The sequence below is a fragment of the Eulemur rufifrons genome, chromosome 19 (genome assembly GCF_041146395.1).
Source record: "Eulemur rufifrons isolate Redbay chromosome 19, OSU_ERuf_1, whole genome shotgun sequence".
Classification (NCBI taxonomy): Eukaryota; Metazoa; Chordata; class Mammalia; order Primates; family Lemuridae; genus Eulemur; species Eulemur rufifrons.
In genome coordinates, this window is record NC_091001.1 from 64,074,350 (window position 1) to 64,218,528 (window position 144,179).

A 144,179-nucleotide genomic window follows, 5' to 3' on the forward strand; every position below is an offset into this window, starting at 1 on the left:
TCTAGCTCCCTTTCCCCCGGTCTCTCAGCAACCTCTCTCCTTCCTCTGCAGACACTTTTCTCAAAGCCTGGCTTTGCCTGCACTTCTCTGGGCTGGGTTCACCATCCAGCCTCCTCCCAGTCAGACCCTCAGGAGATGGGAGCAGTTTGTACATTCAGCATCTCCTAAAACCTCTACCTGTTCTGAGCAATTCCAGCCACAGACAGTCCTGTCCTATAAGAAAAAATTCAGTTGAGACACAAATGTGTCTTTTTATTGCAGGAGAATAAAGACCTGATTCCCCCACCAGTGTTTAAAATCCTCACATTATGTTCTTTCTCCTTCTACCATTTCCACACATCCAGAAGTCAGGAAGACTGTCTTTGATACAAATTCAACCTCTCCAGAGTTCTTTGCCTGTAAAGTTAGGGAATTAGACTAATTGAACTGTAAGGCATCTTCTAGCTTAAAATTAATAGATACATCCTCAACAAAATAAATTCAGACAGTGTCTAATCAATAATAGTACTAATAGTAGGATATCATTTTTGGACTGCCTGATGAGTACCAGACAATACATACACTATGCAATCACAATAACAATTAGCATCTATTGTGCCCTAGCCATGTGCAAAGCACTTTATATACATTATCTCACTTGCCCCTTTGACAACACTATGAGGCATCTACTGTTACCATCCACCATTGTAAATGAGGAAACCAAGGCACAGGGAGATTTAAAAAGTTGTTCAAGATCACACAGCTAGTAGGTAGTAGACATAGAATATGAGTCCAGTCGGTCTGATTCCAGTAGGCTTACTCACCACACTTTACTCAGAACAACTCCGTGAAGGTGGAATTATTATCATGATCTTGTGAGTGAAAAAACATTCACACCCTGAATTACATCCCAGGGAATACCATTAAGCTATTAAATAACAACATGCATAAGTTCTTATTGTGTTTGGTTCTTAAAAACTGAGAGCATCAGGATCATGTGTGAATTTATATCCAAAAAGAAATGTTAGTTAAAAAGAAATGGAATTGCCTTAGGTAAATATTATATCAACAGAATGTTTTATACAGATTAAAACCTAATAACAGAAATGGTATAAAACATGTTAATGTTATAACATAAAATGTAAAAATGGTCATTAGAATATCATTGTATTTTTTACTTCTAGAAGTTCTTTTTACCAATCTGCTTACTCTCTACTAATATTTTGCTCCTATTATAAAATATATTATTCTATATTCTGTGGCCAATCTTTCCAAAATATGACAATTTTTTAAGGTCTTATTTTACTATCTGTTGTTTCTGCTGGCTCTTGCTAATGATGTCTTCTTTCTTTGTATGTTTAGTGATTTTTGACGATAAAGAGCTAATTACTCTCAGAATCTTATCTGTGGAAAATCTTCGAGGCCTAGAATGAAGTTGAATTTTTCAAAAAATCATTTGTGTTTGTTCTGTCAGTGAATGAAAACATTACCAATACTGGAAAATTTTTAAAAACTTTATCATTTTGAGGTTCAGGCCACGGAGGTGGTATCAATTTGATCTGCAAAACTTGATAAAAGATGGCTTACAGTTATCAATTTTCAAGGAAGATTTTTTTTTCCCCCATTAGTTCAGTGCCAAGATTTGAGACAATTTTTTCTGAGGTCCCCTCAGTAGTCAGAAAGAATGTTAGTTTTATTTTTAATGCACCCAAGTACTGAGAGTCTAGCCTCATGGAGCCCCATCTTTATAGAGGGTCTTCGATTAGATTTGCTATTTTGAGTAGTCTGCAAGCTTCGTTTTCCAAACCCTAAGCCCCACAAGGCCTCAAAACATAATGCTCAGTTTTATCTATAAAATGTCCTTATGGCAGTAGCTGGGATCTAGCTACCTCTCTGGGTTCCTACCTTCACTCAGTTCTAGGCCTGAGTATTGTTTACTTTCTTGCAAGTTTATGAATAAATTATAAAAGGATTTCTTAAAATTTTATCCTATATATTTAGTTGTTTTCGGTGGAGGGTCAGTTCAGGTACCTGGACTACCATTTTGCCATCAGGGCAAGTTATTTTATGTCATCAAAACATAATTTTCATATTTACGTATATGTACATATATGTACACATGTATACACACACATGTAAATACACACGTGTATATACATATACATATGTCTGTCTATATATGATGTATATATGCATGACATATATATACACATATATAAGATGTGTATATATGCTCATATATGTAAGATGTGTGTATATATAAAATGTATTAAGTATTAGCAATAATAAATCCATAGCTTGTTATTAAGATTGAATGAAATTAGCTATGGTAAAAGCACTTTGAACATTGGGTGCTTTGTAAGTGTTTATTCTTTCTTTTACTCACAAATGTTTATTAAATGCCTACTGTGTGCCCAGCACCAGCCCAGGCCCAAAGGATGCAGCAGTGATAGAGAAAAGTAGAGAGGAAAAGATATAGCAAAGGAAAAGATAGCTGGAAAGTTGTAGTCTATCTCAGTCTATGGAAGTTTCTGAGGCCCTGCATTCACAGGATAAGCCACAACTACAGATTCTGACTCGACCACATTGGTCTCCCTTGGCCAAATAGGAAAGACTTGGGTAGGCAGCCCCCAAGCATCTTTGAGGTACAGGATGTTTTGTGAATTAGCAAGTACAAATCCAGAGTGAAAGGAACCTCCATCGTATGGCTGGGAGTAAGGTACAGGTTGGGAGATTTTTGCTTTCCATCCTAATTCTGAACTACCTGATTTCTTACCATATGTATATATTGATTTTATGAAAAAGAATAACAAGAAAAAATTCTAGAATCATACCATTGGCTAATAAATTATGATGAGTAATATGCACATATGAAGATAGGCAAGACCTTGGAGCCTGTATTGGTTGATGTCTCCTAGAGGGTCCCTAAAACCAGGTGTAAACCCTGAAGGCCCCCTATAGATATTTGTGAGTGAATGAGTGGGTGAGTGACTAGACGAATGAGTGAAAAGAAGTTATGTTAAGAAAGGCGATCAGGTAGTAGTTAAGACTGGAACACAGGTTGCCTACATAGAATTACAGCAATACCTGTCTCTCTGGGAGCGTGTGCACCTGTGCCAGGGTTAAGGCTTGGTGAACTGAGCATGGGCTGAATTCCAGCTCCCACTGGCCCTCAGAAACCTGCTCAACTGCATGAGGCAGCTCTGAATTGAGTGGAGATTTGGAATCAGAGGCATGAGTTCAAATCCTGTCTCCTCTTCTTACTAACACTATGATGACCTTGGACAAGTGACTTAACTGTAGTGTATGCGTGGATTTTATCTTCCAGTGAACAGAACACTGAATGTAGAGTCTGAAAACCCCTTTGCCAGTGACACTTGTGCCTCATATCAACTCAAAAGCTAAGTGGCTTGGAGCAGCTCACTTTACCTCCTTAAGTATCCAGTTTCTTTGGCTCTTAAACTCCTAGCCTTGCTCTGAAGTTTAGAGGAGATGGTGTATATAATAGTGTTTTCATTGTAAATCACTATACAATCAGAAGGTATTGGAAATAATTGAGCATAAAGCTTAAGTTTATTCCTACTCTTCTCTCGTATCCACAAACATGGGAGGCTTTCAGTACACATGTGCGAAATGGTAAGTAAATAAATTTGTCAGTGAATGAGAGTTTAGCAGTGCTTTTCAAAAGGGCATATGGGTCATCTGCTCCAATATTATCTGGAGAAAGTGTTAAAAAATATCTGTGGGAGTGAGCGAAACCAATGGTTCTCAACCTTCCCTGCACACTGAACTAAGGGGCTTTAAAAAGTGTTGATGTCTGTCCCCATCCCCAGAGACTGGAATGAAATTTTCCTGGAGTGTGGTTCTTGTTTCTGGATTTTTGAAGCTCCCTTGGCTGATTCAAGTGCGCAGCCAAGGTTGAGAATTGCTGCTCTAATTTAACCACCCCGAGTGGAAAGGCAGACGCTAGTATTCGGCAACCCAGAAGTCACTTGCCACCCCTTCTCCCTTGTCACTTCCCTCCGTGAAGGCTGAAGGGAGAAATGACTTGTTTTTTTCAACCTTCATTCAAGTTAGGGGTGACTCTGTGCCCAGGTGTGGACAGAGGGTCAGAACCCTGTTGGGTGGGAGGCGGAGGCTCCTTCACGCTGTTGCTTGTCCAATGCGGGTACTGCCACGCCTGCTCTCCTCTTAACCTCTTTCTGCCCTTAACAACACGGTGTGGCTGGACCTGCCCTGGACCATAAGAGAAAGGCCAACCAAGTGAACCTCAGAGGTGTCATCTTTGACCTTGTAGAGCCTCTGAATCAACTTTGGCAATGGCTCACCTCTGACCTTCTTGTTATGAGAGAAAAACAAACTGCTGATTTGTTTAAGCCACTGAAATCCACCTTTCTGTTACATGCAACTGAACACAATCCAAACTGACAGAAGGAGATCCTGTCTATTTTCTTTTTGCACCACTCTTCAGAAACAACGCCAATATATTAAATACTTTTATGTAAAAGTGGCAACAAGTTTATTTACAGAGTGATGAGCTTGTCTGGGAAGGAATTTGAAGGGTAGCTTACTTGAAGGTGTGGACTCCTGTAATTAAAAACGCTCAGAGATTGTCCTGCCTGTAGAAATACCCATGATGTCAGAGGGAGAAGGGGCTTTCACTGAATGAATTCCTGCAAAGTTTTCTTCCTTAATTGTTCCTTTACAGAATTGCACAACATTTAGATTAAGGACAGGCATTAGAGAAAATGTGCGCACTCCGTTCCCAACCCACTGTCCCCTCCCAACCTTTGGTGACTGCTCAAGAGCAACAAATAGGTTTCCCCCTGGCTGTCTCTGGTGGCCCCTTCTGGATTGCCTGACAAAAAGCTAGCTATTCCAGTGGCTTCCCCTGCCCCCAGGAGTTTCATCTTCCCACTAAGTCTCTAGGTGCTCTAAGCACAGGTGTGTCACTGTGCAGCTGGCATTGGCTGCAAGATGTCTGTGTTGTCTCTCAGGGGACCCTTAAGACTGCAAAACCCCTCACTCTCATACTTTTGGTCAGGGGCTCCCCACTTCCAAAATACCCATAAAAAAGAGACAGAAACAGGACAGCCAACTTCCTGTCCTGGAACATGACCCATAGGGTGGCCGACTATGTTCAGCTCACGGTAGGCCACTCCACAGGATGGCAAATGAAAGCCACTGTGTTTAGCCCACTGTTGATCCTCCGCCTGTGAGTTCCAGCTTACATCTTACATTTGCCATTCTTTCTTGGGCTCTTCACTCCACACTAGAGCGGAAGTTCCCCTGTACTGACTTAAGGTATCCAAGCCTCTTTCTCCGGCTTCCCATTCCTTTGGTTGGGTTCTTCCTCAGCTAGATAGTCACTCACACTCTACTGAAAAATAATATGTTAGCTTGGCCTTCCCCTGCTCAAAAAAATGTAAAGGCACTCTTGCACCACAAAATTCAAAATGCGTGAGTTGGCAAGGAAGGCTCGCCATACCGTCAGCCCCACAACCCTCCCATCATTGTCCCATGACCCCCAAGTGAAGCCTCGGTACCATATTGCTTTACTTCCTGCTTCTCAAACACAGTTTGAAAATCCCAACAAGGTTCCCACAGCCAAGATGAAGGGCAGCATTTGACAAAATTGTTTAACTATTGGGACTACCTGGGCAGTTGCTGAAAGTATAGTTTCCCAGAATCTGCTCCGAGAAAACTTGATCCTTTAGCTCTGGGCTAGGGCTTGGGGATTTGCCTTTTCACAAATATCAAATGTGATTTTTAATGGCTCAACAAATTTAAAAAATAGTAATGAAGAGGAAGAGGAAGAAATGCCTTTCCCCTGGCTTGATTCTGTTCAAAACCTACCTGTCCTTCAAAGCCTAATTCAAGCTCGTCGTCTCCGAGGCCCTCAGACCACTCCAACCCATGCCGCCCTCACCTTGGCTTTCACTCGCCTTCAGTGGCACTGGGCCGTCTGTCCTATGGTCCATGTTGTTATTCAACCTTTCATGTGACTGTGCACCATATTTCATTCACCCATGGGCCTTAAACACAGGTGTGCATCAGAATTACTTGGGGAAGTACTTTCAAAGCAAAGATGTCAGAGTGCCTTTTGCTCCTGTTGACTTTATCCAGGGCAGCAATATTTTGAAAAAGCTCTTCACATGATTCTGGTGAATCCTCACCCCCCTTTTACTCCACTTACACCACACTTCTTTGGGAATTCCTACACTGATCATACTATGAGTTCCTTGAGGACAAGGACAGTGTCCAACACTTGCACATGGCTTATTACATCACCTTGAGTTTGGCGAAATGAGTGTTCAATCAAGATGTGTGGATTGTTTGATTGATCAATTGTGAAGAGTTTTAAAAAATGTCCTCTGCAGTAGCCAATAATTAATTTCCATTCAGCTTCTATTCCTGCTCCATACACTCACACTATGCCCGCTTGCTACAAATTCTGAAATGCCTGAAGAAGCTACTTGTTCCACGTGTGAGCACGTAACCACTGATACTCAAAATCACTAAGAGATGCCATATACGGTAGAATGATGGATGACCTCTCACTTTTATTATTTTTAATTTCAAAATATTGTGGGGCTACAAATGTTTTGGGTTACATGTGTCTATTTTATAATGCTTGAGTCAGGGTCATAAGTGTGCCCATCACCCAGATAGTGTTCATTGTACCTGTTAGGTAGGTTTTCGTCCATCCCCTCCTTCCTCCTCCTCCCCTGCTTGATTTCCACTGGGTTTTACTTCCCTCTGTGCACATGTGTGCTCATGGGTTAGTTCCAGTTTAATTAGCGAATACATGTGGTGTTTGTTTTTCCATTCTTTACATGCTTCACTTAGGATAATGGTCTCCAGTTCCCTCTCATGTTTCTTAGAGCACCAAATCAAGGGTACCCCTACCCATTCCAAATGTCACGTACATTGGAAAATCTGGAGCCATAACCAGAGGCACTGTTGACAGCAACAGCCAACCTTCATGAAGCTACCTCAAAGGCTGCTCTGGTAGTCTTTAAAAATCTTTCTCACAAAACTAAATTGAAATTGCTTTGACTTTTACATTGAAATAGGTGCCATCTAGCAGGTAACAAAACCAGCAAACAATAGCATGTCACTGGAGTCAGTCCTAGCAATCAGGTAGAATCGTATGACAGCCCAGACAGTGTACTCCATAATTCTGAAATTGTATGGAGGTCTTTGCATGCTGAAAAATCTCTTCACTCCTGAATTGTCAAGGAATCTGTTGTAGCAGTACCCTAAAAGGTAGCGCGTTGTTAATAAATGGCAATCGGGCATCATGTTGGTTTTAGTTACCCGTCAGTGCTTTCAGGGGAAGGAATGTTAGACAGATAAGTTTTGATTGACTGGGAGACATTGTAAGCGTAATAGGGCTAATTACAGCGGGCCAGTGAAGGTTCTGGCTGGCGAGGGCACGGAAATGCCGAGAACCAGAAAGGGCTAAGAGGAAGTGATTTAAGAGTTGGAAGGGGCATTACCCTGACTCTGGTGTCATCATTTCAAAAACCATTGGGAACATGGAGGTAACTTGTTTGGGATTATGAAAGTGGTGTTCTAGGAAGTTTTGTAAATCTAATTTCCAGGATCTAAAAGGGACTAGCCAATGTAAAACTTCAGAAAGAAACAAAAGCCTGATTCTTATTCAGAAACTACTGATTTAACTCACATACACAGATTATCTACTACAGATGGAGGTCACCCGGTAGAGACACTTGCTTTATTCAAAACATTGGCAGTCACTCCTCTGGACTACTTGGACACTGTCAGTGTAAATGGACCCTCTCGTACTTAAAATATTCTCCAGTGAACCCAGATCAGCCGTTCAACTTCTCATGGGCTTAACTCATATCCTTGGAGCTGTTTATGCAGAGGACAAACTTTTTTCAGCACTGGCTTTTTAAAAATAAGAAATCTTTGAAATGCCAATGAAATAAAGAAGGAAAAGGAGAAAGAGGGAGAGACCAAGACAAAGAGAGGGAAAAGTAAGGGAAGAAGTGTGGGAAGGGAGGGAGAGAGGGAGAGAGGCAGAAGGGAAAAGAGGAAGGGAGGAGAGAAGGAAGGAAGGAAAGAGGGAGGCAAGGAAGAAAAGAAGAAAGGAGAGAAAAAAGGAAGGAAGAAATGCAATACTTTGGTCATAGCGTTCATATGATCTTGGAAATCTGCATGGGGGAGGTGTGGCCCCAGTTGAGCAGAAATTGATAGAAAGAGCCAAGAGGCAGAAAGACACAGAGGGACACAGTCCTTCTCATGGCCACTCCAGCCCCGAGTGCCTTCCCCAAGCCCAAATAGCGTCTCTGTCAGTGTTTATTAGCTCTGTGAGCTGCTGCCAGGGCGAGCACTGCCTCTGTCAGCAAGGTCTTCAGAGTGGATGTGCTAGGAATCTGCCTGGGGTGCTAGAAATTAACACAATTCCATCAGTGGTCCATGTTTTAACAGGAAGCAGAATTCTCTGTGAATTCCGACTTCCCTGTGACAGCAAGATCCTGTGCAAGCTACTGCATTTATAAGGCTGTATCAGGCCCCTTCCAAAGAGAGCCAGAGTAAGTGAAGAACACTGCAAATGTGGAAACTTGCTGCCCCTAAGGGTCATTTCTAGGGGGGGTAGACATCTCCTGGGGGATGAGAAAGGACTGAGTTTTAAAAATTATCTTTGTGTATGTATATATAATACAAGGAGTTCTAACTGTGCAAATCTCTAAATATGTTAATTTCTACAACTCTTGTCCTTAAAACAGTCCCTTCACATTCTACCACATGATCAAGCACATCTATTCTAAACAATGAGGCCTGGAAATTGGCAATAGAATTGAGAAAGCAAATCGGGGTGCCATGTTCTCCAGCAGCCTTGATGCACACTGACACATGGTGAAGCAGTTCTGTGAACAGGCTTCGGGCTCATGAGATGGGGTCTGAGTCCAGCCTCTGCAGTTCACCAGCTGTGTAACAGAGGGAAAGCTCCATAAGATGGCTGAACCTCAGTTTCTGGTCTGTGCAGTGAGAATACTGGAGAGCTACTTTATTATGGATTTGATAATTTAAGTGATATTTATTATGATTGTGTGATGGTTCATTTTAATGCATCAGCTTGACTGGGCGAAGGGCTGCCTAAAAAGCTGGTGGTAAAACATTATTTCTGGGTGTGTCTGTGAGGGTGTTTCTGGAAGAGATTGGCCTTCGAGAAAGCAGACAGAATCAAGAAGATTGCTCTCACCACTATAGGTGGGCATCATCCAATCCATTAGGACCCAAATAGAACAAAAAGATGGAGGAAGGCGAATTTGCTCTCTGCTTGAGGTGAGACATCCCTCTTCTCCTGCCCTCGAACATTGGCAGTCCTGGTTCTTAGGCTTTTGGACTCAGACTGAGTTAGACCACCAACTTTTCTGGGTCTCCAGCTTGCAGACGACAGATTGTGGGACCCCTCAGCCTCCATAACCGCATGAGCCAATTCTTATAATAAATCTCTGCTAATATGTATCTCTGTGTACCCTGTTGGTTCTATTTCTCTGGACAATCTTGACTAATACAGATTGTGACTACGAGGTCTGGCCAGGTGCCGGAAGCCCTCGTGGTGCACTGGGCCAGCCGTCAGACAGCCTAGTTCCATGCTCAGCTCTCCCATAAATTAGCCACATGGACTTCACTTTGTCCTTTCATTCCCTTAGGTTTGAATTTCCCCATCTGTGAAATGAAAATCTTCAACAAGCTGACGCTGGACTAGCTAGCTAGAAATACACTGATCTTTCTGTGGAATATATATATATTTTAAAAGATTTTGGAGAAAATTGTGACAGCCATAGAGAGGCCATGTGAGCGGGGGTGATGCCTCCTGGAAGCCTCACATGAAGATGATCTCGATGACCTTCCTCAAGGCACAATTAAACATGACTTAGTCACTCCAGGGTGGGGAACCTGCAGCCCTAAGGCCACATGTGGCCTTTTAGGTTCTTAAGTGTGGCCTTTTGTCTGAATCCAAATTTTACAGAACAAATCCTTTTACTAAAAGGGATGCAGCAGAGAAAAATGAAGCTTTTCTTGCCTCCTTTGGCACTTAGAAAAGAACAAGCTTGAATTCAGAGGCCGCAGATTCCCCACCCCTGCCGGGGAGAAGGCTTAACATGGCATTTCCAAAATGTGCCCCCCATGTTCACCTTCTTCTGCTGGTCCCTTGATAGATGTCCTCCCTCTGCATCCCCCAGGTTAGTAGCTGCTAGAAATTTTATACACCTGACCTGACCTCCATTCCCTCATCCCCACCTCCCAACCCCATCCCAGTGAGCAGGAGCTCCTGCAGAACTGGTTTGTGAAGCTGTTGGGTGGGGAGGTTCATTCCATCAATGTTAGATGGTTCTTAGAAACCACTCAGGTCTAGCATTAGGTGGGACACAAAGGTGCATAATAAAGGAATGTGATTTGGACTGAATTTCAAGATAGACACAAACACGATCTTTCTCAATGATGAGAAAGGAATGAAGTCAGAATTTCGCTGGGTGGGGCAGCGTAAGGAGGGAGGAACAGAGCTACTTAGCTCCCAAGCTAAGAGTTCTGCAAAAGCTGATAGAAGGGTGTCCTCCCTGAAAGTGGACTCGTCAAAACTGAAACGTAGATGTTTACCAGGCAGAGTTCAGAGCCTGAAGTCGAGGTCTCTGTACGGAAAATATGCACAGGGGGAAATAAGTCAGAAGTGACAACTTTAAAAGAGTTCAAGAAAACTGTAATGAAGGGGCCTCTTGATACGTATTCTTACTATGTTTTAATCTTCCTGACCATATTAAAAATCACACATCAAGAACTTTTAACTTGTTACAAGTTAATCAGTCCAAAATCCTGCCTCCCTATAGGCCAGGTTTCACCCTCATTTCCCCATGATGAATTAAGACCCTGAAACATTAAGCTAAAGATACATGGTCACACCTAGAGTTAACAATGAACGGCAGAGGGACGCGAAAGGCACTGGGGTTGATGTCTCATGAGGGCAATTAAGTCCTGGAGATGTCTTGGAATCATTTTGGTAATCACCTAGAAAGAATTAGTATCAGTTTAGTTCTCCCAGGGACTAGCCTACGTCGGTGCTTCTCAAACTTGAGCACACATCAGAGTCACCTGAAGAACCTGTGAAAACACAGATGGCCGGGCCCCAACCCCAGGGATTCTGTCTCAGTAGATTTGGAGGAGGGCCTGAGAATGCAATTTCTAGGAAGTTCCCTGGTGGTGATGCTGATGCCGCAGATATGGGATTGGCCTAGATGATTTCTTGGGGGGCTGATTTTTGTGACTGGTAGGTTGCCTCTGTCCAATTTACTCTATCAGACTTCCCACACAGGTGGAGGAAAGTGGTTTCAATCTGTGACCAGCAGAATGATGTCCATAGCCTGATGGCCTGAGCAAGTCAATTCAAACACATGGGCAAAAGCTGGGAGAATGAAGCATGCATGTGTCTGCTTTCAGAACTCCAAAAATCGGCTTTACATCAACCCCGTGTTGAACTCAAGATATGGGGCCTGGCCAAGCGGGGTGGCTCACGCCTGTAATCCTAGCACTCTGGGAGGCTGAGGTGGGAGGGTTGCTTGAGCTCAGGAGTTTGACACCAGCCTGAACAAGAGCGAGACCCCGTCTCTACTAAACATAGAAAAATTAGCCAGGCATGGTGGCACATGCCTGTAGTTTAGCTACTTAGGAGGCTAAAGCAGGACAATCTTCCTTTCTTCCTTCCTTCCTTCCTCCCTTCCTCCCTTCCTTCATTTTTCCTTTCTCCCATCCTTGTTTCCTTTCTTCTTTCCTTCTAGAAACACTGAATCAAAAATTTAAAAAAAATAAACTAAATTAAATTGACAAAGTACAAGTTAGAACTCATCTCAAGGCTATTTATCCTGAAAGCCATCATTATTCTGTGTTTCCTGAGCTTTTTCCTAATGGAAAGGAATGGAGGTCTGTCTTGGAAACTTTCTCAGCATCCTTTACGGTGGGAAAGTCCTGTGACTCAGTCTCCTACTCCACCCTGACGTTAAGGAGGACTTTAGGGTCTGGCCAGCACAGAGACAAGGAAGGCCCGAAAGTCAGGGGAAATCATTCATCTCACTGTCAATGGCATGCATCACTCTGCTGTTTCAAGCCCTATATACACACATTATTTTGTGTGATTTATGGCCCTAATTAGATCCCAGTGGCAGTATTCCATCAGCTAACAATGCATATCCTAATCACCTTTTCTTCCTACAAATGATTTCCTTAACTTTGCATGCATAACTTAACAGCTTTTATTTTAAAAACTCATGTTAACAGCTTTCCTGTGGTAACCAGTAGGGGTGCTATGATAAGAATCTAATTTGCTGTAAAAATGACTCATTTGTCAAATAAGCATTAAAATAATTGTTCCCCTTTTGACTGTTACCCTGCTGTTTCCAGTCATTTTCCAAAACTAAATTATTTACTCATTTGAAAGTTCAGCTGTGCATATTTTAATTGATATTCCCTCATAGGACTCATATTGTTAATGACAATAATTAACCCGAAAAGGCTGCTAAATAATTATGCTGGGAAGATATGAAGTATTTGCACAGAAAGTAAAATCAGCATTTGAAAAACTATCAAAATGTAAAACTTTCATATTTTATGGCAAAGCACGGTAATAGTTCATAATCAAATTAAAGAGAGAAAGGGAAAAATGTAGATTATATTATTTGATGCAGAATACTTTATGTTTTCAATATAGAAAAGTAGTCTAGCTAACAAGATTACTCTGTCATCTCAGTAAGCTCCCAATATTACTATTCTAGCTGGAAATATAAATTGTTCACTGGCATTTAGCATGGCTTAGAACTGGAACAAACTAGCTCTTAATAATAATACCTAACATATATTCATTGCATCTCTGCAAGATAAATCTCCCCTGTGATGAGCTCAACAAGCTCCACACACACCCAACAGAGACACAAACACTAGACAGATCGTACCCCTTCCCCAAGAAATGCAGCTGCCTCTCAATTTGTGAAGAAGTTCTCAACAGAAGTGGCAACTCCTTATTTTCTGGGACCCAGTAAGAGCAGAATTCAGAAGAAAAAGATCTCTTGTCTCTGGAACGTTGTCAAATTAGACAGACAAGGAAGGGACCACAGAGGGTCTTAGATTTATTAATGTGTGGTCTTCCCTGGCCAGTCTACTAGGCCTCTAGTCCCTAGAATCCCGTAAGGCTGACATCCTCATGGCAACAGCTGGAGACCATTTACCCCAGTGGGCAGTTAGGACAGCTGCACTCACAGGGGTCTTGACGTGGGGCTCAGGACATGGTCATGTATCCTCCACAAACGCTTTTGAACTAAAGCAGTAAGCAACTTCCTAAAGCACAAAAGGGCCAGAACTTCAGTTAAGGTCTCCATTCATACATTGGTATATGCCTCCCATGTGGCAAGGACAACAAATGGTACATCAAGAAATGCCTAAAATTATAAAAGAAACTTGGATAGGCAAGTTAAAAGCTCAACTGAACAAGATCAAGGGCAGAATTCTGGAACTAGAAGATATTATCAAGGAATTCTTCCAGAGCAACACACAGAGAAACCAAGGTAACAGCATGAGGGAATAGCTAGGAGATACTGGTTTTAGACTGAGAGGCTCTAACACTGGGATTAGTGAACTCATGGGCCAGATTTAGCCCTCTGCCTGTTTTTGTACAGCCTGTGAACGATGAGTGATTTTTACAGTTTTTAATGGCTGGAAAAAATCAAAAGAAGAATAATATTTTGTGACACATGAAAATTATATGAAAATTCAATTTTCGGTATCACAGAGCTTTGTGAGAGCACAACCACACGGGTCTGTTTGCATGTGTTTATGGCTACTTTCAAACTACAATGGTGGGGTTGAGCAGTCGCAACAAGAACAGCATGGCCTTCCCAGTCTATTTATATTTACTCCTGGTACTTTACAGAAAAGGTTTCAGATCCTGGCCCTAACATCCCAGTTTCAGAAAAAAAGGAGAAAATGACACAGAAGCTATATTTGAGGAGGTGATAACTGAGAATTTTCCAGAATTAAAGAAAGTCTTGGTAGTGAGAGAGATTTAATACTCTGCTTCTTAATGGTTCCTTATTTTAAGAATATTGATGGGGCATTTGTTGGGCCATTATTGAACTTTACAATCTAAGGTTCACAGCCAATTGTACTATTTCACTGAACTGACCAATTAATTGGACAACTCATCAATCCAGTCAACCATCTGTTGTTGGTCCACTGAAATGATTGTTTAATTCTGCTCAACCTCATCCAGAAACTCAAATCTTATAAATCTCAAAAATTATCTAGGCTTATATTCATCCATCCCATTAAATTTCTGCCCTGTCTTGAGACATTTCTCTGTAATTTATCTCGCTCACTCAATCCCTTCTGCCAGGCATGCCCTTTCCATAGTTCTTTAGGTTGCTGTCTTTCAAGTTGCAATCTTTCAAGATGTAGCTAAGACACTGTCTCATTCATTTAGTCTTAATCCTGCAAATATTTATTGAGTGTATGTAGAAGATGCACTCCTAGGTATTAGAGAGAAAAGGTATCAAGTTACAGCCCCTGCCTTCAAGGATCTTACTGTATTTTGCTAAGAAGCAGGCAATTGAAGTACACAATAATGCTAAAATCAGGAGAAGAAGAACAGATGGAGAGCACATAATACTTGGGGGCTTGGTGCAGTCAGGAATGTTTTCTTGAGGAAGGGGGATCTTATGAGATATCGAAGATGAGTTGGAGTTAGCTGGACGAGGATGGTGAGGACAAGCGTGAACTCTAGGCAGAAAGCATGGTATATGAAAAGGCCAGGAGGTCAGAGCATACACACAATTTCAAAAGGTGTGCAGCTGGACAGGAGAATCTGAGGTACATGTAGTGGGTTCGTCATAAATGAAAGTAGAAAGGCAAACAGGAGCTAGATCATTAAGAACCATTTCAGGTCTTACCGAGAAGTCTGGCTATTTTTCACTAGCAGAAGGGGAGGATTTGAATGGTATTACTCAGAAAGCAACATGATCATATCTGAACTTTGGGAAGATAGAAGGATTTCTCCCAGCAGTGAGGAGGATGGCATGGTGGGGGCAAAATCGTCATGGATACAGGCAGGTAAGTCCACTTGGTTGCAGGAAACTGAGGGAATTACTATCTTATACCTTTCGCTGTCTCTGCAAAGCCAGACACAGTGCCATCTACTAAGAGAAATTGAAGATGGTTGGCTAGTGGAGAATCTTTGTCACAGTTGTTGTACAAAACAGGATCAAGAGATAAAGGGCTGATTAGAAGAATAAACAGGACTGCTAAGCACTTGGACATTGGAAACCTGGAATTTTCAGCAACCCTATCTACTTAGTAGCCTGGCGTGGAGAAGACAGACAGTGGGTTAAGAACCCACAATTGGGAGTTTTATTTAGCATATACGGTAAAAGAATAATGAACCCAAGGAGTCGAAGAGGCTTTCAAAAGAATGGTTTAAAATGGACCATAGGACCAGGATGAGTAGGGAAGGAAGTAGAGACAAGCGAAACCAGAGAGCTGGAGGGCCAGAAAGTGCTCAGTGACCTGAATAACAAGGACTTTGAGAGCCCAGGAAGGATAGGAAGACAAGGTTAGATTGCAAAATGGCAGTGGTTCCATCAGCAAAGCAGGAGTGGGGGCATCAAGGTTAGAGAGTAGCCATGGGAATAGATAGATAAAGCCAAGTGGTGGCTAAAATTAGGAGCTGAGGTGATAAAGCAACCGAGTGGCCAGGGTGTTAATGGGTCATCACTGGATGATGTTTTCAGCCTGGAAGATCGAGATCTTGGTTTGGGGAGAGAGAAGAAGACTTAGCCAGAGGCAAATGTCTTCAACGGAAAAGGAGGAATCACTCAGAAGGTGAAAAATCACAAGGAGAGGCAGAGGGCAGTTTGATGGAATGGCACGAGCCTCAGAGGAGGAAAGGCAATTTTATATATAGTAATAATGGCAGGGCATAGTCAAAGTACCGCCCAGACTTTGGAAGGAAACTAGCTGCAGAAAGACATGCACTCAGGGGAAAGCCAGGTTTTTAGCTGGATTAGGATAATTGTTTAATTCTGCTCAATGGTATCCAGAAACTCAAATCTTATAAATCTCAAAAATCCCATGCCAGTTTATGGAACAGATTGAGAATATATAAGAAATAACTTATCCCCAAAGGGGAATGCTAGGAGGCAAAGTGGAAAGGTTTTAAAGGGAGGGAGCTCTGGAAAGAATGGGTCCATTCAGTTTATTTCATTTATTCCTTCAACAGATAGTTACAAGTACCTTGCAAGCCTCTTCAACTCCTTGGCATGCATGCAGTTCGTGCCAAGGATGTATAAAGGGAGAAGACATGAACGCTCTCTCCAGGGTACTCTTCATCCCTTCATCACAAGATCTATTGGGGCTCCTTCTCAGCAATATCCCTGTGACATCATAGAGGAGTCAAAGACTGGTGGGAGATGTCCTAGTGGAGATTGCAATTCACTGTCACTTTCTCATGCAAAGACATGAAATGGTGAAGGCATTGACTTCATGAGTAACCTACAATGGTTTTAATGCAATCCAAGAAATAAAGCAGCACAATCCACTGTCAACTCTGCACAAATGCAAAAGGAGAGGGAAAACCCACACCAAGTGTACCAACTTCTATCTCCCTTTTTTCAAGTGCCAACATGGAACAATGAACAGAGTGAACAAGCATGAACTTCACCATCACAGGGATAATTGTGTCGTTTGACTGTCTCCTCCACCATATTAAAAGCTCCTTGGAAGTAGGTGTCCTGTCTTGTTTTTCTGTACCTAATACTACACTTAGCACAGCATCTGGTACATAGCAGATATTCAATAAACATGTGCTGAGCTGAAATGAACTGAACCAAACAACTGACATTTGTGTGATATTTAACAATTGACCAAGTAGCTTCACGTTAATTATCCCAGTGTCATAAAAACTTTGTAAGATAATTATCTGCATGGCTCTATTTTCTTGAACGCTCCCTACCAGTTAGAATCAGCATAATTATTTCCTTCACTTTACATATGCAAAAAGTGAGGTTCAAAAGTTAAGTGACTTGCCCTGGGTTATACAATTAGCTACCAGTGGAGACAGGACTAGAACCCATCAAATCCGGGACGGTTTCTATCCTAAAATGCTGTAGTGGACAGGAAGTTAATTCCTTGATGGTCAGTGAGTGTGATAAGAAGAAAAGTAATGATAGTATTATAATATTATGTAGTATAATAGTATTGATACTATAGTAATGATAATATACTACTACTAATGATAATCACTTACTGCCCCTTTATCCTGTGCAGGCCTTACCTATACAATTTATAGTACAAAAATCTGTAAGATACCTATTATTCCATTTTATATATGACGAAACTGAGCATCAGAGAAGTTAATTCATTTACTCAAGGTCACAGAGCAAGAAAGAGAGACATTGCAGCTCCAAACCCAAGTCTGAATTCTTTCTCCCATTCTATTCTGCCTCACAAGTCACCTCAAATCAGCCCCTGAATGTTCTCTTAACTAAATCTTCATGAATGTTCTGACATTCATGACCATAAAGAATTTTGGCAGTTTTGTGATTTGAGTGCTGAGAGTCAACCACACTAGTGACCACTATTCACTATCACTTGGAGGATAAACAAGGAGGTGGACAGAAAAGATATTCTCTCTCCTCTCCCTCCCTCCCTCCCTCCCTTCCTTCCTTCCTTTCTTTCATTAAATATTTAGCGAGTGTTCACCACATGCTGGTCACTGCTCTATGCATTCAGGAGGAAGAAGGGAATAAAATAGACACAAGTCCTCACGGAACATCTATTCCAGCTAGTCACTGTCCTCAGTGGTCCCTAATCTTGTTACAGGCACACCCCACCCCCAGTACATAGCTGTTCCCACCTCTACAAATGACACTAATGCTCTCTGGTCCATAGGTCCTGAGAAGAGGCAGGCTGCTTTGTGATCAGAGCATTCACAGTCATGTCCAGGGACTAGATTGTTATAGGGCCACAAAATTATACCCTTACAGCCATTTGAGAGAACTTGAAGCCATCATTTCCATTAGGCAGAGAGATGTGCAGCTAAGGAGAGAAAGCAGGTGACAGGCAAGCTTCAAAACGCCGTGGCTGAGCGCGTGCTCACAGGACGAGCTACTCCCCCAGACCTTAGCCTAACGTCTGCCGAGTGCTGGATCTCAGGGGTCATGTTGAGATGATGCCTTGCAACCTCAGCCGTCAGCAACGGTCGTGTTTCCTTTTAAAAGGCTTTTGCAACGCTGCCTACCCCTCCTCTCACGAGGGCAACGCTCTTCACTGCCAAGCCTATTTTTATGGTCCGTCTCCAAAACAAGTGCAAAATAGTGCTGGCCTCGGAGTCCTCCCTCTCGCTGGCCACTGGAACACCATCTGCAAGCTGAGTGGGAACAGTAAACACTTCAGGTTAAGTAACTCATTACTAATATTTTCCTTGAGCTCTGAAACTTTTTAAACAAACAACAACAACAATTGTATCATAATAACCTTCCAGAGGTTAACAGCCGGCAGGTGGTCCAGCTCAGCTGAAATGCAAACCAGACAGCTGTTTGATTATAAACTGTTGATTCTTATGGCGATCTGGGGAAAACTTCTTGCCGAAAAAGGGTCTTCTCTTAAAAATCTCTAATGAAACAACACATAAATGTCAAAATGACAAAAATAAGGAAGTGTGTCATAGACTAAGCATTTTAATGTCCTTTCTGGCTTCCTCCGGAGTGTATGTACTCTGAACCTAGCCACATTTAATGGCACGGATTCTTAAGGAGGCGGTGCACAGCATGAATTTTTATGACTCAAATAAAACTTGGAGAGAGTCACTTTCCCTGCCGTAGTCAGTGTCCTCAGCAGATGTGTGGGAGGCTCATGTTTCAAACCAGCAGCCGGAGCCAGCATCTTACCTGGACCCAGAGGCTATGCGAAGAGTTCACATGTGAGGATGTGAGGAAACCCTGAGTGGTGTAGCATTATACTGTGTGTCCCCAAGCCATTAAGACATGGTGGAAATTCCCCCTGGGAAGCCTCGGCAAAACTACAGAAAATTTCAAGGGCTGATAAAATGGTTTCGAGAATGGTGGATGAAAAGTTTCTAATCAAAACCGTACATTAACAGCACTTGGCCCCGCAGATTGATGGCTGGGACTGTTTTCTCCCCCTGATGATGAAACGGGACAAAAGAAAATCCCTCCCTAAATCAGTATTTAATTACTGGTCTATTATATTACAATCAGAAACATTTCAGAAAGTTTATAAAAGAAGAAAAGTTGAACCTTTTTATGCTGAAATCTGTGGCAAGTGGTGAAATGCAAAAACCTTATGACTCCAGGGGAAAAAGAAGCTATGCAATGACAATCACCTATTTTTTTCATATAAAAGAAAAATAAAGAACAAAAACATAAAAGAGAGAATTTCACAGCTCTGGTTTAGTTGCCACAAATTAATAGAGAGATGAGATCATAGAGTGTGATAAAAGATATTTTTTGGTTTGACCCATGGAACACGGGGGTTTCTGATCTAAGAGCAAGAGAAAGTGGTGGCAATGAACCAGATCCCCCAGGATGGGATGGGTAGGAACATGTTTAGCAGCTTCTCGATACTTTCTGCTAGTATCAAAGAAAAGCCAGGGCTGGACAGTAAAGTGCTAAAAACAGATTTTATTCAGAAAAAAAACTATTGCAATAGGCTCAATTCCGAATACAATGAGAAAAAGTGGGAATTTGCAGCCAAGGAGTGGGGATAGGGGGGCAATGGATAAAAGAATTACTAAGAGGAAACATCAATGGTAAGGGGGACTGTGGCTAAACAAACCCAACAGGACTCTCGCTGAAGGCAGGCCAGGGCGGTCACACGTCACCTGGGGATGGTGCAGGAGGAGGAACTGATCAGATCTGGAGGGTGATCAGATAACAAGGGTGGGGATTCTGGCTAAATTAACTTAGCAAGCTTCTTGTTAAAATTGGACAATTCAGAGATGAACTCAGAAGCCCAAAAGTCAAGGCCTAGTTGGAGAAAGGAGTCAGAGGAGCCTTACCAAAGTCTGATCAAGGAGAGAATCTTTGTCACTAGTTTATAGAAAGGGATATGAGGGTGGTAGTGATTCATTCTGATCAATAGACTATAAAGCCTCTTGAGGGATTTTTTTTTTTTTTAAAAAAAACCATACCAGAACTAGACTATGGCTGCCCCTTAATTACTGAAGGCTCTGAATTGTTAAAATGTAATTTAACAAATATTTATTGAGGGTCAACATACAATATATACTCTGTTAGGCAGCTACAAAAACCAAGACAGTTTCATACTGTCTTTGCTGCTGCTATACCCCAGGCCTTAGAATAATGGCTAGCACTTAATAGGTGCTCAATAAACATTTTTATGCTCAAAGAAAAATCAAAGAGCTTTCTAATCCCCAAAGAAAGAAAAATACATGAATAACTAACTGGCAGATAAAACATAAAGACGTGAAGAATTTTTGTCTGCACTTTATTGTAATGTTTGTTACATTTGTATTTAATATGTAGCTAGAGAGCTGGCAGGAATGCTATCTGGAGGAGGGAAACTTTGAGCTTGACCTAAACATCTGAGAAGGATTTCAATCATGAAGGTTTATTGCAGAGGTAGAATAAGCCAAGAAGCATAGGATAAGTACAGATAGTGAAAACTGATACTGAATTTACCTAGAAATTACACATTTCTTCATATATTGCTCCTATTGCTTTTAAAACTCTAAATATAAGTAATTAGTACCTGTATATCTATTTTTTTATTTAAAAAAATTTTTTTACTTTAAAAATGTAGTCATGTAGCTTTTCCTCTGAAATACAGTCATCTCCTGGTATCTCCAGGGATCTGTTCCACGACCCCCGTGAATACTAAAATCCACAGGTACTCAAGTTCCTGATATAAAATGATGTAGTATTTGCATATAACTTACACACATCCTCCTGTATACTTTAAATCATCTCTAGATTATTTGCAATACCTAATACAATGTAAATGCTGTGTAAATAGTGTAATACAGTATGCTGTATTGTTTAAGAAATAATGACAAGAAAAAAGTCTATACATGTTCAATACAGACACAGCCATCCTTTTTTTCCCCAATTATTTTTCATTCACAGTTGGTTGAATCCACAGATATGGAACCCAAGTATACAGAGGACCAACTGTAGTTGCTTACCCTAGAAGTAAGCTACTGCAGATGTTTATTAGCTAGCTGGAATTACTGATAATGTAGCCATAATCTCACTCCTAGAGGTTATGCCCAGCAATTCCTATCCTACATGTGCAACATAAATGTACAGTTCAGGCCTGCAAGGTCTGCAAAGGTGATATTTGCATTTTGGCATCACCTCTCAGTGTGAGCCCCAGTGCCCATCCACACTGCTCTGCTCCTTTGGATTTGTTTTGTTTTGTTTTGTTTTTGCCCTTTCTTTCCTACCCTCACTGCCTTCTAGCTCCTCCCACCACGTGGCTTACCTCCCATTCCATCAGAGCCATCTCTTGTTGAGAGCCATAATTCTGGGGACTGGTAAGACTTCAAGGAAAGTCCTAGTGCTGACTCATATAAACTGTATCAACGTGCTGGCGCTGCCATAACAAAGTCCACAGACTAGGTGGCTCCAACAACATAAATTTATTTTGTTACAATTCTAGAGGCTGGAAGCCCAGGATCAAGGTGTCAGTAGGGTTGGTTTTTACTGACACCTCCTTGACTTGTAGGTGGTTGCCTTCTCCCTGTCTGTGTTTTTGTTTGTTGGTTTTGTTTTAAAATATCATTATGAACCCTGGATTTAAACATATCTGATATGTTCAAATCCATTACATTCAATTCTTATTCATGCTCAAAAAGTCCCAGCTTTTCTAAGTGGAAACTTAGTTATCTCCTGAGTCCTTTTGAAATAATTCCCATATGATTGAGAGCTTTATTATAAGATATTCCCAATTCGTCTTATACATTTCTTTCCCCATACATGGAACAACCTATTTCTCCAAAGAGCTGTGGTCCCTTGATGGGAAATGGTATTTAGTGAAAAGAATCCAGAAACCTGGGGTACACGTTAATACTGGTGTGGTCATTATATTTAAGACATTTTTGAGAATAGAACTTTAAAACATATATTTTTTTAAATAAAGAATATTATGAATTCACACTGATTCTTCCAATTCAAATTCATGACTACAGGATTTTTCCTTTATCTCATTGATCTTTCATATTTATTTCCTTAAACCTCTCTGAAAACTTCAGCTCTAAGCAAATGAAAATAAATACTCATTTGAATTAATTTCATACACATACACAACAACTGCAGTATAGAAATAGCAGCCTATCATCAATAATTTGATATTGAAATACTGAATTTGAATACTGAAAATGGTTTGGGGTTTTCTTGGTAGTGTTTTTTGTTTTGTTTTGTTTTGTTTGTTTGTTTGTTTGCTATTAGAGTATATCCCACTGGGGTTATCCAGTCAAATAACTCTGTTATAAAGTTAAGGTAATGTTTTTAAAGAAACAAAACATTTTGACATGACCATTTCAAAACAACTCAAATTGCTGAAGCATTGTTTTTATTACCAAGGAATATTTGCAACAGAAACCACAATCCCCACCCAATCTCAGAACCACACCCTTGATGGGGTGAGGCTTAGAAATGAGGTGTGTCTATTGTATACATTACAAAAAAATGTTTCTTAGGAGGAAATATCATGTTCTTTCATATTATTTTCTTTACAAAGTAAAAATTCCCCTAGGAGGAGTTGTAATCCAAGCTATTGCTAGTAACTTATCCTTTAGTATTAATGGCATCTCATAGGAATAGGGGAAGAGTTTGAAGTTACTAACTAGCCAAGGCAAGGGAAGTCAAAAAAGAATGTGAAAGAAAAAAAGCAGAATATGTATATCCTCAGATTGCAACTCAAAAAGTGTCCTTCATGCTACTCTTCTCAAGAGTCATCTCTTATAAGTTTACCAGATAGAGGAGTGGGAGAAATTTCATGGTAGTCAACATCCTTAAGCCTCCTTTAAATCACCAAATTGCTTTTGAGAGGCATGGCTTCTCTCCTCATAGATATATTTCTGTTTCTTTCTGTTTTTCTCCTCCCTTTTTTGACCTCTCTTCCTCCATACCCTGAGCCAGGGGTTGGCAAACTACAACCAATGGCCAAATCCAATTGTCACCATTTTTTGTAAATAAAGTTTTACTGGAACACAGCCAGGCTCACCCACTAATGTATTATCTATGGGAGCTTTTAGACTCAAATGGTAGAGTTGCATAGTTTAGAAAGAGACTGTATAGACCACAAAGCCTAAAATATTTACTATTGGATTCTTTACAGAAAAAGTTTGCCAACATCTACTCTAAGTTATGGGTTGACCCTAACTTCGAGGTATGGCTTGGCTCTTCTGAGCATGAAAGATAGCTAAACTTTAATTAAACTTACCACTCACACCTAAACAGGGTAGAATATGAGTTCTAGAAATTATGCTAAGCTCAGGTTCAAGAGTTGTGCCTACCTGAGAGTGATCCAGTCATAGATTCCACTTGCAATTTTTTGAGAATTCCAGAATGAACTCAAATTTTTCTCTTAGGCAAAAGACAACCAGAAATATCCAAATATTTCAATCAAGGATAACAACGACTCCTCTCATTGCACACTTTTCATGAGCGAGGTGCCATACTACACACTTTACAAGTTATTATCATCTCCTTTAATTCTTATATCAACCCTAGGAGATGGACATTAGGATTATCCAAATTTTATAGCTGAGAAAACAGACTTAGAAAGAGTAAGAAACATGCCACAGCTCACACCACTGGGAAGCAATGGCGCTAGAACACACACCCAAACAAGACCCATGCTTTAAAACCATTAGCCTATGCCGCTCCTAAGCTGGGACACTAGGGTTTGTCATAGCCCAAGTCTAGAATCGGAAGGGGGCTCCTTAGAAAGGACTGCACCTTCTTATTCGGGGCTCAGGCTTCTAAGAGAGAGGAGAACTTTGGTGAACAACATGAGAAGGAGAAGAATCTATCACCAAAACTATGAGTTATTTCTTTCATTAAGGAGACTTTCAGTTAAATATGGCAGCCCGACCACAGACATTTATCCTTTCTTCTATCTAGGTCCACTAAACTGAGGACAAAGAAATGAAAATGACGTAAGTCTTCAAGAAGTAAAGAGTCAGGAGAGGGGACACTAGCAGATAAAAAATTTAAGACATTTTTAGAAGGAAAAAACATCAAGAAGGACAAGCAGTGACCAAACTACCTGAGAGGGAAAGTTAGAACCAAACGTCCCTGCAGAGGGAGAGACCAACAGAAAGAGAATGAGGATCCCCTACAGAATCCCTAAGAGACTCAGGAACTATAAGCACTGGAAATTGCACAAGACAGGGTCAGGCTCAAGTCTAAGTAGAGATTTGTGGTGGGGGTGGTATGCATATGAAGTGGTTATACCCCTAAATTGCTTCCCTTACACCATGTAGTCCCAAGCAAAAGGCTATAGTTCTTCTAAAGGACTCAAAGCATAGCAAAGAAATTAGGGTAGCATAAAGTGGTAAAAACAGAAGGATTAAGGAAGCTTTATGGGCCTGCCAACTAGCTGACTTTACTTGTCCTGTCCCCAGAACTTCCTACAGTGAAGTGTAGGCCCCAACCCCAGGGCTCCCACGGTCAGATTCTTTGTGGGAGACACTGAACTGCCCCAGACTACCATGTGTGACATGTGGGGCCTGAGCCAATGAAGATGCCACTGTCTGCCCAAGAAGCCCACCAGTCGACAAGCCCACAAAGCTTTAAAAAAACCCATTCTGAAATAGAAACAGATATTCAAAGATTACCAAATTTGAAGAAAGCCTCCAGAAGAAAAGATAAGAATAAACCGACAGACAAAAGGGGACCCAGATGAAATATAGATAGTATAGGAAGAACAACAATAAAAAATGCTTCACAAACTATAGTGAATATTCTCAGGGAGATAAGAGGATATTATGTCCATAAAAAAACAATTCGATAGAGGAGGAACAATCAGAGAAAAAGAAAATGTTCTTAGACACTAAAATTATGATAGATAAACCTTTCATTGAAAAATCAGTAAAAGATTTGGAAACTAAAATCATGCAAACCTTCTAAAAGAAAATAATAGAAGATAGATAAGGGAGAAATGAGAGAGAAACAATCTTGTTATGGCTCTACACCCTTATAACTCCAAGTGAACACAGAATATCCAGGGAAAAAAATCATTTTTAAAAGACAGACCAAGGCACATCATTGTGAAATTTCAGAATAAGAATAAAGCAAAAATTCTAGAAAGATTCCACTGAGAAAATCCAGTTCGTGTGCGAAGATATAATAATCAGAATGACAGAGGACTTCTCAGCAGCAACAAAATGCTGGATGGCAATGAAATAATCCCTTCAAAACTCTTAGTGAGACATGATTTCCAAATTACAATTCTTTCCCAGCCAAACTGAAAATTAGATGGATGTAGGGAGAGAGAAGACTGCTATTAAAAACTCGGATGTAACTTCCCTGCATCTCAAAACACCCTGTACTCTTTCTTTGGAAGCTACTGATATGGTACCCACTGACAAAAAGGAATAAACCAAAAGGGAAAAAGATTTAAGGAGATCTAGGAAGCAGGGGATCCAATACAAAGCAATGACAAAGGGAAGTCAGTATTTTTAGCTCCTGCCTTTCTGACATATGGTAGAATTGCTCTTCAAAGTTACCTTCTGGGTGGTGGAGCCATCTAACTAGTTCTGGTCAACAAACTGTGAGCAAAGGTGATATGCACCACTTTCTGGGCCAGAAGCATTTGAATGCTGGTTTGTTGCCTCCCAGTGCACTTTTTTTCCTGGCATGGAGACTAATTAGATTCAAGATAATGGTCGCTCTAAGAGCCTACATCCCTTAGTAACTACAATCAGCAGAGTTCCTCCCCATCCCTTTTGCAAACCCACAGTGGACACATATCATGAGCAAGACATAAACCTCTGTGTTTTGAGACACTAAGAGCTTGAGGTTGTTTGTTACTCAACAAGACCCAGCCCATCCTGACAAGTGCATAAAAATCCATGTGTAAAAATAGGACAATAGTTAAATCATAGTATACTACTGATTCTATACTGATAACATTTATATCATTGTAATAATGAAAACTCTAACTGCTGATTTAATTAAAATTTTTGATATGACTATATTGAGCGGTTGGAGGGAAAGGAAGGAAGATTGGTAGAGATTTAAGAAAGCTAAGTCACTATTTGTCATAGAAAGGAGCCAACAGATAATGCCTGAAATTGATAAATCAAACAACAGTAGTTAAGGTGCATTATTTTAGCAATATGGAGAAAAACACCAGAAGAAGAAACAGTTTCAGGTATTAAAAGAGATGTTCTCTGGGTAGTGGGACTAGGGAGTGATGACATAAAAGTAAGGAACTACTCTCTTTACATGGTACCCAGTACCATCTGATTTTACCTATGTGCACGTATCACTTAGAGCAAGATGAATCTCAGTAGTGATTCTAAACACTTAGTTTTGATATTTCTATCTTAAAGGAGTTGAGCATTTAGTTGGGTTTTCTCCTCATTTCATTAAATTCATACCGTAGAAGGCAAAGTTGTACACAGTCTTTCCCTGGACGGCCTTGGGATTCTCAAGGCCCAGGGAGCTGTATGTCAGGACTGAGCAGAGGTGTCCAGGCTCCCCTGGGAGCACAACAGTGTCATCAATTCTGACTCATCTGAAAAATAAACCCTTTGCAGAGCCAAGCCTGGAATAGCTGCTGGGGAGAAGCTGGAAGAAGCCACACACTTTTCTGGATGGATTATAATGTCTGGCAACCCAGCAAGCACGGGTGGTTATGAAATTAACTCCTGGTCTGAGAGTTCCATCTTTGTTCATACATTTACTCATAAATAAATAAAGGTCGGTCAAGTCACAGTTTCAAAAAGACATATCCTTTCAGTGTCCTGCTGCTCCAGTGGGGCAAACTCCCAAGATCCAAACAGCTCAACGTAGCTTGTGAGGTTGCAAGACCTTCCAACCCTCCCAAGCTGCACCCTGGGCTGGGCTATGACGCCTGAAGAGAGGAGAAGAGAAGCTTCGGGGGTGCTAATTCAGAAGGCTAGAAATGGCAAGGCTCAACACGCCATCCAAATAAATGTCTGGAAACACTCCAAGAATTATAGATCATGAGGATGGGTGTTGTTATTTCTTTAATAATAATTGAAAAAAGAAATAATAGCCTTGCTATGTGCTAGGAACTGAGTGCTTTATGTGTGACCTCATGTGGTTGGTATTATTATGATCTCCACTTTATAAATAAGAAACTGAGGCACAGAGAAATTAAATATCTTACCCAATGTTGCAAAACTAGCAAGCTGCTGAGGTGCAATTTGAATCCAGCTATCTGGCTGAACCCAGAGTCTACAGTGAGTCGGTGATAATATTTGGTGTCAGGATCATTTTCCCAAATTCCACATCAAAGTTCTGCACCAGATAGAGTGGGGGCTGCTTTTCAGATATGCCTTTGCTACTGGCAATGCACAAAGCATGGATGTATGTGAAACAATCATTCCCTGACTGCATAGGTCTACTATTTATATGAAGCTATTTAACTTAATTACAAATAATTTAGGCTACAGATGGGAGCAAAGCAACATTAAGGATCTTGATTTTGAAACTGTTCTAAAATAGCTTTTAAAATCTAGGAGGCAAATTGTCTTTCCAAATCGAAATGAATGTGTGACGCAGTGAAGTCTTAAAGTTATTAGCGTCTTTTTGCTGAGCCCCATCTATTTCCTTTGTCATTTACACGATGTACAGTCTTTAATTTCAGCTCCGTGATCAAAGAGATGAAACTCGAGAAGCTCACTATTAAAATCAATGGCTGCACTCGACATGAGTAACAGAGGCGACATGATGGCTGTTTCCCACCTACAGCAAAGGGACACCACACTCTCTTAATGGTGTTAGGCAGGGACCCCAGCCCAAGCTCTAAAGGAGGAGTTTGAAGTCACTCACACACACACATACACACAAACACACACACACACACACACACACACACGAACTCAAGAAAGGCCCAGCCTTGCCCATCCCATTCCACCATACCTGCGAGGGCTCCATTGCTGCAGGCAGTGCCAGGAAACATGTTTTTAGGAATTCAGAGTATCGTATTTCATAATTTGATTTAAATCAATTATCCCATCCCTCCCTGGAACAGGCACAAGTTCCAAAAATACAAAATGTAAATGGAACCAGCTGCAGAAAAAGCCTTTTGCCAAGATGGATTTCAGTCAACGTAATCAGCCTTCCTTTCGAAGTACATTATTGTCGAGACCCAGAGATTTTGTGAAACACTTCCAGTGCCCCGGGAGGGACCAGGAAGGTAACCAATTACGGGAGAGAAGAAATAGAAGGAGCTAATCTTCCCTGTCCTGGCTTGCCTTTGCCCCAGACTCTTAAAAGAATTAATCCACTTCTCTGGGGGATACTGGGGAACTGAGGTCGTTATTGGCAGCCTTCAAACACTATCCTTAATTTATGGATATTTACTAAACCACATAATCACCCTGAGTTATCCCATTACAGGGCTCAGCAGAGCTGATGTTTGCATCCCTGGGTGTGAAGATCAATTGTGAGAGGGTTTGAGAGGGTTTGTTAAGGAGGACATGAGTGTGCCCAGCCATCATGCAGATGGTGGGCTCCCAACGCACTACCTGACAAATGGATCCCATGCGTAGGAATTGGCATTCTTCCATTTAAATCCTTCCCTTTAATTGATTTAAAATGATAATTCAATTAAAATAATTATTCTAATCAAACTTCATATCTTTTTGGCAGGTTCTGTGGGGTTTTCTGCCCTCAATGTTATTTTAGTATTTTCTTTATTTGTTTTCTCACCAGGCTGACTTTGGTTCTCTCAATCTTTGGAAAATTTTATGTCATTGGGCAATCACTGCACCCTTCTGGAGCTTTCCACCAGAGACACAGGGAACAAGGGAAACAAAATATCCTGGAGAAATGTTATACTTTGAACTTTGACCAGGAGAGGTCAAGAAATAACTGAGAATGGTATTATATGGACAGAGAATGGAATATTCACCTAAAATGCAGACCTCCCTGTGGCCAGCCAGCCTGTGTTAAAGCTGCAAGGTGAGGATGAATGATAGTCTCACCTGGTTCCTCTTTTTTTGATTTCTTTTTTTTTCTTTCAGTAGCTGTTGCACTCTTGAAATGTATAACAGTTGTATCAAATCCCAGGAATTCTCATATAACTCTTCTAATTTTTGAACTATTGTCTTAACAATTAACTCATTTCTCTGTACAACTATGTTGGAAAGTAAGGCAGATCCTCTCGGGCCCATTTTAAAGAAGAGGACGACGCAACACAGAGAGGGTATCTAGCTGTACCATCACTGCACAGATAATATTGGAAGAGCTGACAGTCTCATTCCATTTGGAGTAGCATACAGCAGTATGAATAAGTGAAAAACAAACTGCTTCTATGTTTTAATTTTTCAGCATTAATAAAATATACAAAGACATTGGGATAGTATGATTTGTATAATGGCCCATCTTTTTCCTTTAAATAATGTTTCTGTCTGTCCTGAAAAGATAGCAAAGGCTCCATGTGCATTTCTGCCTGAGGGATGCCAACCTCTCAATCCAAATCATTGATGCCTGGGAATCCAGATGAGGCCTCTTCCACTGCTCAGCCATGCAAATGAGCATGCTACAGAGATCTGTCATAGAAGAGACGGGCGCCTTTCTGGTGCTACTCTGGAATGAGCACTGGACCAGGAGTCTGAACACTTGATTCACCAGCTCTGCCACTGATTAGCTGTTTGACTTTACAAAATCCTTCTTATCTCTTTGGCCTTTAGTGTGCCTGCTAAACCAGATGATCTATAAAATTATATTCAGATTCTAGCATCTACTTTTAGCCAAAAGAGCCTCAATTTTTGAGATTACAATATTAATCCCATTTGAAAATTCTAAGTGAAAAATTAAGCTTCAATAGGGCAACAGGCCAGGCATGATTAGTATCTTCCTGGCAGAAATTTAAACCTCTTGATCCAAAAGAACTCCTATTTATCAACACATTATAAGTATACTTTAAAAAAAAAAAGTACCCTTGCAGTATTGTTGATGATGCTTTGATAGAGTGTAAATCTAGCTGTTTTACAGATGGCAAAACACAGACCTGGAGAGAGGCGATGAGTAGCTCCTCGTGCACCTGGAGGCGAGGCAGAATTGAAAATGAAGAAGAGGAAGGAGTCATGGCCCAGGGTGCCAGAGCAGAAAAGCCAAGAAGAATCCCGTGCAAGGACTTGGACTCTCTGGGTCCCAGGCCTCTGGCCACTCGGTAGTGATGCCTCTCTGTCAACCCTCCTCTGGGTAGAACCCAGCTCAAGATTTCCACTGACAGCCATATGAGAAAATCCAAGGGAGAAGAAGGAGTTGATGGAAAGAAGGGCATTAAAACATCATTTGAAAGAACAGTAGGTCAGACAGAAAGTTTCTTCCAAGCCTCATTCTTTTCCAAATTACTTCTGTGCAGGATTACCCACTTTAGGGCAGCCAGCTGCCAGAGGGAACCCCTTTGCACACACACACTTTGTCCACTACAATTGTAAGTGGCTAACAAATTGAAAATAATTTATATTTATATGGATATAAAAACAATTTTTATGTATGTGTATATGACTTAAACCAAATTACAAGTTCAAGAAAACCAGTGTTGTAAAAAGTATACTATTCTTTTCTTTTATTCCTTTAAAATGTCATTTTAAATGTTCAGAAAGATGAATAACAAACAAAAAGTCCTTTAAAGAAAGTTACCAAAGGGAATGGAACTAAATCATCTCCTAAGATCTTTTTTAATGCAAAAAGTCAGTTCAATAAACTGTTTCTACTGTAGGAAAACATTTGACCATTAAATTTTGTATCACCTGGGGAATGTGCAGAACATGCAGAGTCCCGGGCTGGCCCACAGGTAGTTGGATTTAGTAGTTCTGAGGAGAAGCCCAGGAATCTGCATTTTAAATAACAGCCAGCTGCTTCCCATGGCATGTGGCCCACAGACCAAATTCTCAGGACCACTACTCTGGACAGTTTTCCCTGAAGACTCTAATTTATTGGTGATCAGTAAACTTATTTGCAACTTCTGTTGCTTAGGAGGATTTCTTACAGTTGTCCCTAATAGAATTACAGAGGAACAAACATTGGGCTAAGGTCTAGAGGCCTGAAGTATACTCTCAGCTCTGTCACTAAAGAGTTGGACAGCCTTGGTCAGGCACGGTGGTTCACCCCTGTAATCCTAGCACTCTGAGAGGCTGAGGCAGGAGGACCGCTTGAGGTGAGGAGTTCTAGACTAGCCTGAACAAAAGTGAGAACGTGTCTCAACTAAAAATAAAAAAATTAGCTGGGTGTGGTGGTGGCTCCTGCAGTCCCAGCTACTCGGGAGGCTGAGGCAGGAGGATCACTTGAGCCCAGGAGTTTGAAGTTGCTTTGAGCTAGGCTGACACCACGGCACTCTAGCCCAGGCAACAGAGCAAGACAAGGAAGGAAGGAAGGGAGGGAGGGGAGAGAGAAGAAAGGACGGCCTCATCTCCCCTGCAGTAAAATGGGTTAATAAATGTAATCATTATTATGTGGGTGATCAACATCATAGCAGCAAAATCCACGGTTCTTCTAAACAAAGAAAATCAGCAGCAGGTATTACAGTAACCCGTTTTAGTCTCCTTTCTGGGCCTGGCATTGGTTCACTTGCTAGATATTAGGAGGAAATATTGAACTCAGTTGAATACAAATGATATTTCTCAAGTACCCATTTGGGGCCACACCAGAACTCTGAGCAAGGAAATAAGACATGCCACCTCTCCTGGAGAGTTCGTGGATAGCCTCATTGAATTTAAACTTTATTAGAATTCATTAGAATTAGACATCATTTCATATCGAAGTTATTTGAAGTGCATTGCAGAAGGGGTGGGAAAAGCAAAGAAAGAAATGCTTAGTATAGAAAAAGTAAGTCTGGAAGATCTTTGTAGAGAAAGTTAAGTGATGGGTAAGGTCTTAGCAAGACTTGAGCTTTGTGTTCTTTGGAAGGAATAAAGTCTTGAATCTTCAGTGTCACTGCACTTAGGCTGGGACCAGGGGACCTAACAATGTGTCCCTCCTTAACTGGAGAGTCTCTTTTCTCCCACATAGTTTATCATCCAAAACTAGAATGATGGTAAGTATAAACATATATACATATGTACAACCACCATTGATCCATTAAGTCTTTCAGTCTTCGAATCAAGGACTGTGCTTTTTACTGGAATACAAATAGGATGCAGCTACTGTGCTGTGCTCAGAGTTCAGAAGGAAGAGAACCACTCGGTCCACCATAGAGAAGCTCTCAGGGGCCACTTGGGCATCCCAGTGAGCTCGGATTAAGTAACCCATGAAGGTTCCCTCTCCTTTATACTTTTCCTTTTTAGGATTAATTCATTCTTCCCAGGGGAATAGTAACTGGAGAAACAGCACAGTGTTACGATTCATACCTGAACCTAGTATGGTGTGAATCTTGGCTCTAAGTAAATCATAAATCTCTGCCAGCCGTATGACCCCAGACAACTTACAGAACTTCTCCAAGCCTCAGTTCCTCTTCAGTAAAATGGGTATAGTAAGTGAATATTTGTAATGCACAGAAAACAGTGCCTACAGGCTCCACCTGGGCTTAAGCTCACTCTTAGGAAAACGTCTCCTCCTACACCAGTTGTCAGCTGCTTGAGAGCAGGAAATTTGTAGGTCCCTGACTCCATCAAAGATGGGCATCCCCCCCACAAGAGCATCTAGTGTGTTCTAAATACTTGGTATGTGTGCGTGGCCTTGCCTGAGAGCTCTTCCTTTAAGCAAACCTGCATGTCCTTCTGGCCTATGGTCCATCATTCTCAGTGAGACAGCAGACAACAGGTAAACATCCTTTCCACAATATGCTCCTAGTGTTTGATGATCACTCTCAAGTGACCCAGCAGGCTCTTCCCTCCCAGGCTAATCTATTCTTCAACATTGCTACAGACAGACACCCTCCAAGCCCTTTAATCATCTCTTGAGCCAGAACCTTTCCCAGTTCTCTATGTCTGTGTTGCCCAGAGGAGCTCCAAATAGGACAAGCCCATGCTGTTCTCCCACAATGCGTTCTCCAGGTGACAGTCCTGACAAGTGCCCTGGTGCATGTAGATTGAGGTACTTCTGAGAATGAGATTCCATATACTTGCTCACTATTTGCTTCACCTTAACCTAATGGATCCAAAGGTTCCAAGCAGAAAGGAGCTGACCATGCTCCAAACTAAGAAAATATATGTGAGCCAGTAAATAACCTTGCCCATTAAAACTTATATTAATATCCGAGCTGGAAAGTATTCATTTCATGTGTAAACACCAATTATTTGGGATGAAGTTTCTGTTAAGGGGGACTCTGAGGCTATGTCTAAGCTCAATAAGAAAATGTGCTGTGGTCAAATGATAGTGTGTGCCATGGGCTGAGGGCTTGGGGACAGTTTTTGGTATTGGCTAGACCTGCCCTAGGTCCTCTCATCAGTCAGTGTACTAACCCGATAAAAAACTCAAGAACATGCTGCTATAAATATATTCTAACTTTAAAAATATGGCTCTTCAGATCAAATATTTTCTTAATTATTTTGATCCCTCACTAATCACTTTTAGGATTAAAGAGCTTCAACAAGGTCCCAGCAAGGGCCTGAGGGAATGGGACGCAGGACAGGTAAGTTTTGATGTGGGGATATAAAAATGAAATAAGCTGGAGAACCTTCTCAGCACACACGCACACACACACACACACACACACACACACTGGGTTCCACAGGACAGCCTGGACAGGCATTATGGGTGCAAGGGTACACAGTATTGGGAAGAATAATAAATGGAGTATCACAAAAATGAGTTAGATTCAGCAAGATGGAGATGTCTGAAAAGCACGCACCATCTTTTTTTCACAATTTTGCTCATCTCTGGGCTTAGGCGACAACTATAACTTTCCAAAGCGCATGGGACACAGAAAGGGTTCAAGCCACTCCTAATCAACAACTGGGTGAGCTATGCACAATTAAGGTCTACTCAGCCTGCTAAAGAGAGTCCCAAGGGAGTGCTGGGCTTGCCACTTAGCGTTTCACTAAAGAGAACTGGATGAAGGGTAGGTTGTCTTTCTTCCCTTCTAGGATTTGCAGATCTTTTATTACTGTGTTTTATCTATTAACATCCCTAAAATCATGATGCATCTTATAATCAATAACATCATAGTTTAATAGGTAACTTTTTTTCTTTCTCAATGAAACGTAAACTAATGGCATCTATTACACTAGATGGAACTTCAGATGCAATGAAGTCTGTTATATGAGGAGAGGGTTGAAATACATGGAACTAAACAGAATCCTTTGCTAGCTCTTCTCTGGGGTTCAGCCCCAGCGGCACAGTCCCCCCAAGCCTCTGTCTTGAAGCTGTCAGGTGTTTGCCGAGTCCCCAGCACTGCCAGACACAGCGATTGTGCTTGTGTGGCTACATGAAAAATCTTGTCAGGAAGGGAAAAGGCAAGGTAGCCCTATTTATTTTAATATGTCTTCAGATATTTTAAAGAGTTTTTTCTTACTTCGATGTTGGAGGTCTTTCTACTAGTTTAGAAGAGTCTCCCCTCCCTCGATTCACCAAATGCACCAGTTAGACTTGAAAGCTTCTGCGTCTTCTCTGTGGCCCTCTGTTTCTAGGAGATCAGGGAGCAGCCGGGAGGAAGAAGGGAATGCTTTCAGAGTGTCACTTACACTCCAGGGGCTCTGTACCACCCACAGTCTTCCCTCCCTGCCTCTCAAATGGATCAGAGCAAAATTAAATATCAAAACTCACCCAGACGCTCCCAGTTTCTCCAGGCCTTCAGCCCAGCCCTTGCCACGTGCTGAAGAGGACGGCTGAGCTGAGCTCTGGGAATATAAGGTAAAGTTGCTGTTGGTGCCGTGTCAATCAGTGCAAAGGCAGGCCGTGCAGCCATGTGCCTGCCATATGTAGAATGCTGCTCAGCCACCTTGGAGAGAGGCAACAACTCCCCCAAGGAAATTCTTACAGCCCAGACATTTGAGTCAGGGATCCAAGAAGTGGGGGCAGAAATCAATCTTGACCATCTAACTATGCTTGGAGAAGTAAAAGAAGGAAAGAAGACAGAAAATAAAAGCATGAAAAGGGGAGAAAAGAGAAAGAATGTTCTCCTCCCATCACATAACAGTGGGGTGAGTGGGGGAGAACATTATCTGAAAGTGGCAATTTTCAAAAAAAATGTTCTTAGGGTAATATGTTGGCATCGCTATTGTTACAAATATATATATGTGTGAAAAGATATCAAAGAAAACTCTGGGGAAGCAAGGAGAAGACAAGAGACACCTATGTAGGAAAACCTGGAAGGAGAGAGTAGACTTTTCCGTTCTCCATAAATGATGCCACATGGCTCTGCTTAGGAGCCAAGAGATGGTGATAAGGAAGACTCTAAACTCATAGTCACCAGGATTTCTAAATCAGCCTCAAGGAATTTACCCTCAGTTAAGGAGAAAAATCTTAACTGCATTCACTGACTAACAAAAAATACATACATAATTATGTGCCTGCCCTCCAGTGAATACAGTGAGTCTCTCCCTCCCTCTCCCTTCCTCCCTCCCTCCCTCTCCCTCTCAATTGATTGGCCTGAATCAATGTCAACTGCGAAAACCTTAAAGGAGGATGACACCTTCCTAAAATCCTACCTTCCAGTGTTATTTCCCTTCAAATTATATTTGTTCATGTCTACAGAGTATTAAGATACTCAATTTATCAAAGGCACTTGCAGGAATGAAACAATCTTCAAACTGAAACTTTTAACACAATTGACAGATCTGGTAGTTCCCTATAGACCTTCTAAGACACACAGAGGAACCTGAATATCATTGTCCTAAATTATCTAGAATAAATTGTCCAATTTCCCCCACTTGTGGCATACGAACACGTCTCTTTCTCTGGGGATTGTGTGAGAAGCAAAACACACCTCTCCTTGTCTAATCTATTCCTTTGGGGTTTTAAGTGGGGAAGAACAAGTAAGGTATCCTGATCAGAAGGAATATTTTTCTTCTCTACCCAAGAAAGCTTAAGTAATAATCATTCCTTTACATGTGTGTAGAATTTTATCCTCTTACAAGTCCTCTCAACTGTTATCACAGTTGATACTCATAGGCATTAAAGCCCATAAATGTGATGTGTATTTACAGGCACCTGAACACTTTCAAGCAAACTGACAATATTTCTGGAAACATTAACACCAGGTGCTCAGAGCGTCAAATGATCTCTCTCTCCCTCCACTGCCCCACTATTTCCTATTCTCTAAAGTTTTTATTTTTGCCACCCCTGGTCGATTCTGCCTTTTTTTGCAAACCTTATTGCTGTTGCTGTCCTTATGCTCTAGGTGTTTGCATTTCTCTTGCCTGTGAGGATCTTTAGTCATGGATGCTAAATGTCAACCCATTTCCTTTCTTCCTGCTCACTCCCTTCTTTGTGCTGCAATAACCCTAATGAAGGGATGCTCACATATTTCACAACAGATTTTGTTCCATGTCCCTTCTCACCCCTTCTCTTGGCCACATCCTTTAGCACTTGCGTTTGCTTTCCTTGTGACTTGTGTACAGAGCATCTCCAAGATGCTTCTTGCCCTTCATTGCCCTGGTTCTGTTTCTGTTGCCGCAAAGATAAGTTGACGTTAACCTCCAGTTTGTCAACTTCAAAATGAAAATGACTGATTTGTACAGAGAATCCTTCCAAATTTTTTCTTCTGACAAGCTCAGCCTTTATTTTTCACCCTTGTCCACAAGATTTCAAAGCTGAAAGAGACCTGTGGATTAGAGACCTAATCCAACTGTCTCATTTAAAGATAAGTAAACAGGGATCCAAACTCTAATCTTATCAGCCTTTTGGTCTTGGGAGCATGTATCTGTCCCAGTCACATGTCCCATCTGGCCTTCATACTCATAAGGTCGTTGAACACTCACCTGGTGGCCCAAATACCCTTTGAACTCACTGAGACTCCTCCTGTCACCTTAAAACCTGCCGCTCCACTTTGGTGAATGGACCACCACCCACCAGATGCCTTCCTTGATTTGATCTTCGTTCCAAGTCTTCTCTCCCCGCTCACCGCATCCCCCGTTCATCTCTTGACCTGCCCGTTCTCTCAAGGTTCACCATCTTAGCCTACTTCGGGTCACCAAGAGCTCTAACTCGAATCACCGCATCAACTTCCTCAGTGGTCTCCCCACCTGCCCTCCAACTGCAACCACATCTCCTTGCCGTAGCCAGAGGGAGTTCCCTAAAATAAAAACTTAATCATTTACTACCCTGCTAAAAGCCATCAATGAGTCCTCACTGCCATTAGGGAAAGGTCCAGGGCCTGAGTGGCCTCCTCATCCCCACGCCCATCTTTGGCCATCCTCACATCACATTTCACACCAGACTCTCTTCGGTCACTTAGATGAGCCATGCTCTTTCCTACCTGTGGGACTTGGCACAAGCTATTTCCCCTGTCTGCAAGATTCTCCCTCTCCTATCTTATCTGTACAAGTGGTAAACTCCTAGTCATCATGCAGGTATCAGTTTTAGAAATCACTGCCCCCCGATCTTGGCACAGCTCGGGCCTCACTTTGCACAGTTCTTTGCTCAGATGTCACCTTTCCAGAGAGGCCCTTCCTGCACCAGCTCAACTCGCTCACCCTCACTCTCACTTCCTGCTCTGATTCATTTTTCTTTGTAGCACATGTCACAACTTCACAGGTTATAAGTCATTTGCTTATCATTGTCTCCCCCCACCCACTACCACATTGAACTTTTAGTGCCATGAGAACAGAGACTTTGCCTGTCTTTGTCGCTGCTGAATCCTTAGTGCCTAGTGAGCACTGTAAACATTTGTCCAGTGAGTGAATATACCCGGTGTTTAGCATAATACTTTGTGCATAGTGGTAGCTTAATAAATATCTGAGCATGAAGGAAGGGAGGAAGAAAGGGAGGGAGAAACAAAAGCTAAAACTTGGGAGTTTATAATGGCTTTCGTCTTTCCTTTCTCTAAAAGTCACTACATCTTCTTTTATTGTGTTTGTTATTTTATCCTCTCTCTCCTATTAGCCATTGAAAATAACTGCCAAGAAATGGATCAGATGATCATCAAACTTAACACAGAATCCAGCAGAGCAGTGGGGCCCTCGACTGTGGGAGTGCTTCCAGATTTCAGCTCATTTCCAAAGCTGAGACGCCTGCGTTGAATCACCAATTTCTGTGTCTTTGATTAAAATGCCAGAATTAGTCCACAGCCTTGCCCCTTTTCCCTGCATTTTTTCCTAAAAACAATTGCATAAAGAACTCTTGTTTCATTCCATTTCTCCTATACACCCTCTCCTAGCACACCCCCAGATGTGTGCAGGTGGCATTCTTATTCTTTCTTAACCTTTTCTCATGTATCATCACCCACACAGTGTCAACACAGAAGTCTCGCATTTGTTCTCTGATTTGTACTATTTTTCCCCCATTTAGTTCACCTTTATTTTATAGAGATGATTTGCTTCCTATTCTTGGTTTCCTTGGAAGCTTCCCTTTAATAATTTTAGTTGAGATTCTTGCTCGCCAGACTGAAGTTCGGGGGCCTCACCTTACTTTCTTTCTTTCTTTCTTGAAACGAGGAACAGCACTGGCCCAGCTCCCGTCTGCTGACCCCTCTCCCAGCCCCTCCACTGTTGGCCCATGAACACTGGCGCTGACTTGCCCTCCACGTGCAAGAACCTGGAAATGCGCTTGCTCCAGCCAGGAAATTAGAATTCATCCAGAGCAGGGAGGTCCCCGGATCTGTTCATTCACGTTGGGCCGCAGTTCCTTCCTACCGATGTTTGTTCTTCCTTTTACAGCCCCAGCCTCATTCCTTTTGGCAGAAAAGATGAATGCAAAATAGGACCGATGGCGTTTGCACTGTGCGATCATTCATCAACAGTACCACAGTGCTGCCAAGCCCTCAGCCAAAAGGGGCTCTTTTCTTCTTATTTCATGCGAAGTTTTAAATCCTTTTCCCTACACTAAGCATTTTTGAAAGCCTTAACTCACTTTGGGCTTTAGTTTTCTGGCTTTTTAAAAATTTGCTTTTTTTCCCCCCCTTTTTCCCTTTCTTTGTTTTTTTATGTTAGTCATTCTTTTTTATTCATCCTGGTTTAGAGTTTATTCTTTTAAATTTTTGTACATCGTTAAAAAATGATGCAAGTTTATGAGAGAGGGACCTGTGGAGCCAACCTCTATAGCTCTATAGTTTCTTTTCTTTTTCTTTCTCAGATCCACCCCCTTTAAAATCATCAGAATAGCATCAGGGTGGATTCAGCACTAACTTAGCATAGAACTTTTTCATTTCCTTTTAGCGTACTCATTGCAACTTGATTCATAGAACATTATAGAAAATGCAAACAATCAAAAAGAAAAAGTTTGAATTCATCTAAAACCTGACCAACTAGGAATAATCATCATTTATATTTTAGAGTGTGTACTTTCAGAGTTTTTTTTTCTCCTATGCATTAGCAAAAAGTGAGATTATACATTTCATTTTACTACTTGCTAAATTCATTTAACATTATACTGTGCACATTTTTATGTGTCACTATTTATTGTTCTACAACATCACTTTTAAAGGCTAATATTTTGTGATATAGATAAGCTATTATTGATTCAACAAATGCGTATTGTAAGACTTAGTTTGTTTCCAATACTTGGTATTATAAACAGTTGTAAAATGAACATCATTATGGGAAAATCTTTGTGCATATCAATTATTGTTTCTTTAGGATTCATTCCTAGAAATGGAACTTCTCGGTCAAAGGATATCAGTGAAGTTTTGGGAAATAGATTGCAAAATCACTTTCCATACAGGCTTTGCATTCTCTGTCAATTTACCATTTTATATTCTCTGAAAATGAGCATGTATGCTTCCCATCTCCAGGACAACAGTAAGTATTGCAATTTTTAAAACACCTCGTCCAGTTTGATAGGAGAAAATGATATTATTTGGTGCTTTCAATTGCATGTACTTAATTATTAGTAGGTAATAATATTTTATGTATATTTATTGAGTTTATTTTTCTGCTTTTGTGAATTATTTGTGCATGTCCTCTATATATTTTCTTATTAGGATGCTTGCCTTTTCTTAAATCGTAGCACTTCTTTATACCTTAAGGATAGTAGTAGATCTATCCTTATAAATATTTTATTCCTAGTTTTTCACTTGCTTTTACATATTTATTATTTTTTATGAAGAAATAGTCCTTATTTAGTAAATTTGATTTATCATTATTTTCTTAGACATGATCTGCCTTTGGTATCATGCCTTAAATGTCTTCTCTATCAAAAGATGATTTTTAAAAAACCTCCTATATGTTCTTCTAGTATTTGTCTCTATTTAAATATTGAATTCATATGGAACATAATTTGGTAAGTGGTATGAAGTAAAAAGTCTAAGTTTTGCTCCAAATGGCCAGCTGTTTGTCTCAAAACTATTTATTAAATAATCCTTCCTTTCCTCGGCGATTTTAAGTACCATACTTACCTTATAAAAAGTTATACATACACTTAGGTCTATTATAGGATACTCTATCCTTATCCTGTTAATTTGAGAAGAATTGTTACTTAAACTATTAAGCCTTCTTATTCAGAAACAAGGTGAGTACTTTCATTTATCAAGATATCAATGTTTCTCAATAAAGGCTTGTTGTTTTTTTAAAGGCAGTCTTTAAGGTTTTCATTAACTTCTATTTATATGAACACATTTTATATTATATTTCCAGTTGTGATTATTAATGGTATTGTCTTTTTCTTCCTATTTTTTATTGGGTTATTGCTGGTACACAGAACACTGTGATGACACTGTGATGTGCTGCTCAGATTTTCCTTCTGGGCTTAGGCAAGCATTTCCCAACTGCTGAGTGTTGATGGGTGACAGATCTAAGTTGAGTTGCTCTCTGAAACTGCCCTGGGCAGGAGAGAGCTGCCATGCCCAAAGGCTCACTTCTTTCCCTGACAGCCCACATCCAGTAACTGGTAGGCTGGGGGTATCCATATCCAAACCCCTTGCTATAAGGCAGGGAAATGCTGAAGAACCATCCCAGTTCCAGGGCTCCCCATGAAAGTGAATGAGAATTTGGGGGTAGCTGCATCACAGTTCAATACTTTCCTTTCTATTCCCCCAAAGGTATTGATCCTGAGAGCACTCATCAATAAACATTCTGCATGGAAGTGTCCATCCCAGAGTCCATTTCCCTAGGAATCAAACCTAATTTGATTGCAATTGTTGCAGGAGTGATCTAAGAAAGAAAACTGAACTAACATGCAATTTTGGAACTGGATCACCTGCTAACCAGCTGGTGATGTGGCCCCCACCCCTCGTGGTAGATGGCTCACTGAAAACTACAGGCATGCTGTGGCCATGCAGTTGTTAAAACTTTTTATCAGTGACAACCTGGGATAGGACAGCCTTAGAAGAAAATGCACTGGCAGTTGTAGTAACTTAAGCTTTTGAGAGGTTTTGAAGAAGTATTAATTATAAGGACAATGGAATCCAATGGCTTGCTGAGTGGCACTGATGGAGTGGAGAAAGACAAGAAAAGGCTAAGGGTAATTAATCACTAATTGAAGGCTAAGGGTGAAAATCAGAGGGCCTCCTTGGCAGCATGTAAAGAGGCTCTGATCTCCTGATCTCCTCGGGGAGGAGGAGGTTAAGGATCAAGCTGAAGACTTAATTATAAGAGTAGCAAAGCTCTAGAGAAAGTTGAATTCTCAGCCCTGCTAAGTTGGCTATGCCAGAGTCAGGGCCTGATTGAGGAGTGGGGCCCTGAGACTTGAGATGGGTCATTTGGGTCAGTGCACTTGAAAACCTTTACACTCCAGATCCCCTTGAACTCGTTGGGCCTGCAGTAGTGGCCCACTGTTCCCTGTTAATCTAGAACACCCCCTTGCTTAAGGTGATGCCAAGGCTTCTGTCTTGCAGGGCAACACATAACCTTCCTCAAGTTCTATCCCCACCCTTACCCCTGCTGGCCAAGAGAACAATACCTAGGATCAAGTCACAAGGCAACCTAGCCAATGACATGCTGGGCTTGCAAAGGGAGGAGAGGAGCTATATTCCCAAGATACTGTGAAGACCCAGCCAACTTATACTGAAAGAAGCTTGAAGAGTGTATGTGGGGCTGGAACAAGAGTGAGGGCAGACATAAAGTTGGGTAAGGAAGAGTTTGTTAATATGAGAATACACTCCTATAATGTAGAGTTAAATATCCTGGTCCAGGAAATGGTGCTAGCATATGGTGCTCTTGGAAGATTAGAGAAAGAAAGAGCCCACACTGAGTTAAGTTGAACTGCCAAAGCTTTCATAACAGATGCTAGGATGAGGAGTTTAAAAGCTCAGGGAAGTTGGCATGCTAGAGTGGATATACCATGTAAAGCAAGAAAGCTGACCTGGTGACAATGTTCTGCAGTAGAGCCCAGAGGACACCTGGTTTACCAAACCAAAAAGGCAATAAGGAATGGACTGGCAGGAGGGGCTGTCCTCTGTAAACTGGGGCAAAGGAAAGGAGAAGCTATTACAAAACTGGGCTCACTGGCAAAAAAACATGATGATCTCTCTGGTGGTGATACTTAATTGTCAGAAGCAAGGAGGGCACTGTCTTAGTTTGTTCAGGCTGTTACAAAAATACCATAGACCGGGCAACTTAAACAACAAACCTTTTTCCCAGTTATAGAGGTGAGGGAGTCCAAGATCAAGGTGCTGACAGATTCCGTGTCTGGTAAGGGCCTGCTTCCTGATTCATAGACAGCTGTCTTCTCTTTGCTTCCTCACATGGTAGAAAAAAGTGAGAAAGTTCTTTGGGTTCTTGTTTATAAGGGAACTAATCCCATTCATGAGGGCTCCATTCTCATCACCTAATCACCTTCCAAAGCCCCACCTCTTAATATCATCACATTAGGGATTAGGATTTCAACATATGACTTCCGAAGGGAAACAAACATTTAGTCCCTTGCAGGCACGATGATAGTAATGAGTTGCAAGGTCCAAGTGGCAGCCAGGAGTACCTGACTCACAAAGAGCTATGTAGATGGGGCCAGGCACAGTGGCTCACGCCTGTAATCCTAACACTCTGGGAGGCCAAGGCAGGAGGATCATTTGAGCTCAGGAGTTCGAGACCAGCCTGAGAAAGAGGAAGACCCCATCTCTACTAAAAATAGAAAGAAATTAGCTGGACAAATAAAAATATGTAGAAAAAATTAGCCAGGCATGGCGGTAGTAGTCCCAGCTACTTAGGAGGCTGAGGCAGTAGGATTGCTTGAGCCCAGGAGTTTGAGGTTGCTGTGAGCTAGGCTGATGCCATGGCACTCTAGCCCGGGTAACAGAGTGAGACTCTGTCTCAAAAAAAAAAAAAAGAGCTATATAGATGGTTAATGAAACAAGACATGATGGGAGCAAAATAGATGGGCAGCCAATAAGGGCATTGCTCAGACTAAACAATCAAAGAAATCATGGATGGATGATCAGGTGGCTGAGGGAAGACTCCCCAATAAAACGGTGTGATCCTTTGTCCAGTTTCTGAGCCTGAGCTAGTTTTTAAACTCAGAACCCATTGACTGAAGGAAAGGCTGGGTGCTCAGAAGAAAGGACCCTACAACACCAAGGCGAGTATGCATAATGAAAATAATTTCACCAATCTTTCTCCAAAGAGACTTATTGACACTTATTCTGATAATAATATACTGGGAAAAGTAGAACAAATCACCTTTTCAAGTATTGTTAAATACAGGGCTGAGCTGATATCTGGGCACAGATATCTGTCCTCGTGGCTATCTGTTAAACTGGGGGGTTACAGGATCCAAGTGATCAATAGTGTCATCTCTAAAGACTTCACTGTGAACTAGATTGCAGGGATGGTGGTCACCATGATATTCCCATTTAATTCACCAGTCTGGTCCCTACAAAACCCAGACAGATCCTGGAGGATTACATCAAATTCAGCTCCAATTACCACTTCTGAGTCAAATGTGGCACCTTTTCTGGAGTAGATCAACATGGCCTCTAGCACATAGTACATGGCCCTTGAGCTGGTGAATGTGGTGTTTTCCATCCTTATCAGGAAGAAGGATCAGAAGCAATGCTCTTTCACTATGGAACAGCCACAGAAGACATTAACATTCTTTCCCTGGAGCTATGTTAACTCTCCTGACCTCTGTCACACTGTAATTTTAAGAGATTGGAATCTACTGGACATTTTGCAGAATGCCCACTATATGATGACACCATGTTTATTGGACAGGAGGAGTAAGAAGTGACAAGTATGTGGGGGCCTTGGTCATATATATCTTCAGAGAGTGGGACATAAGCCCCACAAAGATTCAGGGGCCTGGCTTATCAGTGAAGTTTGTAAAGGTCCAAGGGTACTGGGTCACCTTTTTCAGAGTAAAGAACACATGATTTTGTCACACACCTCAGTCAATCAGAAGGAAGCACAGGCTGGTACTCCAGGTGCTGGGGGCAGCATGTTCCATATTTGCAAATACTGTCCTAACCCTGCTACTGAGTGACATGACATCTACCAGTTATAGGTGCGGCCTAGAGCAGAAAAGGGCTCTGCAAGCAGAACCAAGCCGCGGTGAAAGCAGGCCTGCCACTTGGTGGACGTTACCTGGAAGACCCTATGGTTTAGAGGTACCGATATGAGTAAAGATGCCCCGTGGACGGGAGGAGAATCACAACACAGACCCCAAGGGTTCAGGAGCAAAGTCATGGAGTCATGGAGAAGCGACATCTTCTAAAAAACAGTTCTTGTGTGGCACTAGCTCCTGGTACAGATGCAGTACCTGACCATGGGGTGTCAAATCGTGATGAGACCAAAACCGCTTATCTGAACTAGGCTCTGTCAAACCTGTCAAGTAAGAAGGTCAGGCAAGCCCAGAAGCAATTCGCCAAACGAGCAGAGCCAGTGGCACAAGCAGGTGCCCGGGACGTCCCTTTCGTTCATTGCTGTTACACCCTCAGCGCATACCTGCGGCCCCATGGGGAAGGGATGGTTCTTCTTTATGACTCCCCCATGTGAACAGGTGACAGAAGAGACAAAAAGCTGAGCTTGGCTCACAGATGTGTCTGCTCAGTACGTGGGTGCAGGGTGAAAATGGACAGCTGCTGCACAGAAGCCCCACTCAGAGGTGGCCCAGAAAGGCGATGGCATGGAAAATCCTCCCAGAGGGCAGAGCCGCAGAAGGTACACTTGGCGATGCACTCTGTGTGGGATGAGAAGTGGCCCACGGTAAGAACATATATGGGCTCAAGGCGAATGGTCAGTGGCTTGTCCGGTGTGTCAGAAGCCTGAAGGGGAGAGATTGGAAGATCATGGATGAGGAGAGTTGGAGAGAAAATATGAAGCTGAATCTATAAAAAGTAGCACAAAAGATCTTTATATCCCATACTAACTAACCTGCCAGAGAATGTCTACTGTACAGGAAGCACTGAACAAGCAGGCAGGCAGCAGGCTCACCCAGTGGATGTCAGCCAGCCTCTGCATCAGCCAGCCCCGTGCCAGCACAACGCGTGCAGAAAGAGTCAGGGATGGGTGCCGCATGTGGGCCTAACAGCACGGGCTCCCTGTCACTGGGACCGATCTAGTTTCTGTGGCCACCAAATATCAGGGCTACCAGCCATAAAGAACAATGCTGAGTTTCTGAAATGGCACCGTCCTTCAAGGATACCCGCCAGTGATTACATTGCACCCCTTCCATCCTAGAAGAGGCAGTGATGCATCTTGACGGGAATTGAAACAAACTCTGGGTATCAGTTTGCCTTTCCTGTCTGCAGGCCTCAGCGAGCACCACTCTCTGAGGATAGAATATTTGATCCACTGACCCAGATCCCACAGATGGAACCGTGGACCAAAGTATCCACTTTATAGCAAAGGACGTGCAGCAGTGGGTACGTGGTCATCAGATTCATTAGTCCTGTTACATCCCGCATCACCCAGGAATTGTTGGCCTGACAGAGCAACAGAATGGCCTTTTGAATGTGCAGCTGAGGGCCAGTATGAAGATGATACGCTATGAGAATAGGGCACTCTCTCCATAATGTAATATGCACCCTAAATCGGTGAATATTACATGGTGTTGAATCTCCATAGGTAGAATATATGAGTTTAGGAAAAAAATGGCTGGAAATAGGAGTGGCACCACAGTGACTCACTTATGGAAATTTACTCTCTGTAGGTTTAGAGATGACGAATCCCAGAGGAAGAAAGTCTCCAACAGGTGACACAGCAAGAATCCCATTAAACTATAAGCTATGATTTTAATCTGGTCACTTCAGGATCCTTGTGCCGAGGGAGCAGCAGGCAATGCGTGTAGTCACTAGGATAACTGACCCAAACTTCAGAAGGGAGTAGGACTGCTGCTATATATTGGACCAGGGAAGAATGTTTAGAAACCAGATGACCTACTGGACCATCTTTTGGTACAGCCTTCCTGAATGGACAAGTGCACAGTTGTGATCTGAGCAGGGCATGATGACGGGGTCCCCCAAGCATGTGGGTCTCGGTCACCCCAGAGGTAAGCTACCTGGACCAGAAGAGTTGCTAGACAAGGGGAAAGGGAATCTAGAAGGGATGAGAGAGGAGAAGATGGAGAATATCAGCTGCAGTCTTGATACCAGCTGCAGAAACAAGGGCTGTAATTTATTCCACTTACCTTCCTCTTCTAAGTCTCTTTTTTTTTAAAATTAAAATCTTCTATTTATTGATTTCTCTTTTATGCTTTTTAAGATTATGCTTTGTTTTCATTTCTTGGACTGAATGCTTAGCTTGTTTATTTTAGTCTTTCTTCTGTATTAATCAAAACATTTATGGTTATACATTTTTTTCATTTTTTTATTATAGCTTTAGTCTCATCCCATCAGTTTTTGTGTGTGGTGTTCTCATTTCACGTATGTGTAAATAGTCCAGAGTTTAATTCTGATTTTTTTATTTGAACTAAGATTTATGAGTGATTCATTTCATTTTTAAAAAATTAAAAATTTCTCTTTAACAAGGTTTGGTTTGTTTGTTTGTTTATAGACTCTCTTTCTCAAATGTTTATATAGACTCAGTAACCTGGTATCCTTGCTTTCCATAACCAAAACACTTGACTTGATGATGCATTACTAAGCACAAATGATTTCTGAGGCTCCGTTTTTACTTTTTGGATTATCCTTCTTCCAGGTATGACCCCCTTCTCTACCTCTACTCTAAATTAAAAAAACATATAACCAAAATTTTCTAGCAGGTAGTGGAAGCCATCCTTCAGCTTGCTACAGCCCAACTTCCCCTTCCTATTGCCAAGTTCAAACCTCAAAACAAGCTGCTTTACTGGAACTGTTACCACAAGCAAATCCCTCCTAAACAAAGTCACAGTGTTTTCTATACTTGCCCTTTCATTCATGAATAGAATGCACAGAGCCTCTGACCCGACCCTGACCACGTTCTCCCAGCAGCCCTTCTCTCCTGATAGGACCTCCATGCCAGTTTCAATTCCTCTGTGGCTCTGAAATTCACATTGAACTCCTTGCCTGCAGAAATATGATGTGCTATAAATTAGCATCCTATCACTGAACTCACAATTAGGGTTCCCACACTATATTGTTGTCCTCTGAGTACCCGCTTTTTTGCCTCAAGAGAGAGACTGAAGACTCAGATCCAGTGTGTGCCCCAAAGGTTTGTTCCTACTGCTTCTTCCCTTCCCAGAAGCTGCTCAAGTTCTCTTTTCTTCCCCTGAAAACTCAGAAAAACAAGCAATGCCCCCATGTTGTGTTTTGTTTTGTTTTTCCACTGCACATGCTCTCTATGTTCTTTGCATTTTGTACCATGCTCACAATTTTACTTTTATCTTCAAAGACCCAGGATGGAGGGTCACTAGGACTCCTTTATTGCCACAACAACAGACAGACGATAAAATCTTAGGGATACAGCTAAATTCCTGTAGTTAAGCTTTTTAATTCTCTGATAATGAGAACAGGTTGAGCCCAGCTGAGGCCCCAGCCAGCAGGCAGCTGCTAAGACTTGTACAAGGCAGCCCACCATGGTGAGGCCAGGTCAGATTCCTAAAAGGGGCTGGCAGAGCCCAGCTGAGAGCCACATTCAAATGTCAATGCCAGAACACAGAAGCAGAGCCAATGGCCACACAAACCGGACCAAAATAGAAGCAGTTGGGCAAGACTGGCCAACAATTACATTGGGTATCTCCTGCTTCCCTTTGCTGATTGGTGAGAGTATGGTGTATATGAATGGCAGGTTGACTTAAAAAAATATTGTTGATGCAAATATCTGCATCCTCCTGTTAACAGTCCCATAATTTTTTGTTTGTGCCAGATTCTGCATGCCTTATACCAGCAGTCCCCAACCTTTTTGGCACCAGGGGCTGTTTTCATGGAAGATAATTTTTCCATGGACAATGGGGTGGGGTGGGGCAGGGGGCAGGTGGAGCTCAGGTGGGGATGTGAGCGATGGAGAGTGGCTGTAAAAACAGATGAAGCTTTGCTGATCACCTCCTGCTGTGTGGCCTGATTCCTAAGTTTCATGGAAGATAATTTTTCCATGAATGCAGGGGAGGGGTGGGAAGGTAGGGGGAGAGGCGGAGCTCAGGAGGCCCAGTTCCTAACAGGCCATGGACCGGTATCAGTCCGTGGCCCTGGGATTGAGGACTTCAGCCTGGTACCCACACACTCCTTTCCCCAGCTGCCTCTGTTTCTTGATAGCTTCCATTTTTACCACTGAGGCATCTCATTGTTTTCGACTCCCCTACTTGGAGGTTCTTTTGGCTAGCTTCACCTCAGCATGTGTGGCTCCTTCATAGGCACAGCGCATTTTATCCTTACAAGAATGAGGTGAAACATGTAAAGTAGGTGTTGTGCCCCTCTTACAGGTAAGGAAACAGAGGCATTAAGAGAGTAAGTGACTTGTCCTAAACAGATTAGTAGTAGGGCTAGACTTTGGATCTCCTGACTTCTGCTCTAATTACAATCACCTTAGAATAATGCTGAAGTGTGTAGTGTTGTATTCATCCCCAGTGGACAATTGTAGATGGAAAGTAGATGTCTAGCCTTCAGTGTCTACAGAGCAGATGACACAGGCATAGACTCACCACCCTCTCAAATCAGACATGCCAATTCTGCAGTCACATGTCCTCAAGCCACTAGTGCACTCCCTGATCCCTCTCAGATGACTATCCCTAGTTTTCAATGTTTTAACCTTCAACAAGCAATATAACCCAGTCCTGTAAGCTGGAGCTGTTGCCATTCCTCAGTAGATTTTCTAGTCTAAATATTAAATGTGTAAAGTTCTATAAATCTTAGAAATGGGAGAGAGTTACCTGAGCCCATAGGAACCGTTCTCTCTTTTTCTGTGTTCAACCACATGGGCCCCTAATTCCCTCTGATATTAACTAGGTAAGTGCCATGGTGCTGTGTCATTGGCAGCAGTTCCATTTAGAAAGGAGAGAAATTGTTTGGGAATTCCAAAAAGTCGAAGTTAGGAGGAGAAGGGAAAAAACAAGGCTTTGTGTTGATTTCTCTTGTGTTTCAGCAACATTTTATGACTTCACCTACATTTTATGACTATACCAAACACTTTGGCAGGACTACCCTGTAAATGAAATGTGCTATGCCTTTCTGCATACAGTAAAAATCTGTAAAGTGCACACTTCTTGAGAGGTCAGACTATTTAGATTAATTCCGCTCCTGCACAACTTCTGGCCTGACATGTGCGGATAACTTCTGAATAACACACTCATGATTTTTGTTTACACCTGCCAACAAACACCCAATTTCCATCAGTTCTGTTGGGGGATATGAGCCTCAAGTGGATTCCCAGCTTTGGAAGCTCCTTGGGAACATCCATTCCGGGCCAGTTCACCTAAGTCATTAATCCTACAGTCTCCTGCTAAGGTTCTATGAGAAGGGAATAAGGCAGTAAAGCTCTATTCAAAACTGTTCACAAATAAGGTGCCCACTCTCCAGGAACTTGTCAACAATGCAGCAAAGCAGGCTACAGACATATAAAAATTGTGTGTTACAGGAATAAAGGTGAAGATAATCTTTCTGCTTGTACCCACAAGCACATATGCTCATATTCACATATTCACACAAGGGCTCTAGTCTTTCTCCAACACAACGCATTCTATACACAACTGTTTATCTGCAGTGTTTGTCAATGTCACGTGCTTCACATTCCCCTGCAAACTGGAGAAAATCCTATTGCCTAGGGAGCAGAAGTGGCAAATTCCTGGCAAAAGGGCTGCAATGTTCTCTTCCCATATCCTCCTATTTTACCACTGAACTCTTACCTGCTGACCCCAACCTTAGTCTGACACTCCCAAAACACAGTGCTCTAGACAACCACAACTGTTAGATCCTAGTTGGCAAGGGAGTAGACATGGGCTTGCCATCCCAAGTTGAAACTGAAGGCTCATATTTTGCTTGCATTCAAGGCTTTGTTCTCTACTTTCCACTAATATGTTGACTTGTTCATTCATTAATTCAACATTTGTTGAGCTCCTATTATATACTGAGCACTATGCTTGACACTGAGAATACAGAAGTCAACAGATGTCGCTCTCAACGTGCCTAGTCTATTAATAGCTCCAACAACAGGAACTAGATAAAAACATTTAAGAAGCCTTCCTGGCTTTGCCCACTTTCTCTTGGACAATTACTAGAGTATCACTCATTAGAATTTATCTATTAGATGCTGGCATAGTATTTCTCTTTTTGTGTATCATGCTGTCTCTGTTGCCTATGTTTGTCTTGTTTCTCCAAATACATTGCAAGCAGCAGCCATACCTTGACTTTCTTTGCCTCCTTATTGTCTTGGATATGTACAGAGCAGGAACTTAATGTCTTGATAAAATGACGTATAAATCCATCATCTACCAACAAGATAGAAAATTCCTGACACTTGCAGTCTCAAATCAACAGCTTGTTTATTTAACTATCCTCATCAGCAACTTTAACACTTGAAAATTATGATGTTAAAACAAATAACCAAAGAATCAGATAAAAATGGGCAACCATTATTCATTTCTAAACCAGGTCTCGTAAGCATCAGATTGCTGACTCTTAATGAATCTTATCCAGTTGATGAATTAAGTACATGACAGGAATGTCTGTTATAATGGGATAAAAATTAGAACATTTCTTCATTCATTAGGCTAAAGCTTGCAATTCTCTCAAGGACAATCATGAGTTAGCTTAAGTAAAATTTTTGTCTAAAATAAAATGTCCCTACTGTGCCCCAGACATTATGCTAAATGCCAAGTATACTATAAATTAGAGAGACACAGTAGGTCATAATTTTGTTGGAGAGGGAGAAATGTAAACAAACCTTGCTGTGGAGTACTTAAAATAGAAGTATTATAAGGTACAGTGATGAACAAAAAGAAAGAGAAATCAACTCTAAGAGGATAACTGAACAGGATCTTGAGGACCTAACAGGTCAACAGAGAGAGGAATACTACAGCATGTTTGAAAACTGCAAGCTGTTTTATAGAATTGGAGAGCAGAATGTGAGGGGGTAGTGGCTAGAGATGAAATGAGAAAGGCCAGTTTTTGAATGGTCTTGTGTGGCTAGCTAAAGAGTTGGGCTTTGTCTCCAAGGCTATGAGAGCCAATAAAGGATTTAATGAGGAAGGTGGCACAAATGTTATAAGGGCAGATAGGGCTCAAGTCTGTTGCACTCAGAACTGCTTATTTAGTGCCTTGCACACAGCAGGTACTCAATATCAAAGGTTGAACAAATGAATTAATTTGCTGTGTGTTTGGGGATGATCACTCTAACACCAGGTGAATGGTAGGCATATGGGGAACAAAACTGAAGCCAAGGAGCCCAGGTAGGAGGCCACATCAGGTGAAGGTGAGAAGGGGGAAATGAGTATGGCCTGAGAGTGAATTTATAGGCGGATATTCGTGTTTGGGAGGGAGAAGTTGACGAGTATAGATTTGTGCATTTTTTGTTGAAAATTTTTTATGATAACCAAGCAGATATACCCGTTAGGCATTTGGATAGAAAAGGAGAAAGGTATGAGCTCAATGAATAGAGTTGGGTGTCATCAGAGAACTTGTGTTGGCTGAGAAAGATGCCAAGATCAGGCCTGGCAGCACGCCAGCCCACGAAGGCTGAGGACGGGGTGAGAGGGACACTGAAGAAGGTCAGAGAAGTGAATGAAGAACTGAAAGAGCATAGGGCTAGGGCACCTAAAGGAGCAGAGAGTTCCCTTTTTAGAAGCTGCAAGACACAAAATTTTTATTTCAATTAACAAATTCTCTGGATGACACAATTTAGAAAATCTGTTGTGGGTCCACCTTCAAGGAATAGCAAATTTTACAAGAGACTGTCCTGACCTTCAGGGACCTTATGTCTTGGGGATGTGTGCATGTTAATAGATATGATACGCAGGCATCTTATTTCTCACCAACGGTGAGTAATGACTGTGAGTTGATTACAAACAAATTATTTGAGTTATTGGTAGAAAGGGACAAAACACTGGCCATGAATTTGAAGTAGTATCTTGTCCTTTTAGGCTTTAACTATATGTGCTTCTATTGCCTTAGCAGGATGTGAAGTGAGAGGGGACATTGCCTCCTTGAAAGCAAATACAGAGGTTGAAGTTTCCGGTACGTGGCCAGGACCAAATGGAGCATTTACCAAAGACAGCTGAAAGCAATACAACTGGCAGGACAGTCTGAACTGAAGTCAAAGAAGGGGCAAAAGGGTCAAACTGGAGCAGCAGCACCAGACAATTAAGCCAAAATAATAAGCAAAACCACCAAAAAAGCCCAGTCGTAGGCTTAGAAACCAGGAAAAGGGCAAACAGGTTGGGACATAAAATGCAAAGTGGGCCAGAGCAAGGATCCAGGAAGAAGACAGGAGGATCAGAGACGGGCTGAACGTGGAGGCAGATTCATGGCTTGGGAATATGCATGATGGCCTAAAGGAATCACAGGCTGGGATCAACAGCCTGAAACACACCAGCCTCTGCAGTTCCAGGAATACCAAGTTCTCGATGAAAGGAGACACCTGCATTCGACCGGCAACTGCTTAATAACTCCCCATTCTGAGTGGCAGCATCCCATTTTCCCCCTTTGGAGTCTCATACTGGCCTGTGATTGCTACTGATTATGGCCAGGGGTGGCTTGTTTCTCTTTGTCTCCTAGGCTGTAATCACTGTCAAAGACAGGTATTGATGACGTATTTGTAAATGTCTAATAGAACATTGAGTGATAGGCATTTCTGCATATATTATAATTAGATAAGTATATAAATAAAACCAGCACATGATGGCAGCTGAAAACTGGAAATGTAGCTTATTAAAAGAGAGGCTATGGAAGACTCTCCATGGTTTTTCCCTTCTATTCTTTTCATTTACCTTTAATTCTTTTTTCCTTTCAGGTTAAAGCTGACTCCACATCCTAAGGGACCAACACAAGCCATCAAGTTAAATGATGTCCCTGATAGCTCTGTGGATCAATAGTTATATAGGCCTATTCCTCATCCAAGCTCTGTCAGGGTCCAAATTATACACTGTACATGAAAACCACCTCCTGGATTTACTGCCCTTGCACCCCCAGCCATGGCAGGTGGCTTATCGCCCTGCTTTTATTTCTCTTAAGCTTTAAATAAGCCTTTGCTACTGGTTTTCTTTTTTAACATTTCCAAAGTGGCAGAGCGGCAATTAGCCAAGTTCTCTTCCCTTCCACAAAACAGCAATGATTTTCTTGACTTCCAAAGATACTCTATAATATCCTGTTTTCTCATGCAGATATGAGAAATCTTCTGGTTAAAAGACACACAATTGGCATAGATATAACAATAGCATGAAGAAGCAGAGAAGAACTGGGCCATCTACAGTGTTTTAGATGCCCCTAGGATAACCCACTAGAATCTGGATCATCCACATTTATGGGAAAGTGGCTGGTGAAGTGAAAATTCTAGTTCTATTTCTAACACTCAGGTGCTGGGTAAATCACCTCATCTCTGTGCCTTGGTTCTTCTCTCTCTTAAATGGGAATTTTCCACTTCCATGCATTAGCTAATGGAGAGAATTATTAATCTAAATCACATAGAGTATGCATGAATACATATGATATGCTTGGGAGTGAAGGTGTCCTATAAATTCTAGGTTCTATTATTACTTCATATTTCTATACTTCAGATTGATCTGATCTCGTGAATCACCTTATAACAAAGTGGACGTGAACTATGTTGAACTGCTTTTGAGCTTCCTATCTCCCAAATGTGTCAAAATTATAGCCCTCGGAATGAATGTGTGAAGCATGACTTGAAAGTATGGAGACCAACTCTTGTCTGTGGTTAAGAGACAACATCACATGGGTTTTAATCAGTGTCCAGGGCAAAGAGGTTCAGGGAGGTCAGCTTGGGGGCCAGATGGATGAGTTGCCTTACTTCCGCGAACTATGATCTTCAAATTGGTCTCAGTCTGATCCATCTTCTTTATCTTCTTGGGTATGTTCCTGGGACATTTCTGCCTATTTAATAGCAATAATATCTACTGCTTTAGTCAATTAAAAATAAATAAACAGAAGACTTTGTGTTCTGTTGATCCAAATATGAGAAGGCAGTTTCAGCATACAGTTTCCTCATGCTTCATGCTATTGTAAATATTGTTCTATAGACTGGGGCCCTGCGGGGCCTGGGCACTTAACCAACCCAATTAAAATCTGTTTTATATAGCTTTACCTGTATACTTTAGCAATAAGAAAAAGTGATACATCCCTCAATTTCAAGCATAATTCTCATTAGCTACTGTACTTCTGCATGCAATTATATCAGCCCAATGTTTTCTGCACCATCCTGTTCCAAGTTCCCATAACTTCATCGTGACCTGTCATTTTTAGCCCATCTTAACCAACATTTATTTAGCTAATTGAAAACATTTGAGCACCTTCTGTAAACCTGACTCAGCTATAAAATTGTGCGGTAATGATCAGGGCTGTTTTTGTTTTTCCAGGCCTAGACCACAGTTTTGTGGTCATGTGTACAGGATAATTTCTAAATGTTTGAATTTAGTCAGCATTCAATTTTGCAATCTGTGCAGAAAACAAATTGTAGCATTTCATTGACTCTCCTGCCTGTAGGACAGAGGATTCTTGCCATTGCTACTCACAGACAGATCATTTTCCCAGGACTCCTTGGAATTGCTTGGAGACCTCTAGGTCTGTGTTGGGCCATTTGGCCTCTCTTGTACCACCCAGTGAGAATCAGCACACAGAAATGACCCTCACTTTGTTTCTTGCAGATGTTAAATATATCTCCCTTTTTCTCAACCTCTCTGGAATATTATAAAACTCAATTGAAGGAATAAAATAATAACTAGCATATAGACTTTTCTAGAATTTAAAGCACCTTTGATATGAAAAGCCTTGAAAATTTAAGTCTGCTGTTGATAATGATAATAAATAAATGTTTTACTCAGTTTTTCTTATATTTCTGGGTGGTAAGCTCTTCTGAAACACTGGTGTCCAGCTGTTGATGAGATCCCATATGCCCTCTGAGATCAAAATATTTCAATTTTCTGACTAAGACCCGACCATCAGACTAGAATAATTTTTCATTACTTGGGTATGACTTGCATTTATTGATACTCCACTTCAGCTGTAGGTCATCTCTAAGTTTCTTATTCTGTTTAATTGCTACTGCATCATGCTTTTGAGTTGGGAGAGCTCAAAGTTACCCATGCCTGCCAAGTGGCTTCTGAAATAGTTATATTGGTCCTGATGTCTGATCTTAAACCCAAAGTCAGTGCTATTTAGTTTTCTCCCTTACAGACTTGGTCTACAAGCAGAATTATAATGGGCCAAACAAGTCTCCCTGAAACAGTTACTGCTTTAGGAGACAGCCTTTAATTTGAAGATACTTTTCCCAGCTGAAAGCTGTAATAATGGTTCATTCCATTTGGCAACAAAACAAAGAACTGGAGGATTTATAAACTGACAGATCCTCTAATACATGTGAGTGAGATCACATTTGCATTCTTTTATATGACTGGGTGACATATCTCATCACCTATTCTGACTTTGGTGCCTTGTTAATAGCCAATTTGCACACAAGCAATTGGCATGATGACCCAAATCAATCATAACAATGATGGAAAATTCTGCACAGGAAAATGACAAAATCCGCCAGCACCCAGGTTGTGCAGCTACAGCAAGCTGTGAAGGTAACCTGACCTGGACATGCCACCAGCTCATTTCTGAAGATTCATCCAGCTGGTCTGCCAAACTGGGAATATGTGCCCTTCCTCACTGCTCTACAAACAGCCCTCCCACAATTGCCTGCTCAACAAAAGGAATGGCTCTCCCAAATGGAGAAATCTAGAAGAGCAGGAGACAAAAGCCAGAGGTATTTCTGGGTAGTTTAAAAGTATTCATGGAAAGACCCCAGTGGTAAAGTCAGATCCAATGTGTATTGTGTCCTTTAGATGATGTGTGGTTTGTAGACATGGACTGTCTATGGTCTATAAACATGAACTTCAATCCTGTGTTAACATGTAGAGAGACGGCCACTAGAGTAATAGTCCTGGTCTCATGGGCCACTCCTCACTCACAAACAGTCTGCACTGATGAAAGGTAAAAGCTATTGGTCCACACTTCTAAGTTATGAGAGAACTAATTCTTATGAATCCTAAGACTTTGGTCTCTTTTCCTCTCCTCTTTCTTGCACCAGAGTAATGCCGCACTCCTAGGTGAGTGCATCTGCTTTAAAAATAACAATCTCCAATTTAGAATGAGACTGCCTGAGGTTTACTTTTGAAACTATGGTGTTTTGCCCTCCCTCGTCCCCACTCCACCATGGTACAATGTGCAATCTTGATGAGAATGTACACAGGAACACAAGTGAAAGATAACCTCAACACGTTTTACAGAACTATTAAAAAAAAAATGCCAATCCCAGAGTCAAGACTGGAGAGGAGGGAGCAAGACCATTAGCAAGGCCATTTGGTTGCATATTTAAGGGTCAAAGCTAATCATTTGGTTCCCATCTGACTGGCTCCAGTGATGATCTTTCAACTGGCTCTGAATTCAGGCATGGAAGAGAGGCACAATACTATTACACTTCCTCAAATCCCAACATCTTTATTAGGTAGCCATGTGACTTCAGGTGACCTTAGCTGATATAGCAAACAAACCCCAAAATTTCATTGGCTTAGAATAGTAAATGCATATAATAGTTCAATTTAGCATTCCTGGTTGGGTAGTTATCCTCAAGGGAGTGAATCAAAGGGCCCAGGTTCCTTCCATGGTCAGGTTCTGATATCTTCAACATGTGGCTTTCAAACCACCATGAAAGTCAGTGTTATTCCAGCAAGCCACATAGAGAAGGGAGCTTGGAAGATGCAGGTAGGAGGATTTTATAGGTTGGCCTGAAAATAGTGCATACCACTTCTTCTCACATTTCTCTGATTAGATCACAGTTACATGGCCACAAGGGAAGGCTGGGAAATGTAGTAGACCTGTATACTCAGTAAGATGAGGAAATGGGTTTGGTGAGCATCTAGAAGTCTCTTCTATCATGGTAGTCTAGGAAAAACAAAAGACCAATTGATTAGGTTTCAGATAACTCTCAACACAGTTCCATTAGGATGGAGATACTTCAAGAATGAAGGGTATGAGAATTCTCCAAATAATCTTCTCTATATAGTAAAAACTGTTATTAGGCCATCAAATGTTATAAAGATTTGCTAAAAGCAAACCTTGGGACTTGCATTATCTACCATAATCATGCACTTTGAGCTGGTTAGCTTAACCAGTTGTGTGTCACGCCACCAGCACTGACTATGCACAAGATCCTGGGATCCCTCCCTGCCTTCTTCCTGGACTCTTAAGCTTTTTCCCACCTGACTTCTTACTTTATCTCCTGTCAATGCTATTACCCCTAGGTCTCCCCTGGTCCTGACCTCAATACTGTCTTTCTGTCCATCATCTCACCCTGATGATTGGCACTCACTCCTCAGACTGAGGCTTCTGGTCTCTGGAGCTAACAATTTAGCCAACTTCTTGTCCAGATCACTCTATCCAGCTCAGCACCAGCCCACAAACCTGCAGGGGTTTTCCTACTCTTTACAGAAGGAATTGGACACGTATGTTTTAGCAAAATGTATTGTACAATGACCTACAAATTTCTCCACCCAGCCATGTTTTTAATTTTATCTGCCAAAAAAAGCTTTTGCATATATTATATGATTTTAATCCAATCTAAACCTTATAATAGTCCAGAGAAGTTGGTAGCTTTGTCATTCTCATTTTATTTTTTTTATTTTATTTTATTTTTTTTTGAGACAGAGTCTCACTTTGTTGCCCAGGCTAGAGTGAGTGCCGTGGCGTCAGCCTAGCTCACAGCAACCTCAAACTCCTGAGCTCAAGGGATCCTCCTGTCTCAGCCTCCCGAGTAGTTGGGACTACAGGCATGCACCACCATGCCCGGCTAATTTTTTCTATATATATTTTTAGCTGTCCATATAATTTCTTTCTATTTTTAGTAGAGATGGGGTCTCGCTCTTGCTCAGGCTGTGTCATTCTCATTTTAAAGATGAGGGAAATGAGACTCTGTGAGGCACAGTATCTTAGGACCATCACATTGAACCTAGTTATCCCTCACTCCTAAGTTTAAGCTCTGGAAAAATCACCAGATATAATTAGCAGTGATCAAAGTTTTGAGGAGACAGGAGTACACTGGTTTAACAGCAGGTTTCTGGATGATATCTATAGATGTTGTTCTGGCTCCAGGCTGTACACACTTTTCCCCTAAAGAGACAACCATCGAGAGTAGTTTGATAGGTCAGTCCATCGGCATGAACTCCCAGACCCGTTTACTTTTGAATAACCACAATCACAGTCCCAAATGGTTTTGGTTGGCTTCACTGTCATTGACCCATTCGGGCATCTGCTTGTTACTGCCTTGTCCAAATTACAACATCTTTTTTGTTTATTACTTATGACCTGATTTTTCTGACAATGTGAGGAAATCTCAGCCCCAGGTGTCTGCCAATGATATGCGGATGGCAGGTAAGCATATTAGCAGGTTATATTTAATGCAATTTGAAATTTCATTGTCTTTCAGTAAAAAGCAGCTGTTCCCAGATGTCATGAATCAACCTTTATGTCTGACATGGTGTTTGCAGGAAACATCTTGCAATATTGTCATGTGTTATTGGGAGCTCTTGGACTAGATTATTTGCAAGTCAGAACCTGTGGCTTTCTAGTGAATTGTCATTTAGATTGCTTCAGTAATCTCCTGTTCAGATATGACAATAGGTTGACAATTCTATGGTTCATCTGCTCCATTTGGTTGTCTCACAACCACAAAGCTGTAGCCACTAGGTATTAGGAACTTTGCAAATGTTTGCCAACAATTCAATCACACATCATATTTGAGGAACACTCTCAGAGCTAATTGGTGTTATTGTCAAGCCAAGAACATTTTATTTGGTTTTCCTGGAATTACTTATCTTAATTTTCAAATCCTGAATTTCCTTCTATTTCTGTAATGTTTTGAGTAATGACTTAATTTTTGTGTGCATTTGTCAATTATTCCTATCAACTTATCTTCACTTAAGTCACTCAATGTAAGAGATGAATTAGCTGAGCAATCTTACTGTTTAGTCTGTAAGATCTGTGGTTATTTTTATACACATTAGCTTTCTCAGGCTTTTGCTGGCTTTGCCAAATTTCTGTCTCTTTATTTTACTACATTTCACCCTATTCACCCATTTACTACTATTATATGGATTAATTTAAGTCATTTTTCCTATGCTGTAACAATCCAATAGTAAGTGCCTTATACATATTATTTTAGATCTGCATGTCATTTGGCTATTGAGGTAATATATATTATTGTATTAGTAATAGCCTGATTATTGCAAAGTAGGAAATTTGGGGAGCATGATGCCCTTTATTAGGTCACAGTATGAAAAGAATTCAAGGCCACAATGAGTATAATTCTTGCAAACAATTGTTGGGTGCCATGAAACAATCAGTTCAGTTAGATTTCCTTCCTTTTTTTCAAGCAGTATCACACTCTCTATCCTTCTCCACGTTTCCGTTCATTGCTCCCAGATATGAACTCTCACATCTGATGGTATACCCATTTCTGATTCAATAACTGGGCTTCTCTTTACCATGACCACTTTCAGGTTCACCATATTTTATTCACTTAGCCTGGCTGTCAGTTCAAAATATTTGATAATAAAATGTGGCTACCTTGCAGGTCTGCATATTGTCACCTCAACTCCCAATAGGGAAGTGTCCAAAGAACTGTGCATTTACTGGGACTTCCTTTAATACCCTCTAAGCAATCCAGCCGAGTGGATGACTGATTCTGCCAGCCAGAGCACTTCAGACAGTCACAGTTCGCTGGGCTTGGGTGCTCTTTAAATCTCTGGTTCCAGACCATCGGGCCCAGCCGGCCACTTGCAACTCTCTCCAGCATCCAAGGCCATTTCTGAGTGAAAGTATCATCAGTCTCCCCACGGACTCACCTCTAATTCTCCTTTCCCCTGACAGAGTGACTGCTGGCCCCAGGAGAAGCTCCTAGGACCTTTATGGGGTATCAGAGTCCTATGAAATGACTGTGGCACAGCTTGCCTCTCATGCACAAGGACACTGAGCTGGGTTTTAAGAGGCTTGTAATTAGTATAATTACCTTATTTTGATTGCAGAGGTTAACAACATGGGCAATGCCCCAGTATATTATCATCATCATTTGATGAGTTGGAGTTTTAAAAATCTGATTATATGACATGTGTTCAGCCATATCACCCTCTGTGTTGCTGTTGGGGAATAACTAATGCCTTGTTCCATAAGATGCTTAAATAATGTTGCCCGTGGTGCTCTGCCAGGTGTGAGTCAACCTAAAGCAATGAACTCCCTGTGTAGGTGTGTTTGTGCTGGTGTTTGCATGGGGGCCTATTTTAAAAATGGTATCCAAGAGAGCAGAAAACTCATTCGGTTGATCAGGAGTATGTCAGCAGAGTTCAAGATATCTTTGTGAGAAAGACATTAAAGTTAATTCTTGACTATTTAAAGTGTAATACAGGCTGAGTATCCCTTATCCAAAATGCTTGGAACCAGAAATGTTTTGGATTTCAGACTTTTAGGAATTCTGGAATATTTGCATATACATGATGAGATATCTCAAGAATGGGACCCAGGTCTAAACATGAAATTAATTTATGTTTCACATAAACCTTATGCACATAGCCTGAAGGTAATTTTACATAATATTTTTAATAATTTTGTGCACAAAACAAAGTTTTGACTGCATTTTGACTGTGACCTGTCACCTGAGGTCAAGTGTGGAATTTTCCACTTGTGGCAACGTGTCAGTGCTCAGAATTTTCAGATTTCAGCTTTTTGGATTAGGGATGCTCAACCTGTACTACCTCAGTGAGTGGACTTCCAATTATTCAGCTCTTCACATGAAGTAGTTATGAAAGCTTGCTGGATTTCTTACACCTAGTTCAGATGAGCAGGAAGGTAAAGAGATGGAGCTCCAGATGCACAGGTCCCACAGTCATCTGATCTTCAGAAATTAAGGCATTTGTTCAGGTCCAGGAACCCCCAAGTGCTAGTTTTGGCTAGTCACACCACTCTAGGAGTGGTCCAGAAACATATACACACAGAGGACAATGGTGAGAACATTTGTCCTGTATCAGCAGATAGGATTTTGGCCCCAAACCATAAGGTGAATCTCTAATCCTGGTGAGATCTTCCTCCTGCCAGAACTCCTCTGGGCCAGACCAGGAAGCCCAAAGTGGCTTGCTTTCTTCCCCTGAACATTACTCTAGCTTTCACTTAGCTTTATAAAGGGAGTGGGAAGAGGAAGCCTCTTCCATAATGGAAAAGGGGCACTTCTTACCTCTGGCCTTCCAAAGGGCAGAGCCCTAAGGAAAGAATAGACAACTGGGAGAGAGAGAAACAGACAGACAGACTCCACATGGCCTTTCTCTAAGCACAGACAAGTCTCCACACAGCCCTTGTCTTACCTCTCTAGGCCCTTGGAATGAGCTGTATCCAGAAAGACTAAGAGGGCGGTTGCAACAAAATGGGCTTATTTATCCCATTCTACATAAGGCTCTACCATTTAGAAAATGAGACCCAATGAATGCCCTCAAGCCTGACTAATCCATGCACAGCCAGACTCTTCCTTGCCAGAGGTGGGATCAAATTGCATTTGGGGCACTATGAGTCTCCCTTGGACACAATCAACTGAAGTAGTTGACAGGGGCTTTGATGGAAGTGTGGAGGAATGCGGAGTCAAGTTATTCTGGATTTGGGGGATTTAAAAGCAAATAGGCCAAATGGAGATATAGCATAACCAGGAGGCAACATGAAAGCTCAGGACATGAGAAAACCAGATCAAGGAGTCAGGAAGGAGCACACAAAGTAGCAATGAGAAAGCCAAAGACTTATTTGCACACTCTTGCTTAGCCTAATGTCTGAAGGTCTTTCCATATCAATGGCTCTGGCACCAAGGTAGGATCCCTGTCTCCAGGGATGACTCCTCACCCAGTCAGCTTTCTTACAGAGATGTCTACCCATGCCCAGAGCCTCTAAACCAGTACCAACTGTACAAATTGCTGCTCAAGCCCATTTAAATGACAGCATTGTATATTGGGGCTCCAACCTACACAAGTCAGAGAGTGCTGAGAAGATCTGAGGATAACTCAGCAGACAGCTGCCACTGTGGATACATGATCAAAGGTTCAGGAAGTAAGGCTGGCTGCAACAACAGGTGGGTAGTTCAAGCAGGTTGACAGTTTCTAGAAAAATTCAGAGCCATTATTTGAAATTAACTCTACAATCATGTAGACTCTACTTTAATATGCTGTGCAGGTTAACAGTGGAGAAGGCATTCACACCTGCTTTATAGTTCCCACACTCGCATGCTAGGTTGGGTGGTGTAAGAAGGACCCTGTGTAGCAAGCTAAGCATTCTTATGTACCAAAAATGTATTCGCAGCTACTCTTGTTTAGTCCCAAAGTTGTGAACAAGCCCATTGCTGGACTGCTTTGAGATTCATGAATGCTTTCTGCTAAAGGGGGAAGGGACTATGAAATTGTCCCAGAGCACTTGGCAGGAATGTGAAAATAGAGAGCCTTAGAAAATTCCACTTAGAATACAGACAGCAAACACTACATTCCATTTCTTATTATTGAGGATTTTGCCTCCCACTAGCTTAATTGGACAAACATAGCTTCCTAGTATGTCCTTGGGAAAAGATAGTCATAGAGGGAATGTTAGACAAGATTAAATCAGGAAGTGCAGCATTATTGCATTCAGGCTGAAAATAGTTCATTTAAAATGCTTTAGGTAAAAGAGCTGGATAAAGACAGTAGTTGGGGAAGAAGTTTCCAAAGTAAATTTGCCCTTGGTATGAGGACACAGATGCAAGGCTGGCTGCTCCTCAACAGGGAAGTCACTTCAGCTTTCATCACCATCCTTTGGAATTGCGGCCAGTCCTGGGGATGTGTCCACAGCCCTGCAGCTACGCATTTGTGGCACCAGTGGAGCAGCCTGCTGGCAAGCTGTGAACATAACTGCCCACCCAGCAGAGCTTGTCCCTGGCTGTCAGAACACGCCTTCATCCTTCCCACCCCGCTCCCCTCCACTGTCCTGTCTCACATCATGCCCCTTCCTCTTCCTCTTTTCTCTGCTGTGTGTCCTGGGCCCTTCCCTGTGGGGCTCGCTCCACAACAGCAGCCAAGCTTTGGTTTCCTAATTTGTTTCACTTGGAGGTTTCCATTGTAAAGCTTTCAGGAGTTTCATCTCACATTACAATTCTGATTAAGTGGCTTCTGCTTTGCTCCCTCCTAGGCTTGTTGTAAAGACAGAAGATGATTGGGTTCTTCATATCTATAATATAATGGGCCCAGAATTCCCCAGAGTGAGGTTTTATATTTAAGACAACAAAAATAACTCTCATTGCAATTAATAAAAGAAAAATGAGGCTCCCCATGGAGAATCTAAATAAGCCTCCAGTATACTAAACATCCAGGAAAGGGATCTGCGGAAGACTCATCCTGTTGACCCAGGAGGGCATCATCATTAATGCGGCTGAGAAGCAGGTGACAGCGAGAGGTGTTCAGGGTTGCCAGTTGCCACAGCATCTGGAAACACCTCCAGCAAGCTTTTTCTCGCTCATGTTAAATGACCACATTCTGGAAGCAGAGGCGACTGACAACTGCTCTCTAATGCACAGTCCCTCCCCTCAGTTAGGTGTAAGGTTTGGGGAGGCACTTCTAATATATTCGTTATCTCATTTAACCTTAAGTTTACTCCAATACAGGGTATTTTTCTCCAAACAACAATGTAGTTTTGAAATGTGGTAGACCATGGTTTGAATCCAGCCTCTACCATGTATATTTCTGCGATTCTGGCCATGCTACATAACTTCTTCGGACCTTAGCTTCTACACTTAAAAATTAGTAATGTGTGTCAGCTTTTGCTGCATAATAAATAAACTCAAAACCTCAGTGCCTTAACAAACATTTATTCTGTTGCTCACAGGTCCACTAGGAGTTGTAGTTCCAGTAGGACTGGCTGGGGTCAGTAGAGCCAGGCTCCAGGTTGCGTGCTTCCTTATTTTCCTTGGACCAGCAGCAACCCAGGAATGTTTTTCTCATGACAAGACACAGAAGCACAAAGGGGCAAGCTAAACTGTGCAAACATATCTAAAGGCCTGGGACAGTCATGTCTTCTAAGAGGCCATTGGACAAAGCTGTCACATAACCAAATCTAAAGTCAAGTGGAGGCAGGGAGCTCACTCTACCCCCATGAAGACTTTGAAAAGCCACAGAGAAAGTGAAAAATTGAAATCTAATCTATCACAATCAAAATAACTATCTCATAAGGGTGCTATAAAGATTAAGTGAGACCAAAATATGTAAAGCCCAAGATAGTGTAGGAGTTAAATAAATGATGGCTATTGTTACGGGCTAACGAACAGTTTTTCTGATATCTATGCCTATCTACACAAAAGTTTTAAAATGAGGCAATTAGACATTACTTTATTACCCTAATGAATTGTATTAACTGTAATTATTAAAACATAGCCCCAGGCTTGTGCTCTCTGTCTCTATGCAACTCTGATGATACAAGTAAACCAGGGCAAGCTATCAGGAAGCTTAACACAAGCTCAGAACCCCCGAGCTCCCTGTTCTGAAGCTTCCTCCAATTGTCCTGGCCTTATTTAACCCAGGAAAGAAGGCCGCTAAACACTCAGTCCTCTGTCTCTGCCTTGATTAGAACCCATTAGTATCTCTGGGAAATCGATGATCCCTTCTCTATATCCACAGAGAGCTAATGGGAGAGCAGATATGGTGGTATGGTGGCTAATGTCTAGTTTCTTCTCATACAATTCTCATTTTTCTCCACTTCCTGTAGGGAAGGACCTTTTGGCATGTGGGGATCTGGGGGAAATGTATTTTAATCTCTCCTGATCATTCTGAGGCCCCTTCTCCTGGATCCACAGCCCTCCTCCTGCCCCTTTTCACATACACAGTCCCCTTCCTCCCACCGGTTTTTCATGGGGAACTTAAAACCAAATTACCTGCATTATAGGGAATCATAGACCATTCAAGTTAACAGGGACTTGCAAGGTCTCAGAACATCTCAAACACCCTAGGAGAGCTGAGTCTTTGGACCTGCCTGACATTCCTGGGTTGAAATGTCCACTCCTTTGCTCCTTAGCTGGCCCCCAGGCATGTTAACCTGAACTCTTCAGGGCTCCTTCTTAGCAATTACAAAATGGGATTAAAAACACCTGCCTTAAAATATTGCTGATGGAATCAGATGAGATCATTTACTGCAAAGAAAATATTTATTGAGGGCTTATGTGTGCCAGGCCCTAGGGATGGAAACAGAGACATTTCCCTCCAGAGTTTACAGGGTGGTCCCAGGCACAGAGTGGGAGCTCATCATTATTCTTATCATTTGCATTTATCTGGTGGCGATGTGCACGATATTTAACAAGTGGCATGGTCCAAGCACCCATTCACAGGAACAAACAGCAGTCTTAGAGCTGCAGCAGCACGCTGGAGGCCGCCTACCATGCGAGGATCACTGGGATGTCCTGGGGCCTGCAGGTAATGACCAGGAGGCTGTGGTAGGATGGCCACACAGGAGACTCGAGGCAGCAGCTCTTTACCACCCAGTAGAGAATTTGTTTCAACATTTTAACAATTGGTATGGCATTACCAGGCTATTATTACATTTTAAATGATAAATATGCATTTATTTAAAGTCATATCATACACTGTTATCATTTGGTTATTTCTCTTTTCTACCTAAATGCTGCAATAAAGGATGAATGCTGATTTCCTTTCTTGCAAAATATGTTGCTTTTATTGACCAATGATGCAAGGCAAATTTATCCACAGTGAAGCTGATATTCCAGTTCTGGCTTTGAAACGTGTACTCAATATAGCCAAAGAGAAGCCGTCCCACCACAGGCACCAAAGATCCTTTCCCAACCACCACATATGAGTAGAATCAAATGGCTCCAATGTTAAATTTTAAGGAAGCATCATTATGTCAGGTGTCAGGAATTCCATGCCTGTCAGCTTGGAAGCTCTACCCTCCCAGGGGCCTTCTGGGGTGCCCTCTGTAAGGATTCACTTGCTCAGGGATGTCTGAAGTTTCCCTGAAGATATGAAGTTGATAAATGACGAAGAGGGGGTGAGGGGTACCAGCTTCAGGAGGGAGGAAACAAGCACAAGAGATCTATTAAAGAAGAGAGGAAGAAATCTCCATGACATTCTTTCCAACCACAGGAAAATAATGGTTTGAGACACAGCACCAGCCTTCTGCCGGTATCATGTGATCACGTGGCAGCATTTACCCCTTCCCCAAAACACTGAGGATTGAGGCAAAGGAAGTAACATACTTCAGCAAATGAAAAATATTCCAGTCAATGACAAAATGAAGAATTAGAAAATTCCCATGTATAATGGAGAAGATTCTTGCAAGGATCACAGCAAGTCATGGCACATTCTTGACAAATTCTGGCTTAAGGTCCTGGCAGGTCAGAACTTAAAGAAATCATCTGGTGTATTTAATCTGGAAAACTGAAGGCTAGCCAGGTAAAGTTCCCTGTGCTAGGTAATGACTCCTGACCCTCTACCTAGAGGCAGGTTACATCATGCTCACATTTCTCCCTCCCAACGGTTGAAAACAAGCACATACAGAAAAAAAGGAAGACACTGAGGAATAATCAACACATCATGAGACAGGCATTCCTGGAAAAGATTTGTGATAAAATATTCTCCAAAGAATATACAAACACAGACATTTAAGACTATTATTCTCGTTTCCAAGACAACAGAAGAACAAAATCAGGGAAAGAAATAGCCAAGCAATCTTCCCCAATATTCTACACCCAAAGCACATTGAGACTAAGGGTCAGGCCCCTCTCACCTGGGGAGTGTCTACTCAAGGACGTCATCTGTCACCAAGACATGTGCCTCTGATCACAGAAACCTGGGCTGCCCACAATTATGAAGGGCTACAGACAAAAGTATTCAACAACAGTGTGCTGCAGGTCAGAGTGATCTGAAGACTAATTCCATTCACATGTGCTTAGGAGATTTGTTTAGGGAGAACAATCCAAAGGCCAACTGCAGAGTTCACTTGAATAGCACTGAGGTTTGTGTGCATGTCTAATCACGAGATCAGCAAATTACATGCCTGGTGCATGGACCATATGACCTTTGTGGGATTGTGGAACAATTGAGTGCATTTGGGAGAAACACTAAGCATGGAAAATTCACTGAGCAGAAGGCCAAGTTACAAAGCTCTCGCACAGGGCAGATGAGCAGCAGTGAAGAACAATGTGCTATTGAGCATCTCCTAAGCCTGCGGTGCTGAACTAAGGACGGAGGGGAGGAATTAATTTCCCCCCAAAGTCACCATATATGAAACTGCATTAACTCCTTTAATGAATGGGCAGCCCCCAAAGGTGGCTCTAAATGCTCGTCATCAAAGGCAGGCCAGAGATGGCAGAGGAGAAGCTAGTGAAAGAACCTCCTTTCACCCCTGTCAGTCTGGCTATACCACCTCCAGGCTCGCAGAACCTCATGGAAGAAAAAGACCTGGAGGTCCTTGAACATTCAAAGACCCTAGCAATAGACCAATATCAATTAAACAGGCAAAGCATTAACGGGGTCACTGACAGTGAGTTAAGAAAGGAAGAGCTAAGTTCCATGTTATCCCTACTCTTCTTTTTTGTCCAGCTCTGGTGTCCACACTGCTCCCATTGCACTCATTATCTCCATACATGAACATGTACAAGCACACACACATATACATACATACATACATATGCACACATGCATACACACACATACAAATACAAGCATATGCATCAATATGCATACGCACACAAGAATTACCAATTTATGGTAAGCAAAAGGCTTGGGGAAGGTGAACTCCAAGAACTTTGGTAATAGCTATCTTAAGAGATGTTGGAGATGTCAGGAAATAAGGAAGATTATACTCAGTAAGCCTCTGACCTGTATTATAGAAAAAAGAAATGTTAATAAAATCCTTTCTCCTCTTGGGGAAATTCTCTTGAATTCCCTAGAACTTAAAACCTGCCCCAATATGTGGGAATCTTTCCTTCTGTTATTTAGCATTCCCCAAGGACACAGTCTTTGCTAAGGACTCTTTTCAGAGCATCTATGAAGCCAGGTTTTGTGATCTCACTACTGTCTGTGTTCCTCTAAGTCACAGGCTGCATTTCTGTCATCTTTGTACATCAGCACTCAACACATAATAGGTCTTCCTAGATCCTATTGTCATTGGAAAGCCTACCCAGCCCACATGCCCACCACATAAAGAGGCATTCAGTTCCCCAGTGCACACTTCTGCCTCCTACCCGAGATTGGGTAGAGCTCATTAAACCATCACTATTATCATTTGTATTGATCTGGTGGCAACGAGTGAGATATTTATCAAGTGTCACAGCACCAAGGACCCACTTACAGGAATGAACAGAAGCCACAGAGCAATACTGCTGTAGCAGGGAGCCAGACGCTGCCTACTATATACCAGTACCATCCACCCATCCATTCCACAGATATTTATTGCATACTCATATATGCCAGGCACAGTTATTGGCACTTGGAATACAATCCATTCATGTCTTCCTGGAATGGCCATCCACCAAGTTCAAATTTTGAACTAATCACTAAATAAATATTGATTGAAGAGCACCCAGCATGTGCTAGAATATGTCCTAAGCACTTCTATGGAGATGATGTAATAGGTGCTGACTATGCCCTAAGAACCTAACAGCCTAGAGGAGTAGTTGTGAGTACATACAACAAAGGGAAATTGGGCAGACTTGGCAGAATGAAGAGATACCTAGTAAGAGGAAAAGTTGATAAATGTCCTAGAGTGCAGAGGAGGAAATCTGCTAGTCAGCCTACTGTGGCCTGTTACATCTGAGACTTGGTAAGAGTCGGTTCTCTGAAGACAAAAGAAGCTTACAAGTCGGTAAGATCAGCCCTGATGAGAACTGAAGAAAGAAGGGGAAGAGAAACTAGCATTGATTCAGCACAGTGGTGGTCCTTTACAGCCATTACATCATACATTCTCTCCGCGGCTCTTTTATCATGAACTTCTGTTATTAGGTCATTATGTTAGGCTGCTCAATATCCAAGCCCTCTTCCCTTGCAAAGAAACTCTCTACCATCTTGCCTCAAAGGATGTGCAGCCTCAAGCAGGCTTTGAACGTGGAACCAGTAACACCAAGAGGAATGAACCTGTGAGCCATGCAGTATCCAACAGCTGAGGTGGCAGCCAGTGGAATGTCCAGAGGTGGCAGTGTCCTAACTGCATTCCTTCAGCTCAGTTTTAACTGAGGTTCTGGCTACTCAGCGACCCTTGGTCTCTGCCTGTTTCCCAGGCCTGGTTCCTCAGCTTTCTCTCAATTCTGCAAATTACCTGGTACCCTTCCATTGAACTACTTTTCTGCTTAAGTTAACCGGAGTCATTTTTAGCCACTTACTACCAAGAATGTTGAAGAATACACTGCTATATATACATCATTCACTGTGTTTTACAGAGAAGGAAACTGAGGCACTAGGAAGCTGAATATATATCTGAGTGATGAGGCAGGGTTTAAGTTCAGACCTTATGGCCTCAATCAAACCCAGAGATGTCTCCCCTAAGTGTTGTGTTGGTCAGGGCAACTCTGGTGGCAAATGACAGAAAAAATAACAACTGAAACTGGGGTAAGCTAGGAAAAAACAAACAAGCAATATGTCTTAGTTGAATCACTGAGATGTAGAAAGCACAATTGACTGTATTCCCCAAAGGATGTTGAGTCTATCCATCCACCTATGCCTGGGGTCTGCTCTCACCAATGTGGATTTCATTCCCAGGAATCCCTTCCAGCAGGGTGGCCTTCTCTAAACTTAAATTCTCATAACCACCAACCCAGGATAAAAGGGACAATTATTTTCCCCAAAAGTTTGAATGCAAGTCTTGGGTTTGACTCTCCCTGCACCAACTCAGTGGCCCAGGGACCAGAGATGTATTACTGGCCAAGCCTGAATCACACGTACTCCCCAAAAATCTGTGGTCGAGTTAACATTACTCAAACTTTATAGGCTGAAGTTAGTGGAGCAAAATAGTTCCCAAGAGAAGAATCAGATTACCTTCATCTGAAGAAAAGTGAATGAATATTGGGTGGCAATTGGGTCCACTAGCATCTACTGCTCCTATAGTATGGGTGGCACTCATCTTTCTAGCCCTTTTTGGCATTGCAATAAAACCTTTCTCCAAAATTAAATCCCACCACCCAGCCACCAGCCACAAGTTCTCTCTTATTCCTCCCAATCAAAAGTTTCTTTCAAATTCTTCTATACGTGCTATAAACTTAAGTTCCCCCATCCTTGGGCCTTTGCATTTTAAATCAAAGCAGACAATATTCCTGTGGGTGGGCCATGGGGAAAGCTGTATGTTACAGAAGGAAACTCAGAGATGGGGAGGACTGAATGGCTCATTATGGCTTTTCCCTGGAATCATATCATGAAGGAAGCCAGCCACACTGGGGTCTAAGTTTGTAGGGGCTGTGTGACAGACAAGAGCTTAGTCATAGGATGACAGAGCAGAGGGGAATGTGTCAAAGTCAGCTCCTCCCTAGAGCATGAGCCCTCAGCTGCATGTGCCCAGGACTTGGAATGGGGCCTTCTACCTAGAGAGACTCAACAGATGTTTGTGAATTAAACAAATGAACCCTGCTTTGCCTCGGGAACAGTATGTAGACCTGCCGAACCATGGTACCCTGCTTCCTAAAATGTTATCACAGCCTTTAATTTCTCATTATGACTCTCCGGGCAGTTTAATTAATAATTGCTATGGGAAGAGGAGAGCAAAGTGATAGTTAATAGCCATTGGCCAGAACTATTGCTGAATTAAAAGTCCAATTATGAAACGAACGAAGCACACCCAAAAGGGAGGGTGAATTCCAGGGGTAAGGAAAGGCCATGGGTTCCAGGGATGCGGGGGCTCCTCTAAATCTGCGCTGCTGTTGGCTGAGGTGTGCTCCAAATAGGAAGAAAGGAGAGATGACAAATGTGAGCATTTGTTAGGAAATGAATCCTTCACCATAGTCTGCACTTCCTAGAAGGGCAAACATTGCCACTGGGTTCTTTTTCCTCCCAACCAACACAACCAATACCACAGAGAAAAGAAGGAAAAAAACCAAAAAAAACAAAAAACAGAAGAAAAGGAGCAAAGACTACAGCTGCCTTGTCCAGACAGTTGAATGCCCAGAATTTCCTGCAATAGCCCCAGGGCCTCCCAGGGCTTCTGAGGTCAACAAATCTCCATGATTTGAGCGTTCAAACGGCAGCATAGTCATGTTTTCAGAAAGACGGTGACTACAAGAGTGTTTGTTCATGTAGAACCTCAAAACCCCTGGTGTGTGAATGGCTGGAAACTGACCGTTCCATGCTCCCTGGGGCCACCTGTGTATTTGCCCCATTGTTCCCCTCTTGCACCATCGTGTCCACACAGACTTTCTCTCCAGTGCCAGCTGGTTTCTCTTCACAAACTGTCTCTTCCCCACAATGTGAGTCTTCAATTTTCAGTGTTTGGAAATTCGTTACACCCAAACATTAATATGGTGATGTTTATACTTTCTTTTCTGCAAGAGCCTTCTATGAAATAGGATCCTTAGTATTAGGTACTTAAGAATTTCTAAACTTGAATCATTTAGGCAGTAGGTTAGATGTAATTTAAATACAAAGGTTAAGATCTTCTTAAAGGGAAAATGAGTAATTTATAAAACCTTGTACTAAAGAAATTAAGAAAAGCTGATGCGTAATTTCTTTAAACACTGCAAATAATAGTAATATCAGGGAAAAAATTGGCAGAAGAAGGAATTTTTAAAATGCCAATGATATCTATATCTTGGGAACTACTTTACTCAAGCACCAGCTAGGATAATTCTGTGCTTTTCAAGTAGCTCCTTTAAGAAAACTCCTCTTTTTCTGCCCCCTACAAAATGCTGATATACTGAAAGGTACCTGATATAAAGGCGTGACACCCTGTGTGGCTGAGCCAGGAATTGCAACAATGTCTGAGCCAAGGAATTGCAACAGTTTTGATCCAAATGGTCTGGACTCCCACCTACCCTCCCCATTCAAAGCTTTACAAACTTGTAAACTAGAGGGTCAAGATTAACCTAACAAACAATTTATGAACTTCAACTGGTATTTGAGTGTGAGCCTATCTGCTTTCTTCACAGTTTAAGCTCCCATAATCTACACCAGTCTTTAGTTTCTTCCTCAGCAGAGGTAGTTTATGTAGCAGAAAGAAAGGAAGGATTAGCATCAGAAGATTGAGGTTCAAGTCCCAGCTCTGTTCTCCCTAGCTGTTCTCTTGCCCTCTCTGGGTCTCTCTTTTCTAATTTGTAAATGATGGGCGGTCATGCAGCCATTTCCCACCCATGGAAAGGAGTGGGGGTATGATACACAGTGTAAACGTGTAGAGACAGAATGTTCTCCACTTCTGACTCAAAGACACCTTTGTTCAGGCAGAGAACTCAGCTCATGTGCAGTATCATACCTGCCAGGTAGACTCCAAAGCACCTTCTTCTTGTGTCCTTTCACAGGGCTCTCCAATGCTACTGCTTCTGCTACAGATTTGAGTAACTGGTTATTAAGTATGAAATGTCCGATTTCCTTAAGTTTGACAGTTGATATCTCAGACGTTTCACTTTGACACTTTTTGTTTTATGTTTATTGTGAAGGTACATCCTCATTCTTTCAAATGCATAATTTGGTTTGTGATTATCTTCCAAATTTCTTTTTAGAGCAATTTTTGTGAAACCATGAATAAGTCAAAAATTCATGTTGTCTTCAAATATGAGTTCCGGTATGGAACCAATGCAGTGCAGACAGCTTGAAATATCAACCAAATGTTTAGGAAGAATGTGGCTAATGAACACACAGTACGTCGGTGGTTTGAGAAGTTCTGTTCTGGAGATTTTAATCTTCCAAATGAACCGTGTGAGCGACCTGATACCAAGGTGGATAATGATAAGTTGTAGTGGAAGCGAATCCATCTCAACCTATGCATGAATTAGCAGCAAGGATTGACACTATCATTCCAACAATATTGGACCATTTGAAACAAATCAGCAAGGTAAAGAATCTGGATGGATGAGTACCACATGAATTAAACAAGCATCAGAAGAGAAATTGTCTCAAAGCTTGCCTTTCTTTGCTGTCACGACATAAAGGCATACCATTTCTACACCATATTGTTACATGTGATGAAAAATGGATTCTTTTGCATTTGGCACAATGGTCAGATAAAGATGAAGTGCTGAAACACAGTCCAAAACCTAATATTCATCAAAAAAAGCTAATGATGTCTGTTTGGTGGCCCGGCGCTGGTCTCATCCACTATAGCTTCATGAAACCTGGTCAATCGATTACAGCAGATGTCTACTGCAACCAATTAGATGAATGATGAGGATGCTTGCGATTAAGCGTACAAGATTGGTCAATAGAGACAGGCCAATCCTCTTGAAAGATGATGCTCAACCACATGTGGCACAAATAACGGTGCTCACACTACAGAGGCAGGACTTAGAAACTCTCTGTCATCCACCGTATTCACCAGGCCTTGCACCAACTGACTACCACTCTTTCTGGGCTTTGGACCACTTCTTGTAAGAAAAAATATTCAATCCTCAACAAGCTGTGGAAAATGCCTTTTGCAATATCATCATCACTCACTCTCCAGGCTTCTGTATTGCTGGCATAAACAAGCTACCGTTAAGATGGCAAAACTGTGTTGATAGTTTAGGCACATACTTTGATTAATTGTGCTGCTTCTTGTTTGAGATATAATAAACTATACTTTTGATTTGAAATCGGACATTGCATATTTAATGACCTATAGGTGCATCGTAAAAATACTCTCTTCCTCTGCAGGAAGCACATTACAAATGTCTAGTTCATATTCCCAGGGCATTGGTTTTCAGGGTCAGTGTACAACATCCCCGTGGATGTCATGAAGTGATGCACGGAACTTGAATCCAGATGCCTGAATTTGGGAGACTGATTTTCCCCCAACTTTATATTCCAAGCCATGGGGAAACAACATTCACATTATCTGATCCTTTTCTTTTCAGAGGCCAGGAATGACCAAAGGTCTTACTTAGCTAAGTATTTTCCAGAGTATGGAGGCTTACTTACTTCTCCAACTAGTTTTATTGTGACAGGCAGAAGTTTCATTTTCCAGATGTTCTGTGGGAGCTTATGATTTTTCTTTTGCTCTTCTGAAGCAAAAACCAAAATCACTAATAGATTGAAACTCTAAATAGATTAACTCCCAACACTATCTGGATCAAATTCATCTTTGGATAGCTATCATTGTCCTTTATCCTAGACTAATTTTTTTACTTTTATTGGTTTTCTACCTTCCCATCCATAAGAGAAGGGGAAGAAAAGAGTAAAATAAGTTGAAGACATATCAAAACCTACCAGAACTTTTGGCTTTTTTGTTTCTCTTATCAAAACAAGAGCATAGAGATGAACTTGGGGTAGCAGAGAGAGAGCAATGCCTTGGTTGCTGCCTGCACTAAAATAAAAGTAAACAGAGAATAAGTATTTTTCCAACACTACAGACAGATGACAATCTAAGGCCTGGGGTAGGGAGAGGTGACAGGGAAAATTGCTAAGAATTGCACAGACTCTGTTTTTTATCTGTTTTCATGTATACATAATTTTTGGAGTTATCAGTTGTTTTAGAAATTTTCTCTTTCTTCATCAGACGCCAAAAAAAATTGCATTCGAGGATAGACAAACAGCTGACAACCCAGGTATTCTGATAACACGCTAATAGAAGTAGCCTTATAGTACTGTGCTAGACTGAAAGTTTTCAGAACAGCTTCCCCTAGCACCACTATATATCTTTTCAAGTGAGTAGAGCTGGTATCTGCGTAGAGGAGAATCAGACACAAGTATCCAGTTAGAATCATTTTATAGGAATCTGACATTGGAGAGAAGGCTGGCTGGGGACAGGCCTGCCAGTGCCTGGCTCTGAGGGTGGGCATCCCCATGCCTGCACACACAAGCCCTCCAGACAGGTCGCATCCTTCTCTTCGGGGAAAACCAAAAGCCTAATTTTTACGCACACCCTGCCAGACCTTCCTCACTGTAACAGAGGCATGCCTTAAAAGATCATGCCAAAGTGCTTTGCTGTTTCTGAAAGGCCAGAGGAAACTGCTTGACTTATCACCAGAGTTCAAATGTCTTTGGACAGGTCATTTAGACAGATTGCACAGTTTCTCACAACTTCTGTTGCAACTTCTCAACTCTGCTATTGTAGGGCAAAAGCAGCCATAGATACTATGTAAACAATTGAGAGTGGCTATGTCCCAATAAAACTTTACTTATAAAAACAGCCAGAGTGCTGGACGTGGCCTGTGGGCCATAGTTAGCCAAGCCCTTTATCACTGAACACAAGGCTTCTCTAGAGGAGAATGGGGTTTCTATTGAGGCAGGGATTTCTATGAGTCCACTTATTTGGTGTTCTGCATATTCTCCAGACTTGTCAGTTATAAATGCCTGCAGCTGTAGGTAACCCAACTCAACTGACTTACTCAAATAGCAATTTATTATTGTCATATAACAGGAGTGCAGTTAGGTGGTTGCTGCCACTGTTTCATTTGCCCTCCCCACCATTTTCATGGGCCCTGGCTCTTCCCTTCACCATTCTCAGCCTGTTGGCCGGCCATCTCATATCCACCAGATGGCCAGTGCTCACCAGGCATCACATTTGAGTCTGTGGAGGAAGAATAGGAAAAGGATTTAAGGATGAGTCAACCACAATTTTCCCTTTTTTATCAGAAAAACAAAAGTGTTCCCAGGAGCACCTTTAACCTAGCTGATAAAAGATTTCTACTTATTCCTTATTGGCTAGAAGTATGGCACATGGGTGGACACACCTTGTTTAAAGAAAAGATGGGAATTTAGTATCTACTTTTGTAGCCTCTAGACTAGAGAAGAACAGGGAAAAGGGTATTGGGAATGGAATCAAGACAGCCAAATTATACCCCTCTGTAGCACGTGATAGACAGGACAGTGTGTTGGTGATAAGAAATGCACTCAAGGGCTTGTGTTCAAGCCTGTACCAAGCACAGAGCTATAATAGCAATCCCTGGTGGGAAGGTATTATAAGTTGCCTCTGTTAGGGAAAACCTTGACAACAATTGAATCGGTGCTTCTAATGGGCTTCATTGGTATTGATGTTTTATTCATATCAATTATGACTAGATGTCAACTAATCAATGCTCCTAATGCCAAAATTTGTGACTTTCCTTTTGGCCCAAGGAAAGTACAAGAGAGATTTTGCTGTCTGCGACTGTATATAAAATAGCTAAAATAGGTAGCACTCTCTGCAGTCATGAAAAGCAGCTCCGCATAGCAAGGCAACGGCTAGACATAAAACATTATACCGTATAGCTGACATTCTGGGGAGGGGGATAATTTTGTGACTAGAGTGCAGTTATTACAGCATTGGCTTACTATAAGGGTTAACATGCTGATTACATTTTGACAAGAGGCAGCCCTGTCATTTTAACGGCCACACGTGGTTAGTCCTTTGGTTTTCAACATTGTCTTGAAAATAGTACGATGTCTTAAAACCATGATCTCATAGTTTAACTCATTTTAATTTCCAGGCATTGCTTTTCTTGAACATTCTACTACTTCAAGTTCAGAGGCAACTCTCAAAATACTGGAGTTGTTCTTTTGGCTGGTGGGGTTTGCCCTGTAGGGAAGAAACAGGTACGTTAAATTAAGAGTAAGGTAATTTCTGGAAAAGCAATGGAAGAAGACATGGCCAATCATAAAACTGTGTACAATGCCACCATATCTGAGACTGCATTTTTGTTTTCAAGGCAATGAAAATACACCTGTGCTCATACAGATTTTACAGTTGGACTCTAAAATGTAGATAATCACAATTACCTAAAGCTCATTTTGAATAATGCCTTTTCCTTTCAAATCAAGATCATTACTATCATATTTAACCTGCATAGTAAGCGTGTGGAACAGGTGGACCTGCCTGTTTATATCAAAGGGGAATCCTACTTAGAGAAAGTAAATGATTTGCCTGAGATTTCACAGGCTGATCCTTTGTCCTCAAGTCTACACCTATTATTTTCTTGCAAAATACCAAAAATTGATTCATCTCATCTTCAAGATCATCTTGCATCTTCATGCCGATTTCTCACCACTTTATGTAGCCTTTTAAAATATTTATTAAGTGCCGACCTTGTAATTTGCCACCTAAGCACCTGTTTTCCTTTTCATTCTGTACATAAATGTGAGTCTGAACTGGTTTTACCAGCCCTAAAATACCTCAGCTGGGTCACCATGACAATAATGCGCTGTCATTTATAAAAAGAAACAAGTTGAGTTTTTCACTCTTCAGGTTCCAAACGCCTCAGACTAGGTGAACTGTCTCCTTTTGGGGGCGGGAAGGGGGGAGGGACGAAGTTTCATGTCTCAGTGCCACACCTCAGTGGAGAAATACAAAGGAGAAGGAGAAATTCCAAAATAAGAATAGGCGAGCCAGGTTTCGGGGCCCAAGCCACACCTCAGAGACAAACTGAGCTGAGCCCATCCGTGACTGTGACTCCTTCCTGCAAAACAGGCTAGCGGCTTAGGAGCCGCCCTTCCCCGGGCCACAGCCCTGTTCCCGGGCCTCCTCCTGCCAAGCCTGCCTCCCGAGCTGTGCGCCCTTCCTTTCGTTTTATGTTCGTCCATCCAGCCCAATAGAGCCAGCTTTTTGCATATTAAAACTTAATTTGTTTAAGGACGAACAGTTGGAAGCCCGCTTCTCAGGGGCCTGAGTGACAGATCGCAGGAGGGGCGCATCGGCCTCGGAGGCTGCCGATTTGGCAGGTCCCCATCTCAGAGGAGAGAGGAGCACATGAGCCGCTCACTGTCAGGATTCCAAAAGGCATTACCCTGCACTCCAAGGTGGAGCCGTTTACCAATACCGTGATCTCTCCCCAGATGCCGTTGCTACTGCAGCTAATTAAGAGAACAATTAAGACTAAGGCAATCAGTCAAGTACACAGACCTCAGTCATCTTCCCAGCTCTCCGATGCCGCGCTGCTCCCAGAGGGCTGAACCGTATTCAGTCATTCAGAAAATGACAGGAAGAAGCTATTAAATATCTGAAAACCATAAAAACGCAATCATACTGTTCTTTAGCGGAGCCATCCACCAGAGACCAATGCCCAGCTACTTTAGAAACTTAGCAGGACCCTTGAATTCACACACTCACAAATAAGAAGATTAATCAAAAGCAGCTCAAATCAAAATTTAATTATAAGGTGCGGATGGGAGAGGCTGTGCTGGCCATTCCCTTCTCTTATTTTTTGGTTTATGACTGATCGATACTCCTCGTCTCAGTCAGATGCATGACAAAGTCCATGGGGTGTCTTTAGAAAGGAAGTAACAGATTAAATATTGAGCTAAACAATCTAATCTTCTCCTGGAAGGATTTTCTGATATTCGTAAAGGTAAATCCTATTAGTGGGGAACAGTCTCCATGTGCTGGATTATAGAGCCTCGTTGGGAGAAGTTCATAAACACAGAACCACAAGCCACTAAAACAAAACTTCTCTTAATAGCAGAGCAAATGGAGGCCAGGAAAAAAATGCCCTTAGAAAGAAAATCATATACAGATAGATAGATATGTGTTAATCATTTTACATTTAATTTAGTAAATATATTGCAGAATACGCTAAGATTTCTACTATCGAGTACTGGCTTCACATCTGAGCAGATACTTATTCTCTTTGAACCTTCTCCCAAGAGAACTAGAATTTTCTGGTTTCCTAGAGTTAAGAAGTGAGGCTGAACGTCCTAGAAAAAAGCACCATAAACAATGTTATCAAAACATTTTATTAAACACCTACTGTATGTCTTGTGAGGGATACTGGAGGAATAAGTAGAAAATGTTGAAACATCTGAGCATGGACTTTGGTGTCAGATCTGGGTTCAAATTCTAACTCCCCACAGACTAGCTATATGATTTACTTCAAGCAAGTGATTGAATTGCTGTTTGCATTTTCTCATCTGTTAAACACTCTTGCTATCTCAGGGAGTTGTTCAAGGCTTCAAAGCTCTTAGAACTTAGTACATAGTAAGTATTCAATAAAACCATGATGATGACGACAGTGATTCTAATAGCCACCATTTATAGATGGCATGACCTGTCATGATTTCCACATGTGAGCTTACTGAGTATTCATTGCAATTCTGTACACTAAATATCATTATTAGTATTATTATTATAGTCATTTCACAGGTGAAGAATCAGATGCTATGAGGAAAGACCTCTCATGGCAGTGACTAGAAGTACCAAGTGACCCAGCCTTGAATTTACAAAGGGCCTCAATTTTAGACTTTTGTTTTTATCTCTAATTGGGGTGATCCCATCACAGATAGAAACAAAGACCATTGAAAGTAAAAAATTTAACCTTTTCTCAGGTTAAAGTCTGGGAGGACACATCTTTTCATACACCAAAAATTAACATTTTTTTCTAAAATTTAAAATTATCTTGTGAATAGCAGAATCACAATACATTATATTATATATTTAAAAGCCATATGTTTTCCTTATAAATATTTAAGATATATCATGATTTTTAAACTATTTTTGGCCTTTAATTATTTTTTAAAAAATATATCAAGGCCGGGCGCGGTGGCTCACGCCTGTAATCCTAGCACTCTGGGAGGCCGAGGTGGGTGGATCGTTCAAGGTCAGGAGTTCGAGACCAGCCTGAGCAAGAGTGAGACCCCCGTCTCTACTAAAAATAGAAAGAAATTATATGGACAACTAAAAATCTATATAGAAAAAATTAGCCGGGCATAGTGGCGCATGCCTGTAGTCCCAGCTACTCGGGAGGCTGAGGCAGTAGGATCGCTTAAGCCGAGGAGTCTGAGGTTGCTGTGAGCTAAGCTGACGCCACGGCACTCACTCTAGCCTGGGCAACAAAGTGAGACTCTGTCTCAAAAAAAAAAAAAAAAAAAAAAATATATCAAAAGCCTCAAAAGAAAGAAGTATCCTAAGACTCTGTTTACCAGATTTTAAGTTACCAAATGGATGCCACTAAATGCAGAGTTGAGAAGAGATGCACAATAGACAACATTCAATAGCATTTCCACCATATAGACACAATAATTCCAAGTAACCTCAAGAGCACAGATAATGGTAAAATGTGGTAAATTAATTAGGAATAGATGAGCTTGGCATATTTATTACCTGTTTTTTAATTTAATTTATTTAATTATAAGTTTATATAATTTAATTTTTAATAATGTCTGTGTTTAACAACCAGCTTGAAAATCTAACACTGGGCTCCTGGAAGACAATAGGGGTCAGCTCTAGCACACCATTGACTCCACACTGGATTCTTCATGGAGGCCAACTCAGACCTTTCAGCAGGTGCATTTATATCGATAGAGCAACATTTGTAGTAAGACACTTCTGAATAGTTACATGTGTTCAAAAACATATGTCCAGGTGGATTAAGATATATATATAAAGAGTAGGTGCCTCACACCCAGTCCAGGTGGGTTCTCTATGAACATCACTCTCTCAACTTTCTCAACATGTCGGTCCATGTGCATAAACCCTTATACTGTCTGCTACAGACCTTTGTTGTAAATGGCCAGGAATGAAAAATGCTCACATCCACAGACAGCTGATGAGATAGCTGGGCTTCCCTTTGTGAGCTCTTACCAGACACATCCCAATGTCACAGTAAGCTGGTGACCTCCAGGTGGCCATTTGTGGGCTACTTCCTCCTCATTTGGTATCACAGATCAAGATGCTCCTCTAGCCTTATTTATAAAGCCTATCCATCACTTAGAAATTGAATGACCAACATCTGCTCAGATCTGGGACTTTTTAAAAACATTACTGTGTGCTCACAAGTACATACACACATACATACATTCACTCAAAAGAAAACTAATGTTTTAAGCTAAGTATAGTACTACTCTTCTGAAATGTGTAAAACCTATAGAACGGTATGCCGTAGTAATTTCCTGCTATAGAATCAGAGCCAAAAAATACATTCTTTTGAGAACTAAATTCATGCCTGGCTACATTTCTATTATGACACTTTAGTGCAACTATGTTGCCATTAAAAAATTTTAAACCACCACCTCAACTATTCTTTTAGCCAAACTATTAATACTATTATTGAAAAGAAATTTGTCCAATTATTATTGCTTTTCCCTTCCTTGGAGATGAGAAACCAACTGATCCAAAATCAATTACTCAGATCTCCACTGTGACACAGAAAAGCAAGTTCAAAGCCTTTTCATTAATACTTCAAATCTGAGAAATTTCTAGATTGGACAAAAATTGTAGAGATTCAAAGGAGAAAACAGAAGGCAATAGTTTTCAGGCTCTGCACTCTCCCTGAGTAATTCAAAATGATTTTATAATGAATTTTTCCAGGCCATTAGCCCAAAATATTGTCTGATATCTGTGACTATTTTGAAAAGGAAAAAGAAATTAAGCAGGAAACAGCCACTAAATTTAGAAGGATAGTTATGCCTTTGTTTAGTATCCTTTTTATCTCTGCCCACATTGGGAATAGATTCATTGTTTTTACCAGAAGAACACTGGTTCCTACTTGTAAGGTATAATCTTCCTAGACAAGATTTTCACACACACACACACACAAAATCAATCTCTTGACTCAAGTAGGATCAACTGACCACCAAATTTCTTTGTTAAGAATCTTCTCTACCGATCATTCAAAGAAATGTTGAATAAAAAGGGAGGACACAAGGAACATATTTTACAATGAAGGAAAACAATTCATCATAGGCAACACTGTACCTTCGTCTCCAGGGTGACAAAAATCTGTTCCTTTACATTTTAAAATGGGTTGTTTAGAAACTGAACAGAAATGTCGAGCAAACCTAAAATGGTGAGCCTCCACAAAGATTAAAACATTCCAACAATTCTTGTGTAGCAGAGAGAAGGAAAGAAATCTCCCCACACACTTTCACTTATCCCCTTCCTACCACGGTTACTCACACAGGATCTCTCTGGGAAGCCATGACTCTGAAAAGTGAATTTCTAGTCTTCACACCACGTACAAACCAATTAAGAGATGGACAATGTAAATCCAGACTATATTTAGGCAAACTACTCATTATATCTTTATTAAATAATTACACACTATTTGACTGAGTTTATCCAGTTGTTTTAAAAATATCTAATTATTTAATTGAATGCAATTTTTCATACTTCTTTCCACATTTAGATATCCAAAGAATTTAGAAGAATGATCTGTATAATTTTTGCATAGCAACAATTCACTTTGGAGAATGTTACCTATATATTGTTGGGAAAAAAATTGTTTTGATATGTAGCTTGCTTTAACTGACCTCAAAGATAAATCCAAGAAAGTTTCCAGTAAAAAATAAATTCCTAAGAAGAACACTCTTATTACAAATCTCTGTTTTCAGAGCTTAATGAGATTTGAGCAAAAACTTGTTATCGACATAGCCACTGTGCATTCTCTGCTAGTATTTAGTAGGCTAATCCATTCTGCCTATTTTCTAAAAAAAACAAAATGAAGAGTGATGAAGATTATGTGCAGTCATGGAGCATGCCATTTGAATCTCACTCTATTTTACATCTCAAAACTCCCAGGTTTCAGGCTTCCGTGGTATTCATAAGTGTATTTATGTGGGAAAAATCAAAGAGAAATTGAGAGTTTAGTATCAGCCCAGGGATTCAAGGACAGACCAAGCACCAACCTCTTTTTTGTCTGAGACTCGAATTACGATCATGAGTAGCTACAAAACTATGCCTGTCAAAGTCATTGTCTTTCCCATGAATTGTTTTTCTCTCCTGGCTTTCCTCTTTGGGTTAGTGTAACCATCCCTCTTCCACTTTCACACACTAGAAACCTGGAGTCTTCCCTGAAACTCCACTCTCCTCTTCACTTTTTCCTCTTATCATTACACCATTTCCACGGCCATCTGCTTAGTCACACCTGAGCAACTAAGACAATCTCACACCTGGTTTTCATGCCCCTGGCCTCTACCACACCAATCCAGGGTACACACCATGTTTAAACCAAATCCTAAAACCCTGCTGTCCCGAAGTCTTTCTGTCTGCAGGATCCATAGAGTCCTCTTGGCTAAATCCCCCTCTCATACTTTCATGTTACTCCAGCCTCCCCAGCTGTGGAGACAGGACTAGATGTCCTCCAATATCCACCATTGTCTTCTTCCTTTCATAATAAAACCTCCCATTATAGCTGGACATATCACCACCTGAACAAAGACTAATTTTTCCAGACTCTTTTGTAACAAGGTGTGCCCCTGCAGTTAAATGCCCTCCAAAGGAGGGAGTATGCACTGGCATTCCTTTGTTCTCCTTCACATTGACTGGGATGCGGACGTGATAGCTGGACCATGAGCAGCCACTTTAGACACAGAAATGGAAGCCACACATAGCGGATAGTGCAGACACTACTAGCCCTACTAGCTCTCTGCTTTCAGATAACTGAGTAGGGAGAAATTAATTTGCATTCATTGCTAAGTTGTGCCTTTGTGACAATCATCCAACCCATACCTTAACTAATATGCCACTATGTACTATATACTCAGTTCTTCGAAAAAATTTAAATAAAAATTCCAAATCTATATTTACATATAGAAAACCATAAAAAATGGAAGAATGACCTGGATTTTTTTACTCAAAATCATCTTCACTTTTGGCACACAGTCCAATACACACCAGCAATGTGGCAATAGTCTCATAATTCCAAACCATTTTTTTTAAATCTTTGGTTGAAATGAAAATATTTCTGTACATTGGTTAGAAGTCTTCTGGCAGAGTTATTAGACACACTTAAAAACAGAAAAATTTTAAAAATTTCTATATAATGGGATCCAATTTCCTCAGAAATATCAGAACTTTCACTCTCTCCATTTCTCAAGTTCTTTTCTCTATATTTGTTTCATTCTCCTCTCACATTACAAACCAACTTCCCATGCCTCTCTTCTTGAAGGGGAGATTCAGCTGCCTACCATTCCCAAGCTTTATGTGTTATAATCCAGGCATTCAAAGAGAGAAATCTCACCCTCCCTCCCTCTTTTCCTCCTTCTCTCTCTTTCTTCCCTTCTCTCTTTCATATCTCTATCTCTCTCCCAGAATTTCTGTAAAGCAAAGACTCTTCTTGAGGCATGTGCTTATGCGTGGACCAACCTACTGGGGCCAGGGTAAGAAGAATCTGGGGAAGAAAGAGTGCTTGGCTTGAGGTGTGTCAGATGCACGCTCACTGACTGATCTATTATGTGAAGGGGGCGGGGCCACATAGTCATGATGCACAAAATGTCATAAAAACAATGTGCTCAGCTTTTGTTCCTTTTTGCTCTCCGTCTGTCACACACATTCACATGCAAATATACACACATAAACAAACATACACACACAGAGGCATGTTCCTTACTGAGTTTTATCATGTCTTAACTGATGCATACTCTAGAAGCACAGAGCTACAGAAAGTAAAACTGGCTAACCATTGTTTACAAATTTGCTTTTAAAAAACCTGCCGAACCTCTGGTTACACTCAAAATCACATTCACTTTGGGCACACAACCCAACACACACTAGCAGTATGGTAATATCCTCATTAATTTAAGCCACTTTTTAAAATCTCCGATGAAAAGGAAAATATTTCAAATATATACATTTTTTATTTATTTATTTATTTTTTTTTGCGAGACAGAGTCTCGCTTTGTTGCCCGGGCTAGAGTGAGTGCTGTGGCGTCAGCCTAGCTCACAGCAACCTCAAACTCCTGGACTCAAGTGATCCTTCTGCTCAGCCTCCCAAGTAGCTGGGACTGCAGGCATGCGCCACCATGCCCAGCTAATTTTTTCTATATATATATTTTAGTTGGCCAGATAATTTCTTTCTATTTTTAGTAGAGATGGAGTCTCGCTCTTGCTCAGGCTGGAATATTTCATATATTTTTATTTCAAATATTTCATTATTTTTAAGGAGATCGTAAGAGCAGCTACCTCTGTTTTAGTCAGTGGCTGAGGGTTGGGCAGCTGGCCCCGGTATGCTCAACAGAGAGTTCTACAAGTACAAATTGGTTCCAAAACTAAGTTACCATGAGATTCTTCCCTTTTCCACTGTCCCCAAGAACCATAAACTCAATGCAGAAATCTAAGGATGAAGCAAGCTAGAAGACTTTGAGAAAGTCCAAAAAATATACTTAGTGTCCTAATATTTTATGTGCTTACATATATGTATTTAATAATTACCCAAGCCTCAAGGCACAAGGCATTTCTTTGTCACTGAGCACCACAGAAAAACTAGTGTGGGTTGGAGTAGTCCATTTCATTCAGACTCTAATGTCCCTACTATTGTGTAACAGGTTTTGTGGAAATGGCCAGTTGTAGTAGGTTAATTATTTATAGGCTGGTTTTTTTCAAAATTCAAAACTTCTGGGGAAAACTAGATACAGCTGCAAAGTCTCCTTTATTGCCCCTAATTTTATTCTTTAGGTTTCACCTAATTTCTCTTAAGCCCCAAATCTCTGGGTCCTGATAAGTGTACGTGGATGCTATACACTTTTGTTTTAAACCATGCTAATGGTCCTAAGCTCTGGAGAGGATTGTCCTCAGGACCCCTTACCAAGACAGCTGGCAGCCCCCATTCTGCCGTTACTCCCCACACCCCTGAGCTTCCAGACCTTCTTCTGCGTCCTTCCCTTGTGGCAAGTGCCACACTGAGCAGCAATTACTCATTGTAGGTCTCTCCTCTCAGATGATGGGAACCAATTCTCAGTCCTCTTGATATCCTAAGAAACTGACACAATGTCTGACACATTGTCAGTGCTCTATCACTGCTCGAAGATGTGAATGAATATCACTAAGGATGTCCTCCCACCAAATAGTTGAAGTATTCCAAATTGAGGTTGCTATTCTGGCCTTAAGTCTGTGGAGATCACGGAATGCACCAGTTCACAGGTCCGAGTGGTGGGGAGGAGGAGCGTTTATTCCTTTAGTTCCAGTGTCTTAGCTTTGGTGCCCCAGCTTCATGATCATCTAAGTACAAGATTGTTGGAGTCCTGCTTTTTCATTTAGTAACATGGATGAGGAAGAAGAGCACAAGTGAACAGCTGCCTAGATTGAGAATCTATTCAGATGCTGATATGAAAATAATTGGACAACAAAGCCCTGTGTTAGCACTTTCTCTGCAGTGATACACAGGAGGCATTCGTGGGCCCACAACAATTTCAAAAGCATAGTTCTGGGGAATAGTACTATGTAATCATAAAATTACACTGGAGATAAGATTTAATTACCATTTTCACCTTTCCACACCTTTGGCAAAGTAATGCTTAAAAGCTTTGCGAGGAAGAATATTATCCTTAAAGTAATAACATGCAACAATGAAAGCACAAGAAAGACCAATAAGCAGGCCAGTGGACCAAGCTTTTATGGGAGCTTAGGGGTTCAGGGGCAGTATTCAAAATTATTACAGGTGACTGTCACCTAAGGGAGTTTATAGATTGGCTTCAAAGAAAAAGTCAATAAAGACATTGTTTCTTAAAAGAGATCTTTTCATTTTCTCCTTACAGGGAACGGACGAAAGCTTTCTGGCTGCTATCATAAGTAGGCACTGATCAGAAAAGCCTCAGTATCATTCCATTTTCACCATAAATCACAACACACCCAGCATTAGCACTGATAGAGATGTGCAAGGCAGAGGGAGGAAGATCTGTCCTCAAAGGGTGGGATTCATACAATGACAACGGCTGCTTGAAAATAATTCTTACTTGCCCTGGATGGGTTGTAAGGTTAAACTTGGTGTCTTAATTGCATTCATGAATTCTCAACTAATTTAAAAAGTGATGAGCAAACATCAAGATCATGAAAAATAATAAAAATCTAAGAAACTATCACTGTTTGGAGGAGACTAAGGAGATAGGATAATTGCTTTGGCCTGAATGTTGGTGTTCCCCCAAAACTCATATGTGGGAACCTAATACCCAATGTGATATTATTTTTATTTCAAAATATTAAGGGGGTACAACTGTTTTGTGGAGCAGTTTTGTAATGCTTGAGTTACGGCTATAAGAGGGTCCATCACCCAAATAGTGTTCATTGTACCCATTAGGTAGGTTTTTGCCCTTTGCCTCTACCATCTTCCCCTCTGCTTGATTTCCACTGAGTTTTACTTCCCTCTGTGCATATGTGTGTTTATCAGTTAATGCCAATTTAATAGCGAGTACATGTGGTGTTTGTTTTTCATTCTTTAGACACTTCACTTAGGATAATGGTCTCCAGTTCCATCCAAATTGCTGCAAGAGGCATTAATTCATCCTTTTTATGGCTGAGTAGTACTCCATGGTAGACATTTATCACATTTTCTTAATCCACTCATGAATTTCTGGGCACTTGGGTGGATTCCACACCTTTGCTATTGTGAATTGTGCTGCAATAAACATTCCAGTGCAGGTGTCTTTTTGATAAAATGACTTTTTTTCCTTTGTGTAAATACCCGGTAGTAGGATTGTTGGATTGAATGGTAGGTCTACTTTTAGTTCTTTCAGCAATCTCCATATTGTTTTTCATAGAAGTTATACTAATTTGCAGTCCCACCAATAGTGTATAGTGTTCCTTTCTCTTTGCATCCATGTGAACATCTATTGCTTTTGGACTTTTTCATAAAAGCCATTCTAACTCAGATAAGGTGATATCTCATTGAGATTTTAATTTGCATTTCCCTGATGACTGGTGATGTTGAGCATTTTTCCTTATGTTTATTGGCCATCTGTCTATCTTCTTTTGAAAATCTGTTCATGTCTTTTACCCACTGTATAATGGGGTTGTTTGTTTATTTATTGCTGATTTGCTTGAGTTCTTTATAGATTCTGGTTAATAGCCCTTTCCAATATGATATTATTAAGAGGTGAGGCCTTTGGAAAGTGATTAGTCATGAGGGTTCTACCCTCATTAATGGAATTAGTGCCCTTAAAAAAGAGGCTCTAGGAAGTTCCCTTGCCTCTTCTACTATGTGAGGATGCAGCAAGAAGGCACCATCTTTGAAGCAGAAAGCAAACCCTCACTACACATTGAATCTTTTGGTGCCTTGATATGGAAATTCCCAGCCTCCAGATTGTGAGCAATAAATATCTGTTGTTTATAAATTACCCAGTCTAAGACGTCTTGTTATAGCAGCCCATATGGACTAAGACAATGACTAAATGCAACGTGGTATCCTGGATTGAATCCTGTACCACACAAAGGATATTAATAGGAAAAGTGGTAAAATTCAAATAAAATCTAGACTAATATTAATATGCCAATGTTAATTTCTTAGTTCTGACAAATTGCCATGGTTATGTAAGATGTTAACATTAGAGGAAGCCAGGTGAAGGGTATATAGAAACTTTCTATACTCTTTGTAATGTTTTATAAATCTAAAATTATTCCAAAATAAAAAGGTCACTTGTAAGAAAAGTAATAAGCAACGTCCACTGGCTATTCTTATAGTTGGCAAATTGCCCTTGGGTAATGGCACATTGAATATTTCTTTCTGGTTTTCAACTTTCCAAAGAGAAATATGTGGATCCATCAGACTACATAGAATACGAAACGATTGGAGCAGTCATTAGTTTGTGAAGTGGACCTACAGGTGGAAAGGAAAATCTGCCACTGTTAAATTTTGAGTGATGACTTCAGCTGATAAGGTTCTCAGAGGGATTTACCTAGCCCAGGACTCCTGGTGATTCTACTTTTGCTGACTGGTTCAAACCATAATCATCAGTGCTTCCCTTAGAAATGAGACCAAAATATTTCTTAACTCATTCACATCTGCATATATACACTTTTTTCACTGTAAATAACTGTACTACAAGTTTGTGTGCTCACCTTCCTTTCTTAGAATACTGAAGAACATTGCTAAAAGGTATATCTCCAAGTTTTGACAGAGGAAGGGAAGTGTTCTGCCTTGAGGATTAATGGGGAGATATTGAGATTGAATTACAGAGGTATTTCGTAGGTTTCCTTTTCTTTGGAGTTGAGTCTGTTACTGGAGAATTACTATGTCGCTTTGGATGTGTCATGTTTCCTTGCTTTTCATGTTTCTTGGGATCCTGCATTGATATCTGTGCATCTGGTAGAATAGTTGCTTCTTCCAATTTTATGGAGTAGCTTTTCTAGGGAAAGACTTTTTCCTGTAGATGTGTAGGTGTGACACTCTAGTATCAGTTGGGTAGGGTGCTTTGGTTTGGTTCTGGGTGGGCACAGCAGTGTAGTCTCTGCATGATTTCTTTGGTTGTAATAAACTTCAACAGTGTCTGCAAGTGCCTCAATGCCTAGGCTGTGATTGTTTGTGGGGGCTGTGACTCAGTTTTTCTGGGGACAGGGATACTGAATGGACTGGTATTTGGACCCTGGCAGGGGCGGAGAGGTACATGCAGGCAGCAGCTGCAGAAGAATTTAATAAAGGGATTTATTTAATATGATTGCCAAGATATGGACAAGATTTAGAGAAACCATAAAGGAATAGTACAGCATCCGAGGGCCATCAGTTGTGAAGAGCTGTTACCATGCCTACATTTAAGGGAAAGGGGTCAAGGGGAAGTTATTGAAACTGAAGAGCTGAGTATATCTAGGGGGCCACCCGTAGAATATGCACTGGAAGCAAGCCAGGGCAGGGGAGTGAATACTCTGATCTCACTCTCCTCATGCCCTCCGACTCCCTGCTGGTGCCTTCGATTGGCCAAATCCATCTAAACACAGAGCACACCATTACCCCCACCCAAGGAAGCCTTCTGAAGGCTCAGAACAGGATATACAAAAGGGAGGAGAGTAAAAAAGAAGGGGCAGGGGAATCATTTGCCAAACAGCTCAGTCTAGCAAAGTGCAGAGGCTGCTGTATGCTTTCAACAACAGGTGGACTTCGAAAGGACTATACCTAGATTTCCTAAATGGTCCCACCTGGCTTCAAAGAACAGTCTTCTTCCCTTTTTTAAGTCTGTTCTTTACATTCTATTCATCTGTGAAATCCTTTAAAGGAGTCAGCAGCAAAGACTTCTCCCTAGAGACAAAGAAGAGTAATGGGGCAGAGGAACAATGAAAACACCATTGGAACACAAAAGGAGTAAATGCCAGTAGCTGCAGACTTTGACACTTAAGAGATTCACCAGGGTTTGAATTGCTTGTCTTTTTTTCATCACCTTTGGATTTTTAATTATGTATAACAAAAACTCCAAAGTGAAAAAATATATAAGGCAGTTAGAAGAAAGAGGAATGGTGCCCATGAGCTGAATTTGGCAATGGAGCTAAGGGAAAGATAGCCAAGATAGAAAAAAACAGGTAGGATCAAGAGAGAGAAGATGGAGGTAGAGGTGCAGCCTCACGTTGGATGTGTAGTAATCTCAGTCTCTCCTTCGGGAACAGTGTGGCACGAGATGTGTGCCCTATGAGCTGGCCAAGCGGTAGGGCTGGGGTTCCCAATATATACACAGAAAACCCATGTAACAGGTAAGCCCTGCTTCAGTAAACTTAGACACCAAAAAAGTTACATTTCTCTGATATTCAAGTTGTAATGACTCTGAGGCTCTCCTGCCCAGATTAGCTGTGCTTCTCCTTCTAAGACATGCCCATGAACACACAGGCTGCTTGGTCCATTTGGCATGAGGGTTTTATTTTACAGAATTTGTGTTCATCACTCATTCATTCATCCATTCAGCCAATGGATATTTACTGAGCACCTGCTCTGCGTTAGGTACTGCTGTCAATACTGAGGATACAGCAGAGGAAAGGAAAACAAGGTCCCTTACTGTCATGGTCCTTATGTTCTGGGTGGTGAGGTACAGAAGCAAGCAGAAAACAAACAAGATGAGTTCACAGAGTAACACAGCCTTGAAGAAAATAAAGTAGGATGACCTCTTAAAGAGGGCTTGCTAGTGGGAAGCAGATTAGATTGAGTGGTCTAACAAAGCCTCCCTGAGCAGGTGGTATTTGGGCTAAGAAAAAGGAACTGGCCCAGCAACAATGTGATCTTACAAGGGTGTCAGAGTCAAGAGGGGCTCAAGCTGTGGCCACAGGCTATGTCCAGAGCCAGCCCTTCCCAAGGACCACCTGGCCCCTGGAGTATAATTCCACATCAGGCATTCGGACTCCTGCACATACCTCACACTCTGACGAGTCTCTAGCCTGTTACCATTAGAACACAAATTTTAATTGACTCATGTAGCCTGACAAAGGCTACTTGAGAGGAAAAGATCATAGAATTCTTGAAAAAGAAATGCTCTACCTTTTCCCAGCATGGTGCAGGGGAGAAAGCTTTACTGTGGGGTAAGTAATGTTATTTTGAAGTCTTTTTTACAAAGCAAAGGTAGCTGATCCCAAAGTTCACTGGCATTCTCCATCACTAGAAACTAGATGGTTCACACAACCTCAAATGGCTGTCTTGCCCAAAACAAAAAACTTCAGTTGGGATTTAGCCAAAGCAGATTCCCTACAAGGTATCTGGTGCTGTTCTGCACAGGCAGGGAAAGGAGAAGCATATAAAATTAGTTGCAGCTCCTGGAAAGACGAATCACGTCAGCAGAAGTGATAAGATCTCGCAGTACAGACAAGAAATAAGCATTTCGAAGTAGAACAGGTCACAAACAGCAATGGGGTGACTTTAAAGTATTCCCACAAATTTTTTTATATTCCTAGATTCAAAGAGTGGAGTCTAATACCTCTCCCCTTGAGTGTAAGTTGTATTTAGTGACCTGATGAGTCAGGTCACTAAAGTAGTGTGACCCTCAGGATGAGGACATAAATGATCCTCTTTGCTCTTTCTCGGATCACCCACTCTAGAAAATTCCAGCTGCCATGTCATGAGGATGCTCAAGCAGCCACATGGAAAGGCCCATGTGAGAAGCAACTGAGGCCTCCTGCCAGCAGCCATGTGAGTGAGCCATTTTAGAAGCTGATCCTCTAGCCCCAGTCAAGCTTTCAGATGACTGCGCCCCAATTTACGTCTGGACTGTAATTACATGAGACACTCAGTCAGCCAGCTAAGCCACTCCCAAATTCCTAGCCCACAGAAACTGCATTTTTGAGATAATAAATGTTTGTTGATTTTAGCCACTAAGCTCTTAAGTAATTTGTTATGGAGGAACACAAGCAGTAAAATCTGGAAGCATTTATATGGGACTCTACAGGAAGGCATCAAGGCTTGGAATAAATGCTCTGCTGGTTTTCAGCACCCAGATTTTAATTCCAGGCTAGCCTGGCCCTGGGACACGTCTATTAAGTATGAAAGCAGGGGAAACACATTTGGAGTTATCAAATGTGTCTCAAATAGAGGAAATATCCTTTGTCCTTATGTGGAATTGTTAATAATCATACTTTTCTTGTGTTTGATATTGTGTTTTATATTTTCACACAATATTAAGATAATGACTTAATAGACTTCTGAAAGGCACAACAAAATATTCTGATACCAAGTCTGCTTCAAGACTGGAAGGGGTGAATGTAAGAAATTCAATCCAGAGTAAAAGATGCCAACTCTGTGGCAGAGGATTTCAGTACATTTAACTCAAGCTTGTTAGTCTGGTGGCAAGTAGAACCCTGCCGTCTTGACTCATTTTACTTACTAAGCCCTAGATTAACAATGTCCTCCACGTGCCAGTGTTCCTTGGTAGGTTAAGAAGTTAAGGGGAAGCAAACAATATTATTTTGGAACCAAGAAGTGTTATTCTCAAGCTTAAACTTCTTCACCCTCATCACATCTGTTTCCCAAAATATCAAAAATATTGAAAATCAGGAACTGTCAAAGGCAAATCAACTCAGATGGTGCCTATTTCGAGACTAGCATGTCAATAGTGTTTATATCCCTTCTTACACCACATAGTCTAATTACCTCTGATTATATATTTAAGGAAACTTCCATGCACTGTAAACACTGCAAAAATATATCCCTTCAGATTTATATTTCCTCCATCTGGCAGAGACTGGGAGTCCTCAGTCAGCTAAAGTCCTTGACTAGGACACTTTGCCTATCGTGTAAGGGGTAAGGAATGAATAACAATGACAGTCACTTATGAACAATGCCATGTTTATCCTATATTGCCCATCTCAGCATCCTCTAACAACCTCAAGCCTGAGAGAGGTTGTTCTCATGGCAAATTGAAAACCCAGATGGCATCTGCACTGCCAAGCATGACCTCCCCACAAACTGACTTGGGGACCAACAGTGCCACGATTCTTTGCCATGTTCAGGGACAGCTATTAAAGGTGGAAGACCATAGCCAAGGACATAAATAAGTGATCAGGATGTTGACCCCAGTATGGCCCTTTGTAGAGAATTGTTGGTGGATTCTTTCTTTCACCTTCCTTAGGTAACTTTCCAGTGAGTCCTGGGAAATTCTTGCAATTCAGATCCTCATCTATTTTTCCCTGTGTTCCTGTCACCGTAGTCTTAGAGTCAAGTAGTTTAAATTCCCAATGGCAAACTCAAACCATTTCAGTTTGGGTTTTTATTCTCAGAATAGAGTAGGCTTCAAAATCGCCCAGCAAATAAAGGTAGCGTTCTTAGAGGGCTTCTCCCGTGGGCGAGCTCCTGGTGAAGATCGGGACCATTAGGGAGAGCGGGGGGTCTCAAGAGTGCAAGGAAAAGGCAAAACAGTTTCAAAGCATGCTGTATTTTTATACAGAGACAGACTTACCTCTAAAACAGAAGAGTCAAAGAAAAATGATTGTCATTTTTCTAATATTTAAATGATGCTTATGATAAGCCCCGCAGTGAACTCACACTGTATTTCAAGAGCACAATAAAAAGCAGACAACTGACACTGGTTCCCAAGATATCTTTAACTTCTACTCAGCCAGAATGAATTATCAAATCGTATACCCATGTGTTCAGCCATTTATTCACCTAATAAGCATCTTTTACATACAAGGCACTGTGCTAGGTGTTGAGAGAGCACTGTTGAGCAAAGAAACAAAGAAAAAGACATCATTCCTGAGTTCGCAAAGTTTATAGTCTAGACGGGGAGACAGAAATCAAATGTGTGTGTGTGTGTGTGTGTGTGTGTGGAGAGAGAGAGGGGGGAGGAGAGAGAGAGAGAGAGAATGGATAGAAGTAAAGAACTAATAGATGATAACATTTATAATAAAATGGTACATTTGACCCAGTCATGGAGATTAAGAGAAGCTTCTATGAAGGAAGAGTGATTGAATTGAATTATGAAGAAAGAATGTGTTGTCTGTAGGGAGAACATATATAGAGAGGAGCATGTACAAGGGACATATGGCAGAAAAGGAGGGCAAATTCAAGAAACTGAAAGAAACCGTTACAGATGCATCGCAAAGATCAAGGGCCTAGTGCAAGAGAGGCTATAAACGTGAACATGGGACAGACCACATAGGGCCTTTTAGATCACATATGCAAAAGAGTGGGCTCTTACCCTAATGGCAAGGGGAAGCTATTGGAAGGTTTTAAGCAAAGGAGAGACACAGTTGAGTTTTTGTTTTAAAGAGACACTTCCAGCTATATCGTAGAGAGCAGATGGAAGGAAGGCCAGAAGGGATTTAAGGAGACTTGCTGGAGCTACTACGGTTGTTTATGTGGGAGATGGATGCTCGTGCCAGTGTGGTTCTCCAGACGCCAATATTGACCTGTTGTCTCTCAGCCCCCACTGCCTGCCTTTGTATACTCTGCTCTGTTCTGCCTGGATGGGGGTCTATGAACTACCTTTCCCAGTTTCCTTTGTCTACTAGATTCCTGTTAGGTTCTGCCAATAGGAAGCACTGGCAGGAGGAAAGAGAGTAAAAGAAAGAGAAAATATTCCGGCTTCTGGCTCTGATGGTGGCAATAGCCATTGGTCGCAGGTGGTTGCTGCTGTGGTAGCAGGATGGAAGGGCTCTGAACTGCAGCAGCCAGGGCAGTTGCAGGCCTGGTTCACGCAGCTCCTCCTCTACACACACTGCAGACTGCACTGCAACGTGTCTCCAACAAGCAGTGGGGGATGCAGCTGTATGGGCTTCGCCCCGGGACACTGGCAGCTTCTTGTATCTGAGTATCATATCTTTTTCTTTCTACCTCTCCTAGGCCGTTCCACCTCCCTTGTGCTCTCTAAGTCCTTCCTACAAATTCATAACCAATTCCCTGTGTTTAATTCCTTCTGTTTGAATACCTAGGATGCTTTTCTTCTCTCTGATTAAACTTAGACTAGAACAGCTGAGAAATCAAAATTCACTAAATTCAACTTCTTGTCATTAAATTATCCTTCATAACAAAAGGCTGCCTATTTAACTCTGTTTGGAAAATTTTGATGACAGCGAGTACACTATTTAGTGGGGAAGCCCAGTGTACTGATGGTAACTTTTACTATTAAAGTCTTCCTGAGAATAACCCCAAATCTACCCATCCATTCAGTTTAGGTCAATCACTGGGTACTATTCAGCATGAGTTCTTTGTACACCTGACTTCAACCAACTGAAAATGGGTGTCGTGTCTTCTCATATATCCCTGCATACCACCAGTGCCTCCAAAACTTCCTTATAATTTCTGAATTCCTCACTCCCTTGGCCATGATCCTTTTAATTTTGCCTTAGCCACAAAACTTTATCCACATGAACTTGTAGATAGAAACCCTCTGATATAGTAGAGCTGCTCTTGAGGAGCTGGGGTGGGAATTGGATTCCATCCTCTCCCTGACCAGCCCTTCTCCCTAATATTGTGGAGGCCCTGGAGGCACCACCTCCAAACTTATATTGCTCTAGAATGTTAATTTCCTCATTAAATATATCATCCACCTAGAATTGTGTGCAATGTTATCACAATGTGGTCCCAATGGTGCAGAGCACTGGATCTGAATGCATTCCAAATGCAATGCACCCTAAGATTGCATTAGATTTTGTGGGGTTTTTGTTTGTTTGTTTTGGGAGTTATTTTATTCTTGGCTCATAATAATCAACAAATATATTTTGAATACACACTGTGTACCTAACACACACTGTATAGGTCCCAAGGAGAATTAACGAGTGGGAAGAAAGAGGAGGAGGGTAAGAAGGGAAAAAAAGAATATGGTATGGTACTGCCCCAAAGGATCTTAAGAATTAGTTGGAGAAATTATATACAAGCCTATGGAAAGATGCCAAAGCACCATAATTGGTAAATATTAAGGGCTATGTCAGCAGTATAAACAATGCATTATATGTGCACTCAAGGTAGGAATAATTGCTTAATTTTGGGATAACTAGAGAATGTTTCAACAAGCATGACATTCCTCTTTTAGGATGAATAGAGCTTAAATATGTGGGTAAGTATCTGAAAAGTATGTCTATTTACTAGGAGAATGACCTCCTTCACGTATTCATTGATTTTTATCAAATATTTATCAATTACTTCTTTATCCTAAGCACCTTGTTGAAGCCTGAGGAAATATGGTTGAAAGAACTGTTCAGTGATCTTACAATCTCATAGGCAAATATGTGCAGGAAGGAAAGTGTCATTTTTGTTGTAGACAGAAAAAATAGCTGGTAGCTGGATTTTCAGCAGTGAGTTCATAAAAGATTAGTTGGAGAATAGTTGCAAGAGTAGTGTGGAACCAGAGTGGAAAGAGGCCTTTGATGCCAGATTAATAATCTTGAGCTTTACCTTTTCATTCAAATTACTATCTGACTGTGTTACAAATTACTCCAAAATTTATTACCATAAAACAGCCATTTGTTGTGCTCACGGTTTCTACAGGTAGGAATTCAGACAAAGCACAGCAGGGACAGCTTGTCTCTGCTCCCCATGACTGGGGCTCATCTGGAAGACTCCAATGCTGAGATCTGGAATCAACTGAGGGCCCAATCACGCATATTCTGGAGATTGATGCTCATTGTTGGCTGGAAGGGTCTCAGTTCCTCTCCAAAGGGGCCTCTCCAAGTGGGCTAGCTTGGACTTCCTCACAGCATAGTGGTTGAGCGCCAAGGAAAAGTGTTGAAAGAGATAGGTAGATATATACACACACATATATATATAATATATACATACGTACATAATATATATAACATACATACATATATATCCCTATAAGAGATAGGGGGAGAGAGAGATAGAGCGAGCTGCTATATTCTTTTTTGTGACCTAATATTGGAAGTCACAGTTTTCACTTTCATCACGCTCTTTTGGGTTGGAACAGTTATAAGCCTTTCTTGGTTGGAGGAGTGTCCATCACGTTGTAAGAAGAAGATAGGTAAAAACACAGAGCTTCAAAAAACCCCATCTGCCACGCCTTTAGATAACACAAAGTCATTTGAATAGAAAAGCACTCCAAGAAGCTGTAGTTTAGAAATATTAATCTGATAGCAAACATAGCACGTATATGGAGCATAGAAATGTATAAAACAATTACCCAAGGAGAACTAAAGGAGAATCTGGCATTTGGCTTCTTGTGTATGAGGACCATTGTTCTCAGTTTCATTCCTCTCCTGCCCCCCATCTCCCAACTGGCAATCTTAATGCTCTATGTACCAAAGCATATTCTATGAAATATCAGTGCCATGAGCTGCTCCAACAAAAGGAGATCCTATGTTCAAAAGGATGTAGACTCACCACATACTTTATCCTCCCCTTGGAAATTTTCAATGTTCCTTAGCATATTAAAACCTCTCAGAAAGTCAGCAGTTTAGAAAAAAATCTTTTTAACATTGTCTTATCCAGAGCATCTCCAACCTCTTTGACTACTGAACTCTTTTGGCTGTACACTAATTAACATTCTATGGAACTGGCTTGTGCCTCAGTTGCCTCTGCGCCCAGGGGCACAGAAAAAGGCCAGGCCACTAATCAATCCACAAGTACTCATCAAATGCCTAATTAGAAACAAGACTGAAAACAAATGGAGCACCTATTATACTAATAGTATTCTTCATCCAATAAAGTGAAATTAAAAAATAATAAAAGCAATGCAAACTTTGAGTTGTTCCGAGAGTGTCTAAGAAAGATCCCAATGAAAGACATTCACAAGAATTTAGATTTGTTCAAAGGATGCTTGTTGTTGAACATTTTTATACCTATGAAACTTCAAGCAAGCCTAAATTATTGGAAAACTTTTATTTTTAAATACAAGGTAAAAAAGTGTTTGTCTTCCAAAGGTTGCTTTGTATCAAGATGCGACTCCTGCTCGCCCACCAAGGGAGTTTTAAAAGAAAGTGTGCCACCAGCAAAGAGCCCCATGTGCAGTGGAACATCCTGGCAAAGCAAGCAGGAAACCATCCTATAAATCTCCCTTGGCATCTCCTGATGGGGCTTCAGTTGGTAGAATGGTGACAAGCCTGTGTCACTGTCCTCTTTGTTAGCGTGATTGATCACGGACAGAATCAGAAACTTCCCTTTGTGAAAGCCTGCTTTCTTCTGCCCCATTTCCTTTCACCCTTTTCTTGTTTCTCTCATCTCTCCAAGATCCTTGCTTCTGGCTGTCCTAAAAAATACTTTTGCCTGGACAAGGCAAACTCACTCAAACAGAAACCCCCAATATTCCCTGGCTTGCCAGGTGCCAAGCTGACATCTCAATCTGCTGTCAAGAGTAGGCTCCCAGCTAGAATGTGGGCTGCTGTTGCTGGGATGAAAAATAAATAAAAATTAAAACTCTTTTGAAAATTAATTTTCCAGCTGCTTTTCAATCTCATAAAGGATTCTTGATCTCTCTGTTTTGTCCCAGGCTCTTAGCCTCTTTCCTCTAACAGCTTGAACTCTGTGCTTGATCTGCAAACTATTTACCCACTTACAGTCCCATTTCTTTTGCATCTATCCTTTCTTCCAAATCCATTCTGAAAAACTCCATCCCCAGATAGGGGCAAGCATCCGCCTCCTCTGCTCCCATTTATGGCACAGCCAGGATGATCACAGCTACTATGCACGCTGATCCCAGTTACTCAGGGGCGAAAGCTCCAACCTCCAATTCTTACTCTCATCCTTGGTCAGCTTCCCAACCCATTCACCCCAGTGATTGCATCAAAAGTCCCCCACCATCCTTAGGCACCTACACAATGCCTGCCACACCCTGAGTTCTGCTTGGCATGCTCCTCCCTCTGATTTTCACCTGCTAGCTCCTTCTTGGTACATGAATATTTGCTTAAATGTCTCCTCAGTGAGGTTTTCCCAAAGCAATCTACATAAAGCAGTCAACTCGGCTCTCTGTCAATTCATCCAAAATTCCCTGCATTGCACTTAGAAAGTAGTATCTGATATTTACTTGTGCATCTTCTGTATGCTGCTCTGTCCCCAGGGCCTGTCACCATGCCAGAGAGAAAGTAAATGCCCATCAAATGGATTTTTTTTTTGCATAATACTTATTTTTATTTTTATTTCAGAGTTTTACAGGGGTAACACATTTTGGTTACATAATTTGCTTTTGTACATTTGAGTCAAAGTTATAAGTGTGCCCTTCATCCAGTTAGTGTGCATTGCACCCGTTAGGTGTGAATTTACCCATCGCCTCCTCCCGCATCCCACCTTGTTGATTTCCCTTAAGTTTTACTTCTGTATGTGCAAGTAAGTGTTGATAGATTAGTTCCAATTTAGTATTGAGTGCATGTGGTGTTTGTTTTTCCATTCTTGTGATACTTCACTAAGAAGAATGGTCTCCAGTTCCATCCAGGTTGTTACAGAAGATACTAGATCACCCTTTCTTTTTTATAGCTGAGTAATGCTCCATGGTATACATATACCACATTTTATTAAATGGATCTTGAATGAATTAATGAAATACTCGATTGGAGAGTGTGAGCACGCATATACTACGAGGGGAGTGTGGCAGATTGCAGGGGAGTGTTAAGTACCCATTCAAGATGCGTCCTTGTGAAGCTAAGCCATGGCTGTGTGGTGTTCTCCCGCTTGCTCAGCTCTGGCGCAGGTATCAAGGAGACAGATAGATGATGTTAAGCATGGCTGGGGTTTTGCCAGCTGAGTATTACAGGCTAAGAGAGAGACCAGGAAGGCAAGGTCTTTACAAGGTAGTGCTTTCAATGTTGGATCTGGGAATCCATGCTGGAAAAGGAAGTAGTTAAGACAAGGGAAGGGGGCAGAAAGTAAAAAAGTAGTAGGAACAAATAAATTAGGGTCTAAATGAGGAACAAGAGCCAAAAGGTTAGGAAGTGCTGCTCACAGAATAGCAGGTTTGGAGGACAGCTTTCAGAGGAACTGCAATTATTAATTGGTAGGTAAAGAAAAAGAGAAGGGCCAGACCCTATTCCAGCCTGACAGTGGAACCACAGGCTTGGTCTACAAACTGATCGAGCTCTTCACCTGGCCCCCACTGATCTCGGCACACCTCCTGCGCATTTTTATGCCCAAGGAATCTTTGTCCCTTGTTCTGCCTTGTGTTTCATCACTAAAGGCTCTTTCTGTTTGTCTAACTTTTGACCCAGTCAGGCCCTACCCAGGCAGACAGGAAACAGGGAGGAAAGAAAACCACATCTTACTATATATTCATTAAGATGCAGGTTGTCACCCTCTCAAGGAAGCTTCCCCCACTCACGCACCCCTCTCCACTCCCCTATCGGAATTGGAGAACTTTCCTTACGCATCAGAGAGCTCAGGGCATCTCTCTATCTTTCCCTGCTGTGTTGCTTCAAAACATCTATGCATGAATCTGTTTTCCCCACCAGACTTTGCATCCTGTGAGGGCAGGATGATATTTTGCCCATCTTTGTTCCCAAGCACAAAGTCTAGGGCTCACCATACAGTGGTGATGACTATCATTTGTTGAATAATTGAATGGATAAACAAGGGGATGGAGTAAAGTACAGAACAGCAGACTGGCATGAATGCTATAATGACACATACCAGGTAGACTCCTAGGTCATCAGGTCTCCTGTAGGGACCAGAAGCCACCATGTTGTCTACTCCAACCCTGCCCCACAACACTCACCCTGCACCTCACTCAGAGTGTCAGGCAGAGATGATCTAGGCAAATCCTTCTGATTCAGTTCCCACATCCAAATATGGACACAGAGGCCACCTCGAAAGTGCTTTGAGTCCTTTGGTATAAACCATCTGTAAACACAGGTTTTATTGATGAACTGATATTTGCTCAGTTCTTAAAGGTCCTCGGGGAAAATAAACTCTGGGAAAGTTCAAAGCACAATGGAGCTCCATGGGAGGCAGCCCTATTTGTTTCTCTAGACATAGGTCTCCTACTCCTACTTGGAGTTTGACTTCTAATTGCCAAATCATTACTTCCAGTTATGAGCATTTATTGTTCAAACTAATGAGGTGCCTCCGAAAAAATATTTTCACAACTTGCTTTTGAACATTCTGAGAAGTTCTTTCTTAGGAGCTACAAATGGGGTCTTTGTGAGAGAAGCCGCCTCCCGCCTGGACCAGGTGGGCCGGTCCCGCTCCGTGCTGACAGGAACGCTGGCCACTCTGGCCTGAAACGTGTCCTCACAAGGGCAAAGCCAGCAGGCGAGCCCTTGCTTGGAGAGAGAGAGAGAGACTTGCCTCACGGTTCTCAAGAAATTTGGCCACTGTGATGGGTCCCTGGGATGAAGACGCGTGATTTTGCCACAGAGTCGGGCCGGCCCTCGGACCTTTGTACTCACTCGCAGTGCGTTCCAGGCCTCTCCTCCCCAGGCTTGCCCAGGGGGGTCCACTCCATTGTGAAGGCAGGTCAAAGCCTGGGTCAGAAACTAGAACTGGGTGCGCTAATGTTTCTCAACCCAGAGGTGGAAATACTAGCAAGACCTAGGGAACTTTTTAAAAGTGTATGTGTCCAGACTCCCTAAACATCCCCTCCCAAGGATTCCAACAAACTCTCTTCTCATGCCCGAAACCCTAGATATTCTGTTTCTGTTATATTTGTCCTGCTAATAGGGTAAAATAAGAGTATTTTTAAATTATTTTTAAGTTTATAGTGGACACAGTAAAGGTAGCTGTCACCAGGAAACTGTTCTGATAAGTTAGAGATGACAAAGAAATTATATCCATGAGTTAGCTCTGGCAGTCAGCAGGGACCTCCATGAATTGAGAAGTACTCTGGAGACCACATAGCAAGAGAAAATGCTGGGAGTGATTATTGATGTCTGCCACAGGCCAGGGAATGGACAGTGAGGGTACCTGTGCCACGTATTTGCCTCCACAGCCAAGACCCTCTACAAAACCAGAAAGGCCCCCGTCTCCAGCCTCTTTCACTCAAAGAAAAATCCCTTCTGGGAAGCCAGAAACAAGTTCTGGTTCTGCATTTGCTGAACAATGCTTATTTGAAGATGATTGGAGCTGAGATGAAATTATTAATAAAAGACGAAGTCAAACCGTGTACTACCTGGAAACAGACCCCAATATACAAAGCAAAAAATATCCTTCCAGAGACAAAAAAGGAGGTTTCCTAGTAGAAGCACGGTTAGGATATATGAGAGAGTGTTAGCAAAATGATGTCTGCCAGTTCACAGTATTTTCTTTGCATTGCTCAAGGGTAAAGTGAAAGATAACAACATTGTTTTGAACGTGTTTAGATGTTTTGTTACCAGAGGGAGCTACAGAAAGCCTGAATTCTCTGACTGAAATGGAAAAGAAAGAACAAAAAGGCACGTTGTGCATTTTGCTTACTGTCTGTTACTTCAGAGCATTTCTTAAACACCTGAGGCATGACTTGGTGGGGAGGAGTTGGTGGATATCATTTTAAATGAAGGCAGTTTTAAGATATTTTCTAAATGCTTTCAAACAAAGTTTAGTTGGGACACCCCAAGGTCAAGGTCCGAGGTCTGAGCTCATTCTCTGAGTGGGCTGCACCATAAGGGACAAAGTGCCCAACTGCACTCACCTTTCCCCAAGGTGGGCACCTTTGAAGGCCCCTCCTTCCCAACAGCCACTGGGTGCTTAGCTACTCTGCTGTGTGAATTTACACCTCACCCAACCCCGTGACTCTCATGAAGGCGTTGGGGTGTCTTTACAGGCAAGTTGGGTCTGTGGTGTGGGGTGAGATACTCCATGTGCACCAGGTCTGATTGAAGACCCAGCTCTGCACACACGCCCTGGGCATTTACCTGCCTCCACTTCAGTTCCATCATCTGAAAATGGGAATGTTAATATCTTTTTCACGGGGTCTGTGGGAGGATGACTGCCATGTCAAAGCACTTTGTGTATTAAGAAGCAGATGCAAAGTGTCCTGTACCAGATTTTCCCAGTCTTTTACCAACTGCAATTTCAGCTCAAATGGCATCACCTCCGAGAGGTCTTCCCAACTTCACTATGAAAATCATCATTCCTCTCCCTATCACCTTAACCTGCTTTTCTTTATACCACTTACAACTCTCTGACATTTTATGATAGTTTATACACTTAGTTGGTTATTTCATTGTCTGCCTCCCCCACCAGAAGTGCGTGGGCAAAACCTTCTGTCTGTCTTGTTGCCTACTATAATTCCAGGGTCCAGAACACATCTGATCCATAGCAGGCACTCGATTCACATTTTCTGAATAGATAAATGGATCTTTCCACACCTAGCTGAGAGGACAGGGTAACTCTTCTTGGTGGCCCATCTGTCAGCCAATCAGCAGAAAACAGTAGACACCCTACTCAAAACTAGGAATGATGTTTCCATTTAATTTATCTAAGACATTTTCATGGAACAATGACACATGATCAAAAATTCTACTTAATAATTCCTAAAATACAGTTTATTGTGAGGAATTGATTTTTAGTGCATCAAGAAATTATAAGTTCAACAACTATAAAAGTCAAAGCAATTCTCCCTAGGAGCAAAAGGGGGAAATTCTTTTTTTTTTTAAGTAGAACCCAGCGTTTATAAGTTTGTTGCACAAGGAGAATTCACTAAGAACAAAAGAAGCCTAACACAGATCCAGTGCAATTTGAATAATAGCTGAACTCTTTTTTATAGTGTTTGACTGAAGCTGGCCTTAACCAGTCCCGACAGATGTCAGCCTCATAGAAACAGCCCTCCAGAAACCAGAAAACCTAACACCAAGGAGCTGGCCAATCACTCACTGATGTCAACTCCTTCTCATTCATGCCAGGAAATAACTCCATTCATAGCATCAAGTCCCACAAAAAGTCTTCATCGTGTCACATCAGCTACTTTAAGAGTTCATAATCAAATATCCCCAGCTTGGAGAGCAAATGGATTTTAGTTAGGAGATCTAGAAAGCAAAACAGTACAAATGGTGATGAAGGGCAGCTATCCTCAGAAACCACCATGTCAACAGTTACCTTCTAACTGAGATGCCAGATGTGGAAAGGAGAACGAAGTGTTTAATCTTCTACAGAACTCTACACCCATGTCTTCCACTGAGAAGAGCAAAAGCTATCAATTTGTATTTTTTATTTTAGGTAAAAATAAAGACTCAAAAGAATCTGCTTGAATTTCTCTGAAATATTTACCAAGCTCAATCACAATTCTTAAAGAAGTGTCCATCCTACAGTACTGACTCTGGCAAATGTGAGAACAGAATTGGAGAGGCTGAAAACTAGGGTCATATTTGTCCTGGCTGGAAGGCAGTGAGGAAGTTGGAAGCTCCTCTCGAGATAAGCCTAAACCATTCCAATATGTCCATTACCCTTTAATCAGATCTTAATTCCCCCCAATAGCCCCTCAAAGCTCACCCTTCACAACCCCAGTACCACCATGTGAGATGTCAACATACTGCTGGTTCTGCATGTCCATCTCCAGACCTCCCTTCCAATGCACTCACTTAACAATATATTTTTTCTTGCTATTTATACCAAACTTTCTCCACTCTGGTCACCATTGTCTGCTGACCCCCAGGCCTACTTCAGTGACATCAATTTTTGGCTTTTGGTTTTTCTCACAAAGGAGCACAGGCTTTGAGCTGAGACTTGCGTTCATGGCCTGTCTCCAGTGAGTCTTACCTGGGAGGTCTTGGGCCACCTTGCAAGGCTTCAGCTTCTTCATCCATACAGTTGGTGCAGTGTCACCTACCAATACAAGAATATTGTGGAGATTAAATGCTGAAGCAGATGTGAAAAAAATTGGGCACACTACCTAGCACATAGCAGTCCCTCAATAGTCATTTCTTTCCTTCTTTTTCTCCCCTCTGCCTCTAACTCTGGTGAGTTCAGAATCCACATTGATGATCCTTTCAGCACTGACCCAACACCTCTCAGACTGTGAAACTCCAAAAACCTCTTCACCACTAAACTTTACTATCTTCTCAGTCATACTCTGGGATATCATAACACTGTAAACTACTCCAGCTAAAGAGTCCAAAACCCTGGAATGCCCTTCTCTGAATAGTCCTTGCTTGCCCACATGCTCACTCCTGCTCAACATATTCTGTGCCCTCATCACAACAGCCAACCCTCTACCCTCCTCTTGGCTCTTCATTCCTCCTGGACCAGAGTCTCTCATCTTCTCCAGCTCCATTTGTCCTACTGTCCGGCTGGGTCCCATGCCAGGCATTGCAGCCTCCTCCCTTGCAAGCACCCTAGAGGCCCTCAACTCCTTGACTGCCCACTGAAACTACCTTGCCCCTCTCTAGCCACTGGGAATGAACACTTACCATCTACTTTAATCTAAAGAAAATTTTTAGAAAAAAGTTCTCAGCCCATGCTGATGGAATTCAGCTTCAGTGCTGCTTCTCTTTGCTGGCTCCACACTGCTAATGAATCTCCCCGCTCAGCTCTTCTGAACGTTCACTTACAGCCCCACTTTCATCCTCAACCTGCTAACTCCCCACAGTGGCATTGTAAGCTGCACTGCAGAAACATTCAAGTTAATAATGACAGTAGCTATCACAGCAGCGCTCTAAATGGACCTGCTCACTTAAGTGTCTCTGGTGACTTCTAATAGCCACATCCTCGACCACTTCCCAGCACTTGATCTTATTGTTCACCACTTCCTTTTTGACACTTGCTCTTTCCTTGTCATCCTTTAAACAAGTCTAAATTCTCCTGTCTCTGTCCTCATTGGTTCACCTACGTCCTTCAAACCCTAAAAGTGTAAATTCCTACCATTCTGGATGACACACAGCCTTTGACCCCCTGCCCTCTATACTGTCATTGAAAATCTCTTCTGTCCCCATTACTTTTGCCATCGCCTCCAAAGAGGTTGCTTCCAAATTCCATGCCTCTAATTCTACCAAACGCTCCAGAGGATTCCATCAGGATATTCCATGGGCATCTCAAACTCAATACCTGTAAAGTTTATCTTGTTCCTCTCTCTCATCCTCTTTCTCCTAACTATCCCTATTAAAACACTACAAATCTCCCACTCACTCAACCAGTCTTGACTCTTTCCCTCCTCTCATCCTTGGTGACCCAATCATGCCAAACCACACTTGTTTTAACCCTCAGATCCATCACTGCCCCCTTTTCCCATTTGCATCTCCCTGAGTCAGCCCTTCAGAACTCTCACCTGATTGTTACGAGAGCTTGATATCTGCTCTTCCTCCTTCCTGAGTCCCAGGATCCCCACCACCAAATCAAGTGGCTAACAAATTAAATATAAATGATGAGCTTAGAATTCCAGAACCTCCTTGATCTGGCCACAAACTAGCCTTCCAGCTTCATCATTCTCTACTCTCCTCAGTGAACCTTCAACCAACCTATAACTGACATCCAATGGTTCACTGTTCCCCAAACACATGCCTACACTTCTTGCCTCCACACTTTTGTTCTCATCATTCATCTCATCCCATTTTGCTCTCATCATATCATTTCCCCAAATTTCTGGTTGGAAAAAAATTCTATACACTCTTCTAGGCTCAGCACAAATGTCGTACACACCCTGAAGCCTTCCCTGATCCACCATCAAACATGACTTTGTCTCTTCCCTTGTCATTCAATTGCTTATAGGATGTAAAGCATTCTGTATGACTTCCTAATGTCTCTTGCTTATAGAAGTGTCTCCTTCAGCTAGAGACTCCCCTGCCCTTTCCTGCCAAGCTCCCACACATCTAGGACTGTCTGTCTACACTACTGATGACTTGGACCACATTTCCCTCCTTCCTCTTTTCCCCTTGCTTTACTCCACTATTTCTCTGCAGCCAAAAACTCCAGCCCCAGCACTGTCACCATCTGCCTCCCTTAACCAAAAAGTTAAGTCCCTTCTACCCCATGCAGTCCTGGCACCCCCTCATTCCATCCATACTGACTCTGAAATATGCCTGAAAGTCAAAGGTATGCAAGCAAAACCATAAACTTGCATGGAGGTTCTGTCCTCAGAAAGCTAAAAACAATCTTACAAAATTCCTAACTACGCTTTGTCTTTCATACATAATCTTTAAAAATCTATTTCTATCATATCATGTATCATATCATTTTCTTCTTCTCCTTCACAAGTGAACATGCTTGTTTACCTGATTTCATAGGCTGAAAGAAGCTCAGGTCCTCACTTAACAGTATACCAAAACTATTTAACCCATCTTATTTATATTCTATTGATGAAACTCACACTTTTATTTATTTTGTTTAATTTCAGAATATTATGGGGGTACAAATATTTTGGTTAAGTATATTGCCTTTGCACTGCCCAAGTCAGAGCTACAAGGGTGCCCCCAACCCCAGCCATCGTGCACCATACCTATTAGGTGTGAATTTACCCATCCCCTCCTCAACCCTCCCACCTGCCCAATGCCCTATGAATGTTACTTCCATATGTGCACATAAATGCTGATTAAGTAGTACCAATTTAATGGTGAGTACACGTGGTGCTTGTTTTTCCATTCTTGTGATACTTCACTTAGAAGAATGGGCTCCAGCTCCATCCAGGATAGAACAAGGAAAACCTACACTTTTAGTCATCACTTTGACATTTTCATTCTTCTGATTTTTTACTATTTTTTAATAATCAGGGAAAAAATTAGATAAAATATTTAAATAATTGCATAGATAAGCATATTGTACGAGTACAGTTTAAAACACTGTTAGATCCTGGCAGTCAACATCAAAATTTTGAAATATCTTATTGGCTGTTGGAAGAAAGCTGAAATTTGGCCCACAAAAGATAGTTTAGGGGTATCAAATACAATGTGCAAAAATGAGGTGTTACAAAAGTTAGGATTCATTGACCTCTTCACCCAACATTCAGGATCATGTCCTGATGCCTTGGTAATTCTGCTTCAGACTGAAGTAGGCAAAGGCGAAGCTCAGGATCCCACACATGGTAGCTTTGGGTTTTAACAGAACTGAGAAATAACACTTCAATTGTATTGTTTCAACTGCATGAGGAGTTAAAGAGGCTTTTGTTGTCTTGCCTAGGATTATGATAGTATTTTGTAAACAATAAAGTGTTATATAATTGCAATGTGTTAGAACCTTGTTTATATGGAAAATTCACTCCAAATTCTAAATGACTTCAAAATGCATTTTAAAATGTGTTTCATCGTAAGCTCCTAGAAGGCAGGGTCCATTTCTTATTTATCTTTACATCCTACCTCCCATAATATTTTTAATATAAATGCTCAAAAGCCCTTATTATAAGCATGACAAAATGAATTGATATAAAAGAAGAAAAGCTGGAATTAACCAACAAGAATACTCTAAAAATGTAATCATTTGGCATTGCGTAAACCCCTCTAAGTTACTTCAAATGCGACTGTTTAAATCAGACTCTTTCCAAATAAGAAACAGAAAGCCTACAGATAAGAAAACAATTGTGTACATTTACATCTTCATCAAATTATATTTCCTCTCATGCAAATCAGCAGAATCAACTTGCATGGAATTTGACAGCAAGTCTTTCGGCAAAGGAAAATTATTCAGCCTGCTTGGCTCAAAAGCGAACTTGTGCTGTGGCTAGAACAGAGAGGAAATAAAAGGCCAGAGGAGGCATCCATAGAATGTGGATCCCTTTCATTTGGGGCTTTTATTCACTCCCGCAAGCTGACCAATATCAGAGCAGGAAAATGTTTACCGTATGCCTTAAATGGTGCTGCCTGTGCTTGGTATTCAGGAAGTCACCTAGCTTGAGACCTCTGTGTGCTCACTGAATGGAGGTTATTAACACACACGCACGCGCACATCCCACTTCCCCCCCTCACACACACACACACACACACACACACACACCATTTAAACCACCACTGCCGCCTCTGAATCCAGAGCTGGCTCCTCCACCGAGAATCTCTTGCCTGGGAGAGTCCTCAATGGGGCAAGGAAATTGCCTCCACCTCTGGGCCTGTTTCCAGTACTCCATCCATGCTCTGAGAAACATTTATCTATGCTCCCCGCTTTGTTGCACCACACCAGGAACAAGGAACAGCAAATGAACAGTCATTGTTTGTATTCCTCAAGAAAGGTGGCAGTGAAGGCGAGAAGCAGTGGGCATGTAAATGTCAAAGGAAAGATGGAAGGAGGCAGGGACAGAGCCCTGGGGAGCAGTCGCAGTGGAGAGGAGCCTCGGTTCCGGTTCTGTTTCGGAAGACAGAAGTAACTGACAGGAAGGAAGGAAAGAAGAGAGAGAGAAAGAGCGAGGAGTCCACTATATCTAAGAGCAAACAGACTTCGGGTTCAAATGCCGCTTCCATCTCCCTTTCCCCGAGGCGAATAGCGTAACAGCTGAGGACCATGCGGACGCTGAATATCCGCGGTTCAAACCCTGGCTCTGCCACTGCCATTGTATGAGTTACATAGCCTCATTTCTTGGCTTCTTTGTGCCTCAGTTTCCTCATCTGTAAAATAGTGATGATGATGATAACTACCTAGTAGAACTGTAACGGGGATGAAGTGAGCTAACAGAATAGCAGGTGTTGGAGCTGTGTCTGGCACGCAGTATGTGGGAGCTGCTGCGATGACGATGATCTGGTAAAAGTCACTTCAACACTCTTGGCTTGCTGCTTCTCCTATTTAGAAAAAGAAAAGCAGCTAAACCAGTTACTTCCGTCTCTAATACTCTATCGCTCTAATGACTGAACACGTCTTATTTGCCACATGCCTTGGGAAAACAGCCGCCCAAGCACATGTGTGAGAAGGCTGAGCGTGCTGTAAACTGGAACCGTCGGCATCATTTAACACAAAACAAGCCTCCTCCTGGGGCGAGTGGCCAGTGCTGTCCTCACACAGCAGACATGGCCTTGGGGGTCTCCAGGGGACCAAATTCCTGCCTGGGGGCTACCTCCAAGTCTCTGAGGGAGAAGATTCTAGGAGAAGGAGTCAAGCTAGCACTCACCTCTGATAAGTGAAAATGCTACTGCATGAAATAAAATAAGTATGAGAAGGAGGTTCAGATGCCCATTGGACAAAAGGAAAAGGCAAGCATGCAAACACAGGACTCTGAGAGGAGACTTCATCTCCAGGGCCCTTGATTGCTGTCCTTCAGTAAGACGAAGGTGACCACGTGTTCTGTTTCCAGCGACAGTCTCATTTAGGCCTATTGTCCTGGCTTAATTATTAATGGCACCTTTTCACTCTCAGAAGTGTTGCAGAGATATGCATGTGTGTATGCGCTTGTGTGTGAGTGTGCATACATAGGCATTTGTGTGCATGTACCTAAACTGTCATAAATTGTGCAGCAGAGACTACGTTCCTGATAAAATGGACCCTACCTCCACTTCCAGGAACTGCTCGGTACAATCTGAGACACTGACTTCAGAATGATTCAAAGGAACCACTTCCCTAATAACAGAATTGCCTTGACTTGGTATATGATTTGTTGCTTTGCAGTTGGAAAACCGGGAAGTGATAATTCCTGGAAAAGATTCTTTCCACTGTGTCTGTTCTGTTAAGTGCATTTCTCAGACTCCGTTATTTTATCTCACTTCCCTCAGGACTATGCCCTTAGCTGGCTTCCAAGTAGCAATATAATTCACCTTTTTGCTTTAACTTTAAAATGCCAGCATATTTTCAGTATTGTAGCTCTTTGGGGAAGTGTGTCTGGAGGAGAAATAAGAAAAGAAAAAGAGAAACCCAAAAGAGAAGTTTGAAGAATAAAGTAGAGAAAGGGTAGAGGATAGAGAGAAGAAAGAGAAAATCAGAAGAGAAAGTAAGTAAAAAGGAAATTGGAAATGAAATGAGAGGAAAAAAGAGAAAAAGGAAAAGAGAACCATCTTACACAATATATTATTCAAATGTTTATTTCTCTTGGATGGGAACATGTGTTGGTAAAAGCTAGCAATTCAACATGCTTGGTGGTCTCAGCCAGATTCCAACGGGTTTCTCTGGCTAAAGCCGCTCCCAGTGTCTGAGCCAGAAAGAGCTTCTGCCCCAAGTCACACCACCCAGCAGACAGTGCTGCGCAGAGGGAGGAATGGATATCTGGGCTGAGCCAAGCTGGTGATCAAAACAAACCCTGCACACAGCCCCTTGTGATATACTTCCCCAGGGAAGCATGCCCCAGTGTTCTCTAAACCCTGATTTTTAGCCCCAGCAAAGCAACATTGAGACCAAGCTACAGAACAACTTTACCTGGAACACCAGCTTCTTAAGAAATATCTTTCTCATTTTGAAAAATCCTTAAGTCAATTCCATTTAAGTCTCTGCTATGCCCAGTGATGTTTGAAAACAATATATCCAAATACATATTTCTAAACTGATAGATGAAGAAATCACACTTTGTAAATTAAGATAATGCCACTTCCCAAAATAAAACACACCCGGTAACTCTGCTGTGGTACTGGGTAGCAGAACCTGCATTTTTTCTTCCTGTTTACAGGTAATTAAGACCTTTTGGCATGTTATGATCACTAAATATTGAAAGATTTTAAAAGCTTCTGTTTTAACCCACAACCTTATTCTAATTTGTACATGTCTACAAGGATAGAGATGGGAAAAAATATCACTTCTTCTGAATGATCCAACCTCACAATTAATAATTGAGAATCTCTTTTTCTCATCTCCCTTGCCTTTTTTCTCTCCGAACTAGAGTGCACTCTTCAGCTTGTTAAGCTCAGCTCACTCCCACGGATAATTCACTAGAGATCATAATTTATGGACAATTGAAGCTGCAGAAACATCTCTTAGAAGGAATAGAGCAGATCCATAGCAACAATTCTTCAGGGGAATATTAATCCCCGGCTTTATGTAGTGCTAAGTGTACAATAGTAATCAGAACTTGAGTAGAAGCTGCTAATCATTGAGGGAAAAGGCTGTATAAAGAATTCATAATGGAATTAGCCTGCAGCAAACAAAGAAAGACAAAATTAAATCAGCCATCAAATTGCACCAAGGAATTTTAATTTACAGGTTAATGTAGGATTATGTAACTAATCACAGCTAACATTTTCAATGAACAACCAATAAAATTCTGCTCTTTTTTCCTTTCTAATCTTACTAATGGTATTCCAATAACATGCTTTTATTACCCTATAATATGTTAGAAATGATTCTCAAAAATTCTACAAGTCTTTCCAATTGTCAGAATCAGTCTAAAAACGTAGCTTTGAAATAATCCATCAAAAGTGTAGGTCTAGGAAGATCCACTCCTCAGTTCAGGCCAGACCTAATAATATCTGGCTAAGTTTGCATAAAATAGATTTACATAACCATATAGCTTTAAAGTATATGCATGTTTTTCATGCAGTGCAGGGAGCTAAAATGGGGCATAAGAGACTAAATTAAATATGTGAAACTAATTTGGAGCACAAAGTATATCAGCTAATTCTAAATAAAACCACTGCCATAGATTTATATGTCAATATTGCAGACATATCCAATGACATACACACCAAGGACTGCACTAACGGAGTTTTCATGGTTTATAAATGTGAACATCATAAAAAGAAATAAGGTTTCTAGGATAAAAAGTTGATTAGCATTTCTCAGGGGAGGGGATCGGAATCTTGTATCCTCCCCAGTTATATTTTGATATCAACCAATGAATGACAAAGACAGAAAAAAATCTTCTATACAATTTGAAAAATTATATGAAATCCATTGCTTCATAAAAATAAATATATAAAAAGACAGCATAACTCTTTGCACATTGGCAAGGAGAAACTCCAAAATTATACTGTATGCTTAAAAAGACATCAGTTTAATCAAAAAGATCTTTTTCCAACATATGGCAGAAGGAAAATTATTATAAATGGAGTAAAAAGTATGTTCATAAGCTTTACTTCACGAGGGAAGAATGCTGGGAAGAAAGGCGATGGCATTCTTCTTGCATATGTTTTTCTTGTCGAGAACAATGTGGGAAAGTCTCATTTTCCTTTAATCTAAATGTTCATTTTATGGAAGCAGCAACATTCGGCCCAGTTATTAGCAAAGGAGTTTTGTTGCTTTATAAAGTCTAATTTTAAGATGTGCACTTCCAAAAAAACATTATGGTGTCAATTGCACTACCCTTCAGCAATCCTGTAATAACTTTATTCAACCATTTCTAATTATAATTATATTTTCAATTCCTTTTAGCTATAGAAACTCTTTATCAATCAGAGCACAAGACAGAAAATTACTTTATTACAGCTACAGCTCGTTAGGCTGAGTGCTCTTAATGAAGCAGCCTCATAATCAGATGAAAATCATGCTGAAGAAAACTTGCATCATTAGTCTGGGCCTTAATTACCAAGAAATATAGTCACTAACAATGATATTCCATTTCATGATATGGTGCATGCACCTTCTACACTAGTTGCAATTAATAATTCCACCGACTGCTACAGAATCTTTTCTATTTATTCATAACAATGGAGGGGGAAATTCTAAATCTAATTGAGCGCTTCAGATCGTGCTCTCTTTCTCCCTCGCTCTCACGTTCAGATTAAAATGTCACAAGGCTAATATTCTATCTTACAATAATTCATCATTTTAATTACATATTTTATGATGTGAAATGTCTTTTTCAGCTTTATAGTTGAGGTTGACATTTTTGGGGACACATCTAGGAAAATGGGTGGCCTCTTGTGAAGGTAGGTGGTTCCTACCACCCAGGACCACGTTGAGGAAATTAAAAAAAAAAAAAAATCACTGCTGTCAGCCCATCAACTCCATCCATGTTGGAAAGAGCTGCCAACAAGAACAGGGACGTTCATTGAAATTAATGTCGGTGTCTTCTGATAGGCTTTGGAGGGTAGAATGGCGATGTTCTGGGAGGACAAGGCTGTGTCACTGGCCTCTTTGTTAAACGTGATTGATCACAGACAGAATCAGCAACTTTCCTTTGTGAAAGCCTGCTTTCTTCTGCTGTTTCCTTTCACCCTTTCCTTGCCTCCCTCTCCCACCAAGATCCTCACTTCTGACCTCCTGAGAAACACCTTAGGAGTCCCAGGAAGGAGATCTGGCCCCTGTACCTCCTGCCGTCCTCTGCACATTGCTGAATCCCAGCAGGTGCCTACCTGAATTCTTGATGCGCTGGCTTAACGCTGGAACTCAAGGTGCTGTTGCAACTGCTGCTCTTTTTCAAATGCAAATGAGGTTGCTGGGTAAGGGCAAAGAGCATTCAGGGTAGGGCAGAGGGTAATGAGGTTGGCATAGATAAATGACACCCCCATTTGACCTCCAAACCCAAGTGTGCCTAGAGCTGAACCTCCTGTCTGACATCACCTTTCATAGCGAGAGTTGCTAAACAGCTGATTTCATTAATCTGGGCTGCACTTTCCCCAATCATCTGCCTTGTGAGCACAAGCAGTTTGATAAATTAAATTGATAGAAGAAGAGAATGACTTGGAAAAACCCACAAGCCACAAGAGGAAGGATTGGCTATGATATAAGACCTTAATTTCTTTAAGACCTTAGCATCCAGTTTCTATGCCATGGATGTAAAGTTCCCCTGCTTAATGATCATCGGCTTCACATTGGTTGGTATTTAGCAGCGGCACAGTTGTTGAGACAGCATAAAGAGGCATAGATTCCCCCACCCAAGTTCGGACCCAAAATATCTAAACAAATGATTGAATAATTTAATCAATGAAAATCCTCCACAAAATCACCAAATGACAATTAGCTTGAGAGTGGTAAAGAACTTGGTGGTATCATTAGTGATTCTTTGTTCCTCCTGGCATGACAAAGGTTTGGAGCAAAGTAGTGTCGTATTTCACATAGCCTTTACAGACAAAGTGTGCATGGAGGAGGCATCTGGAAGGGGAGAGCAGCGGGACTGGGAGGGTTGTGAGGCAGAGCAGGAAGATGCGAGTGACCTGGAGAAGAGCGCTGGGCAGACAAGAGGAGGTAGCCCTGACCAAGGAACAAAGCTGTAGGAAGCAACAGGAAATGAAAAGCAGTCCAGGATGACAGCAGAAGACAGGGCATTAATCAGAACCACACAGAGCACATTTCCATAGGAAAAATGCTTGGCATTTTGGACAGCCCAATAGCTTGCAAAACAATTTGAGATGCGCAGTGATCCCCAAAGAGAACTGGTTTACAAGGCCCAGCCTTCTACCCTTAGAAGTAGCCGCAGGAGAGCCAAGGAAGAGTTAAAGGGAACCAGCTGAGTTTCCACATTCTCCTATGAATGTGGAAAAGATCTCGGCACTATTGTCCTTGCCTTCAATCCTTGCTTCCTTAATGTTCCCTTCTAACAGCACGTGGTTTAGATACAGAAGTCCCTGCAGGTATTTCTGCCTGGCAGTGGCTACCCACACAGACACGGTGGAGGCCCCTTTAGTAAAGCTCTGGGTCTTTGTCTGGGGCTATGTCCTGCATTCTGATGTCCCCACTTTCTCTGTCTGGCATTGTCCACAGACAGTAGCACAACAGCCGTGTCTGAGGAGACTGAGGGCTCCTACACCTTGAAGGGTCTTCTGAGGGAAGCACCCAGCCTGACAGCCCAATCACCCTTCATCGGTATGGTAGCTACGGCATGTGATCTTCCTGGGGGACCTTGGAGGGCGCTTTAAATCTTGTATACCTCAGTTTCCACATGCCTGAAATAAGGACAATAATAGCATCTGCTTTATAAAAGTGTGGCAAAGGGAATCTGAGATGAGGCATGTAAAAGTGCTCATAACAGGATCTGGCACATATTAAGTTTCAATAAATGTTAGTTCTGATTGACATCATCGTCATCATTATCACCAACACAGACAAGAAATAGGCATGACTTGTTCTGGAAATAGGTTCAAGGATTCCAAGCAGTGGTTTTCAAACCTGACTATGCATTATCATCTGCCCTAGATTCCCTTACCCAGACCAAGTAGATCAGAATCTCCCAGGTGGTAATTTTAAAAGCTCTTTGCATGACTCCAGTGTGCTACCAGCGTTGAGACCCACTGATGTTGAGTCTCGAGGCCTATGCATGACATTTAAAACAAAAGGTGGCCAACTCAAAGGCCGGCATATTGGCACATGGCAAAGCCTGTATCTGAGTGTCCCAAAGAGCAATGTGAATCCTGAAGCTCCACTTTGAGATACAAGGGTTTGGAACGCTTACTGCGCACAAATGAGCAACCACAGCCTTGGCTGAAGGAATGTGCGTGGTGGCTTTTCCAGCTGGGAAGGTGGTCCACTCCCAATATACAAAGCATACTGACTACAGCCCAATGTTCCCACAGATTGGCCACCTGGGACTTACAAACACTCCTGTCTGAGGAGGACATGCACATGCCACAAGGCAAAAGGTCTCCTGTGAGCACAAGGACTGCCTGCTCCTGTCGCTTAATAGGGGTGGCCAGTGCAAAACCTGCCTAGTGAGATAATATTAATAGTAAGGCCAGAGGGAGGAAATGCCTACCATTCAGGCCTCTGAGAGTGAAGATTAACCTGTCAGACTGTACAAAGTTAGGTTCAAGCTAACCCTGAATGAATGTGACAAATCTAACCAGTTAAATCCTTAGCCATCTTGATGACTTTGGCAGCTGTTTGACACTTGCATTTACAGGATCTAGGAAAACTAAAAATTTTAACGACTTAGATTCCTGAAACCTAAACAAAGCTGCCAGGCGCTCAAAAGACAATCTTCTATTTATTTATTTAAGACACTTCCGTCACAGAAAGACCTCTGAGGGGTATATAAGAAACGACAGAAAACCACAATTTAAAAAAAAAAAAATTAAGAACACTAAGCAGCATCTAAACTCATCATTCATTTCAACTCATATTTTCCTTCCGGCAGGAAGGGATTTATTTAGACCATGGTGGTTACTGGAAACCTGGAAGGGGATTAGTTCACCCCACAGAGTACAGTTTTGCACAGCCTTCCCATCCGTCCTCTTGGGGACGGGGAGAGCAGGGGAAGGGTCTTTTCCCTTCCCATTCAGAGACATCAAGCCCCCTTCTGTGCTGGCCTCTGGCTTCCTTTTCACCCTATGAAAGAAGCATGGAAGAGAGACACAAACACAGCAAAGAAGAGAAAATTATCAACAGAGGGTGGGGAAAAAACAGAAGATGCATTAATAACCATGAGTTTTAGAATGAAAACTTCAAAGTAAAAACCAACACACCAAAGAACTTAAAATCAAACACAGAAAAGGACAAATATTGTGTGATTCGACTTAAATGAGGTACTAGAATAGTCAAATTCATGGAGACAGAAAGTAGAACGGCGGTTATCAGGGACTGGGGAAGGGGGAATGGGAAGTTATTGAGTGGGTACCGAGTTCCCAGTGGGGATGATGAAAAAGTTCTGGGGATGGATGGTGGTAATAGCTGCACAACAATGTGAATGTACTTAACGCCACTGAACCGGATACATAAAAATGATTAAAATGGCAAATTTTATGTTATGTATATTTTACCACAAGGAAAAAAAAACAGATACAAAAAAGCATTTATCTTGAAGTTGTAAGGAAATTATTTAGTAGTATTTCATAAAGTTTTGCTCCAGTGATTTTTTAAAAAAAAGCACTAAAAAAATCAAGAGCCTAAAGCTCTTCCTGGAAATCCTGGAAGCAGATAAGAAAAGGCATATTTGAGGCATAAGAGGAAGACTGAATCACTTGAGACTGTACCCTTATTAGCTGGGTGACCTTGGGCAAGTCACCACACCTCTTAGAGCTTGGTTTCCTCATCATTAAAATCAGGGAGTTAAAGATGATCACTAAGTCCATGCCAACTCTAAAGTCCATGATTGTACACTTTCTTTTCTTTGTATCATTTTTCAATTCTACCTTGGTATCCATGGAAATATCCTTATAGGAAAACCATACAAACCGCTACAGGCAACATCAGAAACATCAGTATTCTCTTTGCTATTGTTATAAAGGAGAAAGAGTGAGGAAAGATTAGATAAAAAATAACTTTTCATTGTCAAACCTGCAGGCAGAGAACCCACAAAAATATGCAAATGTAATGTTATTTTTTTAATGTTTCACTCTTTTGCCAGGAGATATTTTTATCTGATGAAAGTGGGGTTTTTTTTGGTGAGCATAGAATATTGGGTTAGCAGTCACTGGGTCTCTGCCTGCCCTTGAATGAGTGGCTGAGCCTGTCCCGTAAGACTTAGAAGCCAGATGGGTTCATGAACAGCTAAGTCATTACTGTAACACAACTGCTCTTTCTATCCCCCCGACCCCCGGCCTTTACTCCCAGTGTCCTTGAAGTATCTCTTCCATCATTCAGCTATTTCTAAACTCTCCTTCTACCCAGCAAACTTGGCAATCAATGCCATGGCTTCAAGGGACCAATATCCCAATCATAATTTGCATTGCCAAGTATCTTGTCATCTGACTTTGCCCCTTTTTCCACTTTGACTCTAAAATGTCTAGAAAGCAAAGACTCTGCTATGCCTCTCCTTGCCACACCCTGTGGCATCTAGGGGAAGGCAAGCAATTAGCCTTAACCAACCTCTTTCTAAGGGCTATATGCTGTGCAACCACATTCTGTTGTTTAGGCTAGCAGTACTCATCACAGGACAATTTTCTCTCTCTTCCTCCTCCAGGACATTTGGCAATGTCTGGATACAGTTTTGGTTGTCACGGCTAAGGACAGGGGTGACTGGCATCTGATGGAAAGAGGCCAGGGATACTGCCAAACATGCTACGAGGCACAAGATGGCCCCACACAACAAAGAATTATCTGACCCAAAATGTCAAGAGTGCTGATAAATCTGCTTTATACCATTGAAAATTTCACGGAAATTACGCAATAGGTTTTCTCATCCTTATTTTACAGATAAAGCTCAAAGAGGTTAAGTAATTGCTCAAAAGTCACCCAGCAGGGAAGTGGAAAAGCCAGGGTCGGATCTCAAGTCTCTGGGTCAAAGCCCCACTACCTCTCCTGGAAGGAGGGAAGGAGGGAGGAGGAGGAGGGGGGAGGGAGAATGAGCAGAGAATGAATGAAGTCAGCCCGCTGCTCCGTAAAGCCACAAGGGCAGATTGCACTAGAGGCAGACCTGAGACCCCTCTGGGTAGCCACCATTCTTGATGCCTCAGCCCAGATGGACAGGCAGGACGGGCTCTCAGACTCCATCACTGCTCTTTGGAACTTTCTACCCCGATGGAGAGGAGACAGTGAGGTCAACCAACAGGACCTGTGTCTCCACCACACTGTCCAGCTTCCGGGCCCCCCGGGGAAGGCGCACTATCAGTGCGCAGAGAAACTCCTTAGCAAGCTGGCAACCGGGGCTGCAGAGCTGCACACACTGAAACCGCGGCCAAGACTGGCCACCAGGGAGGTGGCTCTGCCAGCTGAACGGCCCTCTCAGATCCTGGATGGGAAGACAGTGACCGACAACAGTCCCTGAGGTTCCCCTGGGGGAAAGCCACCTCTCTATCAGCTAATGGCCTGTAGTCCCTTTGAAAAGTAAGCCCTTCACCCAGCAAAACCACTCGCAAGACAGTGTTGGTTTTTAAAAATAACAACTTTTTTTTCCCAAAAAACTCCTGCTTCATACTACTCACTATGATTTCCAAACATCTGTAAGTGCCAGCCTTTCTGGTGAAGTGGGGCAGGGAGGGTCTGTCTCTAAACCCCAGTCACGGGGGCTGAAGCTGGGGAGCCCCTGTGCTGGCTGTGCCCCCTGCCCCTCGCATCTCCACTAGGCCCCTCGGAAACAAGGGCCCACTGTCTGAGAGCGGCAGGGCCGCCAGCTGGATGTGGTAATTAAGGGCTGCTTCTGTCAACCATTTCTGCTAAAAAGTCTTAAGGATATTTAAATCCCCCAGGCCCTGTGTGTTAATTAAATCCTTTTTACCTGCACTCTCTGATTGTTCTGGAAGCAGAAGGCTGCTGGGGGAGGAGAGGAGACGACCTACGTTATGTCACACTGCAGACGCCGAAGCCCACCCATCAGAGATTTGGAAAGTGCCCTGGCAGTGCCCAGCACCTCACCCAGCCACGAGGGCCCCTGTCCTGGGGATCAGACCACAGCAACAGAGACGGACTAGAGCCCACAGCAGTCTGCAAGGGCACCGCAAGTTCACCTGTGGTTCTAGGATCACCTCTAAAGCTCCCACGCCTGGTGGAGATTCCCCCCCACTATTGAGCAGAAGAAACATAATTTATTAAATAATATGATTCTTTTTTTTTTTTTTTACTATTACCTAAACTTCAGAATTTATTCGGATTTCACTGGTTTTCCATTAATGTCCTTTTTCTGTTCCAAGATCCAATTTAGGATAACTTGCTGCATTTATGTGCCCCTTGGTCTCCTCTCGTCTGTGTTAGTGTCCCAGTCTTCCCTGGCTTCTCGTGACCTTCATATGGGCCATGGCATTTTGTGCTTCTCATGATCAGACTGGGGTTATGGGTTTGGGGGAGACTATCACAGAGGTGAGGGCCCTCTCACCCCGTCACTCAGGAGGTCATGTTGGACATCCACACGGTGTCACTGGAGATGTCCGCCTTGATCACTGGCTTGGCGTGTTGTCCACCAGCTTCCTCCACTGCACATTTAAGATTTCCCCCCTTCTATATTCTATTCCTTCAAGGCAAGACACTGAGTCCAGCCCACACTCGAGGGAGGGTGGAGCATTCTCATCACATTCTGCCTAAGGACCAACTCCTCAATAGGAAATAGAAATCTGTTTTGAAAAAGCACAGTGTGGAAGTCAGGGCTTTGGGCTTGGGTCTCAGCCATGTGACCTGGGCTGCTCACTGGGTCGCTCAGAGTGGCTTGCTGCAGTCTCCCCTCTGTCAGATGTTCAGGGTGGCCCTGCCTTCTCCAGATAGGTGCTCGGGGGTCAGAGGGGCACGATGCGGGAAAGGACTTCAGCTGCCGTGCTTCATCCATGGCATTCAAAGTTGAATACCTGTTCCTCATTACCTTTCCCCAAGGCAGCACAGCACGCAGCCCTGATGCTCCTGGGTGCAGCCAGCACTGAACTTGCCCGTGTCTGGCCTTTGTCACTGCTAGTTCCTCTGCCAGAAATGCTCTACCCTCATTGTCTGCAAAACTGCTTTCCTCACTTCACTTGGGTCTCTGCTCAAACATCACCTCCGCAGGAAGGTCTTCCTTAACCCTCCTACATCCTTGCACAGCCTCTCTAACCCTTCACCCTGCTGTGGTTTTCTTGTGGCTCTCAGTGCTACCTGACATCATATTTTGCATTTTTGTTCCTATTGTTTGTTCTTACACCAGCTGTTTGCCCTGTGAAGCGCAGGGACTTGGTATGTTTTACTCCCCTACTGAATCCCCAGTGCCTAGGACAGAGTTTGGCATGTAGTAGGCTGAGCCTCAAAAGATATTTATTGAATGAAGGAACACGTGGGAAGCACATATTTTTTTGTATCTATACAATGTCTGGTGCCCTTGTAGCTTCACAAACCCTTGTGATAACTACATCACACAACCTCCACGCAGCCTGAGAACCACAGATCTAACCTTAATGCCTAAGGTTATAACTTTCAATGGGTTGGTGATACTTCCCATAGGGGAAGGACTCTGCTATGGAGATGAAAAAGTGAATTTCTCTTAAAAGAACATCTTCTACCACCCCGTCCTCTCCATTCCCCTCCAAAATCAACAAGATCTTTAGAAAAAACAAAAAAGTTATTATTTAGCACTTGCTCAATCATCTGACTTCTTGCTCTAGAGTCCGTGGAGATTACTTACATATCAACATTTTCATGGCACTTAAAGAGTTATCAAAAATGTCACCAGTCACCAAATGTTTCATTAATTATTGCAAACATCTTTAGAAAGAAATGCCATAGTGGGTTTCTTTCACCAAGTGATTTATTTCATATATAATTTCAGTTTAATTAATAGGGGATTTTGTTCTGACCCGGAGGGTGTGAGAAACGATGGAGAGTCTGTGGTTTGGTTAGGAGAGAGCTGGAAACCTGTCTGTGCCTGTAGAAGGAAAACGTTACAAAATAGACAAATAAATAAAAACCCGGGCATTTTTTTTTTTTCAGTTGTGAACATTCAGCTGATACCCTCATTAAGGGCACCGGTGGAACATTCTAAAAAACCAAATTACAAGGAGGTGGGGGAGGCTGGGCTTGGTGGCTCATGCCTGTAATCCTAGCACTCTGGGAGGCTGAGGCAGGTGGATCGCTTGAGCTCAGGAGTTCAAGACCAGCCTGAGCAAGAACGAGACCCCGTCTCTACTAAAAATAGAAAGAAATTAGTCAAACAACTAAAAATAGAAAAAATTAGCCAGGCATGGTGGCATATGCCTGTAGTCCCAGCTACCCGGGAGGCTGAGGCAGGAGGATCACTTGAGGCCAGGAGTTTGAGGTTGCTGTGAGCTGGGCTGACGCCACCGCACTCTAGCCCGGGCAACAGAGTGAGACTCTGTCTCAAATAGAAAAAAATAAAAATAAATAAAAAATAAAAGGAGGTTGGGGAGAAGCTAAGGGGTACAAATGGGGGAAGGGGGAGGGGATTTGGCTTCTGTATGCCATGCCTGAAAATAAAATAGTTCCATTTCTTAGCTGTGTTGTGATCTGTATCGGTGCCATATGTCCTTACAAAAATCCTAGACCAGCAAAAGCAACAAATCAAATGTACGATTTATTAGGCCCTGCCTGGCACCGTATAGCAAGAGTCAAAAGACAGAGTCCCTGTACTTGAGGAGCCAAGTCTTCCTTAAAGTGGCTTCATTTGAACTTCTGGCATTCTGAAAACGTTTAATCACTTATCTAAGCAATAAAGCTTATTTTTTGATGGGTACATTTGGAGGGGAGATGGTGGTTGTTTTCAATTACCAATAAGCAAAATGCCTCGTCCACATTTCCCAAAACACCAGGTTACATTAGTTTCAGTTTTAATATCCTGCCAAATAGAAAAAAAAAAGTCCCCAAATACGAAGCAAATACATCTGTCTAATATTGCTGTTCAAAATGCCACTGCATTAAATAAAATTCCATGCTGTAAAATTTTGCAAGGTGATAAAACAAAAATGATATAATAAATATAAAACATCTGCGTTTTTTTTAACAAGACATTTGGAAACTGATTTCATTTATATTTAAACTTGTTTTGAAGTGTTCCTAGTCTTGAAAAACATCCTAGTTACAGTATATTAGGGTTTTTTTTCCCCCTCTCAGGCAAAAGATTAAAGAACTGATGTCCAAGCAAAAGAGCACGAGGGAGAAGAAACCACCATTGTGTGTTCCAGAATAAACCCTGTATTTGAACCTTCAGCTGGCTCTCAGTCATGAAAAGAAGGGTGCATGCCCTCCATCAGCAGCCCTGGAAAATGGATTCTCACATACGCGCAAAAATGCGTTAAAACAACATTAAGTTTCTGGCAACGGCTTAAGCACATACATCCCAGGAAAGGGAGAGTTTAACAGCGGCTCTGACTCTCTCCATGTGCCTAGGTGGGATGGTTCCTAAAACACTGAGAGAATACTAAGACCACCCACTGCTTTTGGCTGAGACAGGCTTTGGGGTGGAAGGTAGTGCCCGAGTATGGGGAGCTCCGCCTCCACCGGCAGGCGGGAGACCCAGGATCTGCACATCTGGGCACTGGACCTACAACAGCTCAAAAAGGTCTCAGTTTTCTTTTCAAAAAGCAGAGGAACAAAGACAAATGATATTTGGAGGCGAGCAAGAGGGGACAAAACATGTGTATCTACGATTTAAACAGCTTCATTCTCCATTGGTAGAGAGGAGAAAGCACGGATACCTGAATCCACAGAGAGAACTTCCCCGTCACCCACCTTCCCGCCATATTCTATCTGACACCCATCTTTTTACCAAAAATCCAGCTAATAGCGTTGCCAGATTAGGAGTAAGCTCTTTGCTCATTTCACTGCTCACAGCAGAATGGATAAATTTTGCTTGGAAAAATCAAGAGAAGAGAATCTGGGCTGAAGACTACTCATAAGTGAGTTTTCGATATTAATATTAGCTAACTTTTATTGAGTACCGTTTTGTGCCAGGCACTTCACAAACACCGCTACATTTCATCCTCGCAACCCCTGCTGTTGTAGGTAATCGGTATTGTCACCTTCCAAATGGGAAGAGGCACTTCAGCAAGGCAAAATGCATCACCCAGGGTCACATATATAGGAAGCAGCAGAACACAAAACTGATCCAAAGTGTGGATGACTCCAAAATCTCCACATGGTCATTCCTCGGCATCTGGTACGTGGGAACGGGCCATGGCTCAAGTTTTACATAGAAAGTGTACTGATTTCAACCTCTAAGAAGAGGACCTCTGAATGGATGATAATTCTGCTTAACAGAGTATTTGAAAAGAACTTCAGTTTTTAATGTTTTTCTGGTAAGACTGTACTTGGAACTACAATAACCACATGTTGTCAAATAGAAGTTGAAGGTGGTGCCTTCATGCACAGTTCATGGTGGTCTGTGTACAACACACAGCACTGACGCATAAATGCATCAGCGTTAAGGTCGTTTGCAAAGAATTTGCTCACATAAACTCAACCCTTTCTGCAATCTTGTTCATTAATTCATTTGGGAAATCTCTCCCTCATAACTAATTTAAAAGTGATCTTCATTTCCACCCCTGTTCAATTCATACAAAAATGCTTAATGCACTTGTCCCTCAGCAGCATCCATATGCACAACTGATCACCAAAATTTCAGCTTTCCCTGCTTACTTAACACACGCCGTGACCTTGTCCCCAGTGACCTAAATAACTCAAGGTTTTGGTATTTTGTTGTTTGGGGTTTTTTTTTTTTTATTAATGTATGACTGTGAGGGACCCTGTGATCATCTCTATAACATCTGCTCTACACTCCTCATGAGCATTGCATGGACTGAGCAGACCTCCAGCTCCAGGAATCTGTTTCAGGCTGTCATAGTAGTTTCGTTTCTCTTGACAGTCAATCACCCCAGGACTAACCCAGCCAGCCCAGGGCCCAGAGATTATCCAGTCAGGGTGAAGCTCGGGAATCTTGTCTGATGCTCCTGGGAGGGGAGTTTCTCTCTTCCCCAGATGTGAAATAGGAACCAGGCGGCCCCAGTCATGGCTGTCGGCTCTCTTGCAGTCAAGAGGAGAACCAGCTGGAGAATGAACTGGGAACAAAGTCCAAGCCACACACAGAAGAGAGAGCTGAGACAATGTTAGAGAAAGAGAGTCAGAGCCCTGATTGAACCATATACGGAAGGTGGACTTCTCACGTATGTGCGACAATTAATCCCCCGTGTTATTTGGGCCCATTTGAGCTGCGCTTTATTTCGCTTGCAAGTAAAGGAATTCTAGCACTCTGAATTTTCTAGAGCACTGAAAGAATTACTAGGCAACATCCAGGACTAACTCATGGAGTGTTCACTCAATACAATAGAGTTGCATCTTAAGTCAAGAGAGTTGAGAAGCTACTGCCAGGATATAAGAAAATCACATATAGCAAAATTTACTGTGAAAAAAAAAAATCCCAAAAGATGCTATACAGTAAACATAGCATGGTGATGCTTATACACATTAACATTTGAAACTCAAATATAGGAAGAAACACTTTAACATGTTCTATTTGGCATATTTGTACCCGTGGATTAATATACTGTCCCTCAGATTTAGTATTCCTACATTGAAAACTACTCCCTAAAGAGGCATTCAGGGTCCTTCCCAATCTGACCCCATCTGGCCCATTCACCTCACCACATTTTAAGCCTTCATGCTTTTTCATGTGCTCTTTCTAGTGAAGTTCTCTTTGCATTTTTCTTCCCCTCTGATACTCCCATTCATACTTCAAGGCCCAACCCAAATATCACCATCTGCCTTAAGTCTCCTGTCTCTTCTTTGGAGACTTAATTGCACTCTTCTCTGGACTCTCATAGCACTTTTTTCCCACATCTCTATTAAAGTGCTCACTTTGTGGTATGAGACTTTCCTGTTTACACATCTTATCTAACCCCCAGACCATGAGCAGTTCTAGAGTGGGGGCATGTCTCATGCACCATTGTATGTCTTGTTTCAGCACATGAGACTGAGTCAGAGTAGCCACTCATTGTGTTTGTTGACTGATGCCCTTAATTTAGTCGAAGACATATCCTAAATTTATCAACTTCTCTCCAGCTTCACTACTTACGGTCTAATCCGGGCACCACCCTCCTGTCTTACCTGGGTGACTGCAAGGCACCCTAAATGATCTGACTGATTCCACTCTTACCCATTTTCAGTCTCTTCAGGGCCAAATATACCTTTGCAAGGACTAGAAAAAGGCTTATCTGAACGGATAAGTTAAACAAAGCTGTTCCCTCTAGGTTGATGCAACTTATTAAGAAACTATTAAAGAAGAGGCCTTCTCTTTTGGCTGGAGTTACTAAATTGATAGAATGGAAGCCGGGGTTGCTGCTGGTCATTTCACTACTGCATCTGGGAGCACATTTCTGAGACTGAAGTCAACCAGGAGGAAGAAAGATGGAAAAGGACAGATTCTGACTAGGTCGTGAAGCACGTAGGTACTGCCATACCAGAAACAGTTATCCCTGGACTTTCCAGTTACCTGAGCCAATTAAGTCACCTTTGTGCTTAAGCTAATTTGAATTGTGTTACAAATATTCCCACCTAATCAGTTCAGGTTATATAGCATTGCTAAATGCTAAGAGTAGGGGGGCAAGGGCAATATACGTAACCTAAACTTTTGTTCCCCCACAATATGCTGAAATAATAATAAAAAATAAATAAATTTTTAAAAAATGCTAAGAGTATAACATTAAAATATGACTCAGAGAAAGTGTTTTTACAAAGACCTAAACTATGGAGGACCAGAGACCAGATTTACAGGTATAGTAAGTCCTCACTTAACTTGCCGATGGGTTCTTGAAAACTGTGGCTTTAAGGGAAACAAGGTATTAATATGACAAAACGAATCTTACTGTAGGCTAATTGATATAAACAACAATTAAGTTCCTACGACATATTTCTGGTCAAAAAACATCACCAAACTTCTAAACAAAGACAAAAATACTTCTGATATTAAACATGATATAAATGTGAGCTATACATACATTTAAGAAAGATAAATAAAAACAAGTAAAATAATCATTTACCTGCTTATGCTCTTCAGTGTCAGGGTGGCCGCCTCCTACCCCAGCAGCTCAGGATGCCAGGCAGAAGCCAAACCTGGGCAGGACGCAATTCTATCACGGCTGGCACTCACACCCACACTCACTCTGACCCCAATTCACTCCAGTTCCCCTAACATGCACATCTTCAGGATGTGGGAGGAAACCGGAGTACCTGGAGAAAACCCACACAGACGTGGGGAGAATGTGCAGACCCAGACATACAGTGGCCCTGGCTGGGAGTCAATGGTTTTTTTTGCTCTTCAACATTATAAGGAAACGATGTTGAAAGAAATGACGATATTCGAGGATCTGCTGTACAAACGATAGGTCTAGAATCTCCAAGGTCTGCAATTCAAACCGATTTGCAGAAACTGCTTAAATCAGGACTCTACAGTGTAGCTCTGTGCTTTGGATTCAATATAAATGAGCCCCAAATCGCACTACACTAATTTGTCTTTTATTTTCAAGCTTCTTTTGCCACGCAGATCAGCACTGAGGTCCTCATGAGAGGTCATCACAGACATCCCTCTGTCTCCGTGTAATCACCCAAAGCAAAGCCGTCTAACACTTTCTTCCAAGAGAAAACTGCCTGACCTTCTGAAAAGCATTTGAATGTTCAGATCATTTTATATCTTTTTTAAAAAAAAATGCTCAAAGAAATTGATGCAATCCTATGAAATATTGAACAGAAAACCTCGAGGGCAAGTCAAAAAGCATCCAACATCATTAGATATCTTACCCTATTCTAACCAAGGTTATATATGTTGCTAAAAAGTGGAAAACTTGGCCAATATGTATGTTTTATTTATTTATTTGCTGCAACAAGCACATCCATCAGCCCTTTTCCCACTCGCCCACTGCCCACCACACACAGGGTGGATGATTGGATTTAAGAGGAGTTGTGGCACGGTGGATGGGTATTGGGTCCTTTTCCTGGTTCTGCCACTTATTTGCCAAGTGATCTATTCCAATTTCCTTCTCTTAGACTCAGTTTCCTCCTCCGAACAAGTAGGGCCCATCAAAACGCACAGGCTCTCGAGAGGAGCAAAGGAAGTGCCCAACTGAGGGCACTAAGCGCAGCGTCAGGAACAGAGCAGATGCTCCAGACATAGTTCTTTGCTTGCTTTTCATTGAATTAATTGCCCTTGGCAAAACCAATCCCTTATTTTGGTATCAAACAGGGAAGTTCACCACTTCTTGTCCAGAGTTTTCCCTGTCTGGGTAAATCGCATGATCATCCACACAGTTGCTCAGGCTAAAAGCGCAGCTCTATCTTGAGTTCTCTGTTTCCCTCACACTCCATGTCCGATTTATCAGCAAGACCTGTTGGTTATACTCGAATAACTATCTCAAACCTGACCATCTCTTTCCTCCTCCTCCTGCCCTGCCTATGTGGTCATCTCTCGGCAGGACTCTAGCAACAGCCTCCTAACTGGTCTCCCCGCCTCCCCTCATCTCTCCCAGCAGCCACCACACAGCAACCAGAGTGACATTTTCTGAAGTGCAAATCACATCCTATCACTCTCCTGCTAAAATCCTCCTCCTCTTCCGATAATATTAATAACAATAATATCTTTAATCTATTGAGTACTACACACATATATATGTATATATATATGGCACAGGTCTAAGCACATTGCACATATGAAGTGTTTTAATCTAAAACAACTCTTTAAGGTAGGTATTGTTCTATCCCCCCTTTTTTACCCATACAGGTCACACAGGTAGTGGTGCAGAAGCCAGGATGAAGCACAAACTCTTTCCCTCCCTGAGAGGCTCCACAAGACCTAGTTCTACCCTGTCTACATTCTCACATCACCTCCTAACACTCTCCTCCCCCTTGCTCCCTAAGCTCTGGCCACTCTGCCCTTTTTCTGTCCTCAAACCTCCCCCAGCTCATTTCTTTCTCAGGTTCAAAGACTCTTTGTCCAGCTCTGCTCAAATCAGAGAAACCAGCCCGAGCACACCGATGGGTGGAACGGATGCCTGTGCTTTCACCTCCGCGGTGACAACCACCACCCTCTCATGAGTCCTGCATTCCCTGAGGACCTCTTATTGTTTTTGCTTGAAAAGCCTGGGGACTTAAAGACACAGGGAGGACAATGACTGAGAGTGCTATCATTTATAGCAGGTAGTCCACACATCCCCTTGCTTCTGCATTTGACTCTGAACAGAAAAATGCCTAGGAAAAGGTGGAATGTCTACGGAGTATTTTTGAAAATTGCTTCTTAAAACACTGAAAGTTCTTTTGCCCTGTTAGTGAATGAACTACTCTCTGAAAAATTCTGAAGGCTGAAAACTGACGGTACTGAAAACAGTCTCTCACAAAAAGGGCTTATTTTAACTTTTTAAAAAATATTTGTGTTTCTTCACATATTCCTGCAGCTCTTTCTTTTTTTTAAAGGCAATTCAATTTGGGGGGAACATTATGACAATATGCTACTTCATGCCAAGGAAAGCTTTTTATTGGCCTCTCTCGTGTTTCTAGCTTTCTTTTTCCAGCTGTTATATCAGATATAATCATCTAAAACTGCAATTTGTCATCTCCATCAAATTTGGTTTATAATTCTCAGTGTTGCAGTTTATATGAAAACATTTATGGATTAAAACTCTGAGCAAAATGAAGATTTCACAAATTAGGGAAACAAAGTTAAGATTCCTCAAAAGGTTGGATTGCAAGCAGACCCGAGGAAACCCTGGCGTTCATCCCAGGTGCTGGCACGCAGCACTGGCTGTTCTACGGAAATGTGGTGGGACAGTGAGACAGACACCATCCCGCTGCCAAGCCAGCCAGAGGATTTGGTCCCCTCTGTTACGTAACTGGACGATCTGAGGGAGGGCAGTGGATAAAAGTGAGTTCTTAGCTCACTCGACCTGTCAATTGAAATACAAGGATCACATGTAGGCGCTTGGTTGAATGGTTATTATACTCTGTCCAACCTACTCTGTCGCCTAGCTCCCTGCCCATGGTGGGTATATATTGATCAAAATAGTTACCATGTACTGAGGGATGATCATATACCAGGCAGGGTGCTAGATAATTTGCACGCCTTATTTTATTTAACAAATATTTGTTGAATAAGTGGAGCCTCTTTATATCAGGATGAATTATTTGAAATTGACATGGTTGTAGATAAAAACTGTCCGATAGCAGCAATTCCATGCAGTTCAGTCTAATACGGTTCTGTGTCTCCCGTCCGACCCCGCGCAATGCTTATCATAAACACACACAGTAGCGATCGGTAAACTTTTATTTCATGTATCAATAGTTTTTTGTAGAAACGGTCTCTGAGTGGGGTAGAAAAGATAGCAATATTTCAAGCAAAAGCCGATCCAGTCAACTCTGTTGTGCTCACCTCAGCCGCACAGGTTTACCCTGAAATGTCTCACGCTGCCCACCTGCCTCCACCTCCCCGAAGCTTAGTTAGTAAAACAGCAAACCTGCCTGAGTGCCTCAGGCCTGCACAATGGCAGGGAGCTAGGGGACATTGCCAGCGCTCTCTAATTACTGCTATTCCTTCCTATTTCCAGGCAATCTGCTTTTTCCTCTCCCAAAAGCCACCATAAAAGGCATTTTATGCTTAAATAGCTGTAGAGTAGCATCCCAAGTGAACTGAATTTGGTCCTGAGGTTAACCTTAAAAATTGAATTCTAGAATCCGTGGGTATCTCAATTAGTAAAATTTACATAATCTTTCAGGGGGTGAAATGAGATCACTGGAAATGAGTGACTTAAGAAAAAGATTCCATTCCTAAAATAGTTAAAGGGGGAGGGTGATGCTCAAGAGCCCGAACTGAAACCCAAGAAATTTAGACTAAATGCAAATAAAAAGCAGATGAAGCCATTCAGACAAGGGCATGGAAAGTTGCTCCATTTTAAGCCGTGGTCTGAGGAAATGAGGGGGGTGCCTTAGCCCAGCCCCTTCTTACCAAGGTCTTTACACCCTCACACCCCACCCAGGAAACAAAGCTAGAGAAAACCAAAACATGCCCCAATCAAGAGGCTCCATTGCACCCAGAAGCTAAACTTAAACCTAAGACCAATGGCTGAACAACGGAGCACGTTCCCAGGCCTCCCACCACCCACTTTGATAGCTCAGAATCACAGGAGACAATGGCGATAGTCTCGATCTAGTGTGTTTTGGATGAGGAATAACTTGCCATTTGGGGTGGCGGGAGTGGAGAATGTCCCTAAGTCAATCTTTCTAGCCTGCTGGTTATGGAACTAATAGGCAGGGAAACATCTGCTTGCCAGCTGTGAACATGAGCCAGCTGATTTATCTATAGACATCAGAAGCCCAACTGCCCCAACTACTGGAGCAGAGAGTAGGTAGGGGGGAGAGAAGGAGAGAGGAGACAGGGAGGAGGGGAGAGCACAAGAGAGCAGTACGTTACAGAACGTGGAGCCGGGAAGGTTTGTGTAAGGGCTCAGTGTGGCGCACAGATAGTTCTACCTCTTGTCCCCCTTTCCCACTTCACACCCCCATCCTCACAGGTTAACCAATAAAATTGACAAATTACATACAGGTTTTTAGCCCCCGGAAAACCAAATAGGAGATGTGTGTTCAGGCAAAATGTCAGCATGACCAAATGGTATTACCTTAATTTTGTGAAAGAAAGGAGGAAAAAAATGCAGCAGCAAAGCATAAATCTATGTGGAAATGTGACATAGGTTGAAAGCTGCTTCGTGTGCACTAAGGTAGATCCTCAGAGCTCCCCGTTCTTCCATACAGAGGGCGGCACCCCCAGCACAGACAGGGTTCAAAATGGCACAGATTAGAGTACATTCTCCACCAACTCGGATACACAGCTGATGACATGGGGGCAGTGACCAGGCTGGGAAAGGGTACGTTTGCTTCTTTCGGCAAAGCATTCTGCCTTATGAGCTAGGAGGCGCCACAGCACGGATGGGCATGCAGCATCCCTGCACAGGGATCCTCCTGTAGCAGCTGTTTGGAGTGAAACACTGTTCATACCTTTCACGCTGTATCACTTCTGAAGTTCCTGAGCCATCACCTCTGAGCATTATACTTAAGGGAGGCACTAGGAGAAATCACATAGAAGACCCTCAGGTCTTGTTCTGTTCTCCCAGCCTGACTTTATTCTGTACCCTCGTAGCCTATCCCCCAAATGGACTAGAAGTGCAGGCTCAACCTTCATCTCCTTCATGTTCAAGCAAGAACTCCCTAGCCTATTCCAATAGTTAGTTATCAACAAGTCTGGCACTGTGGTTAAGAGCACGGGCTTTGGAATCTGATAGCCTGTTTTTGAGTGCTGGTCTGCCTCTCACCTTAGGCAAGTTGCTTAACTTCTCTGCACCTGGTTTCCTCATCTGTAAGGTAGGGATAAGGACTGCTAGGGTTGTTGTAGGGATTAAACGAGTTAATCTATTTAAGGGATTTACAATAGTCTCTGGCATATAGTGGGCAGTCATAAAGGTTAGAGGCAATCATCACCATCATCATCATCATCATCATCATTTTCTCAGCTCCCATTTTTAAAGAAGTGAATAACTCTGTTGTTGGCTCCTACAGTTCACAATCTGGTGTGAAGACAAGGTTGACACCAAAAACAACAGGAAAATGAAACCAACCCCAAGTCAGGGGCTGATTATGTGATAGAGACCATACCCTCTGCTGGAGTCTGAGTGAGGAAGAGGAGGAATGTGGCAGGAGGGTCAGGGAAGGTTCCTGGAGGGGGAAAGCTCCACGGGGCCTTGCACAATGGTGGCATTTTGATGGATGGAAAGAAAGACAAGAGGGAGATTGTACAGTTCATTTCCCTTTAAAGGTTCTTGAGGGAAGAAGGGGAGTCCTATTGTTTATAAAGAGTGAGAACTGTTTGAAAAGCTCTTCTCTCAATTACCTTTCTGGAAAATTTTTATTGTGGTAAAACTGCACATTGAACACAGGCCCAACCACAAACAACCAGGGTAAATTCCCACAAAAGCTGTCTCCCCCGCCCTACCCCCTGGCCTAGTCAACACTGTAAATAGAACTGCATGTTAGTATTGAGAAGGGGGGTAGCTCCCATGCAAAGTACATATTTGATTAGGATCTGAACTCTTCGCTGAACCATGAATTCAGAATAATTTAGGTGATACATATAAATTTAATTTCTTTGTTCAAAAACTCCACATCTGAAATGATGCCCTGCAAATGCAGAGCTCTCACCGAGGTCTACAAAATGAGTCTCCTTCTAACTCGCCTATGCTGTGTGGAAATAATCTTCAAGGAAAGGAATAAACCTATTTTAAAAACAGCTGAGTCCTTTAGATCATATACCCTAACCAATTTATGGAGATAAATGGAATTCAGTATTAAAGAAATATATTTTTTCCACTCCTCCAGAAAATGTAAATGCCAGCTACAAAATAGAAAGAAAGAAAAATACAAAGAAATCAAGACTAGAACAGCGGGAAAGAAAAGCAGAAGAAACAATTCAAGGACAACTGAGGAACCCTTGCCTTATGGTTCCTTCCTGCCCTGCCCCCTCACCCCATGTCCCGGCTGACACAAAGGAATCGGATATAGGAGCATCGCAGAGGGGAGGAACCCGAGGGAAGAACAACTTCCGAAGAGAACAAAATTCATTTCCACCACCAGGAAGCAGAGAAGGCATAGTTATTCCCTATGGAAGCAAATCCCGGCCTTACAATAGGCAGGTGCCCACCGGGACTCTCTTTCCTGCATCACATACTATTTCAGTAACTCTTACATTAACCCGGGGCTAATTACCAGGACTGATGAGAAAATAACAAAGGAGAAAGAGCCAAAAAGGGAAAACAAAGTAACACTGTGAGTGATTGCTTGTGTCCTATTAATATAAATGAATACAAAATACTTTTAAAAAAATGCATTAGGCAGATATTGGCTTATGATGGGGTCAATATCACGATTTATTTAACTCTGGGGACAATAAATCTTGATATTGACTAAAAACATAAGTCAATATGTGTACTGTTGTGTGCATTCTATTACAAAAATGAGGTTTTTAACTTTAATGGCGACTTTCACAAAAAAAGAAAAACAAAAGAACTCCCTCCGAGGCCCCCACATCACAGCCACACTAACACCTGCGGGGCAGGGGCTCATTCTCTGGCCCAGCTCTCAGCATCACGTTAGTCAGTTAATGTGAAAAGATTGGATTATTGGACACTTCCTGTGTCCACAACCTTTGTGCTTCCTCCTACCCAAGCAGAGGCCACCCCTTGACCTCGAGCTTGACTTTTGATACTTTAGCCAAGGCAGTGTGGGCAAAAACAAGAGTCTGCCAGTTTGCAGGCTAATCTTGGAGAGGCACCTTAGTGATCTGCTTGTCCTCTTATGACTCTGCCATCACAATTGAAAATGCTTCCCTTCAAGTAGATGCTGTCCCTTCAGGCTGAACCTCAAAATAAATCCACATGCTCCAGTGGGGGCTGGGGGGAAGGGATGGGTGTATACCTACATGATGAGTGCGATGTGCACTGCCTGGGGAATGGACACGCTTGAAGTTCTGACTGGGGGGGAGGGGGGAGGGGGGAGGGATGGGTGCATACCTACATGATGAGTGCGATGTGCACTGTCTAGGGAATGGACACACTTGAAGTTCAGACTCGGGGGGATGGGGAGGCATGGGCAATATATATAACATGAATGTTTGTACCCCTATAATGAGCTGAAAAAATAAAATAAAATAATAATAAAAAAATAAAGCCACATAAATAAATAAATAAATAAATCCACATAGAGCAGAACAGAGTCCCTGCCCCAGCAAGGTGCTAAGCCCAGCTGGACCTACAGCTGGAAGCAGAGCCACCCACACAAGCTCAGCCTAGTGCTCCCCCAGGACAATGTGCAGATGGTAAGAAATAAATGCCTACTGTGAATGCCACTGAGACTTGGTGGTTGTTGGTTATGCAGCAGTAGCTGACTAATACGATTAGCATACACTGAGTAATCATTATTCCCAGACCACTGTATATTCTCCCTTGGAGGAGAGAGCTCCAGAGAAAGATGGAGATGCATGCCCTGACTCTAAGGAGCTCACAGCGTGATAGGGGAAGCAGGACCCCTACATGATGGGCTGTCTCCATGTAGGGCATGTTCCCTGTAACACAGACATCTCCCCATCCCCTTAGCCAGGGGCACTAGCTGCCTCAGCGCCACCCAGAGGCAGAACTCAGCCCACTTACCAGTTTCCAAGACAAATACAATAATTCTGAGCACTGGGGGTTTTTCATGGGTTTGTTTTTTCTGAAGATCAGGGAGACTTCATGGAGGTGCTCAGAGGGTTGCACATAGCATCCTATTAAACTCTGTATTAAGCATTTTATTTTCCCCACATCCCTCCTAGTTACATCATAAGAAGGCTTCTCTCTTTCTCCTCTTCTCTGACTTAGCAGCCAACCTCCCCAGTCAGTCCCTTCTCCTTCCAGATCACTTTCAAAGGCTTCAAGTTCCTCTTCGCCTGTACTGTGCGGGGAAAGTGAGCTATGCCCAGCTCAAAATCCCGAACTTGCTTTACTCATCCCATTATCAGTGAGTACTGAACCCTTCCACAGATAGAACTGCCTCTTTAGAAGGTTCCTGGGTGTCTCAAGCCCCCTCCCCGCCCCCGGTGACTGATAAAAGTCTCTTTTTGAAATACATAAATGAAAGCTTCCAAAGTAACTTTGATGAGTAAAATTGTCTTTATCTCATTATAAGCAATCATTCATTTTTTCAGTAAATGTGAGTTGAGCCAGTCACTGTTGGAAAGGCTGGGATACAGCAGGGAACAAAAGAAATGCTTTGACTTCATGGAGCATAATCTCTAGCAGTGGAGACAGATGCTAATAATAAACCCATCAATGAGCTCATGCTGGACAGTGGAAATTGCGACGAAGAAGCAGAGAGCAGAATGGTGGTTACCAGGGCTCAGGGGTGGGGTAGAATGGAGGTGCTGGCCAAGGGGTACAAAATTTTAGTTAGAGAGGAAGGGTAAATTCAAGAGCTCTATTGTACAACATGGTGACTATGGTAATAACTATGTATTTTATTCTTGAAAATGGCTATGAGAATAAGTTTTAAGTGTCTCCCCACACAAAAAAATAAGTATATAAGGTTATGCATATGTTATTAATAATTAGTTCAATTTAGCCATTCCACAATATACACATATTTCAGAACAACACATTGTACATGATAAATATATATAATTTTTATTTATCAATTTATTTATTTTTATTTATCAATTTTAAAAATAAATTTTAAAAAAGAAAATTCTTTGAAGAAAATTAATGTAGGTTGAGGGGCCCTACATGCTATTCTAGACAGGGTGGTCAGGGAAGGTCTCTCTGAGAAGGCAGTGTCTGAATTGAGCCTAAATCTCTGCTTGCTAACTTCATTCATTCATCCAAAAAGTATTTATGGTATACCTGTTGGACCAAAAGGTAGTTTTGGGTTGTTGAGGGGCATAGAGAAGAATTGTAAGTGGATATTCTTCTCAAAGAGAATTAGTCAAATAAAAGAAACAAAACATATATTTAACATAAAATACACTATAATTTGAGAGAAAAAATAACATGCGCTATATAGATAGAACACCAGGGAGAGGTGGAGGTATGAAAGACCACACCATAAGAAACCCACAGTTCCTTTTAAAATTATAAATTTTAGTAAAGAAAATTTTTCTGAAGAATCCAAGGCAATTTTATGAAAACTGGGGGGTTTCCCAGAAATTTTCCAGATATTTTAAATCCTTTACATCCCAGTATATGCCATATACAACAATTTCATGTGTAAACCAAGGATCAGTGTTTTATGTTCCAAACTTTACAATACATAAAGAAGAGAGACAATTTCCGTTTCTGTTTTCTTGTTCTCTCTCCTCTTGTTTATGGAGTATAAGGGGAGTGGCAGATAACTTAGTAAAAAATATTTTTTTCTATAGTTTTAAAAAAACTTATTCTCACAATGTAAATATCTATACTTGGAAGCACAGAATAAAGCTTAGAATAGGGATTCAAGCAGAGTTGGGTGACAGCTTCCCTAAGAAGTCATGAAGACTGTTCACACGCCAGCTGTTGGCAGCCCTCGATGCTCCCGTCTGCAGCTGGTTGACTGACACACAGAGAAGATGGAAAGACTGTTCACAACCACACTTGGAATTGTCTGTCCACTGATTTCCACGGATTTCTACTCACTCGCCAGATCTTTAACTCAGTTCCCTTGTGACCTCCTAAGAAAGGGTTTACGTCTTCCTGCTGAATGGATTTGGAGTTTGCAGATCGTGAGGAGGGAGTGAGTCTGAGGAATGTGACAGACATTGCTAATTATCCATCAATATCCATTTCCTGGTTTTCATTTAATAATAAAACTCTGGAGTTTTAGCTGGGTCCATATTTAGCTGGCAAAATATTACACTTCCCAGACATTCTTGCAACTAAGTGTGACCATGTGACTGTGTTCTCCTAATGATAGGTGAGTGGAAATGATACATCCTCCCCCCAGGGTGCATAATGGACGTGCACTCTTCTTGTCCTTCTCCCCTCCCCTCCCCACCTCCTATTGACTGGACGTGTCAAGCGGGAGCATCCACTTTGAACCCAGACATGGAAAACCCACACTGAGGATGGCGGCTGCACTCTAGCAAGTCCTGGATCTCTGATTGTTGTGTTACAGAGAAATGAATTTCTATCATCATGGTTAATCCACTGTACTTAGAAGTCTCTTTGATCCGGCAGCTTAGTCTGCACCTTAAGCAATATAGGAGAGAGAGTAATATGGTGCCCATTAAACCCAGCAACACTAACTTGCCCAAATGAACATGCTCTTGACCAGGTTTGTGGAAGTAGTGCTCTAGTGGAAGAAAGACTTTCCAAAGTCTGGACTTTGCATTAATCATCTAGCTATCTTCTCCCTTGCACATGGCCATGTATTCACAGTTTCCGTACATGACTTGATGTTGCTCATGCTACATGGCCACTGACAACACTACTGTCTGGACCAGAGGGACCACGCCATTTAGCAGCATTGAATGAGAAGTGCTAACTTTCCAGGAGCTAAAACATGAATTCTTAAAGACTCTAATTAGTGGAAACCTGCCTGTCTATTGCTTTTCTTTTGTTTTTTTTTTTTTTTTTTTTTGTTTTTTTTTTTTTTGTTGAGACAGAGTCTCACTTTGTTGCCCAGGCTAGAGTGAGTGCCGTGGCGTCAGCTTAGCTCACAGCAACCTCAGACTCCTCGGCTTAAGCGATCCTACTGCCTCAGCCTCCCGAGTAGCTGGGACTACAGGCATGCGCCACCATGCCTGGCTAATTTTTTCTATATAGATTTTTAGTTGTCCATATAATGTCTTTCTATTTTTAGTAGAGACGGGGTCTCGCTCAGGCTGGTCTCGAACTCCTGACCTTGAGCAATCCACCCGCCTCGGCCTCCCAGAGTGCTAGGATTACAGGCGTGAGCCACCGCGCCCGGCCTGTCTATTGCTTTTCAGCTCTAAAATTTAATGCTTCTTGAATTTCTTAGCTGATATTTTGCTCCCATCTTATTTCCTAATACAGAAGAAAAGTTATTCTCTATGCTGTAGCTTCCCCTTAGATAAGGAGAAGAGTAGCAGAGAGCAACTCAAGGGAACACAGATTTCTTTCACTTGAACACAGCATCTCTATAGGGGGAACCTATCCCAAAGGGGTAGATATTTGAAAAATGAGATCTGAAATCTGAGGGCAGGAAATGGAGTAGAAGTGGGAGGTAGACCCAGTAGGAGCTGGTCTTAGTGAGTGTTTCTAGATTCAGGGTGGTTCTGGGGACCTCATTAGCAGATACCCTTGGGCTTTTATTCTCCTCTTCACTATTAACCTGATTAGGCTACTCCCATGGGAATGCCATTGTATTTTGTCCTCCTATCAAACAACTTTGGCTGTCAATATCCCAACTCCTAATTCCTTTCAACAAAGACTAGAAGCACACAGTTCCCAGGGAAAGCAGATTAAAGGTGAACCAGGAATCCCAAAATAATCCCACTGTCCCAGTGGTGCGGAGACAACACAGATGCCTGGAATTGTCAGGAAGAGTTGGAGGCAGAGGGCTGAATTCTTGAGTTCTTTTCCAGTTCTGTGATAAATACCTTTGGCCAAGGTCATCTAAGCTATGAGATCTTAATTCATCTATTTATTTATTCATTCAAACATTCATTTAATAAACATTTATGAGCACTTACTCTGTGCTATGGACTAGGAAAACAAAGTTGAATAAAAAAGGATCTCTTTCCTTCAGAAGCTCAGAGGCAAACACATAAACAGTTACTTCCCAGAGAGCTTCAATATTTGAGAAAATCAGGGGAGGAAGGTCACATATACCTCAAAACATGAATTTAAAAATAGCTAGTTGAAATATAGTTTAAAATAGTTTTAATGTAAACTGATGTTTAAACTAAATGTGAACTCATTTACATAAGTAAACTTATTTGCAGGAAAACCATCCATATCTCTTAAAGAGGTTAGCCAACAGTCAATCAGAATGCACCAGTGTGATCTTGCTTTTTAGCTAGCCCCTCCTTATTGCAGAGGGTATCTGCCATGCCACCCACTCTGTCACTGTTGCCAAGGGTCTCAAATGTCAGCTTTTTAATCCCCTTCCCATTTGATATCATTTAATCAGGAAAGTACGAATCAAAGATACCATCTGTTCCAGGAGCATCAAAGAAACATTTTCCTTGTCCACCACAGGTCAATCCAGACACGTTCTTTTTGTTCATTGCCAATGGAACTAAAGCAGCATTGCCTCATCAAGGCTGATATGAGAGGATCTTTTTCATGGTTTTGCCATATTTTCTTCAGTCAGCTTTATGGATCCACTGTGGATGCAAAAAAATTAATTCATCTTTTTTTAACTTTTAACTACTTAAAATCCTTGATATGTATAATTCAATTTGCTTGGTTTTAATTTTATATTCTACCTTTTTATACATTGTTTTATTTTTTGAAAGTCTTTGTAGTATGTTAAGTATTGTGGAGGCTTTTTTCCCATTCCAATGTCTTAGTTATCGGGTAACGTCGTTGTATTTAAACGTACAACTGTTCACTAACACTGCACTATTAAGATTTGCACAAGTGGCGGCCAGTGATGTACATTGCACATTTAATTGGAAAGACAGGGGTATTGCTACGTTATAAAGGGCAACTTAGCATGTATATAGTTTCAAACAAGAGAAGTTTACAGATTATTGGTAATTATAATATTTTTGTAAGTATATTAAAAAACACAATCTAAAAACTGGTCAGTGCAAAACTAGATAACAAAAATAGACAATATGTGTATAATAAAACATGTGCTAAGCACATTTCTAGAACAAAGGAGGGGATGACCAATGTCACAGGGAAGATGGAATTAGGTAGGACACTGTGGGAGGTGGTGAGTGTTGAGGAAAAACATCACAGAAAAAGTAACTTTCGTGATCTATTAATGGAAACGAAACAGAAACTTTACTTTCTTAACACTGAGGTAGGGAGGATGTAAGATTGCCTAATTGTCCTAAAATGCAGGACCTTTTTCAAAGCAGAGATGTTTTCCATATAATCAACATGAGGTCACACCATCTCTGCGCCATCTGATAGGCAGTGCAATGTGTCCCACTGCTGAAGAGTATTCAAAACAAGACAATTCTTTCTTTAAACCCCCCTTCGGGCCGGGCGCGGTGGCTCACGCCTGTAATCCTAGCACTCTGGGAGGCCGAGGTGGGCGGATCGTTTGAGCTCAGGAGTTCGAGACCAGCCTGAGCAAGAGCGAGACCCCATCTCTACTAAAAATAGAAAGAAATTATATGGACAGCTAAAAATATAGAAAAAATTAGCTGGGCATGGTGGTGCATGCCTGTAGTCCCAGCTACTCGGGAGGCTGAGACAGGAGGATTGCTGGAGCCCAGGAGTTTGAGGTTGCTGTGAGCTAGGCTAACGCCATGGCACTCACTCTAGCCTGGGCAACAGAGTGAGACTCTGTCTCAAAAAAAAAAAAAAAAAAAAAAAAAAAACCCCTTCGACCTATTATCTCTCAAAAATACCTAAAGGAATTATAACAGCTGATGGACCTCAATAAAACAAATCCCAAGGTTCAATTAGCCGACTAACTTTCATCTTCCAATACAACAGTGTGTGACTCACAAAAGCAGCACCTTTCAGTCTCCAATTCAACTTAGCCACACATTGTTCAAAAAAAGTTTACAAGTCGAAATATTGTTCGTTTCTCTTAACAAAAAACAATATCCATAAAACAGCCCAGTTAGGATTTTTTTTTTCAAATAATTGAGAAAAAAATGACAAAGCGAAAAGAAAATAACCATGAAAAGCTCACCCTTTGCAATACTGTTTCTCATTTTTAGGCCACCATCGCTGATTTTAAGTCACCCTTAACTTAAATTGCCTTGTTTTTACAATATTATCCAAGCAGAGCATGTCACTTCTTTGTGCACCTGTGAACAGATGCAATGCAAAAAGAAACAGGACATAACAGCTACGTATCCCCTTCCTCTTTCTCAAGACACTGCAATGACCTGGATGTGAGACGTAGGGAAGAAAAGCCCCTTTTTATTATTTTTTCCTTCTCTCTCTCTCTCTCTTTCTTCCTCCCGATACCTTTAAAGATTTCCCTTAGAACTAATATGGGACTCATCATTTGATGATGAATTTGCATGTCGATCGGCAGCCAGTGTGGCAGCCCTCAGATTAGGGACATTCCGCTGCACACTAAAAGGCACAAAGAACGAGAAGTGCATTTCCATCTGCCGTTCCTTTCCAGTCAGTGCATTCCCAGCCATGTCTATTGATGAGTACTTGGAACAATACCAAAATGCAGTGTAAGATCAATCCTGCTGTTTACTTCGCTGAGCTAAAGGAACAAAGAACAGAAGAAAGGCCTTAAACCCAGCCATCGCCAAGGAGCAGGGTGAGGGATGAAAATGGGTCTGATGGGCAGTTGCACAGAGTAAACGCGTTTGCAGAAGCAGCAGCCCCAGCTGAGATAAAACCGATGATGATTTGTATTTTGTACTGTATCTTCAGGGGATAAAAGCACTTCTATCAGATAGCACTGGAGACGAACTTGAAACACTGCAATAAAAGGGCTGTGCTCCTCGCCAGGGAGAGAGTAAAAACTCCCATCGTTGCTGACGAGTGTTAAATATCTGACTGTGTATGCCTCCGTCCTCCCATGGTGAGGCGACTCAACCGGGCCCTCCTTTTAACTCCACGGGCTGTGCTAACCCAATAGTTGGCTGGGTCCTGCTGTCAACAAAGCGACAGGATACCGGGTTTTACTAGGATAAACACCAGTAATTGTAATTTGTGGGATTATTTGTCTTTAAGCCTTTTAAAAGTTCTTTAATAAAGGAAGCCCAGCAACTTCATTGCTGCCAAAATAAGAGTTGGGTGCGGGTGGAGGTGGGGACGGGGAAGGGATGAGAGCAGAGAGGCAGAGTTCGTGTTCAAACTCAGATATTTTGAGAAAGGGAAGACAGAGCAACAAGGCCATGACAACAAGGTAGGAATTTTCTCTTTCTGCATAAAGAGCAGATGCAACACATTGCTTCACTAGTGGGTGAAACCACGTGGCACTGGCCAACCGCCATGGTGGGGCACCCCGGGTAAAGGGCATGAGGAAGGCAAAAGTCAGAAATACCCAGGCACCAGGGGACACACCCTCCTCAATTCTCCTTCCAGAGCTAGATACGGCTCATCCCTTAGCCTTACAACGCAGGTGTGGCCTGAGGACCATCAGCATGAGCATCCCCTGGAAGCTCGTTAGAAACGCAAACTCTCAGACCCTGCCCCAGCCCTGCTGACCGTGAATCCCAGGAGGTGGGGCTCAGGAACACTGGTGCTCACGAAGAGTTCAGAACAGCAGCCTTACACTACCCCCCAGAAAACTGTCCTGATTCCTGCAGCACTCAGCAAACCCTCCCTTCTCTGAGTCCTGTACCCCTGATTGCTGTGTCAATCATGAAACATTAATATATGCCTTCACACACGGAGGGGATTCGACAAATATGTCAATTGGCTTTGCCTCATTGCTGTTTTACATGTATTTATGTGCCCTGACTCGCCCAGTAGATGTCAAGTTTTTTGAGAACAGGGACTCTCTATTAGTTTTCTTTGAAACCTTCCCAATGCCGGGCAGACACTGGTGCTCATTAATTATTAAAGGAGTGATCTGGGCAATAGGACTCCTGTTTCTATTGGGGGATATTAAAGTAGAGGGTGTTGGGTGGATT